This window comes from Phragmites australis, chromosome 9 (genome assembly GCF_958298935.1).
Source record: "Phragmites australis chromosome 9, lpPhrAust1.1, whole genome shotgun sequence".
Taxonomy (NCBI): domain Eukaryota; kingdom Viridiplantae; phylum Streptophyta; class Magnoliopsida; order Poales; family Poaceae; genus Phragmites; species Phragmites australis.
The window spans coordinates 724,073-861,636 of NC_084929.1; the positions used below are offsets into that span (position 1 = coordinate 724,073).

The 137,564-nt window shown below is 43.9% G+C and overlaps 18 protein-coding genes and 1 pseudogene across 26 annotated transcripts; 8 read left to right on the top strand and 11 right to left on the bottom strand.

The window, feature by feature from the left end:
- Positions 1-7,495: 7,495 nt before the first annotated feature.
- On the bottom strand, positions 7,496-8,131 carry LOC133929587 (uncharacterized mitochondrial protein AtMg00810-like). The gene has a single exon (XM_062376391.1). It carries the CDS (start codon positions 8,129-8,131, stop codon positions 7,496-7,498), a length of 636 nt encoding a protein of 211 aa, XP_062232375.1.
- A 3,153-nt stretch (positions 8,132-11,284) lies between these two features.
- LOC133929588 (uncharacterized protein At2g37660, chloroplastic-like) lies at positions 11,285-16,955 on the top strand. The gene is made up of 5 exons (XM_062376392.1): positions 11,285-11,441; positions 11,730-11,827; positions 11,973-12,034; positions 16,541-16,667; positions 16,854-16,955. The coding sequence occupies exons 1-5, from the start codon at positions 11,285-11,287 to the stop codon at positions 16,953-16,955; spliced, it is 546 nt and encodes a 181-aa protein (XP_062232376.1).
- Positions 16,956-19,687: 2,732 nt separating this feature from the next.
- Positions 19,688-21,737, bottom strand: LOC133929738 (scarecrow-like protein 9). The gene has a single exon (XM_062376524.1). It carries the CDS (start codon positions 21,658-21,660, stop codon positions 19,765-19,767), a length of 1,896 nt encoding a protein of 631 aa, XP_062232508.1. The 5' UTR covers positions 21,661-21,737; the 3' UTR covers positions 19,688-19,764.
- A 3,001-nt stretch (positions 21,738-24,738) lies between these two features.
- Positions 24,739-26,690, bottom strand: LOC133928275 (uncharacterized). The gene is made up of 4 exons (XM_062374531.1): positions 26,451-26,690; positions 26,215-26,318; positions 25,168-25,297; positions 24,739-25,089 (listed from the first exon to the last, which is right to left on the bottom strand). The coding sequence occupies exons 1-4, from the start codon at positions 26,565-26,567 to the stop codon at positions 25,051-25,053; spliced, it is 390 nt and encodes a 129-aa protein (XP_062230515.1). The 5' UTR covers positions 26,568-26,690; the 3' UTR covers positions 24,739-25,050.
- A 2,651-nt stretch (positions 26,691-29,341) lies between these two features.
- On the bottom strand, positions 29,342-32,706 carry LOC133928276 (receptor-like cytoplasmic kinase 176). Its single transcript, XM_062374532.1, has 6 exons — positions 32,094-32,706; positions 31,013-31,338; positions 30,786-30,921; positions 30,559-30,701; positions 30,350-30,473; positions 29,342-30,064 (listed from the first exon to the last, which is right to left on the bottom strand). The coding sequence occupies exons 1-6, from the start codon at positions 32,149-32,151 to the stop codon at positions 29,664-29,666; spliced, it is 1,188 nt and encodes a 395-aa protein (XP_062230516.1). The 5' UTR covers positions 32,152-32,706; the 3' UTR covers positions 29,342-29,663.
- An 8,258-nt stretch (positions 32,707-40,964) lies between these two features.
- LOC133928277 (replication protein A 70 kDa DNA-binding subunit C-like) lies at positions 40,965-48,159 on the top strand. Of its 3 annotated transcripts, none has more exons than XM_062374535.1 (2): positions 40,965-42,092; positions 45,488-48,159. In XM_062374535.1, exon 2 carries the CDS (start codon positions 45,648-45,650, stop codon positions 47,838-47,840), a length of 2,193 nt encoding a protein of 730 aa, XP_062230519.1. In that variant the 5' UTR covers positions 40,965-42,092; positions 45,488-45,647; the 3' UTR covers positions 47,841-48,159. The 3 variants fall into 3 exon arrangements, with proteins under 3 accessions (XP_062230519.1, XP_062230520.1, XP_062230517.1); XM_062374536.1 differs by having other exon boundaries at positions 40,965-41,646; XM_062374533.1 differs by lacking the exon at positions 40,965-42,092 and adding an exon at positions 43,951-44,352.
- Positions 48,160-48,913: 754 nt separating this feature from the next.
- LOC133928280 (uncharacterized) lies at positions 48,914-51,304 on the top strand. 2 transcript variants are annotated; one of them, XM_062374537.1, is made up of 5 exons: positions 48,914-49,018; positions 49,161-49,211; positions 49,321-49,395; positions 50,778-50,882; positions 50,974-51,304. In XM_062374537.1, exons 2-5 carry the CDS (start codon positions 49,194-49,196, stop codon positions 51,088-51,090), a joined length of 315 nt encoding a protein of 104 aa, XP_062230521.1. In that variant the 5' UTR covers positions 48,914-49,018; positions 49,161-49,193; the 3' UTR covers positions 51,091-51,304. The 2 variants fall into 2 exon arrangements, with proteins under 2 accessions (XP_062230521.1, XP_062230522.1); XM_062374538.1 differs by having other exon boundaries at positions 48,934-49,085.
- Positions 51,305-52,963: 1,659 nt separating this feature from the next.
- Positions 52,964-53,485, top strand: LOC133929589 (uncharacterized). The gene is made up of 2 exons (XM_062376393.1): positions 52,964-53,059; positions 53,150-53,485. The coding sequence occupies exons 1-2, from the start codon at positions 52,964-52,966 to the stop codon at positions 53,483-53,485; spliced, it is 432 nt and encodes a 143-aa protein (XP_062232377.1).
- A 641-nt stretch (positions 53,486-54,126) lies between these two features.
- On the bottom strand, positions 54,127-54,886 carry LOC133929683 (mitochondrial import inner membrane translocase subunit Tim9-like). The gene is made up of 2 exons (XM_062376469.1): positions 54,711-54,886; positions 54,127-54,641 (listed from the first exon to the last, which is right to left on the bottom strand). Exons 1-2 carry the CDS (start codon positions 54,824-54,826, stop codon positions 54,437-54,439), a joined length of 321 nt encoding a protein of 106 aa, XP_062232453.1. The 5' UTR covers positions 54,827-54,886; the 3' UTR covers positions 54,127-54,436.
- Positions 54,887-63,551: 8,665 nt separating this feature from the next.
- On the top strand, positions 63,552-64,926 carry LOC133929736 (outer envelope pore protein 16, chloroplastic-like). Its single transcript, XM_062376522.1, has 5 exons — positions 63,552-63,801; positions 63,962-63,987; positions 64,112-64,145; positions 64,305-64,372; positions 64,460-64,926. Exons 1-5 carry the CDS (start codon positions 63,618-63,620, stop codon positions 64,850-64,852), a joined length of 705 nt encoding a protein of 234 aa, XP_062232506.1. The 5' UTR covers positions 63,552-63,617; the 3' UTR covers positions 64,853-64,926.
- A 3,327-nt stretch (positions 64,927-68,253) lies between these two features.
- On the top strand, positions 68,254-71,267 carry LOC133928281 (outer envelope pore protein 16, chloroplastic-like). The gene is made up of 6 exons (XM_062374539.1): positions 68,254-68,678; positions 68,826-68,877; positions 69,820-69,851; positions 70,315-70,348; positions 70,476-70,543; positions 71,029-71,267. The coding sequence occupies exons 1-6, from the start codon at positions 68,565-68,567 to the stop codon at positions 71,167-71,169; spliced, it is 441 nt and encodes a 146-aa protein (XP_062230523.1). The 5' UTR covers positions 68,254-68,564; the 3' UTR covers positions 71,170-71,267.
- Positions 71,268-73,668: 2,401 nt separating this feature from the next.
- On the bottom strand, positions 73,669-75,851 carry LOC133928282 (uncharacterized). Of its 3 annotated transcripts, none has more exons than XR_009911423.1 (3): positions 74,965-75,518; positions 74,416-74,627; positions 73,669-73,858 (listed from the first exon to the last, which is right to left on the bottom strand). XR_009911423.1 is itself a non-coding variant. In XM_062374541.1 (3 exons), the coding sequence occupies exons 1-3, from the start codon at positions 75,469-75,471 to the stop codon at positions 73,842-73,844; spliced, it is 576 nt and encodes a 191-aa protein (XP_062230525.1). In that variant the 5' UTR covers positions 75,472-75,848; the 3' UTR covers positions 73,669-73,841. The 3 variants fall into 3 exon arrangements, 2 of the variants coding, with proteins under 2 accessions (XP_062230525.1, XP_062230524.1); XM_062374541.1 differs by having other exon boundaries at positions 74,576-74,627; positions 74,965-75,848; XM_062374540.1 differs by lacking the exon at positions 73,669-73,858 and having other exon boundaries at positions 73,879-74,447; positions 74,576-74,627; positions 74,965-75,851.
- A 4,612-nt stretch (positions 75,852-80,463) lies between these two features.
- On the bottom strand, positions 80,464-82,319 carry LOC133928283 (uncharacterized). Of its 3 annotated transcripts, none has more exons than XR_009911424.1 (3): positions 81,760-82,305; positions 81,211-81,422; positions 80,464-80,653 (listed from the first exon to the last, which is right to left on the bottom strand). XR_009911424.1 is itself a non-coding variant. In XM_062374543.1 (3 exons), exons 1-3 carry the CDS (start codon positions 82,264-82,266, stop codon positions 80,637-80,639), a joined length of 576 nt encoding a protein of 191 aa, XP_062230527.1. In that variant the 5' UTR covers positions 82,267-82,317; the 3' UTR covers positions 80,464-80,636. The 3 variants fall into 3 exon arrangements, 2 of the variants coding, with proteins under 2 accessions (XP_062230527.1, XP_062230526.1); XM_062374543.1 differs by having other exon boundaries at positions 81,371-81,422; positions 81,760-82,317; XM_062374542.1 differs by lacking the exon at positions 80,464-80,653 and having other exon boundaries at positions 80,673-81,242; positions 81,371-81,422; positions 81,760-82,319.
- Positions 82,320-86,910: 4,591 nt separating this feature from the next.
- On the top strand, positions 86,911-87,640 carry LOC133929658 (metallothionein-like protein 2C). The gene is made up of 3 exons (XM_062376451.1): positions 86,911-87,041; positions 87,132-87,212; positions 87,317-87,640. The coding sequence occupies exons 1-3, from the start codon at positions 86,995-86,997 to the stop codon at positions 87,417-87,419; spliced, it is 231 nt and encodes a 76-aa protein (XP_062232435.1). The 5' UTR covers positions 86,911-86,994; the 3' UTR covers positions 87,420-87,640.
- Positions 87,641-94,834: 7,194 nt separating this feature from the next.
- On the top strand, positions 94,835-97,087 carry LOC133929722 (putative protein phosphatase 2C 46). Its single transcript, XM_062376506.1, has 4 exons — positions 94,835-96,082; positions 96,210-96,323; positions 96,462-96,726; positions 96,826-97,087. Exons 1-4 carry the CDS (start codon positions 94,835-94,837, stop codon positions 96,933-96,935), a joined length of 1,737 nt encoding a protein of 578 aa, XP_062232490.1. The 3' UTR covers positions 96,936-97,087.
- Positions 97,088-107,100: 10,013 nt separating this feature from the next.
- LOC133928285 (E3 ubiquitin-protein ligase XB3-like) lies at positions 107,101-109,854 on the bottom strand. The gene is made up of 8 exons (XM_062374544.1): positions 109,507-109,854; positions 109,361-109,420; positions 109,180-109,251; positions 108,972-109,093; positions 108,748-108,888; positions 108,544-108,651; positions 107,930-108,197; positions 107,101-107,807 (listed from the first exon to the last, which is right to left on the bottom strand). Exons 1-8 carry the CDS (start codon positions 109,687-109,689, stop codon positions 107,403-107,405), a joined length of 1,359 nt encoding a protein of 452 aa, XP_062230528.1. The 5' UTR covers positions 109,690-109,854; the 3' UTR covers positions 107,101-107,402.
- Positions 109,855-123,540: 13,686 nt separating this feature from the next.
- Positions 123,541-125,406, bottom strand: LOC133928286 (dof zinc finger protein DOF3.6-like). 2 transcript variants are annotated; one of them, XM_062374547.1, is made up of 2 exons: positions 125,106-125,406; positions 123,541-124,789 (listed from the first exon to the last, which is right to left on the bottom strand). In XM_062374547.1, the coding sequence occupies exons 1-2, from the start codon at positions 125,154-125,156 to the stop codon at positions 123,875-123,877; spliced, it is 966 nt and encodes a 321-aa protein (XP_062230531.1). In that variant the 5' UTR covers positions 125,157-125,406; the 3' UTR covers positions 123,541-123,874. The 2 variants fall into 2 exon arrangements, with proteins under 2 accessions (XP_062230531.1, XP_062230529.1); XM_062374545.1 differs by having other exon boundaries at positions 123,541-124,792; positions 125,106-125,398.
- A 4,916-nt stretch (positions 125,407-130,322) lies between these two features.
- Positions 130,323-131,425, bottom strand: LOC133929659 (uncharacterized; annotated as a pseudogene).
- A 2,023-nt stretch (positions 131,426-133,448) lies between these two features.
- Positions 133,449-134,461, bottom strand: LOC133928287 (cysteine-rich repeat secretory protein 55-like). Its single transcript, XM_062374548.1, has one exon. It carries the CDS (start codon positions 134,360-134,362, stop codon positions 133,565-133,567), a length of 798 nt encoding a protein of 265 aa, XP_062230532.1. The 5' UTR covers positions 134,363-134,461; the 3' UTR covers positions 133,449-133,564.
- Between the last annotated feature and the right edge of the window lie 3,103 nt (positions 134,462-137,564).

A 137,564-nucleotide genomic window follows, 5' to 3' on the forward strand; every position in this document is an offset into this window, starting at 1 on the left:
GGTGGAGACGGTGGCCTCCTCAATGTGTCGTGCGCCACCTCCTGGAGGGAGGCTGAATGCCCACGGAACGTGGGCAGTTCCCTCCCATTCCTTGATCTCCTGCTCGATGTCGAAGGAGGTTGGGATGATGTAGGTGTCCTCCTCTGGGCGCATGTTGGGGTGGCCGAGCACCATCGTGGTCAGAGGAGCACCTTCGCATGCCGAGACCGAGGAGTTACGCTAGGCCAGGGGTGGTGAGCATGAGCGCGCTGAGCAACCGTCCCCTGGTGTGCTGCAATGTTGAAGGCTCTTGTTCCTTGGTGACGGTGAATGAGTGCGGGGCCGCCAACGTTGAAGTAGAGGTGGGTGCAACTTTGTTCCCGGTGCCCCAAGTGACGACCCTAGAAGCACTGCACCGGGTCACGGCAGGCGGCAGAACGGTGGTCGGTAGCCAAGCACCGAAGCAGCGCCCCCTTGTGAGCTCACAGAAGAGGGAGAGTGCGCTGGGATGGTGCCGTTGCTGGGTACTTGAAGGCGGGCGAGCGGCATGCCCATGCCGCCCGTCGCATCGAAGAGGAGAACGGTGTAGCTCCCGACTTGAATGTGTCCCTTCCTCCACCAATAGCGTTCTATAACCTGCATCCAGCCCGAATCTCATAAGGATGTCGCCCTCTCACTAGCCGGGAGGCGCAGTGGTGCCCAGAGTGAATCTGGGTCATGGCGACGTGACCACGTGCCGAAAGCAAGCCGCGCAGGGCTACTGGAGTTAGCAGTGATTGTGTCTTCAGCCCAGTCGTTGGGGAGGAGCAGTAGTGACCAAGCGCAGGGAGGACTTAGAGGTTGGTGCGGGGGGTTAAATGCAGAAGGGGGTGGTCTCTTGACCACCTCGGCATAGGAGGGGGGTCGAGAAGCCTCAGACTTGGGCATAGGTGGAACCACGAGGTCATCCTCGAGCTCCGGCGGGTGCGATTTGGGCGACGGCGGTGGCAACAAGTCGATTGGGTAGGGGTGGATCTATTGGTTGACGGCGAGTGGATTTGGAGGGTATTGGGTGGCTTGAAGCTCCGAAGGGCTCGAGCCACGCCAGATCTTGGGGGCTAGGGTTGGTTGTGGCTGTGGCCGGGCGTCGGAGGAGTTGGAAACGGGGTTGTCCCAGCAGCGGCCGGTGTGGGGGTGGGGGTGGGGTGGGTTCGGCGCAGGGTCGCTCTCTCTCTCTCTCTCACGCTTCATTCAAAACCACACTTCCGTATATAAAGTGTTGAGGGAAGTAAAGGTATAGACGCTAATAAATCTTTCTTGCAAATGCTCTACGAATGCTGATGCGGCAGATATGATGGTTAAGAGTAGATCATCAATGAATACGATGAATGAGAGTATGGTGCTGGTGTGTACGTAACATCTTGTAAGAAACTAAAACGTTTGTATGTATACCAGTGCTAGCTCCTGCTGTTGTCTGTGACTGTGTTAGTAAATGTTTGTCTTAATCGTATATTAGTAAGGTCTGGTTGGAAACATGGATATTTCCCGTTATGGTGCTTGTCGGCCTCCTGGTTCTCTGTAATTTTTTTCTCTTTAGAGCGAGCTTTCTATATATGTGTTGTGTTGCATGCGTTGGCCAGTCATAATCGAATAACAACTCTTTGTCTGGGACATGGATCTTTTAACCTAAGTTCATCTACACCCATACTACGTATTACATGGTCACCTAATTAACGTAACTAACTAATTTAACTACGAGAAGAATGACACGGTTTGTGAACCGCGTGTAGCGTAGTTGGTTAGGCCGTCGGTTGAGTTCGCCAGCCCGCCAGTGTTTGAGCGTTGCCACTATCACAAAAACCCTAATACGGTGGGCAATCGGATCAAGCTGTTCTTTCACCCAATTAATCAGATCAGTAGACCAATGAGCTAGCTAGGCTATTCTGCCTGTTTCACGATCTTTTTTCCTCCTGCGACAATCGATTTTTTAAGGCTTTTGTAACAATGTAATTAATTAGAGCGCTGTAAGAATACATAATCGTCTAGTAAACTAAACGTCCGGTTGTTTGTCGCTAGTGCAAACGATCGATTTTTCCGCCCTCCAATCCAGATTTGACGGCATGTGATCTCTTCCCCTCTCCCCCTCCTCTAGAAGCAACCTAGCTGCCGCTTTGTCCCGCCCTTTGAACCCTAACCCCAAGCTGCCCCTGCCTCTCCTCACCCTCACCGGCCGCTGCCCTCGTGCCGCCGTGCCTGACCGCTGTCGTCGCCTCTCCGGCGGCGTGCTGTACGTGTGTCCGTCTGTCACAGCTACCTAGCGTAATAGCTAGCCTACTGCATACACCGCACATTGTAGTGTAACGCATGCATGCACAACAGTGTGAGTGAGTGAGTGATCACTATTCATGTTCATTTTTTTACACAAAGTAATCATTCATGCAAGATTCATCGATGATCCATCTTGGTCTATCCAGGCATTATCCACCACACAGCTAGCCGGACAATTGCGGTTAGTGCTGCTTGCTGCCAACTCACTACTGCTGCTGAAGTACTGATCTGCTGTTCCTGCACGTTGGACATGCATGGACGCTAGCTGCTTTCCATTCATCCACAGTTCAATGCATGCATGCATGTATCCACCAAATGAAGAAACGTCGAAGGAGAAACGCATGCATGGCGGCTAACCGTTTCCATGTATGTTGTTTCAACAGCGCGGCTGGATCGGAGGAGTTTGAATCTGAATTCCCAAGGAAAATAAGGAAGCATGCAGCAACAATATGGATTAACGAGAATGAATTGAAACACGAAACTAAGATCGAAAGACGAATCTCATCCAAGGGAAATGCAACAAGTAAACATAGTACATAAAGGGAGGAAGGATGGGAACATGGAGGCCAGCGGCCGGCATAAGTAGATACATGCATGGCATGGATGATCCACTCTGTTCGCTGAAGAATCCAGCTTCTAGCTAGTGGGCGTCGTCGGTGTCGTGCCAGCAGACGAGCATGGAGACGCAGCGCCGCACGATGTAGAACCGCGCCCGCTGCTCCTTGAACTTCCGGGACAGCCGCGCGCCCGCCCCCAGCTTGTTCCCGCCCCGCCTCCTGTTCTCCTCCTCACCCCACGCTCGCTGTTTCACGCCGCCGCCGCCGCCTGCCGCCGCCGTTGACTCGATCTCCAAGTCCGACGACGAAGACCACCTCCTGCTCCGCACCGGGCCCTTGTTGCCGCTGCTCATCAGCTGCTGCATCGCCGTCTTCTCAGTCTCCTCGCATGCTTCCATGCCTTCCCTCCTTGTGCTGTTGTGCACTTGTACCTGTATATGGAGATCGAATTGGAGATGAAATGGCGAAGAGGTGATAGAATTCAGTGTACGTAGCAAGTGAAATAATCCGAGTTGCTGGCTTTTATAATCTCTGGGTTGGCGCTGTCAGCAAACGGGCTCGGCCGTATTTGCCCGACTGGTAACTGAACTCAGCTGAGCTGAGCAAGACAAACCAGAAGCAACACCACCACTGCACTTTCTGTTTGCATAAAGGAAGGATTTTTTTTTTTTTATAAAGGAACACCACCACTACCCTTTCGTATACATAGAACCTTCGTGTCCTGATGGTTTCTCAAACCAAACAGGGATGACTTTTTTTTAAAGAAAGCTTTATTGATCATTAATATTGTATCAAGATGACATAGACATATAAAAGTTAACTTTCAGCTTATGCATAGTGCAGATATACATAGAAAAAAAAAGAGAAACAAAAAGAAAGAAAATAAAAAGACAGCTAACTAGCAGACTAAGGAGGAGCTCCAATCTTTTCCTTAAAAAAAAGACCTCCAATCTATAGTCTAGACTATCATCCAAACTAAGTAAAAATCTTCTTAACCATCCACTCTAAATGAGTACATACCGACGCCATCATAAACCGGTGCTCCGCCGATGCAACACTGCTTAAGAACGAAACAATTACATATAAGTAAAAGTAACCAGCAAAGGAGACTTATTTCCTTTTATTAAAGATAACATCATTTCTGTATAGCCACAACGACTAACAAACGCAGCTGCCGCTACCATTATTTTGTCCTTTCAATGCTTACTAACCCCCAAAGCGAATTGCCAAACGAATTTGGAACACTTTAACATTTTTAGGTGGATAAAGATTGGAAGCCACTTGAATGATAAACTATGTAAATTTCGCAAAATGGCAATAAAAACTAGGATATTGACCGCTCAAATGTGTCGTACCTAACCAAGTATCTTCCCAAAATCTGATTTCCGAGTCATCTTTAACTATAAAGGTGCCATAATGGAAAAGATGGTGTTTCACCTTCATCAAACCTACCAAAAATGAGGATCCCTGAGAAATTAAGTTGAAATATGTCTTAGTTTACTTGTGATGAGTGATTAATATTAGTATTTATTTGATTTGATGATCTTCGGTTTTGCATGAGCTTTGATGTAATTTGAATTGATTTAGGATTTTATTTGAGCATATTGATTATGGACTAACTGGAATTGGAGTTGGAGATATGTGTTTGCTTATCTCATGGTGTGCAGGTGATGGATGTAAATTGGCGGTTGACGATGGGATTATCGAGGCTAAGTGGAGTGCTTGATGCTGGACGATCAAGGAGGCCGAACGGAGTCAAGGGTGATCCTAGTTGAACATGTGGAGGTCAAGCAAAGTATGAAAGGCGGATGGAGATAACGTGTTGAAAAAGTCGAGCGAAGGGGATGCTAGTGCAAGTGACAAGATGGCCCAAGGGATCAGGAGCGAGAGAGACTTGTCGGCGGTCAGGATCGCAAGACGGAGTATACATCGACATCGGGGCACTTGCTTAAGGTGTAAGTAAATAGGGAGTCACGCTTTGAGAAGCGTGCTACAGTTTCACGGTTTGACTTTAAAGCCGTGGGAGGACTGTAGGAGTACGTGGCACCATCATGAAGCTTGCGTCGAGATGAAGCTAAGTCGTGAAGGCGCCGCGACCGTCCGATGAATTAAGAAGAAAATAGACCAAAATACCATCGGTGGTAAATAAAAGTGTACTACAAGAGAGGGTATTTTAAAAAAAATCTAGAAAACTTAGTGGTCAAATTTTTTAGTCTTATAAATAGAGAGGTAGGGCTATGGGAGAAGAGGAACCAGCCATTTTGAGCCTCTTGTATCATCCATATGAGAGCCTTGTGATAAGGTTTGAGAAGAGGAAGAGAAGTGCTCAGATTATGTATTATGTGAGAGCTTTGTGAGGAAAAATTACTGTAATCTGTCTAAAATAGAGATGACCTCTGCTACAATGAAGTTTATTTTTCTTTATGTTATTATTATTATCTCCTTCTAGTTTCTCTCTATTGGTTCCCTTGCAAGTTTGCAAGTTTTTCGGTTTCTGGATTTGATTTTCGTTTTGAATTTTAGGATGAAATTTCAGCACCTTCTGAGGTCATTCTTCTTATTGCTAGAGGCATAAAATTCACATACATACGCTTATGTGATGTGATCTTGAATTTCTTTGCCTTTAGACAATCAATTTGGAGAGTTTCGTTGCTCTGTGTTTATTTTTTTCTTGTTTCTTTGCAAGTTGTGATCTTTTGAGTGCTAAGACACGTGAATTGATCTTAAATGGAACCTATAGTTCATATACCATCCGTAGAGTCATATTGTCTCTATTTTCTCTTGTTAAAACTTCTCTCTATTTTTGCTTTCACTTGAGTTTTGAGATGTGTTGGGTGATCCAAATAGGAGAAGATCGTCGATTTTGTAAGAAATTTGTTGAGACGCCTATTCACCCCCTTTAGTCGCTTAACTTGTTACTACAATCCCCATCCTTCTATGAAACTTGAAGCAGGAAGGACATGGTGCGCACATGCTTATCACCTATGCCTCACCTCGACCATCGCCACTCGACTCTTTATCCTTTAAGGGTTCCTTCAAAATTCATATCATGCTTATGCAATATTTCAAATTCATCGTCATCGATCATATCATGCTTATGCGATATTTGTAGATCCTCCTTATCCTTTAAGGGTTCTTCGAACCAAATAGGAGGATACAGTGCACACACACCTCATACTTTTCACTTTGACCACCACCACTGCTGTTCCCGATCAATCGCCTTTCGCCACCAGCGTAGTCACTTCGACCACCCACAACATTTTTGAAAGGCATGCATGATAGAAAGAGAGATGATGGGGCAGGACTAGGCGTTGAGGGGCACACATGAGGGACACAAGATGACATGGTCACACAATGCACTTGACAAGCGACATGACATGATGGTGACACATTGGTTTCGATGATGCAACCACTGATGCCGGCTCATCATCACCTCCTTTGGACTATGGTAATCCCTTCTATGAAAAAATGTAATGTACCTTGTAAAAGGAATGTATATAGTTAAACATTGAAAGAAAATTTGAGATAATATTTTACACACCTCCTAAACTCCAGATACACGAAATCGATGACAGGTTCTCAAATGATGAGTTAGGGAAGAGGGGTTTTCAGGTTTAGGAGGATTTCATAGATTCTGAGTTTAGAAGAAGCTCCGAGCGAGGCATGTGTGACGGCGAGGGCGTGGGTGGTGGAGGACGACCAGTGGGCCAAGGTGCGGCGGGGAGTGTGAAAATAGAGAGGTTAGCGTGACGGGGACAGTAACCGTTGATCTGGCAGTGAGGCTGGCACCGGAGACGATTGTAGGTGGGGGGGGGGCAAGGTGGGTGGGGAAGTCACTGTGCCAGAAAGAATTGCTCGGTTGAAGAAAGCAGCAGGACGGGTCCAAAAGTTGAAGAAAGACTCACAACGATCGTTTAAAAATAAAAACAAAAACATGCGTCTGATAAATAGGAACGACCAATATTTAAACATTGGGAGCTAGTTGTTTTGTTATCCCAAATTCATAATTTCAAGGGTCATGTGTCTCATTTCGATTTCAAGTTCTGACGAAGCGGACCCAATTCCAGTACGGTCATCCAAGCTCTGCCAACCGCACAATACGGAGCCTAAACGGCTATCATCCATCACAACTCACAAGCGGGACAAAAGCAATAAGGAAACGGTTAGATATCTGGATTGAGTAGGGTGAGGGTGAGTTTTGCCTTCACCTGTCCCCACCCATATGTCTCCCGCCCCTTTCGATCTGAGACTAGGTAAAATTGTTTTTACCCCGCCTCATCCCATGAAGTCTCGACTTTGACTCGACCCATTCCGCCCCACTTTGATTAAAATTGTTAAAAGTCTGGATAAAATTTAATTAGGAGATAATAGCTACCACAACATACAAATCAATAAAAAACAGCATCTAAAATGCACGAGACCTAACATAACATGACAATAGTTACATACACGCATTAGTTTATTAAAATTTTCATTACAAAAGGATAATAAAGTTCTGAATAAACCCGCTAAACATGCATGTAGCATATACTCCGGGATGGGACGGGACAGGGCAGAACTTGACCTGCCCCTGCCTCGCCCTGACCGGTGTCTCGCCCTATATTGCCCATGGGGTGGATGGAGACTCGACATGTTGGATGGGACTTAGACCTCTAGAGACGTTCAACCAACTCATTGTTGCTCACTCGCTGGAGAACGATCGCCATAGCAAAGGCGTGTGTGCGGGTGGCTTGTCCGTTCATGAGGCCACCTCTCCGGCATCCCTTCCACGTCAGCGCCACGAGGCAGGGGCCTAGGAGGGCCAGGTTGGTCGTCTCGGCTACGGATGCGGCCGTCCCATTGGATAAAGCTTTGTACTCTGCTTCTGTTGAGGACCGGGATATAGTTGGTAGCTTCCTTGTGCTCCATGAAATTATATTTGACCCAAAGAATACTGCAAAACCTCCAGAGCGATAGTCATCAGTGCAGCCGGCCCAATCGACATCTGTAAAGACATTATGAAGAGTTGAATTGGACTTGCGTATACACAATCCTGTAGAAATCCTCCCTTTCACAAATTGTAGCATACAGTTCACTGCTTCCTGGTGAACTTCAGTTGGTGCTGATAGAAACTGACATACCTTATTAACAACAAAAGCAATATTGGGTCTGGTCAGTGTGAGATATTGTAGGCCATCAATAATGCTATGATACTGAAAAGAATCTTCATCACTGAGAGCACGCTCTGAATCACGGGATAGCTTCTCATGAACCATCATAGGAGTGGAAACAGGCTTGCAATTCTCCATTCGAGACCGACGAAGAAGATCCAAAGCATACTTCGTATGGGTGAGGCTTATCCCCCCGGAATTGGGAGCCACTTCAATGCCTAAGAAGTACCTGAGAGGACCGAGATATTTGACAAGGAAGGTGCTAGAGAGCTGGGCTATAAGACGGTCCAAGGCTGCTCTCTAGGAACTAGCAATAATAATATCATCGACGTACAAAAGCATGTAGATGGTAACATGATCTCTAGAGAAAATGAATAGGGATGTATCTGCCTTGGACGAGCAGAACCTGAGCTGGTGAAGACGATCGCTGAGGCAAGAATACCATGCACGAGGTGATTGTTTGAGACCATAGATCGCCCACTGAAGCTTGCACACAAATGATGAATGTCGAGAGTCTTCGAAACTCGAAGGCTGTTGCATGTATGCAGTCTCAGTCAGAACACCATGCAAGAATGCATTGTCGATGTCGATCTGGCGAAGTGCCCAGCCTTTGGACACCGCAAGCGAGAGAACCAGACGAACGGTGGCTAGTTTAACTACCAAGCTAAATGTGTCGAGGTAGTCAATACCATAGCGCTGAGTGAAGCCCTTGGCGACCAGTTGTGCTCTGTACTTGTCGATGCTGTCGTCCAGGTTGCCTTTGACCTTAAACACCCACTTGCACCTGATGATATTTTGTCTAAGGGGCCGAGGTACCAAGGTCCAAGTAGCATTCTGCTGTAGTGTCGAGAACTCGAGCTCCATGGCCTCCAGCCACCGTGCATCTATCATGGCAGACCAGTAGGAGGTTGGTGTGGCATGGAAGGCCCAGCTGCGTGGCTCGTACAAGATGGTACCATCCATCATAACACACGGCTTTGTGATGTTGTTGTGGAGGCGTGTTCTCATGCGATGGCGAAGAGGCGATTGAACCTGCTCGGGCACGTAGGGTGAAGGCGCACATTCTGCACCACGTTCGGCCGACATAGGCACAGTCATGCCAACAGGTGATGTAGGGACGTCATGGGCCGTGACCAGCGGTGTGGGAGCTCCGAACAACATTGCTGAAACATTTGGGAAACCTGCACCATGACAAGGACTGCTCGTGGCTGGGTAATTAGATTCCAACAAAGATAGATAATTAAATCGCATGTGATCATCCTGAGTTACTAGCTCATTTGTTGGAAAGACAGAAGAAGTTGGCAGTGTGGTGAATGAGGGTGAAGAAACAACAGCAAACGGAAAGATACTTTCGTCAAAGACAACATCTCAATACACACACACACACACACACACACACACACACACACACACACACACACACACACACACACACACACACACACACACACACACACACACACACACACACACACACACACACACACACACACACACAACTAGTAGAATGATCAAGACACTTGTAGCCTTTATGCATTGAGCTATACCTGAGAAAGGCGCATTGGCTAGATCAAAAATCCAGCTTACGGCTGTTGTAGGGCCGCAAGTTTGGCGAACAAACACAACCGAAAACTCGGAGAAAGATGTAGTCTAGCTGTTCCTTCAAGAGTCGAGCAAGAGGTGTAGAATTCCCTAGGACACGACTAGGCATGCAATTGATAAGATAGCAAGCAGTGAGAAACACTTCATCACAAAAACGAACAGGAAGTGAAGAGTGGGCTAAAAGGGCAATACCGATTTCAACGATGTGCCGATGCTTACACTCAGTAATGCCATTTTGTTGGGATGTATGCGGGCATGTGACATGATGTGTTATGCCAACATGTTTGAAGTAATGATGAAGACGTCGGTACTCACCACCCCAATCGGACTGCACTTCACGGATTTTAGAATCTAGCATGCGCTCAACATGAGTTTGGAATGCATGAAAGACACGCTCAACATCAGATTCTCGTTTGATCAAATAAATCCAAGTAAAATGACTTAAATCATCTAGAAAACTAGCATAGTATTTAAAACCTCCAACCGAAGTACGAGCCGGTCCCCAGACATCAGTATGGATGAGGTCAAGAGGAGAGGAGGTTATATGACTGGAATTATTGTAGGGTAACTGATGAATTTTAGCACACGGACATGCATCACAAACTGACAACTCACTAGGAGGTGCAAAAGCAAGTTTATTTGACTTGACCATAGACTCGACAATACTCGAAGATGGATGCCTGAGTCTCTTGCCATTGCTTGGTGGTGAGCTTGACACATGAGAGCCCTTGCCGTCTAGACACAGATGAAGGCGGAGAAATGCTTGGCACTGGGTACAAACCACAGCGACTTTTACCACAAAGTAGAACCCTCTTCGTTGCCTAATCTTTCACAAGAAAAGAGTTAGGGTGGAACTCGGTGAAGGTATTATTGTCATAAACAAGTTTATGAATAGAGAGGAGATTCTTGCTTATGCGAGGAACGTGAAGGACATTGTTAAGCACAAGAGGTTTATGTGAGCCAGTAAGTAAAGATTGACCAACATGCGAAATTTTTAGACCTGCTCCATTGGCAACCTGGATATGATCCTTGCCGGTGTAGCGTTCATGGACTATGAGCCGATCAAGGTCACTGGTGAGGTGGTCTGATGCGCTTGTGTCGATGTACCAGTTGGTGTCGATGGTGTAAGAGCCGGTGTTCACTGAATTGCTGAAGTGTTCCCGGCTATCTTCATATTGGTAGGCATGATTGAAGCGTTGCCTGCACCTTAGCGCGTCATGCCCATTCTTGCTGCACACTTGGCAAGTGATCTTGGGGCCACCCTTTTTATCGTCATTGCCATGTCCGCAGCCACCTCCGTGGTCATGCCCTTGTCTGCCACGCCCGGCGCCACGGTTGTGATCATGACCACAGGAAGCATTGTTGGCGGAGGCCTGATAGATCTCCCCCGAGGAAGCCTGTTGCTCGATGCGAAGCTCGGCGCTGAGGACGTAGGCGTAGAAGCTGTTGAGGCTCACCGGGTCCTCATGCGTCATGATCGACACCACCAAGGGTTCGTACTCCGGACCTAGTCTGGTAAGCATGTAGCCTAGAATTTATTCATCGGTCATGGGGTGCTCGATGGAGGCCATGGTGTTGGCGTATCCCTTCATCTTCTGGAAGTATTCCGCTGCGGACAAATCATTCTTCTTGAGCGTCGACAACTGGGTGCGGACTTGAATCTTGTGCGCATGATTCTGAGAGGAAAACATGACGTGGAGAGCCTCCCAAACGGTGCGCGCCGTAGTCAGCTACGTGACTTGGCTGAGAATGTCCTCGGTCATGGAGGAGAACAACGTGCAATTGTGGTCATGGTGGATAGATGGGATCTTGACTCTCATTACCAAGTTAGAGAATGAGTTTTGCTGTGAATCCCCCCTCAAGGGTTTTGGTTTCTTTATATATACAAAGATTAGAGTACAAGCCAAGGTACATCAAAATCTTAACCAGTCCTGATCTAAACAGATCAAGAAGGCAATTGCCTATTTCCGGATATGAAAGACCTCTTGTTGGATATACAAGAGCATGTATATGTTAACAACCTTCAACCACTGATTTCAAAATGACTGTTGGGTGAAGCTGGCATGTGTAATTTTTTTTTTATGAACATAGTTATTCTTTGTCTCAGTTTTTTTTTTCTTCCATCTTTATGCAGCCAAGAGCATCGGTGTAAAGCACATAGTTTTGGTTGGATCCATGGGTGGAACAGGCATCAATCACCCATTAAATAAGTTAGGAAATGGGAATATACTGGTACATAGCATAGTCAAAGCTTTTCTTCCATTTTGTTCTGCTCTACGTTTGTGTGTCCATGTGTATGTGTCATGTGTGCATGAGAATATCATCTGCGTTACTGAATTGTCTGGGACTTCTAATTAATTTTCTTCTAAACTTGCAGGTGTGGAAGCGCAAGGTGGAACAGTACCTAGCAAACTCTGGTCTGCCATATACAATTATAAGGTTGCAACACACACTGAGAGTTGTTAAAGCTACAATTGTGAATGTCTGTTTTTAGATAAAGGGGTTCTTATTTTATTAAGCTAATGAAAATATCTCGGCCTCTTCATGACAACATGAATTCAGCCGATCATTATTACAGAAAACAAACAAAAAAAGGCAGACTTCGTCTGCCACAAAGGCAACAAAATCCTTGGGGAAAAGGAACTTTAACAATAAAGACATGTTTTATTTTAAACACTTAATCTATTATTAAACCTCCATCCAAACTTTGCAAAGATATCCATCATTGTGATTTTCAACTGACAACATCTTGACCTCATAGTTTTCCGATCCTCCTTCCTCCTTTGAAGTAATACCCAGAAGCAAATCCAGTATGTTGCCCTGTAAGTCACCTGCATAGGAGAGGATATACTGACCTTTTCAAAAACCGTATCATTTTGGCTAAGCCAGATTGCCCAACAGATGGGTGCAACTCCCACCAAAATTTATTTTCTTAGCACCATATTAAGATTATTTAGTCATGAACCAAACATGTGAGATACGCTAGTCGGGGGTAGTATTCCATAGGTGATGTGAACTATCCTCCAAATGAATTTGGCCATACTACAATCAAAGAAAAGATGCTGAATAGTCTCATTTGAACTACAAAAACAACAATTTTCATTCCCATGCCAATTTCTTCTTATTAAATTGTCTTTTAGTAGTATTACACCTTTGTGTAAGTACCACAAAATAAATTGATCTTTAAAGGAACTTTCAGTCTCCATAGGTATCAGTTATTATCTATTATATTGCTATCTAGCACCACCCTATACATAGATTCTACTGAGAAGTAACCACTTTGGTGTAAAGCCCATCTAAAAAGATTTAGCTCCACATTTAGATCAAACTCAGCAATCTTAGCTAAAAGACCTTGCCATGCCTCAAGCTTATCCCCCACCAATGTTCTACGAAAAGATACATTAGGAGGATCATAACTTAGAACTTTTGATACAGTATCATGTTTCTTGTATGCAATGTTATACAAAGTTAGGTACTGCTCTTTCAAAGTGATTGTCCCTAACCACCTATCTTCCTAGAATCTTATTTGAGTGCCATTACGTAATCGAAATTTTCCAAATCTTAGTAATAGATCTTTGACACTCATTAATCTTGAGCAGAATTATGAGTCACCAAGTTTTTTATCCACTCGAGCAATAGTTTTGTTACCCAAATACTTTTTTCTAATCAACGTTGCCATGTCCCATCCTCATTAATTATTTTAAAGAGTCACTTACTTAATAGACATTTGTTCTGGATGTCAAGGTATTGAATACCCAAACCACCCTGATCTTTTGGTCTACATAGTATGCTCCATTTTGCCAACCTATATTTCTTCTTGTGCCCATCACCTTGCCAGAAGAATCTAGATCGGTAATAGTCTAACTTCTTAAGGACACCCCTTGGTATTTCAAAAAAAGATAACATGAACATGGATAGACTACTCAACACTAAGTTGATAATGACAAGCCTACCCCCATAGGAGAGATATTTTCCTTTCCAGTTGCTTAATTTTTTCTCAAATCTATCTTCTATCATTTTCTAGTCCTTATTACTTATGTATGTATGATACATTGAAATTCCTAAATACCTAAACGGGTAGCTCCCTAATTCACATCCAAAAATCTGAATATATTGATCTTAATAATCTTTGGTCTCTCCGTAGCAGAATAATTTACTTTTATGGAAGTAAATCTTTAGGCCTGATAATTGTTCAAATGCACAGAGTAAGAGCTTCATATTTTTTGCCTGTTCCAGATCATGTTCCATAAAGATGATTGTATCATCCGCATATTGAAGGATAGACAAACCACTATTAACCAAATGAGGAACTACACCAACAATTTGCCCATCTTCCTTCGCTCATGCAATAAAGATTGCAAGCATATCAACCACTAGATTTAACAAGATTGGAGATATAGGATTGCCTTGTATTAAACCCTTTTTGGTCTGAAAATAACATCACACCTCATCATTTACCTTAATACCAACACTCTCTTTAGAAACAAACTGCTCTACCCAAGAACACCATTGGGGCGAAAAGTCTTTCATTCTTAAAGTTTGTTGTAAGAAGGGCCATTTGACTTTGTCATAAGTCTTCTTAAAATCAAATTTCAAGATTACCGTATTTAACTTTTTCTTGTGTAATTCATGAATAGTCTCATAAAGGACTACCACTCCTTCCATTATGTCTCTACCTGGCATAAAAGCAGTTTGAGATGGCCTAGTTATATTCTGTGCCACACCTGATAGTCTATCGACTCCGACTTTCGTAAAGATCTTGAAGCTTACATTTAGAAGACATATTGGTCTATATTGCTGAATTTGTGTGGCATCACTTTTTTTTTTGGTAGCAAAGTGATTATTCCAAAGTTAAGGCTAAAAAGTGGCAAATTCCCTCTATGGAACTCATGAAAGAGTGGCATCAAGTCCTCTTTAATGACCTCCCAAAAAATATGGTAAAACTCGGCTGGGAATCCATTTGGGCCTGGCGCTTTGTTATGTTTCATTTGGAAAATGGCCTCCTTTACCTCCTTTTTTAGTGAGCATAGCTATTTTCATCTCATTATTAGTATTCGAAACCCGTGGTAGATCATTTCTATGGCTTTCAATCATAGAAAACACCGTATTATCTGATGGTTCGGATAGACCTTGATAATATTGTGTGATGTATGATTTTAGCTGTTCTTCCCCTCTGGTAATTTGATTATCATGTTCTAACTGAAATATATGAGTTTTTCTATGTTTATCATTTGCTACCAATTGAAAATATTTTGTATTACAATCCCCTTCCAACAAATCTGTCATCTTGGCCCTTTGAAACCATTTGATGTCCTTTTCCCTTAAAAGTTGGATCAGACTTTCTTTAAAACATTTCTTTAAATCCACCTCATGGGGCTGAAGCACTGCATATTCTGTTTTTTTATATAACTCACTCACCTTCTCTAGGAGTTGTTTCTTCTCTTATTTATTGGCACCCATAATATTTTTTGCCCAACCTTTCAGGAATTGGCGAAAGCGTCGTATTTTATTTTGTCATCTTTGCAACGGTGTTTGGCCTTTGGATTCCTTTTTCCATACATCTGCTACTAACTCAAAGAAACCATCTCGGGTTAACCAACCAAGCTCAAATTTGAACATATGTTGATTTCCACCATGAGAAAAATTTCCAAAGTCTAAAAGTAGCGGTGTATGATCTGAGATATCCCTTATTAAGGCATCTACAGTTGCTTTCGGATATTTTAGCTCCCACTCCATACATACCAAAATTCTATCTAGTTTCTCATACATAGGAACTTGCATAGAGCTTGCCCATGTGTACTTTTGACCTGACATCTCAAGCTCTCTCAAAACCAAACCACTAATTACAGCATTGAACATGAGAGGCCATCGATCATCGTATCTATCATTACTTTTTTCATTAGGGTTCCTAATAATGTTAAAGTCACCACAAACTAAAAAAGGTAAAGAATCAACGCGAGACACATTAACACGCTCATATAAGAAATGATCTTTAAAATTCTGTTGTGCCGCCCCATAGACCGCAATAAGATTCCATTTAAAACCATCCTCCTTATTCTTAAGTTTAAACTTCAAAGTGAAGTCACCATGAGTGATGGTCCCGATATCAAAAACATTCATATTCACTCCCAACAAGATACCCCCAGATCTAACATGAGGCCAAGTCCAACTCTCCACAAAACTCTTCCCAGCACAAAGATTTCTAAGTTCCATTTTAGAGAAATCATCCCTACCAGTCTCTAAGAGAGCTATAAAGTCTAGCTGTTTTTTAGCTGTAGTATCTGCTAAGAAGCCAAATTTAGCCAAGTCTCGAATATTTCTGCTATTCTAAAAAACTCCTTTCATTTAGGATACTTTTGTTTCTTAGGTGTTACACTTTGCATATGTTTTTTTCTTCTTTTGAGTACTAGATTTCTTTTTTTCTAGAGATGGCCTGGAAATCGCAACTCACTTGGTTGTTGTCATCATACATAACCTCCTCCATCATTTCACTACATATGTGACTGAGGGAGAGATTACAAAAACCATCCTCACTGTCTAAGTCATTATTATCCTCCTCAAAAAGGGTATTGACCTCCTATACTACATTGTCCTTATCATTGACTATTCTTTTTTTAGGAATAACAGCAAATCTATCTACCTCTATGTTCTTAATCTAATTTACCCCTAGCTGGACATCATCTATATTCTTACCCATAGAAATTCCTAAGTTTCGAATATTAGATGAAATATGGGTATCAGAGAAAGACAAAAATGTATTACTTTTCATACCATTCGATGGAGAGTTGAGGTTTCGCCTTGCTTTTAAATTTGCAGCTCGCTCGAGTGAATGCTCATCTGTTAAAAATTCCCTTCTTTTACTCCTGAGCTCAGGTAATGGATTTGAGGCTCCCCATTGTGAATGTCTGTGTTGATATATACTTCTCCTTTTCCTTTTCCTATCAGGGCTAGAGGTTTACAAGATAAAGATGGTGGCTTGCGAGAGTTGATTGTTGGGAAGGATGATGAGATCCTGAAAACAGAAACAAAAACTATTGCCAGGGCAGATGTTGCAGAAGCTTGCATACAGATAGCTTCATACAACGAAAGATGCATTCCTGTAGCTCAATGTTTTTTTCAAATACCAAATGCGAAGCTTGCAGCTTGCTGCAGTTAGAACCTATATAATGCATTGCATGTGTTTTTATCACTCGATAGAGGAATTCTTGTGGTAAGTGCTGATTTTGTTGGCTGATCAACCTGTGTCTTTCCCATGCAGACCTTGCTATTTGAGGAGGCAAAGTTTAAGGCATTTGACCTGGCGTCAAAACCTGAAGGTGAAGGGACACCAACTGCAGACTTTAGGGTCTTTTTGCTCTAGTTAGTAGTCACTTTTAAGAAGATAAGATCAGTATGGCCAAGAAACGAGGGCGAGTTTCATGAAGTGCTATGAAATTTGCATTGAGGAAGGTTAGCTTCATTTTTAAATATAACTTTGTCCCATGTAGCATTATCTCCGTAGTTATTTTTGTTAGATATATAGATTGCTCTATGTAATATCCCTAGACTATAAGGGATTCTTTGCATATTGTCACATGTACATCCGTATATATACTGGCTTAGGGTCTCTAGGGAATACAAGTTGTTATTCTTAACATGGTATTAGAGCTAGGGTTTTTTTAGGACGCCGCAACTCATCCGTCTAGATCTAGTCCAATCCCCTGCACATTGTCTGCATGCGTCCTGCCCATCGTGTCTCTCTCGTGGCGAGCTTCTCCCAGTTGTGTGCTCCTTCCTGGCGGCATGCTCCTCCCGTTGCAGCCGATCTGATCTCGCCGGATGTTCTTCCGCACACCGACGCGTCGCGGTGCACTGCCCTCTCGTGCAATGCCATGAGGACTTCGCCACCCGCCTCCCTATGCTCGGTTGTCTGTCGCCGCCTACCGGCGCTCGACCGCCCATCACCGTATCCCGGCTTCAGGTCACCGGATCTGCATCGCGTCGACCCACCGATCGTGGCTTGATCTGCCGGATTCGGGCTACCGAATTTGCACCACGCCGACGCTCCATGCCGGATCTCGATGTTCTCTAACCAGGTCTTCTAGTAAAAAAATCATAAAAAATTTTGCAACATCTTGCTGCTTTCTTTGCGCTCTCGTCGTCTCTTGCTGTTTTTCTTTGCGCTATCGTCGTTGTTCATTGCTACTTGCCATTGTTCTCCACTACCTTTGTGCTCTCGCCGTCGACCGTCGCTTCTCCTTTGCGCTCTCATCATCATTTGTCACTTCTTCAGGATGTTATCGAGCACCATTTTAGTTCATTGGTGCTCGGTGATCTATGATGGTACCAACTACCTAGACTTCACACAGCACATGCGTGTGCTTCGTCTTTGGGGTGTAATCTGTGGCGACATTCCTTATCCGCCTTCCCTTGAGCTTCTGACAGAGCTCATGCAATCAACTGATGACGAAGGAGACAAAGCAGCTTTTGACATCACCATTGTTGCCTATGAGAAGGCTGTCTCTACTTACCAAGAAGCTTTGGAGCTGTAACGTGATTGGTTATCTAACTGTGCTCGATGGATGACGATGCTCGTGCATCGTCTATTCTGATGGCTAGTGTGGAGCACTTATTTTCTTCTGAGATTGTTGAGTTCTCTACTACCTTTCAGATGTAGACTCATTTTTGTTAGACCTATGAGCCATCTGGGGATGCTCTCTATTTGTCTGTTGTTCGTCAGGAGCAATCTCTTCAGCAAGGTGATGCCACAGTTGATGTGTTCTATGCTCAAATGTTGGATGGGTGGCGTCAGTTGCATTCTCTTTCTGTTGCTGGTTGTCACTCTTGTCAGTGTTGCTTAGATCTGTGTGCTGAACGTGATTTTTGACGCCTCTACGAGTTCCTGACTCTACTTCGTCTGGAGTTTGAGCAACGTCATGCTCAGCTGCTTACATTCTCATGTCACGCTTGTGGAGGCTCTTACAAAGTTGCGCTCGGAGGAGACTCGTCTACGTGTTCTGGACTACTGCCACTTCCTTCAGTGTTGGTTGCTTATCCACCTATTGTGACTACGTCTTCGCCTCCATCGTCATTTGCTCCTCGTCAGACTCCTTCACCTTCCGCGGCCTCTTCAGGTGGTGGTCGTCGCCCTCGCTACACCTATTGCGGGAAGGAGATCATGTTGCGGCGAACTGCTACTGGAAGAAGAAACATCTTCGACGTTCCTCTGGTGCTTCTACCTCGGCTACTTTCTCGACTACATCTTCGACTAACACTCAGCAAGAGATTATGACGCTGCTTCATTGCCTAGTTGCTACCTCTGGCTCTGTACCGACAGGTTCTACTACTCTCTCTTCTGTCATTGAGAGACCACCTTCTACGCAGTAAGGTACTTCTCTTTGGATTCTTGACTCAGGAGTATATAGATTGCTCTGTGTAATATCCCCAGATTATAAGGGGTTTCTGGTATATTGTCACATGTACATGTGTATATATACTGATTCAGGACCTTCAGAGAATACAAGTTGCTATTTTATAACAAATTTTCCCTTTCCTTTCATAATGGATAGTGGATTCTGAATATAATATTTACTTGCTAGAGTAACACATTAACAAAAAACATGTTTTAACAATTTATCATATATAAACATCGCCTCGTTTCATATCTCATAGATTCCTTGCATAGTATGACAATTACATTAATTCAAAAAATAATGTAGAGAAAAAACCAAAATATTACTTTCTCTAGTAAAAAATATTTGACGTTTTGAACATGACACGGTCTTTAATGTGTAACTTTAACCACTATCTTCTACTAAAATATATTTATAAATCTAATAATTTACGAAATTATTGAAGCATTTTTTAAGACAAATCTACACATAATTTTCATGCTTCTAAATTAAATATTTTAGAAGCTATTGATGGTAAAAGTATCAAAAGTTTGTCTCCAACGTAAAATATTTATGACTGGAGAGAATCTTATCTAAAACGTAAAGTATTTATGACTGGAGAGAGTATATCATCTTCTTCCAAGGTTGTCTCCAATACTCCACCAACATAAGTAATTCGCAGTACTCGGAGCCATTACGCTGAAGATTGCATAACTAGCTTGGAGGTTGAAATATTATAAGCTCCTCAAAGCATTATTACTAGTACAACTGACTTGAACGCAAACATCTACTTTGTTCTTACTTGTTAGTATATGGCTTCTCGGGTTTCCATGAGGACAGTGCATATATTATTCTCCCCTTCCATCCCTGTAGCAGCCATCCGCTATCTTCACTGATGACAAAGTCTTCATGATAAAGCTTCTTTTTTCCATCTATTGATCTGTTTAGGATTTCTTGATTAACAGGAAGCTGCTTAAACCCAGCCTTGAGGCTTCTCACTTGCCACTGTTTGTAACTCTCTGGCCTCTCAATCCTTTCTGCACCTTCACATGCTACAACATTTAGCGCGTCCGTCCCAAGAAGATACCTCTCTATCAGTATCCTTGCTTCATGGCTTGGAGGAACAGTTGCATTGAGCATGTCAAACAATGAAGAATAATGGAATAAAACCTCTCTGAATCGTGGCAAGAAGAAGGGGGAGCTGTACAATCCATTCACATCGCCAAGAATGAGAACCTCTGGCTTCATTCTCTCCATGATGCGCAGCACCCTATCCCTTGCGCTATCTATGTCTTCTGTCTCATCGCCAAGATTTTTCATGCCTGACATGCAGTTGATTATGAGCACCTCATCCTTGTCAATGTCGAGATCCTCGACGCCGATGTTTTCCCATCGAGAGGCAATTCCTCGATACTGAAAAGGTACATTGAACATTTCTGCGTACTCAGCCAACCGCTTTCCTGTCTCCTCAATCATTTTGCAGGGGCGAAAACCGGGCTGTGGTACATTTATACCTGTGATACGAAGCTTTGGGGGGCCACCTTCCCGCTTTGCAAAGCGCTGGATTAGTAATGGCCACTGAAAGCCGAACATGATGCCAAAATCAACGATATGCACTCTTGGTCTTCCCTCTAATACATCAACAATAGTTTTGTTGGAGAAGTAATACGCTCCGACTACGAAAGGGCATGCTGCAATGAAAAGACGGTAGGCCTTCAGCATGTCTCTGGCACTTGTTCGTTTTCCCATCAGTTTTTGATACATTTGACTGCCAGTCCCAGCCAAGCGCGCCTCAAGAGCATCTGCAAAGTAAACTGCTAGCCTCTGATAATCATCTCCGTATGGTGACGAATGATGCCTTATCTTCTTCAGTAGCTCACTGGCAAATGGACGGTTGTTAGATGCTAGCGCTTGTGCACACTGGATGAGAAGATCCCTGAGATCAACCGCCTCCTTCTGTTGCTTCTTATCTCGTGACTTCTCATGCCCTTGGTCATATCCTTTGCTTAGAAAGTTCTGTGGACTGTTGTTTGCTTCTTTTGCCTTCATTTCTCTAAGGTGAGCAATGTCATGATAGAGATGCCCATTGTTGAGCAGAACACTGTCAAACATTTCATCCCGGATTGTTTCATTAGTAGAGATTGCCGAATGCTTACTATTCCTCGCTTCCAACAACTCCAAGTCCACACAAGGATGATTCTTTATTTTGTTTGCATGCTTACTCTTTTGTCCAACTGTTTCCTTCGTCGTTTGTTTGGAAACAGAAATGCCATTGCTCTCTGGGTCAACCACCAACTTCTCAATATTCGGAACAAGCTTCTTTGCTTCCTCAGCACCTCTGTTAAATTGCAAAGTCAATTTGTCAAGTTCAGAAGCCCAATCAGTGGCTATCAAGTGCATACCCTGTGGCCCTAGAAGATCACTGACAAAGCTACCACTGCATACCCGGTTACGATAATCGTTGCTACTGTCACCAGGACAATCTACTTGACTGTCACTATTGATCACTGTCTTTTTTGGTGAAGATGGATATGCCTGTCCAAGAATATCGTAGAAGGGCTTCTCAGTGGCCTGAAGTGCATCATGTTGTTGGTGTATGCTGGCCTTCTCATCAGTGTCTTCCTCCATTAAGATTCGGTTTATATAGTCAAGAGTCATATTTGAGTTGAGCTCGCAATAATCAGGACTATCCATTGCACAAGAGCTGCACTAGATCTAGATTTTCTCTAACAGTTTATGATCTACAAAAAGATAGACCCAACCTTTCATAACTGTTTCTTGACCACACAAAGGGGGTTTTGTCTTTCAAAACTCGTTTACCGAAAATTTACCTTCTGAAATATGAACTTCGCAGTCAACAAGTCCCGTGTAGTATCTACACTGGAAAAAGGATAAAATGTGTGAGCATGCTGTTAGTTCTTCTGTCAATAGGACAGAGCTGAAAGCACTGTTCAGTTATTAGCTAGCTCCAAAGTAATTTGTATCCTGTAGGAATTTGATTCAAAACGGTAAATATGTTGAACGTGAAATTCCTTTTGAGCAAAAATCCAAGAAGGCATAAATTCCTGTTATGTACTAACCCAAAAGTTCACAAGCTATATATGTTTTTGCAAGACCAACGGACCAGAAAAAAAAAACTATATATGTGGAGTAATACTTCTAAAAGCTGTAGCAATATTGACCTCCTAGCATTGAGGATGGTGTGTACTGCTTACATGCCATGTAAAGTCGTACCTTTGGCAAACATAACCTCTGAACTCCGGAAGAGCACCGTCTATTGAAAAAAAATGTCGATCCATCAAGAATATAGGAGTTGGAATGTTTAAGTTGCATAGAAACATAAAGTTCAAGCAGACTATGCCCAAAACATGCAATTATAACAAACACTGCTGCTTAGTCAGTTGCTTTGAATACCAAGTGAAATTACACGAGTAAGCACCTGGTTAGCTTTCTTCAGAGCCTCTTAGCTGAAGGAGATGATGGAGGAAGGTCAAAAACTATGAACTTGCTTTACAGGCATGGAGAGTATTGGCCATTGTCTGTGTCCTTATGAAAGGGGCTGGGGTCTCTTGTTGTGCTGAGGGTGAGCTTTTCTTGTTGATGTGATAGGGAAGATTGCTTGGTGCTGCTCTTGGTCTTGGACTTTGCTTCTTGTTACTTGTTTCTCACACCTTTCTGTTTGATGGAAGAAGGGCTTTATTTCTTGTAACCTTCTTCATGGCTTATTTCTGATTTATGGAAGGTATGATTGTGACATGAAGGTAACACAGAGTGTTCCAAATGGCTTCCTGGTAAACTTTTTCCGTCACAAACTAGGCAAGCAACATTGCTATTAAGCCAGACTGGACTATTTGTTTTGGAATTTTGCCAGATGCCTCGGAATGTGATCGCAGAGAAAGCTGTCGTGGAAAGATTTTCTTTATAGCTTGGTAAATGATAAGAAACTAAAATAATATTTTATAAATGTCTATCACATTTGTGCGGTACACACTAATCCCACATGAAAAGAACAAAAATTGGTTGCTGATAAATAATCTACCTTTTGACCCCCAAACACTTACAAAAATGCAGATTAAGTGATCAATATAATATATAAATTATACTATCTAGAATATATTTTACAAGCAGACAGGTAGAAAATTGTACATCAATGGAAGCAAAAACATATTCACCCATTTAAACATCACAATTCCAGCTGTTGATTGCTTGCACCTTTTTTCTCGTGTCTTTCCCTTGTATTTACAGATTTCTTTAGTTCTATATACGCATGTGATTTTTTACATATTATTTGTCCGTGCAATTGAGCTAGGGCATTGAGTTGTTAAGACTTTGTAGGCTTGTACTGTGAGAAACTCTGTTGCATGATTTATACAACAACAAGAGCCTTTGTTCCAAACAAATTGAGATAGGCTAGATTAAAACCCACAAGGTTCAACTAAAAAGATGATGAGAAAAGAATAATAATAATAAATGTACTAGTAATAGTAAAAAAATAAAAGTAAGAACGGTATAAGAAGATTGATGCATAAGTTATGATTCTGACATGTAGCTTTAACTTTCACCGGTTTCTATCCGTGGATAGTTCTTTAAGAACATTCTATTCGTTCAAGTCTCGCTTTACAGGCTCATTCCATGTTAGGTTTGATCGACTCCTATCTCTCTTCATATTATCAGCGTTCCTCAGTATCCCGCTATGCACAGGTGACTCTGGAGGCTTTTGTTAGATATGTCTAAATCATCTCAACCGATATTGGATAAGTTTTTTTTAATTGACGCTACCCCTACCCTATCACATATATCATTATTTCGGATGCCATCCTTTCTTGTATGGTCATAAATCCATCACAACATACACATCTTTGCTACACTTAGCTGTTAGACATATCGACATTTAGTGATCAACATTCGGCGCCATACAACATCACGGTCGAATCGCTATCTATAGAACTTACCTTTCAGCTTTCGTGCTCTTGTCACATAGGATTTCAGAAGCTTGGCGTCATTTCATCCATTCAGCTTTGATTTTATGACTAATATCTTCATCGATATCACCATCCTTCTGTAGCATCGATTCCAAATTCAAAAGGTAACCTTCTTACCGAGACTAATATCTTCTTCCTCATGTCTAGTAGCACCGAAAAAAAGGAACAATATGCCCTTAGCACGGCCATTTGAATATAGATGAAAATCAAGGATGTGGCATGCCAGATTCGAGAAGACATCGAGCAGCAACAGAGAACTCTTCACAACTAAAGGCTTGTTGCAAGGGCTTCAGATAGAATTACCGCGCCTGGTAGTTCTGAACTGCTGCTTTTTGTCATTTTTAATGAATAAAAATTTGTTAAGAACTTAAAAGGAATGACAAAACAAAGTATTACAGCCACCTTCTTTCGCTTTTCTCTAAATTTTCTTTTGTTATAGGCCAGTTACACCAAATCAAACGAATGGGGAGCATCAAGTATCAACATCAGAATCGCATGCCATCTCCTTCCAAGATTGCAATTTATAGTCTTCAATATTCTGGAATCATTGTGTTCAGAATTGCATACACAAGATACAGAGGACGAAAGTTGCCTAAGCACCTTCGAGAGCTGTAACCAATTATGCAACTCCTGAGAGCTGAACTATTCTGAGTTGTTCTACATCTTTCTGCACGTTGTTCTTTTCTTGTCAACATATGACTTTGTATACTTCCGCAACACAGTCTAATTCACACAGGCTAGCTGCCAAATAGTTTGCTCAAGATCAGAACAAAAATCGTGACAAGTGATGTGTTAAAAACAGTTTATCGGATTTATGCAAGTGAATGCCGTTTGACTGAACAACGTTACAGTACAATGTGCTAACTCGGTGATCGCTGACCACCATTTACCCCCCTTGATTCAAGATTCCACAAGCAATGTTCTAACTCGCACCTGAGTTAAACCCATACTATCAAAATTACACTGGAGTTGAGACATAAAATTACAACCAGAACAGTTTTGATACAAAGCTCGTTCTAAAAGGCTCCTTAATGTACACTGTTCTGGTAAGTCTCTTCTGGCTGGCAAGCAAATGTTCTGGTACGTTCAACAAAGGAGCTTCTCAAAAGTGAGCCAAACTGTATACTAGAATCCACGAAAGCTGCAAGCAAAAAAAAAAGTAAAATAAGTTTGAATGGGCAGAACTGGATTAATTGTTCTGCTGAAGCAGAGTGGTTACCAGGAAAAGAGTGAAAGAAGCAAAAAGTCCCTCCTGAAGTAGTGTCCCATGTCCTCCATATTCTTCCTCGTCGATCTTCAACAGGTATGCATAGTACCAATAAATAATGCCAGTAGAAATGGCCAGAAATCTGTAAAAAGCCACGTAGTATGTTACATGACCGTATCAAAAGCTCACATACTGATTTTGAATGATGATCAACACCAAATTCATCACATTTTACTATTTTACACAAGCATGAAAACAGTAGTAACTAAAATCTGCAATGGTGAAACACAATTTTTGGCGACTTTAGTTCATGGCAACAACACTATTGCTGTGGGCCACTTTTTCAGTTGCTACAGCCATATTAAAATTACTGTACAGCTACTCTTGATCAAGCCTCTCGTCTTTCGAAAGCATGCTGCAAGAGGTAACTATGATGGATCATATGTCCTTCAATCTAATTTGACATTTAGTCCTTTGTGTACAACATTCTGATGAACCATACATCCTGACATCTCGACCCAAGAGATTTCACAAAAAACCTTGTTATTTACAAAAGTAACCAAAATCCAGCATTCTACGTATGTATCACAAAAAACCTTGTTATTTACAAAAGTAACCAAAATCCAGCATTCTACATATGTAACTGGCGAATTCTGCTAATGTCCAGTCAACCAGATCCAACACGCAAGTAAACACAAGGAAAATAGAAACAGAACATCCCTCCCAGAAAAAATAACACTGAGAAATTGATCACTCTCCTACCTTGGTAACACTCGATTTAACATTTGGTATTGTTGCAAGGCCCTTGAGATATGAATGGGAATATGGGATGCAAAGTTGCAAACCAATAACCGGATTCTTTTAATTCCTAAATGCAAGAGGCTTAATTTCACTTATCAACGCATATAGTTTTTTCGTTCCGTTGCTCTAGAATGCAAAGGTACACACCTTGATGCGAGAGAACAAGAGCGAGGATGCATCAGGTTACCGACGGGAAGATGCAAATCTAGAAGGCAAGATTGGACTGGAGCTTAATTAGAATAGAGGCGCAGGACTCACAGTGCGATCCAGACGGCGCCGGCGAGGGGGGCGGCCCCCCAGAGCAGGCCGCAGAGCAGCCCCACCGCCTGGCGGATCCAGTGCACCGCGTCCAGCAATTGGTCCTTGCAAGCCAAACCGAAAGCATCAGCGGCAGCTATGCTATGCCCAGCAGCAGCAGCGGTAGCAAATCTGGCGAGCTTGGAGGCTGAGTCCTGAGTGAGAGGAGAGGAGAGGAGAGTAGGCAGCGCCTGTACCTTGTCCCAGGAGGCCTCCGGGTCGAGGTACCTGGCGAACTTGGAGGGCAGCGCGTGCCCGCCGTTCCGCGCCAGCGCGCGCGACTGCTTGGACGACGACGACCTGATCTTGGCCATCTCTCGAAGCCCGCTCGCTCGCTGGATCGGCGGGATCCCCGAGGGGGCAGATGGGGTGGCGGCGGCGCACGGTGGCCGGCTCTCTCTCTCTCTCTCTCGTCTTTTACGGCTGCGCCCCCGGAAAGTATTTTGTAATCACATTTATGCCCCTGTAAAAGTGAAGGTGCACACGGAACGGAAAATTTCACCACGTCAAGCAATCACAACCGTTTATTTAGGTTAAGGTTCGTGCTACGGAGATAGATTAAAAAAATTATAAGCATGGGAAAGAATTAATAAATAGATAATTATTAGATGAAAGAGATAGACAACTGATATATATCAGTACGTACACAAGAACATGTGAAGTTACATTTCTAAGACGCATAACTTCACTGTCATTAGGCTGAGAAAAAAAAAACTTTTTTTCCAGCTCGGAAAGCATTATCAGGCCCATAAAAGCCAACGTTAATTGAGATGGGTGAAGAATAATGTGAGATCTTGATGCATTCTATTATTTGAGCTATTCGCATTATTGAGCAAAATGCATTTTATTTCGTGCGCTTTTTTTTGTCCCAAACGGTTCCTTCTGTCAAGAACTAATTATTCAAACTGTCTGAAGAATAATGTGAGATCTTGATGTATTCCATTGTTTGAGTGATTCTCGTTATTGAGCATACTGCATTTGTTTTGTTTTTCCTTTTTTCTTCAGTAATATTTCCTTGCCTAATTAGTCTGTGATATACTTTGTAATCTGTATACAACATTTGCAGCTGGCAAAAGGTTGAAATCAAAACTATTGGACACAGGATTGACTCTGATAAATACAATAAATTTACTTTTCGATGGATGGAAGCAAAGCCATTTTCCAATCAACCTCAAGTCGGCAGATTAATGACATCCCAAGTTGGCAATGTAGGATAGCCGCCATCTAGAGATTAGCAGTTTAAAAAGCAACGCTAGAAAAGTTCACCGTCCGCTTTTTTTTCAGCGACAAAAAACTTTTCATTTTTCATGTAAATTATTATCATCCTTTCGAGGAATTTACTACCTGTTAGTGTTTTCCCACCTGAACTCTATTTTCTCTAATTCTCTCATATTGGGGTACTTCCACAAAAAGAAATATAGTGCCAAGTTTGAATTTCCACAATCAGAGCTGACCCATGGCACAAAGTAGGAAAGTTTATGTTGGACCATTTTGTGCAAAGATGCGTCAGATGGGAGATTTTGTGTTACCTTCATGTTGCTAGGTAAGGGAGAAGAGATTCCATGCATGCATGATTCGTGGTAGCATTTCTGTACTTTCTTCTTAGGTGTGTGAAATCAAGAAACAATTTATTTTTAACAAAAAAATCAAGAAACAATTGTAACATAACTTACATGAAGAATCTGGAAAATAAACTATGACTTCCCTTTGAGGACTATATTGTTTCAGAAAGTACTATATTGTTTTGCATCTGTTCTGTTTGATCATTATTTTTTCTGTTTGCCTTTTGAAACCAATTTAGATAGTCTTATACCAGCTTGAAAGAATCTAGATCTGAATTTGATCGTCAGAGCCTCGAAGGCATTATACATGCGGCCATTGTGTAGCATATGATGTGTGGAGGGGCTAATGGTGCGCTCATATATTGATAGATGATGTTCAGGACAACATCATCTGTCAAATGCATGTTTCTTGATGAATGTTTTGATAGCGACGATGTTTTCCTTTTTAATGGATGCAAAAGAGCATCACTATTTCAATGGATACATGTTTGGATCAATTGATTCTAAAATTTGACGACCTGCCAGTGATGTCGGTGTCTGACGTGGCCGGTTGAGTCGTCGCAGTCGCAGGGACGCCAAGTGGTAGGTGTTGCCAAGGGCCCCTCCCTTCATGGGCCTTGTCGCCAGAGTGGCAGTGGTCGACGGAAACTATTATCTTTTTTCCCATTCTTCATTAACACTGTTGATGCGTCCGTTCTTTCGGTTTCATATCTGTACTTGTTAAGTGTTTTTACTCACATTTTGTTTTATTTGGTTTTTAGGTATCTCTGCTCGTGACATGTTCAGAAGGGGAAATAGCATCATGTAGTGGCAAGTGATCACTTTTAAAATATTTTATAGTTGTATCCATAACTATTTAGCGTTGTACTTGGTTATCTTGATCAGTTTGCAGTTCGAATTTTGAAACTTCGAAGAATACAAAGTTATGGTGGCATTCTTCGAAGTTTCAAAGTTCGAGTGCCATTCTTCTTAATAGGCCAAGCTGCAGTGGCATAAAACCAATTAACCCTAATAAAAAATTCAACATAGTGTAGGAGCTTGATTCCAGATTTCCATAGGGTTTAGAAGTGGAACTGTCCAGTGGATATATATTTTATGACATCACAGAACAAAGCATATTATATTTCTCCTTGCGGTGTTGCTCTGCAGAAATCGTTGTCGGGGCCAAGAAGAACCTGGGTCTACGGCCGGGTTTATCCGGTGAAGCAAGGGCATCCCAGGAAACGGAAATGGATATGTAAAATTTCCAATGGCAGTTGAAGAAAATTCGGATTATCTTATGAGATGTCACTCTTCTGATGGACTGGAACACCGTTTGTGATGGCACTCATATTGCTTTTAGGGCTTATTATAAAACAAATACATTCTTCCTCAAAAAATAACAAATACATTCCTTTCTGAGATTTCCGAACTCTGCAGATGAACCCATGTCACATTGTTTTATTTTCTTTTTCTAGTTTGAAACAAACCCATGATACATTGATGAAGGCTACGAAGGTGTCCTTGGTATCAAGAGGAAGGGTCACTGAAAGTCTGAAACTCTGCAACAAACATGTTTAATTATTTGAATTTGACATTCATAAGATAAGCTAAGCCAGCTTGCAGAATTCTAACAACGTGCTCAGCTGCTGGCTCGAACAAAACTTCACAACACTCGAAGTGGATGTAAGTATGTATTTACATTCTGCACTTTACAAAGACTTGAAGATGAAAAAACTACATGGTAAGCACAAAACATTCAGAACTCCGCCTCTTTACAAATCCCTCTATGAGCCTATACTAGCTACACCTGCAAAAGAAAAAGCTCTAGCTTACGATTCACTCACTCAAACCGGCTTTGGAGAAGAATCAGGCTTCCCGGCCCTTGGTCGACGCTTTCGAGCCATTGTTGTCTAAGCTCCGACTGCTCGGCCTCTTCTGCAGCTGAGGGTTGCCCCCCTCCTTGGCGTCCTGGAGCTGTTCTAACGCTGTAACCACTTCGGCCATGTCGGGCCTGAGCCTGGACTCCACTGAGAGGCATTGCAGTGCCAATGCTGCAGCCTTCTGCGCCCTAGCGTGGGAGTAGTGCCCGCCCAGCCGGGGGTCCAGGATGAGGAGTGTGCGCCGCTTGCTTCTCAGGTACGGCCTAGCCCACTCTACCAGGCTGTGCTCCCCGTTCGGGCGGTTCTTGTCAAGGGCGCGGCGTCCTGACAGCATTTCCAGGAGTACTACTCCAAAGCTGTAGACGTCGCTCTTGGTGGTCAGATGACCTTCACATGGTAAAATGAAATCGCTCAGTACGTTCAACAATTAGATTCCAAATGGCTTTAAGATTGTCACTAGGATACTGCAAATGGAGTGGCAGCAGTATGACAGTGAACCCAGCATGGAAAGAGGCTGCAAAAAATTCTAGCTACAACAATCCTCACAATTCAAATATGTTTCAGATAGAGTTGGTTAAATTTCAACAAGATAAGTTTAATCATTTGAGTGTGATTCATGGCTCATAATACTGGTTGCAACTGATGGTTTGGAAACTGGAACAACCGCGGTACCTGTCGCAAGGTATTCTGGAGCAGCGTATCCATGAGTCCCCATCACCCTAGTGGAGACATGGCTCTTGTCACCAGTTGGACCATCCTTCGCCAGTCCGAAATCAGAGAGCTTTGCATTGAAATTCTGGAGAAAAATTCTCGCAATCAGCTCAATCAACTCATAGGCTATGTTATTGGTTCGAAGGACAAGAACCTTGAACACTGCATACCGCATCTAGAAGCACATTAGAGGCCTTGAAATCGCGGTAGATGACTTTAGCCTTATCGCTGTGGAGAAATGCAAGCCCTTTAGCTGCTCCAAGGGCAATTTTCATTCGAAGGTTCCAGGACAGCGGCTGGAAATAGGAGCTCCCTGCATATTGAAACATTTTTGTATCATTCCTTCAAATTCGAAAAAGCAGTCAGTAGCTAGGAAAAGTAAAGGCCACATGCTTACTCCTGAACAGATGATTCTCCAAACTCCCGCGCGGCATGAACTCATAGACAAGGAGCCGCTGTTCGTCTTCGAGACAGTAGCCAACGAGCTTTACAACATACGGGTCTGACAGTGTTCCAAGGTAATTCACTTCAGTCTGCACAATCCAAGGAAGAGCATGTCATACAGAATGCAAAACTGGCATAAAACAAGAGGCCTTTGCCCAACAAACCAAAGTGGCTACCAACCAGCCATTCCTTGTGACCCTGGTAACCTTCCTGGTTCAGCTTCTTGACAGCAATGACCATCCCTGTGCCTGGTCTAGTTGGGGTGAGCGTCTTCTCATCGATCCACCCCTTGAAGACCGACCCAAATCCACCCTCGCCTAGCACGCTGTCTGGTCTGAAGTTTCTGGTGGCGATCCTCAGCTCGTTGAAGGTGAAGGCCTTGACGTTTGCTGACTCCAGAATCTCGTCCTCGCTTCGCAGGGTTGGCAGCATTGACGCCAACGAGGCATGGCTGCTGGAGCTGCTCAAGGCTGTCCCATTCCTACTAGCGAATTTGGAAGTTGCCCCTAACCATCATCAAGAAACAACAATGAATACTTTCAGACCTTGGAGTATTTGATTTGTGTAACAATAGGGGGCGAAAAGATCATGGATGAAGTTAAAAAGTCGCACCACAAATGAACTTTCCTCTCTACTTCTTTGGCTTGGCTTATAAACAACTGAACTTTCAGCATGGGAGAGTCAATAACATTGAAAAAGGCGCATAGATTTAGCTAAAAAGTAGCATCAAAAATTGAATTTTCCCTCCTTACGAATTGGAACTTTCAATTCAGGACCACTAATAACATGAATGGAAAAGTGATAAAGTTAGTTGTGCTAGCATTCACACAGAAATACACCTCTCCTAAACTGGAAAAGGAAAGGTTTGGCCTTGGTACATGAACGGAACAATCCAAGAGGAAGAGTGTAAGCTCAAAATAAAATTGATTTTTTATTTAAGCACGCGCTGGCAGTGCATCATGCCAAACTATGCGATCGAGTGATCCTACACGAGTACGCAGGCAGCTTAGCTGTCTTGAGGCAGTTTATTTTCTTCAAAAAAGAAAAGAAAAGAAAAGAAAGGGGATTAGAATCACCTGACAGAACACTAGCTAGTGTCCAATAGATGAGAACAGAACAAACAAAGAGCACAAACTTAACACGAAGCCGTGATTGATTGAATAATCAATCCAACGAACAAGACAATTAGAGAAAGGAATTGAGCCGTGATTGATCGAATAACCTAAAGAAGAAGCCAAGTGGAAAACGGATTTACACTAACCTGAGGCGCTGCGGGAAGGGCTGTCGGAGCTGATCTTGGCGCCCCAGCAATTTCCCATGGCGAGACGAATTAATCCAGAAACACGCCAGGAGCTGGAAAAGGAGCCGCCTTTCGGTTCGAATCGGATCACCAGAGCTACGGAAGAAGTGCGTCTCCGAGGAACTGAAGGGAGCAGCCCAATCGCAAGAATCAACAGGGACGGCTAAATCCTCTCCTTCCTTTTCCCTCAGCTAAACGCTCCGAATGAAGAAACTCACAGAGAGAGAGAGAGAGAGAGAGAGAGAGAGAGAGAGAGAGAGATGGGGATGGGGGAGGAGCAGAAAAGGTGAGAGACCTTTGTGCTGTGCGGATGAATCAACCAAAGCAAGGGGAGGATAGCTAGCTAGCTAGCCATCTAGCCAAGGGAGCTGAACTTTCGCGCCAGACCGCCCGCCCACCCGCCCGAGCAAGCGAGCGACAAAGAGAGAGGAGAGAGGGATTGGGATCCGATACTTGAGCCGCTTCTAGAAGGAAGAGGAGGAGGAGGAGAGATTAATGGCGGGGCGGGGAAGGGCGAGGAAAGGGAGAGGCGGCGGGCGGGCAAAGTAGTTGGGTCGGTCAGCTCCGTCGGCTCCGGTTGGACCGAGCGAGGCTTCATTTATTTTATTTATAAAATACCATCCTCCACGTGGACTCTTACGTTCAACCTGACATGTGGGGCCCGGCCGCAGGTTCCATAGAAGCATCCGGTGACGTGTTCCAAGGTCTCTTCTTTTTTAAATTTCCCGCACGGCTCTCTGGAGTCCAAAGGGGCAATTAGCAATTTGTATGGAGTATATTTTTCCCGTGAAAATAGTTCAATCCAAGTTTGTTTAGTAGTAATTCGTCAAACCTCTCTCTTTTTTTTTTTATAAGAATCGTCAAACCTCTTTTGGCTGCGGCACGTTTGCGACATCAAGAGACGTCCGTACGTCGTATCTATGAATCCGTATCCTCCAAAAAAAAACCGTATATTAGGAGCAGTTGTTATTTGTTTTTGAGATTCAACGACAACTGGGACAAGGTCTCAATCGCACACAATCTATGGTCGATGGTTCCATGGGATATATGCAAACCAACGGCATACATGTATGCTCCTATGATGAGATATAATAATATGAGGCTGAGGGAAATTTTGATAGTCTTATATTATATATATGAGATGATTACACCACTCCTTCAGTTAAACAAATATTTAGCATTTCAGGTTATGTTCATTCAAGATGATTAGGAACCGGATCCTGAATCATCTTGAGCTGTTTGTAGTTATTATTCGTCAAAACGTTGTAGCGATTTTATTGTGCATGGAAACATGTACTACTGTTGTAAAATACTATATTGTTGTCACTGCTGTAGTCACCGCTCACTGCAAAACGGAGGGCTAAGAATCAATAAAGTCTAAGATATTGTTCACTCGTGACTTGCACGTCGGAGGATCTCCTTCCATTCAAACTGTTTAAATTTTGACGATGAATATCGTCATTGTTTTATATTGAGACTGCATGTTTATTTTGAACGAGGGCAGGAGGTTCATCGTTCATTCAAGAAGAGCATGCAACAACGAGGCACGCCTAAAAATAGGAAAATAGACCGAACGTCTAAAAACTGATGCTGACAGATTTGTCTCAGAAAATTGGTGCACATATAGTACCATGATTTTGCTACAATTCACTATATATATTACGTGGAATCTAGTGTGATAATTGATCTATCGGGGATTCAAGATATGCCAACTCGTTCTTATTGGGTATGGACAAATTAAATCGAGCTTTTTGGTGGCCGCAAATTGCTCCATTGATGTAAATGCTGGATCCTAAAGAGGATATATAGCGACGACACAACCACTTGAGACAGCGATTAAATATGATGAATTCATTCAACAGCAATTCATACCAGCTGTTGAATTATATTGCTGCGAAAGATTTTTCGCATTATCTGATTTTTCAGTGTTTTTTCTTGAAATTGTTGTGAGCTAGTACTCGCATGCATGTATACCTAGTCAGACCCCTAGGTAGTAGGTTGGAAGGTTAATTTGGCAAATCTCCATCGAATTAACACGATGCAGATGGAAGCAGGAGTCTGCTGATTTTGGTTTGCTCGTAAGCTAGCTATCTGTCTCGGCTTCAGGGGACATGCAGTGATCAGTACACCATGAAATGTGCAATGCAAAATGCAAGCTGCACGTAGCGTACATGTGCAAACGTCGATTATTCCCAGAGAGCCGTACGTGAATGAATATTATTATTGTCCAGTCCAGCTCTTCCGTTAACGTGCAGCACTAAAGTCCAGCTCTTCAGATAAAATGCTACTCTTTCTAATTGCAGATATAAGCCGTTTAAGACGACATCCACGTTTCTTTAATAAAGATATAAAATTATTCTAGCATCGGCATAGCAAGAAGTATATGGTTGTCTATTATTACATTGAAGTGAAGGAAACCCGACAGACCGGGTACAAAGATGAAATCTCCAAAGCCAATCCACAATAGATATTATTCAATCACAAATTCTATGGCTAAATCGTCACCCATATCTGACGAAGACTTTTATCATTATGATCTCGAGCACTCTGCAAGCCACTTTTAAATGGTGACGCTCCTCCAACTTCTATAACAAGACTCAGAAGCGAATCTAATATGTGTCTCCGAATAAAACCTGCATAGAAGAAGGAACTTGTGCTCTGTTAAAAATAATGTCATTCCAGCAAAGCCATATAACCCGTCAGATAGCGCTAGCTCTAACCAACAAAAGGTACTTAAGTTTCTGGATAAACCTGCTAAACCAATTTTCAAACATATTAGAAACACTTGTGGGAGTGTTAAAACCAAAAGAAACTAGTACCACATGCCAGATTAATTTAGCAGCATGGCAATCAAAGAAAAGATGCTGAATTATTTCATCAAGGTTAAAAAACAACATTTGGTACTTCCCTTTTAATGACGCTTTGCTAAATTATCTTTGGTTAGAGTGACACCATTATATAAGAACCACAAGAAAACCTTAATTTTCAAAGAAATCTTTAGCTTCCAAATGTAACGGTTTGTAGTACTCATCTGATTCTAAGATCTTTTCCCGAATTGGATCTAACGAATCCTTTAATCTCGATTATCAATCAGCTCAAGATTATGTTCGATGCGGTCTAGATCCAGGCTGCTCCAATAACCCCAGCAACCCTATGCATCTCAACCTGCAAGACGCTGGTTCGAGGAGCCACGGACGTGGACATACCTGAGTCAAGAGATCATAAATAGGAAGCTCAGGTGATTGAGCTCAAGCACAGCCCTACGGGGCAAACTGTAACTGCCCCATCCATAGGCGTAGAAACCAGGAAGACCTAAGAAACAACATCCCCCATGGCAGGTGTGATCTACGGAAAGTGATAGACAACCGTCGTGAGGTCATTAATGAATGCTCTATACATGAAATGAATCGAAAGCCGTCTATGTTGATGTAGAGACCATCTAAACCCATCACGCTAATCACTAAGATGTATTGAGGCTATTTTAGACACAAACTCATACCATGCAGTTAGCTTGTTGCCTACTAAAGCCCTATTAAAGAGATATTAGGTGAATTAGCATTCATCACCTCTGCTATAGTCGCATTTTTACGGCGAACTGTACTATAAAAAGAAGGAAATCGTTGTCTAAGGGTGGACCATCCTAGCCAAATATCCTCTAAAATCTAATGTGAGAGCTGTCGGAGGGTGAACTCCTCAAGCAGGGATCCGGAGGGACCCCTTTGAGATTCGGTCGGGGGATGATTTGAATCTGTTTTACGGGTGAAATAAATGAGCGTAAATGCGATGCATGTGGAATAGAAGGATCGGATGCAGAATGCAGTAAATGCGCAGGAGGTTTTTAGACAGGTTCGGACCGCACTGAGCGTAATACCCTACCCCTGTGTGTATGCTATAAATGCTCTGAGAATGTCTCTCAGAGATGTTGCTGGTTACAAGAATGTCTGTCTAACCTAGAGCTTCAGGCTCCTTGTTCTTCGGTGATCTAAGCTTCTGTGCTTCAACTTATCCTGGCGGTTGCTCCGTGTCAACTGGGTTCTCTATCTCGCCAACTTTCTCTTACTTGTCTTCTCCGGGGAGCCCGCCCCGCCTTAAATACTCGCCGGACGGTAGCGTGCCCAGAAAGGGAGGGCACGAGTTCCGAGGCACCATAAATGTAAAGCAACCATCATGGGCTGCTGCGCGAAGTGAAGGGGAGGGTTGAAAACGCGCCCCCGTCCGGTCTTGTTCGCCATCATGTCGTTCTGCAACGGGCGCCACGGGGAGGGCCCACCGGACAGCCACCGAGCAACCCGACGTGCCCGTTCGGTTAGAGTGTGTCTGACATAGCAGGGCGGCAGGCAGGGCGCCTTTGGCCTCGCGATGCTATCCTGAAGCGCGCCGGATGTCCCGCGATGGGACCCGTGCATTAAATGTCCCCACGCCTCTCTGCCAGGCCATGGCAGGGACTGACAGCAAGTGTGGAGGAGCAGTTGAAAGTGACAGGCCACACGCCCTCTTAAATGTGGCATCGGGCCTTTCACTGGTTGACACCTCACCGCTAGACCTCCGTGGGGGCCACCGGCGAAGGACTTCTAAGGTCCTCCGGGGGGGGAACCGAGTGCTCAGGGGTTACTATTCATAGCCCTGAGCACTCTCTCCCGGATATGCCCTTTCTTGGTCCTCGGGGAACCGAGTGCTCGGGGGCCACTGTTCTCGGCCCCGAGCACTCTCTCCCGGAATTGGCTGTTCGGGTTCTCGGGGAACCGAGTGCTCGGGTGCCACTGTTCACGGTCCCGAGCACTCTCTCCCGGAAATAACTTCCTTGGATCCTCGGGGTACTTGGGTGCTCGGGGGGGCACTGTTCACGACCCCGAGCACCCCTTTCCCGGTAGTTGGCTTTTCTGATCGTCGGAGGACTTGAGTGCCCGGGGGCCACTATTCACAGCTCCGAGCACTCTCTTCCCGACACTTGGTCTTCTCGGGTCATTGAGGAACTCGGGTACTCGGGGACCACTATTCATGGCCCCGAGCACCCTCTCCCGGGACTTAGTCTTCTCGTACCTCGCGGAGATGATCCCCACGGGAGGGCGCCACGTGGTAAACTGCTGATCTGACCTCGGAACTCGGGGACCCCTGATTCTTGTGTCACCGATAAGAACCATCTTGCAAAGTGAAAGAGACTAATCTCAAAATTTCTTGTTTAACCTTTCATAAGGCCCGACAAAAATGAGAATCTCCCACTCTATACTCCACTTGTGATATGGTTTTATTTCTCATATGCTTATTTCGAAGGAGGTTTTGCCACACCCAATCCTCATTAATCAATTTGAACAACCATTTGCTAAGTAAGCATCTATTATGTAATTCTAAGTTAATGATGCCTAGACCTCCTTTATCCTTAAGTGAACAGAGAATAATCTATTTGAATAGTATATACTTCCTTTTGTGTCCGTCATATTGCCAAAAAATATCTAGACCTATAATAATCTAGTTTTTTAAAAACATCTTTGGAGCCTAAAAAAGAATAGTATAAATATAGATAAACTAGTTAGAACGGAATTAATGAGGACAAGTGTATCCCTTATGACAAGTGTTTTCCTTTTCAACAACTCAATTTTCTTTAAAATCTCTCTTCTATATCCTTCCAATATTTATTGAGTAATTTCTTATGATTCATAGGTATTCCCAAATAACAGAAAGGCAATTTTCCCATGTCACAACCAAAAATCTGAGAATGGTCAACCTTAGCATTGCCATAACAATACAATTCATTTGTATGAAAATTAATTTTCAAGCTAAACAGTTGCACAAAAGCGCATAGCAGGAGCTTTATATTCTTAGCTTGGTCTAAACTATGATCCATAAAAATAATTGTGTCATCAGCATACTGTAGAATAGAGAGATCATCATCTTACAGATTTGCAATGACACCTGAAATTTGTTTATCTTCTTTCGCTCGTTGTACGTGTAAAGAATAAGGGAGTGCCCTGTGAGGGGGTCCATACCGGAAAATGCTAGTTGGCAGTTGATATTATCAAGATAATGGCCTCACCGTATGACCAGGCGGGGCTCGCACGACCAGTCCTCTAATCGTAGAAGGAAACTCCGCGATCAGCCCTTACTGGTCACGGAGCAGGTACTCACCTAACCCGTCTAATACTCACCTAACAGATCACAACCTCTGTCTAGATGTCCTTACGTCCCCGTCTACGATCGCCGCGTGTCATCGTTACCAAGCTCGTTGGACACCCCGACGCAGTAGCTCTGACTCCACTATAGCCCACCGGTGGACAGAACGGAGCAACACCAAAAGAGCAGAGGCCTCAACGACGCCCCAAGCGTCATCGTCACCCGTCCAGACACGGACATGTTTTTCACCTAAAAGATCCCACGGCAAGGAAGGGGTAGCACCTTCGACAAACGCCTCTAAGGAGGAAGCGGCACCCGAGAGCGGCGCCATTGTCGGCCCAGGCCAGACACCGGGCAAGGCTTTCGCCCAGGGCACCCAAACCCCACAGCCAACACGAGCACACGTTACCCCAAAGCCATCCCACACCACGAGGCTCTATGTGGGCCTGATCATTGGGAAGAAGACAAATCTGACAAGAGGAAGAGCCGCCATGGCACAAGGGGATTGAGGGCAACTGCGTCGCGCCCGTCACACTATGCGTCTTGATGCATCGACGTTTTTGCACGAGTGTCACGTAGTCTCTAGGGCAACTATGACTGCGAGCATAGGCGAAAGGGCAGCATCACTTCAACATTGGCAGTGAGCCGAGCCTCCTCGTGCCATGGCACCTCGCCACGCTACGGTCATGCCGCACCGCGCCACCATAGAAAATCCCCACCATCATAGGGAGATGGAATCCAACACCATGGGTAGTAGTAGCCACAACCCATAACAACCTAAAGGCATATGGCAACGCCACCATCCGCAAGACAGAGGCACGACGCAGTACCAACAGTCGCTCGCAGCAGCAAGGCCAGCAACAGCAAAGCAAAGGCGGCGACCTTGCGGGTTTGTGCAGTGGCAAGAACAGACCGTGCTAGGGAACAAAACCATGCCGTCACTATTGGTGGCGCAGGGCGACGATGATCAGTGACGGCGAGCAGCGGTCTGGGGGCTAGTACAACAGGGGCAGCGGCTTATTCTAGCACTGGATAAGGACGACTAGCTCCATGCCGCGCCGCCGCATATTTTTGCAGGAGGGTTCAGACTCGGGTTGTTTAAGTGTGCAATCCTCCAGCAGTGACTATGCCACCGGTCCTAGCTGTGCAGGGTGGCTGAGCTCACAGTCATGGGTTGCTTGCTAGTCTGGTTCTACACCCTAGTGTTTCACGGATGGCTTCTATGGTGCTTCGCCAGTCAACATTGCATTAGATGTGCGCTCCAAATCCAGTTAGGCAACCGCTCATGGGGCTTAACGTTGCCCAGTGAAATCCTAAAGCATCTAGTTTTCATAGGTAAGGGCTCCGTGGGCTGTTGCTGTTTGAAGTGCATTCCATGAAAGTTTGCTTTGGTTGGGTGCAGCATGTCCATAATCAGAACTAAGGTTTGTTTGGTACAGCTCCAGCTTCGAGATCTATATTAGTTTTGAAGTTTGTATGATAATATAAAGCAGTTTAAATCTTATTTTTAATCTAAAATAAAAATCAGATGATCTAACTAAATACCCTCAATACACTAACAGTTATATATCTAAGATTTTCTAAAACTAAGTTTAATCAACTTAAAAAAATCTTGAATTTAAAGCTGTGCCAAATGAGACCGTAATAGCTGGAAAGAAATTCTGTGAGACCAGGTCTCATAGAAAGACCCTCGTCTTGCGTGACACGTGTCCTGTACTTTCTCTCACATATATTCAATCAGACCGTTGGATCTAGAACGAACGGCGTAGATCAGAGTCTCACGGAGACCTTTCTGCAGAGGGTCTCATATAATTTTCTTCCGTAATAACTTATAATGCATCCCTATTTTGTTGTGTTGAGGAGGACCATGTATAGCTTGAATCAGTACTATCTATCAGTACTTTATTAATCGGTACCATGTAGTAGAGTTTTATGGCTTGAATCAGGACCTTCTATCACTCGGTATCATGCAGTAGTAGCCGTATGGCTTCAATCAGGACTTGTACTGTTTTTATTTATTACTTCCTTTAATTAAAATAAATGTTATTTTAGATTAGTGCAGTAAACTGTTTTAAATTTTAGTTATAAATTATTTAGTATGTATTTAGTTTAGATACTTAAAATAATATGAGTAAATTTGTCTTGAAAAATATTTTTATAATAGTATATTTTAATAAATATTACGTTTTACTGATATATTATAATAAAAATTAGTAGTCAAAGTTGTATTTTAAAAATCGTGTTTATATCTAAAATGACATTTATTTTGAACTTAGAGGAGTACTCTGTATACGTTTATTATCTGGCTGGATCATGTATTAGTTCTTTCACTCGGTAGTCGGTATGTTGTTTTCTTATCTGAACTGCTGGCAGCGATGGTTTCTTCTTCGTACGGAGACAGTATCGTGGTTTCTTTTTTTTTTAACGGCAAAGCTGAATCGAAACATGAAGCCCAGTTACCAGTGAAGCCCAAGGAGTCCATGGGCATTTCCGTCATTCTGCGCCGAAAATTTTCTCTCTCCCTCCTCCAGTTTCCCTCCAAAACACATCCGCCAAATTCCACCGCACGTACCGCCTCGAGATCCGCGAAACCCAGCTTCCGGCGGCATGGGAGGAGGCAGAGGAGCTTCTTCCGGCGGCATGGGAGGAGACCTGGAGCTGCCGTCGCCAATCTATCCTGCATCACCATACTGTAACCGCACCGCTGAGATTATTGTAATACCAAATTTTTGAGAGAGAAAAAAAAAGAGATTTGACCAAAATTTGACTTTTTGATCCGTTGCTCGTATGGACAATCGGAGACCGTGGTTGTGTTCATCTCGTCGAGACGAACCCATTTTGCTATTCATATGTCCGTTCCGGGCACTTTATGACCCGTAGCAAGTCCAATAAATTTAAACCGTTCGTTGTTTTTTTAAAAAAATAAAAAAAAGAAAGAAGATAAGTACCGGCCGATCCATCCAGACGTCTCCACCGTTTTCCTTTCTCTCTCTCTCCTCGTTGCTGAGCACGCTGCTTGCCGAGCTCCTCGCGCCGTACGCTGCCGTCCGCCGCGCCGGCCGCTCGCTGCCACTGGTTGCTGCGCGCCGCCGGCCACCGTCGCCTCCGCCTGACCGGCCTGCGCCGCCGTCGTGCCGGGCCACCGCGTCGCGCCGTCATGCGTGCCGTCGCGCTCGCTCTGCGCCAGCCGCCGTGAAGAAGCAAGCAAGCAAGCAGGCCGTCGTTGCCTCTGTGCTAGCAGCTGAGAAGAAGCAAGCACAGAGAAGCAAGCAAACCAGCGCAGGAGAGAAGCCAGGAAAGAGAAAAGAAAAGAAGAAAAAGAAAAAGAGAAAAGGAAAAAAAGGGAAAAATTGGAAATTTCGGAATTTCGTCGGATTTTTGAATCTCACCCGTGCTTTCTTTACAGGTATGTTTAGATGTTGACGTGCATTTGGGGGATGGATCTTGGTAGCTGCACACACTACCTCATCACCATGTTGATAGCTCAACCGGTGTTATAAATGGTGGTTTTGGTGGTCTGTCGTTTGCTTGGTTTATGTCGTGGTACGACGCTGGTAGCGTCGTGAAGGTTTCTATATATATATATGTCGGTTATGTCATATACTGTCTGCCTGTGATCTCTTTTGGTCAGTTATACCGTCTTATAGAGGAAATGCCGTCAAAATTTTCTGTTTTCATATAATTAGGCTTAGTGATAAAGTAGGGTGTTACAATTATCTTCTTCCAAATTCCTCGCCACCTACCTCCGCTCCAAGCAGTCAGAAGACCAAGGCTTCATTGCAATTGCATGGCAGAGCTTCCTTCCAGGGACGCTGGATGAGAGAGAAGAAGGCTGCTGATCCAGCATCAGAAGTAAGCAGCTAATGCTCACACTCAGATTTTTTTTTATTTTTATATTTCGAAAATAAAAATTGCAAAATTAGATATCCATTTGAAAAATATATAGAAATAGGCTACTGTCACACGTTGAAAGGTTAACACTTAAACAAAAATAAAGATATCACCTTTCCAACAGACGAGGCTTAAAAATTAAAAAAAAAACATTGTGTTCTTTGATCTCAAAATTCAAAACACTATAGAAGTAGTCATGATTTTTTTTTAAATGTATGTTGTAGAAGATACTATGACCCAACTTAAAAAAATTAGACAAAAATATGATTTATATAATAGGAAATAAAAAAGATAAATTTTATTATACACAATCTGTCAGGCTGAGTACAATAAATTTTATCTTTTTATTTCTCATTGTAAAAGTATTGTTTCCGTTGAAAACTTTTGGAGAGATAAACTATAACATCTTCCGCAACATATTTTTTTATAATTTTTTATAACTATTTCGATAGTATTTTAAATTTTAAAGCAATGAAACACAATAATTTTTTTATTTTTTAACTTGTCACCTGTTGGAATGCGACATCTTTATTTTTTTTAAAGTGTCACCCTCCTCCTTCTTCTTCTTTTTTTTTTTTTTGCAAATTTTACCTTATATTTAGTCCAGTGCCCAGCCTGATCACATTTGAGACACACACCCCCAATCGATGATGTACTTGAGCGGCCAAGAACCATAGAAGCTCTCCCCCACAGGGAAATGGATCATCTGACTTTGCTAAGGAACAATATCATTACTTTAGTCTCGTTGTGAGCCGTTGAATTGAAAATAAATTATTAAGATTTAGTGATACAATAATCTACCGTACCTGATCCACAGTAATTGTCATACAGTATTTCCATGAACAATATCCGTTCTACAATGTTTTACTGCAAATCACTATATCTTATAGCACAAATTACTGTTTATAGTACTATTCCTTCGTGACTTTACTTCAGTAAGTCCGAGGATCCATTTCCCTCCTGCATGCTATTGCTGCCTGTTTGCAAGACTATATACTGCGCACCACCAATGTTTCAGTGCTATTCGGTGGTTGATTCCTGGTTTGGTTGTCATATGTCAAAAACCAAAGAACTCAAAGACCGACTCTTGTCTCCCTCGATGGGCCAAGCAGTGAAGTGGGCAAGCGATCCACTCCCCCGCACCGCTCCTAGGCAATCGTCCTTGGCCCCTGAGTCCCCTCCCCGCCTAATCGCCCTAGCCTGCCACGGTGCCAAGCCATTACCGTTAAAGCATCCCTAGCGCCTAGCACCTAGCTGCCCACCGCCAGAGTTCCGGATGCCGCCCGCCGCCATAGCACTGGAGGCCACCCATCCATCCCACACATATGTCGATGGTGAAGAAGAGTCGAGGAAGAAGGGCATAGCCATGCCCAGCACGCTAGGGATGTAGTCATGCAGACACCACCTGCGGTGCTTGGCCACCTCCTTGAGCGCATAGATGATGATGGCGATGAGGAAGAAGGCAAGGCAGAAGCGAAGATCTTGGCATATGACGTCAGGTAACCCTCATAATATGAAATTCGATGAAAACCAAAAACCAAAACCAAACTAGGTGGTTTTCCAATATTTTTCATCATCTTTGGTTTGCATACTCTGAAAACCAAATTGTTGGTACACCAAAAAAAAAAACCGAGCCGAAAACAAGGAAAAACCGAATGCCCAGTCCTACAAAGCCTACTTTTGCAAATTATTTCATTTTCGAAATATAAAAATAAAAAAGGCTCTGCTCACTCACTGATGGTCTTTGAGGCCCATAAAGCCCACGAAAGAGGGCGTTATCGTCTTTTCGCATCGAAATCCCCCCCCCCCCCCCCCCCCCCCGCTCCATTTCATTCGTTTTCCCTCTCCGCGAAACCGCCGCCTCCCACAAATTCCCCAAATCGAATCGACTCCTCTCCTCTACCCTCGAAGTGTCGACAAGGTTCTCGAGTGCGATGGCGGCGGCGCAGCTGACGCCCGGTGCGGTGGAGGCGATATCCGAGCACGCCGACGGGACGGGGACGCTGCAGCCGGTGCTGCAGGTGGTGGACGTGCGGGTGGTCACCAACTCCAAGAACCCGGCCGCCGCGGAGCGCTTCCGCATGGTGCTCTCCGACGGCGTCCACACGCTGCAGTCCATGCTTGCCACCGCCGAGAACCCACGCGTCAGGGACGGCACCATCCGCAGGGGGTCCGTCGTCCACCTCCAGGAGTTCACCTGCAGCACCATCCAGAACCGCAGGTGAGGAGCAGTCTTGCCGTGCGTTCGCGTCCCGGATCCCTCCTCGACTCGAATCTCAGTTTTATTTGGTTGCCTGCCTAGTTCCGCAAGAAAGATTGAATCCTGTTCTGCTCCCCGCACGCTTCGCTTGCTTAATGATTAATGACTTAATGGGGAGGATGCTTGCTAAAAGCCGCCGAGTATTCTGCTGTGCGATATTTAGATATGCCAACTGTGTGAAATTTGTCGTAGGAGATCTACCGTTACTGCTTTTAAAAAATAGGATGGGATTATGTGGTGGTTGACAATGGTATTGGATCGGTTTGGTAGCAGTGTTCATGGTATCAATTGGAAGCATTACTATGGTCCTTCAGTCCAGCCTCACTGTGAAATCTCATTGATGGTTTTCAGCTATCGGTTGATTAGCTGTGGAGGATAGGTCATTAGTTGTTCACTATGGAGTCTCCTAAGTTGCAGCCAATTCTGTTCTCCTTTGTGTAAAGCCTGTTGTGGCTCTCTCCATGTTTTCTTGGATCCAATAATACTCATCGATGTTATTTTCCCTTCTTATTAGCAATCTTACAATGACAAGAAAGCTCCAACCTTCCAATTATACGCAACGAGTAATGCTTAGTTTGTAGAGTAACTTCCATGCTGTATGGTCTTGTAGTTCTACTCCATTGATGATTCTTTGTGCGGTGAAAGGGTGCTGTAATTTTTTGCCAATGCTTACAATCTACAAGCTTTCCTTCTGACATCCATGTCAAATCAATGAAACATGTCACAACACATGTTGTCGTGACTTGTCAAATGAGTTGTAGAAGTAGATCTTTCAAACAAGTCTGAACATTGTTTATTGTTGTGGCCATAACTAAATATGCACAATTCTAGAATTCTAATTGAATTATCATATCAATATCATGTGACCTACTGATCTACAGATAGGTTGAATTTTAAGATCTGAATGGGCAGAATGGCTGTCACTGCTGTGTATTCCTGAATATTTTTTTGGAATTGTTGTTTGCCTAACTTCTTCGGTTCTATTATGAGCCATCTTCTAAGGGAGGATATCCGGTTCAGAACTTTACATTGTAGATACCTTTTTATGGTTTACTTCTTATCAGTTGAGTTGACCATTCCTTCATGCTGTATTCAGGATTATTATTGTTATCAAACTTGACGTTCTGCAAACTGAGTGCGCCATAATTGGGAACGCCAAAGCCTATGAGCCAAAATACCTACCGAAGGAGCAGTGCCCCAACTTACCGGCCAATGCTTCTCAAATCAATAGTGGAGCCTATTCCAGTGGCCCAGGCATGCTGGGATCTTCTGTTGCTCCAAGGGCAGTGCAGGTTGCTAACAATATATCATATGGTGTATCCTACAGTGGTTGTCAAGGTACGGTTGGCTCTCCAATTGGTCGGGTGGTAGAACCTGTTCCCAATGTGTCGTCTGGTGGCTCTTATGGTACAATGTTAGCGCATAATACAATAAACGCCGACATGGTGCAGTCAAAGTTGCAGCAGCCTTCACTGAACTCTCACCAGAACCAAAGGTTTGCAGTTCCTGCCACAGCTGGTGATATTGGCATTCCTGGCAATACTTATGGCCGCCCTGCGCAGCCTTTTCATCAGCAACCACCTTCAGTGTATATGAATAGAGGTCCTGTTGCTAAGAATGAAGCTACTAATCGTGCTGTCCCTGTGGCTCAATTGAATCCATACCAAGAAAGATGGACGATCAAAGCTAGGGTGACTGCAAAGACTGATCTCAGGCACTTCACCAACGCCAAAGGTCCTGGAAAAGTCTTCTCTTTTGATCTCCTTGATGCACAGGGTGGAGAAATTCGTGCAACATGCTTCACTTTGCAGGCTGATCAGTATTTTGACCTAATTGAGGTTGATAAGGTGTACTTGGTATCCAAAGGGTCGTTGAAACCTGCACAGAAGAAGTTTAACCCTTTGAATCATGAGTACGAGATATTTGTTGATCACAGAACGTCTATAGAAATTTGCTCTGGTGATGATAGCAGCATCCCTAGGCAGCAGTACAATTTCCGACAGATCAGCGAAATTGAGAACATGGAGACTGGTGCTATTGTGGATTTGGTTGGGGTTGTTACATCAGTTGGTCCTTCTGCCACAATAATGCGAAAGGATGGTTCGGAAGCCCAGAGAAAAACTCTTCAACTGAAGGACATGTCTGGTCGAAGCGTGGAGATAACCTTTTGGGGAAAATTCTGTGATGCTGAAGGCCACCAGCTCCAGTTGCAGTGCGATTCTGGTTTGAATCCTATACTAGCTTTGAAAAATGGCCGTGTCACTGAATTCAGTGGTAGATCCGTGAGCTCAATCAGCTCAACTCAGTTAAAAATAAACCCAGATTTTCCTGAGGCTGAAAGGTTGCGGCACTGGTATGTAACTGAAGGAAAGACTGCTGCTTGTATTTCTTTATCTCGGGAGGTGTCAAGCATGGGCAGGACTGATGTCCGGAAAACTGTCGCGCATATCAAGGATGAAAATTTGGGGCGATCAGACAAGCCAGACTGGATCACTATTAAAGGTGCAATTTCGCATTTGACAACTGATAATTTTTGTTATCCTGCTTGCACTTTGGAGGTTAATGGTAGGCAGTGCAACAAAAAGGTGATAAATAATGGTGATGGGACATGGCATTGTGACAAATGTGATCAGGGCTCACCAAATTGCGAGTATAGGTACTTGCTGCTTTGCCAGATCCAGGATCATACTGGGATTACCTATGCTACTGCATTCCAAGAGGCTGGTACAGAGATAATTGGCTACAGCGCCCAGGAGCTTTTCAACATAAAAGACCAAGACACAGAACAATTTGCAGATATCATACAGGAGGTTCGTTGGCAGCAGTATCTATTCAAGCTGAAAGTCAAGGAGGAAACCTTTAATGATGAGCAGCGTGTCAAGTGCAGCATTGTTAAAGCGGAGAAGTTGGATCCATCGAAAGAGAGTTGTCACCTTCTGGGTGCGATTGATGGCATATTGCAGGATGATACACGCTCACCTGCTGAGGTGCAAGGCGCTGCGACCTATAATGCTGGTTTCGATAATTCCTGGGCTGGACAAAGTGTGCCAGCCTCCAACAATGCTTACACCACGAATATGAGTGGTGCAAGGTATGGGGACTCCATGAATCAGTTTGGGCAGCAACCAAACATATATGGCGGGGTGTCTACTCCAGCATCAGCGACACGGAATGTACAGACTTGCATGGCTTGTGGGTCAAGTGGGCACGATGCACAGAACTGCCCTGAAGGCATGAATAGGCAGCAACCTGCGGCAAGCATGGCTAGGTCCTACGGCTCTACGCCCGGCAATGCCAGCCCGCTTTTGTGTTTTAGATGCAATCAACCTGGGCACTTTGCTAACGCTTGCCCAGGGGTGACTACTGCCCCCCAGCAACAGCCATATGGCAACGGTGTTGCATCAGGAGGATACAGTAGGCTATCCTATGTGGGGGCTACTAATTACTGAAGTATTTTGCCTCTCAAGTGTGATTATGGTTTGATTGAGCTGCCTGTATGGCATCGCTGTGTTTCTGTGAAGTAGATAAATATTCCCGTTATGGTTGTCTGAATCAGGACCATGTATTGGCACTTTAAATTGGTGTTTATATTTCTATTTTGGTCTGTTGGTGTGGCAAATCCCTGTTTTTGTCTGTTGAATTCGTCGGTTGTAACTATGCTAGCCAGCTGAAACTGTGTGGTTCTGTAAGTTAAAAAGGATCAGACGCCGAATGTGACTGATGTTTATGATCATGTTGTTTCCTCTATCTTTTGGAGCGAACCTCGAATCGTTCTGGGTACTCAAGTCATAAAGGAAAAAAGAGTGTGGTGTATATTCTGGGTATTTTATTTATCTTGTGGTATGGTTGTTTTGGTGGCTAGCTTGTTGCAGCAGACTTGAGTTCTAGTGTTAGGTGCTTGTCAGGTTGTTTGAGGTGCTCGTAGGTGTTGGTGTTTAGTTTGTTTCCCATATTGTGGTTGTTGTGTTTTGTACTCCCTTCTCTCAAGCAGAGAGATCATCATCAGCAGCAGCAATCTGAGCATGCAAACTGATCGAGATATGAGATGATCATCGTCGAATTGATCAATCAATTGCATGTACCAGCAGTTAACTGTCTGTATCGAGATGAGCTGTAGAATGGTGTGATCATGCTTTGGTTTTGTTGTCAGTTCATTACTTTCATGTACTCCTGCAGCTGAACTGTGCATGATGACCACCGTAGGATGCAGCAAATCAGCGGCGTGTGCAATTATATTGGTTAACCTGAAGGTGTCACGTATTGTGACTGCACTCATTAGCCACTGTACAGTTTCGTTCATTTCCGAGTAAATCTGTTGCTCTTTTTTTTAAAGTATTATATATGTTCTATCCAAACACATTACAGTAATCGCTTGAAATCAAATTCGAGCTAAAAAAAAAAAGCTCAATCCAAAGGCCGAATCAATATGTTCCTCGGCCCGGCCCGACCCGGCCCAACCTAGTGCGGCCCATCCGCCAGTTCATGGATACGTAATTCCACAGAAACCCAGGGGGCATTTGTTAAACGTAGCCCGTCCTCCAGAAAAAAAAAACCCCTCTGTCCCGTCCAGCCTAGGGTTCCTTGTCGCCGCGCCGCCGTCGTCTCGCCGCTCTGATTCGCCGCCCAGGTAATCGCCAGAAGCTGCACCTCTCTTCCTCTCCTGCCGGCGTACTCGTCGTGGTGTTTCGGTGGCCGTATGCTCTCATCTTTTTTTGTGGTGTTTCGGTGGTCTCGTTCAAGCGAATAATGATTCGGCTTCTCCAATGCAGATTGCCGGCTCTGCTTGGTGAGCCGTCGCACCCATGGCAGAGGAAACCAATGTAAGCACAAAGTTGTGTGGTGTTTGGGTGGCCGTATGCTCCCATCTTTTTGGCGCCGTGAATTAAGTGTGATTTGGTTCTTGTGTGGTCTTCCCCTTCGTTGAAATAGGGAAAGAAGGAGGAGGAGGAGTTCAGCACCGGTCCTCTGTCAGTGCTAATGATGAGCGTGAAGAACAATACCCAGGTTGGTGGATTTCCACTATTGAGAGATCTGTCTTCTTCTGCTGTCTGTCTGCTTCGATTTTCTTGTCGAAGTATGGAGCATGTATATGCTAGCATTCTAGTCGTGTAATCTGGTGCATGTGAGCTAAATTCTAGTTATCCAAGGTGCCTACAGTCCTGCTGTGTCAATGCACTTTGTTTCCCTCAGTTGGCTGCCCTCCTCCTGGTAGTCCTGAAACTTAGATCCATCGTTAGGTTCTATGTGACCATAGTTTGTGTGTATCCTTTATCCTAGTGTGATGTGATTGTTGCTGTTGCGTTTCAACTTTTGGTCGGCTGAGACAAGCATAGCTGTGTAGCCTGAAGCTTCTGTTTCAGCAAATCATAGGAGTAAGCTTCTTAGCTGAAACATGTTTGTCAGCTGTGATTCTCACATTGTTTACTAAAGCATGTCCTGTAAGTGTGATTCTCACATTATTTTTGTGCATAGAAGTGATGGCGTATTCTTGCTAGTCGGTATTGTATTGCATCATGATTTGACAGTTGTGACTGTAGTACTAGTACCTCTCTATCCTAGGTTCCACTATCTACATTATCTACCTTCATGCAACATTATGGATCATGCATCAATTTTTAATTATCTTCATTATCAAAAGTTGGATTAATTTATGGTTCTTTGCTAGGATCTGTTTCCTGAGTGGAATTATTGATTCTGTTGTAAGCTGGTTTATTTGATGTTGGATCCATTCAGCCGGGATTTCTTGCTCTTTGGGTTAGCCAAAAATTACGTGATGGATCTTTATTTTTTTTATGAATTGCAAAAACCTATAACTATTTTGGTATATGTTGCAGAAAACTATAACTTATGGTGTCCATTTAAAAAACTTACAACTATTTTAATACATGTTATAAAAAACTACAATTTTCTCACCGTGGACCCACCTGTAATCCTCTATAATATGTAATAGGAGGATTAACCGTGAGCCCACTTGTTATCAGAGGATGACAGGTGGACCTACGGTGAAAAAGTTTTTTTTGCAACATGTGTCAAAATAGTTGTAGGTTTTTGAAATTTACACTTATTTTTTTATGAATTGCAAAATAAACTATGGGGATGTATGTACTAACTGATTTGTCTGCTTAGTCGCTGCCAACTGCCAGGCAAGCAAGTCTCGTTGTCTCATATGGCCATATTTCCACTCCCTTGATCTAAACTGTGCATGTATTGCCCTAGGCCATCTTTTCCTGCAAGTGTGCTCATTATATCACTGTTACTCACATCTATATCGTTGTTTCTCTGATGTATCGCTTAGTAAACCCTTTATGCTGAATTGCATAGTGCTGGCTGCAGATAGTTCTTTTCAACTGCTGCTTATTCTTATTACGTGTTCTCTTATGTCTTAGGTTCTTATCAACTGCCGGAACAACAAGAAGTTACTTGGCCGTGTGAGGGCATTTGATCGGCATTGCAACATGGTTCTTGAGAATGTTAGGGAGATGTGGACTGAGGTATGTGACACGTTCTCCTATACGTCTATCGTTTCCCTCTCGTGCAGGTATTGCTATGCTGGTTGATTAACATCTATTTCTTCTGTTACAGGTACCAAAGACTGGTAAAGGCAAGAAGAAGGCTCTTCCAGTGAACAAAGACAGGTTCATAAGCAAGATGTTCCTCCGTGGGGATTCAGTCATCATTGTTCTCAGGAACCCAAAATGAGTCTCTTTGCTACATTGCTATTCAGTCTCCATGCCAAATACTCTGAAACATGGGAGTGAGTGTAAGAGCCGACTCTTGCTTTAGCCAGTCTCCATGCTATGTTGATGGCGAAGTGTTGTAGTTGGATGCTGTGAATTTACCTTGTAGCTGACTTGCACTGGTAGTTTCTGTTTGGAATGGATCATCGAAATATCGGCTGACTCCACTGTTTCAATCGTTGGTTCCCATTTTGTGATTGCGATATGGTTATAATTTGAGAATAGTAAATTACCGTTCGCTTAAAAGTGACATTTTTTAATCGAATAATAAATTATAACTCACGATCAGCATTGTTTTTACCACGGGGTGTTTGGTTTTTAGTCTTAACATGACAAGCCAAAATTTGATCAGAAGTTAAATTAGATTAATGTCAAATTTTGATAGTTAAAATGATATTTGGTTTGAGTTCAAATTAAAATTTTGACGGAGGATTTGGTCATCCGAGATTTGCTTAAAAACGCTATAAAAAATTAGGATAATTGTAAAGAAACTATTACTCTTGGTGTTATTGCAAGCTTGCCACTGACAATTATAAAATTGTTATTAAAACTATCATTCGAGTGGTATCTTTGAAAAAAATAAAAATTCAAAGAGGTATTTGCAAATGCAAAAAAAATTTAGCCTTAACAAAATGAAGACTAAATTTTTAAGACACGATTAAAATTTAGCTAGGCTCTCTTGGACTCCTAACCAATAAGCCTCATAACTCCCACACAAGTGAGATAAAAAACAAAAAATTACAGGTAACACGCCTCGAAAATCATAACAAGCGAAATGATAGGATCAATTGGACAAATGCGTGTACAAAACGTTCCATAAATCAGTGTTGAAGTATTTGAGTGCAGGTCATGAGGTCTGCGGTTGGAATCCAGATGTGTCATGTCTTGTTCCTTTTTTTTTTTTCTTCCCCGCTCTTTTTTTTGAGGTGGTGCACCACTATTGTTAGTAGGATAATAATTGAGAAATACATTTACAGAGAGCAATTCCTTTCGTTTCTTACATGGAAGAACAGCAAAATCAAACCAGGCACTTGCATTCAACAGGGGCGTGTTTGGTTAACGGTACATGTTTTTTTAGAGCTACAACATATATCTTAGACGAGTAGAAGCAAACTGATAGGATATAATGACTCTAAAAAAAGAATATTTATTTGTTTGTATGAACGGATGTCACATATGGATGCAATGACCATGTGAATGTATTTAGTTGCTTACATAGACGGATGCAATGACCCTACACATGAGATTAACGAGTGAGTCCGTTGCAGCACTATAGTAGATATAATATATCCATCGAGTCAGCTCCAAAGTAAAACCCGATTCGAGCGTATCCACCGGACCAAACTCCAACCATATAATTGCATCCACGAATGATGAGAGAAACCGTGCGTGCAAGTAACTAAAGGACATTTTTCACGGGAATATGCATAAAGATAGAGTTAGGATGCCACCAATATGGGCAACAAACACACCACAGAGTCTCAAAGAAACTTTTCTTTCCTTTTCGAGATTGAATCCGAACATACTTGCACAATGAAAACAAAACTCTTAGTCTTAGAGCATCTCTAAGAGACTCTAAAACTCACTCCCTATATCCTCATATAGGGAGCCTTCTCAATAATATTTTCTCCCTAAATCTCCTTCATCTTCAACAGACTCCCTACACTCAATTCCTATATTCCAACAGACTCCTCATTCTTCCCTCTCCTGTGTCACCGACGTGCGGACCCCACCCTTCATCTCTTTCCTTCCTCCTTTCCTTTTTTCTCTCTCCCTTTCCTCTTCACGCCAGTGAGGTCCCTCGCCTTCGGTGCGCATGCGACGAGGCGTGCGCCATGTTGTCCCCCACCATGCTCGTGCTCCTGTACCTCCCGCAGTTCTCGACGGTGCCCGGTGACTTCTTCTTTGGGCTCAAGGCGCTGATCGCGCTGGTGCTCTCAGGTATGGGCTTGGCCGGGTCAATCACGGAGTCTATCGGGGACTTGAGCGAGCTCTAGGTGCTGCGTCTGGACAACAACCAGTTCACCGACGTGATATTGGCGAGTTTCCGATGGCTTGAGAGGGCGAGCGAGCTCCGCGTCGATGGCAATCAACTAGTGGGGCCAATACCCTTCGACAAGGAGATGATGTGGAGACTAGGCAAGAAGTTGCGCGCCATCGGCAACGATGGGCTCTGCTATGGCACCAAACAAGAAGTCCTTGAGGGTGTCGTTGCGCTTGCTGGTGTTGCGGACTGCTACAGTGTGAGGAGGAGCAAGAGGCACGACGGGTGGGAGCAGGTGGGCACATGTGGGATTGGGACTCTGGCTGGTTCCCTATATCTAGCTAGGATGGAGAAGGGTATTGGGAGCCTCTAAATATTAGGAGTCATATAGAACATCTATTGGAGGTGGGTTTTAAGACAAAATTCCTAAATTTAACTATAGGGAGTTATATTGGGCTTCTCTTGTAAATGCTCTTATCACAATAATGCAATGAAGAACAGGGTGTTTTTAAACACCAACAGATCTGGAAATTTTAGATAACGCAGAGAGAAGAGATGAAATTGTAGCTTTATGAGTACTGCCAACCTTCTCAGATCAGAGCACATAAGGATCGTGTACTAGTGCTGTGATTTGTAAACTCTCAAGTGCACAGCAGCGCGCTCTTCCAAATTTCTGTGAAGGGCTGTTAGGCCCAAATTTCTGTTCCTGTAAGAATATGCAATCAAGGAATACATTATACATGTGGATTTCCAATTTGTGCCATATCACTCTGATCAACCGAATTTTCGGAATGGATCATTCTTGGCTCATCTCAGAAAAGTTCTTATAAGGGGGAAAAAAGCTGAGGTTTGTATGTAGAAGAAGAAAAAAACTGAGCTTGATTGCAGTAATGCTGAACATGATGAAAACTAAAGCTAAACATCAACCATCACATGACGTGAAAGAAGAATCCTTTGCGTTCATATCAATCAAGGTACCAGGTTGGAACAACAAAATTCATTCAGAGAGGAAACAGCAAGACATGACGAACTATCCATCCATCCATCCATTCATCAATTAATTTCTGTATACATCAAAATCCGACCAAATTCGTCGTCTCATCTTCATCTGGTAGTACAAAATCATCGTAAGAAGAGATGGAAAGACATCAAAATATCTCAATGCTAAGCCTTGAGTTTCCTAATCGCTACTATGCCTCATCTTGTGTCGTCGTGTTTCCCTGAGATGAGATGACAAGCTAAATCTGCTAAACTAGACTGAAAATCTCAAGGGAAGTAAACCTGATCTGTAAGCAAGACAAAAACAGATCGATGCATCAACCAGTCAGTCGTCGAATGCTGCGGCAGAGGAGGAGGGGGAGGGGTCGGCGAGGTCGGCGAATCGGGCGGCGGACGCGGTGGAGAGGAGGAGGTACTTGCGGACGCAGGCGCGGACGCAGGCCGCCTCGCGGTTGCCGAGCGCCTCGCGGTAGAAGGAGACGACGCAGTCGGAGAAGCAGCGCTGCGTGACCCAGTTGTACAGCCGCACCCTGCATGACAGTTCTTAGCGAGGAGTTGAAGGAAAGGAGAGGGAGAGAGGAGAGGAGAGGAGGGCGTACGCGTCTCGGGTCTGCAGCCCTTGGGCGATGGCGGCCATGCGGGCCTGGTCCTCCTCGTCGCTGGCGGCGGCGGCGGCGTCCATGCTGTCTTGCTCAACTTTCTTTCCCTGGGGCATGTCAGAGGAGCACACACCTGCTTGCCAGACAGCAGCAGGTTGACGTCTGAAGAAGCAAGCAACAACAAGAAGCTGACGTGCAAAAAGACCTGAAAGCCCAACCTGAATGATCTGCAAGCTTAGGACTTCCCGCATCAAGGTGGACCAATATGAAGATCTAGTGAAAGAAGGTGTTCCTTAGAAGGTTGAGTTGTCGGCTGTCGCTCATCTGGTGGCTACCTCGCCAGAGGCGACGCTCAAGCCTCATGGCCACTGCTCTGGCAACTCTCGTCGGGATGTGGATCGAGGGGTTGTCACCACCCTGATACCCACCCCGGTCACAGGTGCTAAGCAATTTCACAACACCTCCCCTTTACCTTTTGGCATCATGGATTCTACTGGACACACTGATTTCACCACAACTAGTAGTCTCGAAACTATCTTGCCTAAGTTAGAATTTCCTAGATTTGATGGTTCCAACCCTAAGATTTGGATTAGGGGGTGTGAGCCATATTTTGATCTGTATGAGGTTCAGGAACCCTTGTGGGTCAGATTAGCCACTATGCACTTTGATGGTTTTGCTGCATTTTGGTTTCAGTATGTAGATTCCCAAGTTGCTAGTATGAATTAGAGAGATTTTTGCCATGCAGTGAGCACTCGTTTTGAGCGTGATCAGTATAACCAGCTGATCCATCAGTTCTTTCACATCAAACAACTCGGTTTAGTAGTTGATTACATAGAAAAAATTTGATGAGTTAATCCATTAACTTCTTGCTCATGATGCTAGTCTTATTACTACAATGATTACTAATAGGTTCATAGATGGACTTAAGGAAGAGGTTAGAGCTGTAGTACTAATACAGAGGCCACATGATTTGGATACTGCTAGTTCTGTTGCTACCACGTCTCAAAACCCGTAATCACATATTTAAGCATAATTATGCTTCACAGGAGTCATGCTTAATTTTGAGCTATTTTGTTCTGAAACACTAGAACACTTCGTTTTGAGTTAATAGGATGAGAGAAAGAAATTTAGGAGAGAAAAAAAATTAAAACTTGCATTGAAAATATCTTGTCTCTTCAGCAAATAGGGCCCACATGGGTGGGCCAATCACCCTATCTCTCAATGGGACAGTAGCCCCACCCACTCCCTCCCTCTCCCTCACTCTCTCTCGTGCTCCCTCTCCTCCCAACCGGCCAAGAGCAAGGAGCTCCCTCCCTCTCTAGCTCTCTCTCTTTCTCCTCAAATTCCTCCCTCAAGAAGTGAAACCGAGGTACGTATGTGGTACCAATGCGATCCTTAGCTCCTAAGCTTCCCATATGTCCAAGTTGTTTGCACATTCTTGAAGGATTCGAGCCGATTTTGACGTCTTTTGGTGTTTTTGGTTGAAGAACGAGGAGCACCAGCATTTTCCTCTTCCTCGAGCTTTTCCGTTGTTTCCTCATTGCACCGACAATCACCGGCCACGACAAAGCACCTTGGGTAAGTTCCCTAGGATCCCATAGCTCAAATGCACGTTTTAGCTAGTCGAAATCCAAGTTTTGGAGCTTCATTGTAAAGTGCCTCAAGTTCTTGATGATTTAGAGCAAAAGAGGAATTTGGATGAGTTTGAGCTAGGAAATCAAGTTGCTAGGTTGATGAGTGAGTCTAGAACCCATTGTATAGTGCATATGCAGGTTTATGCGAGGTAGATTTAACATGCGAGTTGAATCGACCAAGAAAAATCATCGCGAAGCTCAAGTCTGCCCAACCTGGAGGTTCCAGGTTAGAACCCAGAAGTTCCGGATACCTTGAGTTGGGTTTAACAGAGCCCCCTCGCTCGGAGCCTCACCCAGAAAAATCCAACCACCCGGAGGTTCCGGGTATAGCTTGAAAGATCCTGGATAAATGAAGCAAAGCCAAATAGAGAGCCCTTGCCCAGAAGCTAGTCCGGACATTTAGACCTTCTTGGATTCAACTACATGCTTGACATATCTGTGTACTTGAATCTAACCAGCTCTTCCACATGTCCGGAGGCCAACTGCTATAACAAACCGTGGTCACTGATTGCCTCACTGGTCGTGACCACTGATCATAGTCACTGGTCGTGGTCATGAAGTATTGTTCACTGGTCAGAGTACTGTTCACCATGGTTGGAACACTATTCACCATGGTCAGAACATTATTCATAGTGACCGAAGCACTGTTCATCCATGGATGTATTGATCGTTGGTCGCCTATTAAGCTAGTCATTACTGCAATGACCACTATAAATGCCAAATCTTATCATCAATATGTTCTTTCGCATGTCTTGCACTTTTAGCTTGTTATGATACATCCTCGGTTGTTATGCATCTTGTAGTAATGACCATCATATTCATCATATTGCATGCGTTCTTTCTTAGAGAACGAAGGACCAGAGTGTAACACGGGCGCGATCGAGGGCAGTCCGGAGTTCTGTGAGTGTTGCGCGGGCAGTATTAGGCAAGCACTAGAGTAGCAAGGTAAGCATATAAGAATATTCAACCTACTTCTTTAGATCAATGGTATTTAAATTGATAAATTATACTTTGTGTATGTTTGCATGATTAGTGAGTCTTATGTCGGGTTGTATGGGTAGAACCTATATTGATACATTACCTCTACCTTATATTGTTGATGATCCCCACTCTTGTACACCGGGTATGATATTATTGATGTCTAACTACAAAGGTTAACCGAGATGCTTAGAAATGCATAGGTCATCGATAGAAGTTGAGTGGTAGAATGTTTCATCGTTCGCAAGCTATAGGGTTTACTTATTGTTCTAAATGATAATGACATTGGGTATGAGAGAGATGTAGGAGGTGTTAGGGGTATCTTCTGCATTGGAGGAGTTCCTCGGTGTAGTTTAGGAGAGTAGCCCATATACCATAGACTGCTTGCGTCGGTTAAGCATCGACCGTTGTTGCAATTGGCTTTAGCACTTTTCGTGCTTACCACATGTCGCATATGAGAACGATAATCTGAATATCTCGTGTAGCTGTGATCTTTTAGTTTGAATGTCTCGGGTGTTGTCGACATAATATACTTGTATGTGATATCTAGTTTGCTCTGAGAGTAGTTCTAGATGACCCCCGCATCTGGAGACGCATGTCCTAATCGGTCGAAACTTACTTGGGAAAGGTTGACATGAGTACTCCTTGTGTGGACCTATATGGTCACGCAAGCCGTATGGTCCTCAAATCTTGTGGGTAAATGAGTACCCCTGCAGGGTGTAGAAATAATTTGAATTGCCGTGCTCTTAGTCATGAGAATGATTCTGTCTATTTGCAGTAGTCGTAGAGTCATGAACGTGGGATGATGTAGATTGGTATGTGGGGATATGGATGGAGATGTTGGATGATGAATTATTATGGTTCCAGTTATATATATATATATATATATATATATATATATATATATTCATATTGGTGATTATGGGTTAGAATGATACATGTAGTATGATCCTCAAGTCTTGTGGGTAAAGGTATGGTCCTCAAGTCTTGTGGGTAAAGGAGTACCCCTGCAGGGTGTAAAATAATTTGAATTATCGCGCTCTCGGTCATGAGCAGGCTTCTGTATATTTGCAGCAGTCGTAGAGTCACGAACGTGGGATGATGTGGATTGGTATGTTATGATATGGATGGAGATGTTGGACGATGAATTAATATGAATCCATATATATATATATATTCATGTTGGTGATTATGGGTTAGAATGATACGTGTGATTAAATATAGATGCTTACATAATGGTGTCTAAATTTTCTTTCACTTATGAATTTACTTAATCATGTGGCAGTTTCCTTGCTAGCATCCAAATACATAATCATTGGAGTCGGGTTATTTATATATACCCATTATGTATGTGAGTACCTTTGTACTCACGCTACTCTTTCAGGTACTACTGGCGAGGAAGAGCTAGTATTTGGCTACTTTACGCCCGCCGACGTTGGTGGCGGGAATGAGTAGGCAACTACTCGGGTGACGTTATTTTAAAGTGGAGCCTAAGGGCATATAACTCCACCTACACTTTGTTGTTCATAGTTTTTGTCTTCCGTTGCATGGTTTCTTTTGTTGTCTAGGAGTTGACCTATTTTATTGTCCTCCTAGCTCTCTTTTGCTACAAATTGTTGTAAATTGTTAATACTTAAGAACTTATAATATAATACTAATTACTTGCTCTTTATTAAGTTTTGTTATGATGGTATATGTTGGACAGACGTGTGTTCCGATTTTGGACATAAAACACATACCGGGACTACCAAAATGATACTATAGTTAATCAATGTAGTCATGATTATACAAATGATCGACTTAATAATTAATTAGAATACTATTTGAATGATTCACCATAGTTGCCATTTTGGAGGAGGTCATTCTGGGATCCACAAGAAGGGAGATGAGAAAGAATGATGGAAATATTTTTTCTAAAGGGTATTAATAGAAGCTCAGCCACTTCAATTACTAATTTCTCCATAGTGCAATAGAAGAGAGGAAAGTGATGGAGAATTCTAGGAACAGAATGGAAGAAGATAAGTTGTTTACTCTTAAATTTTATAGAAGGGCTAAGGGTTTGTGCTTCAAGTGTGGTACTAAGTGGGGTCCTCAACATGTATGTTCTTCTACTGTTCCATTATATGTTGTAGAAGAGTTATGGTAGATGATTTTAGATTCAGGCCATCATAATACCAAATCTGTCAACACTGAAGAATCTGATTATGGGGAAGGCCTGATGGCAGTATTTGCACAGGCAGTTTCTGGAACTGAATAAAAAAGGACCATGAAGTTGCTTGGGTTAATACAAAAGCAGGAAGTTATGCTTGTTGGTTCTGGAAGATCAAACAACTTTGTCAGTGAGGCATTGGCTGTTAATATTAAAGGATGGAAAGAGTTGAATACTCCCTTAAAGGTGAAAGTGGCCAATGGAGGTATAGTTCTTTGTATCTATGAAATTCCTGATTGTGAGTAGTGGGTCCAAGGGTTTTCCTTCTCCTCCACTTTGAAGATTTTCCCTCTTTAATGTTATGACATTATTCTTGGGATGGACCGGTTAGAAAGGCATAGTCCTGTGAGCATTGACTAAATAGGTAAGTGGATATCCTTCCATTATAGAGGAATTGACATAAAACTACAAGACATTTCAGCCACCTCTTTACACCGTTACTCCATTGATGATAATACTTTGCTGAAATTAGAAAGGAATGATGATATATGGTGTGTAGTTCAACTCTATTCTATGAAGGTCTTAGATATTAAGGAAGAATTACTTGTTGGAATCAAGACTTTGATAAGACAAATTACTGATATTTTTGAAGAGCCTACAAGATTACCACCTAGTAGATCCTTTGAGCACACTATTCCTTTACTTCCTGGTGCTTAGCCATTCAAATTGAGGCCATATAGGTACAACTCTAAAAAAAAGATGAAAAAGAAAAACAGATAAAGGAATTACTCCAAAGTGGCATGATCCAAGCTAGCTCGAGTCCTTTTGCTTCTCTTGCATTATTAGTTAAGAAGAAGGGTGGAGATTGGAGACTCTGTGTTGATTATAGGAGGCTTAATGCCCTAACTGTGAAAAATAAGTATCCTCTTCCCATAATAGATGAACTTGCTAGAGCTAAATGGTTCACTTCATTGGATTTGAGAGCTAGTTTTCATCAAATTTTGATAGAAGTAGAAGATCAGTATAAAACATCTTTCCTGACACAATGGCCAATATCGGTACAAAGTTATGCCTTATGGTTTAACTAGAGCCCCAGGCACCTTTCAGAGTGCTATGAATTCTTCTCTAGCTCCACTGCTTAGAAAGAGTGTCATTGTTTTCATGGATGACATACTCATATATAGCAAGAATTGGAAGGATCGTCTGACACATATACAACAAGTGTTTGGAGTCTTAAGAGAACAATAATTCAAGGTTAAATTGTCCAAATGTACCTTTGGTCAGTAGAAATTGAGCTATATGGGACATGTTATTAGTGTGGAGGTTGTAGCCACTGATCTTACCAAAATTGAGAATATACAACAGTGGCCAACTCCTACTGATGTCAAGGAACTAAGAAGTTTCCTTGGACTGGCTGGATATTACAGAAAATTTGTCAAGAATTTTGGCCTCATTAGCAAACCTTTGATCAACTTATTAAGGAAGGGGGAGATTTTTGTGTAGACTTCATGTGCTCAAGAAGCTTTTCAGGCACTCAAACAAGCTCTTGTCACTGCTCCTGTCTTGGTCTTGCTTGATTTAAGTTAACCTTTCTCAATTGAGACAGATGCTTCTTACAAAGGGCTTGGGGCAGTTTTGCAACAAAATTGTCATCATGTGGCATTTATCAGTAAAGCTCTTAGCCCAAGAAATCAAGGACCATCGACTTATGAGAAGAAATGCCTTGCTATTCGATTTGCAGTAGACCACTAGAGGTCTTACTTGCAACAAACTAAGTTTATCATTTATATAGATCACAAAAGTTTGATGCATATCGATGATCAAAGTCTTGCTACTCCTTGGTAGCACAAGGCATTGTCGAAGCTCATGGGTTTACAGTACATAATCTGCTATAAAAAGAGAAAGGGCAATAGGGTAGCTGATAAATTATCAAGGCTAAACCCTTAATCTAACTCTGAATTTCTGATGGTGTCAATGCTCAACCTTTTTGGTTATCTGAAGTGGTAGAGGGATACCACAAGGATGCAAAGGCTACCCAGCTCCTTACTGAACTATCAATCAACCCATCTCAAGGAAACTTCAAACTACTCAATGGAATCATAAGGTACAAAGACAGAATATGGGCTGGTAACAATACCACAATACAACAGAAAGTTATTCAAGCTCTTCACACCAGTGCTGTAGGTGGCCACTCAGAGTTTTTGGCTACATACCAGAGGAACAAATCCCTCTTTGCATGGCAACATATGAAGAAAATGGTCAAGAAATTTGTAGAACAATGTGTTGTTTGTCAGCAAGCCAAAAGTAAGAGAATTGCTTACCCATGACTATTACAACCCCTTCCTGTCCCTGAACAAGCATGGCAAGTAATCACCATGGACTTCATTGAAGGTCTTCCATCTTCCTCTCGTTACAATTGTATAATGGTTGTAGTAGACACATTCTCTAAGTATTCTCATTTCATTGCTCTAGCACATCCTTTCACTGTCCTGAAAGTTGCCATAACATTCATCAACAATGTCTACAAATTACATGGTCTCCCTCAAGTGATCATCACTAACAGGGATAAGATTTATACCAACTCCTTGTGACAAGAGTTATTCAGATTATCTGACACCAAACTACACATGAGCACATCCTACCATCCTCAAACCGATGGTTAGACCGAAAGAGTCAATATTCAATGTTTAGAAACCTACTTGAGATGCTTTGTTCATGCTTGCCTTCACAAATGGTCTCAATGGTCGCCTCTTGCTGAATTCTAGTATAATACTTGCTACTATTCTACATTGGGTAAGACTCCTTTTCAAGTTTTGTATGGGCAGGAGCCAAGGCATATGGGCATTGACAGAGTTGAAGCATTTTCAATCCCAGATTTAAACCTTTGGCTCAAAGAACGTCATCTCATGGCCAAGCTCATCCAACATCACATGTCTCGAGCTCAGAATAGAATGAAAATGCAAGCTAACAAAAAGAGGATTGAGATCTTTTGCAGTGGGTGATTTTGTTTACCTCAAACTTCAACCATATGTTCAGTCCTCTGTGGCCAATAGATCCAATCATAAGTTATCGTTCATGTATTTTGACCCATATCAAGTGGAAGCCAAGGTGGGCGCTGTGGCTTATCGCCTCAATTTACCTGCTTCAAGCACTGTGCACCTAGTCTTCCATGTATCTCAGTTGAAAAGAGCAGTGGGTTCTTCTGTCAAGATATGTGACACTCTCCCAGCTGCTTCACATCAATATCAGGTACCTGAAGCCATTCTCAATCACCGTTCGCACAAATGTGGTTATTATCGTGTATTTTCATAGATTCTTATTCGTTGAATCGGTTAGTCGGACTCAATGGCTACTTGGGAGGATGAGCACCTACTTCGACGAGAGTTCCCAGCAACACCGGCTTGGGGTCAAGCCGACACTCAAGGAAGGGAGACTGTCAGAGGAGCACACACCTGCTTGCCAGACAGCAGCAGGATGACGTCAGAAGAAGCAAGCGACAACTCTGAAGAAGCTGGCGTGGCTGAAGAGAAGAGTATTCGTGGGTCAACGAGTGCTGAGAAGCCTAGAAAGACCCGGAAGCCCAACTGGAAGGTTACATGCCCAGAGTAGTGGCTCTACACATTTGGGCCCATGAGGCTTGTAAAGCCAGACGCGCAATAGTATAGATGGCTTCTTCTTCTTGGGGAAAGGGGAGGCGAGAAGAGACAAAAAGTTGACGGCGAGCTTGGCTCGTGCGTGGTGGCTGGAACTTCGCCGGAATACATATAATGAAATATACAGTACATCGATTAGGTTTGTAACAGGGGAGGAGCAGCTTGGCTTGCCCTGGGGGAGGAAGAAGAGGAGATGCATGGGGCGGCCCATGGGCCTGCATTGCAGTTCTAGCCTTTGGAAGAAGAAGATCCTACCTGGTGCCTTGCCTCTTGCCTTAATCTACTCCCGTGTTGATTGATTCATACTAAAGCAAAGAAAAAAAAAATGTTCCATTTTGGTTCCTTGCTTGCAGCCACCATTTCGGAACAACAACAACAACAACAATAAAAAGGAAGTTCCTTGCTTCTGCCTTGTAGTACTACCACATCCTAGCAGAGAAGAGCGAGAGCAGTCAGTCAGATTGGTGTTCTTGAAGGAAGCAGAGAGAGAGAGATGCCTAACATGGGAGTAGGAGTTGATGTCGTCTGGCTGGGGTCGCGGTGGCCCAACAGCATCGGGGTGGCCATTGACATGAGCGGCCCCTTGCTGAACCGCGCAGTCCACGGCTTCCTCAAAGTCGGCGCCGTTGCCGCTTGCAAGGTGGCCGCCGAGGACGCATTCGAGTGGCTCAGCTCAGGTAGGGTAGATATAGCTGCCGCTCCCTCCAATTCGTCCTCCTTCTCTTTCTCTCTCTTGAACGATATATCCATCGTCCTGCTCTGCATCTGCATCCATTTCCTTAATTTCTTTGTTCATCAATTCCTTTTCCTTTAATTTCTTGGTTCGATTCTTTGCAGGGGCTGATTCAAAGCACAAGCACGCGGTAAGTATATATGCATCTCCACAACGCACGCTTGCTTGCTTGCTTCTCAACACCATGATCATACCATACTCGTAGTCGTTTGTATCGTACTTCGCTGAATATCGATCTATATATATGCATGCAGCTGAAGAGAATGTGCAATGAGGGTGCATATTGGGGTAACTACCGCTGTTTCAGACTCAATAAATGCATTGCATTGCCATCAATCCTTTCTTGATCGTCCATTCTTCTTTTGTACGTTCATGCTCTCACGTACTGACTGATCAGATCAGATCAGATACTGTATGTTTCTTCGACAAATGAAATTGAATATGCAGGTGCTGTTGCTGGAGTTTATGAGGCCACGGCGCACGGAGTGGAACAGATCCGAGGTCGCAGTGACTGGGTAACGGATACTCCAATGTCTTTTGTTCGGCGTCCCTGGTGTTCTGTTAATCTTCAGTTTGCTGTTGTTTGGTACTCGATGGTGCAGAAGAATGCGCTGATCGGAGGCGCCTTAACCGGAGCTCTCATCTCTGCTGCCACTGCCACTGCCGGCAGCAGCAACGACAAGCAGAGAGGCAAGGTGATCAAGGATGCCATCGCCGGCGGAGCCGTTGCAACGGCTGTTGAGTTCATCAACCGCCGCAGTCGCGTCGATTTGGTCCCCATTACATCTGGCGATGCCAATGAAATTGCCACCACCTGGGAACGCCAAGACGCCACTGATGCGGGCCGAGGAACTCGGCAAGCGAGCAAGGATTCAGATCCAGTAGCCTTTGAATGGGACAGGCCGGCCCGGCCTGTTTTAGGAAAAGGTGTTCTTCCTTCTTCATCAGAAGAAGAAAAAGGAGGAGAAGGAAAACGGGGGGAAGAAGATTCCTAGAGAAGAGTGCTCGGCCGCACAGCTTGTTGTATTGTATCCAATAAAATTATTGTATGCGGTAACACGTATACTGACAAAACCCTGGCATCAAAGCGGATTTATCTTCTTCTTCTTGTTTGATTTCCAACTCACTTAGACCATCTCTTTTTTAGTTTTAGTTTTAGTTTTAGTTTTAGCTTGCTTGTCCGGCAGTAGCACGTCTACTAGCGGATTTAGCTTGCCTGCCTCGCTCACTCACACAACGCATGCTGCTCGCCTCACACTCACAGCCACAGTCACAAAGCTAGCCAGCTTGTTGTGCATGACATGGCAGTGTCACACAGCACAGCACAGCACGCGGCCGTCTGTTAGAAAATTAGCCATCAGCGGAAGCAACGGATGGATCTACCGAGATGATGCGTACGATCACAGACGACACCAGAGGCACGATATTTGTTAACGAGGTTCAGCCGAAGCCTACATCCTCGGGGCATGACTATGGGCGCTCCTCCCCAATTAGCAACACCAGTCGCTTCCCGGGGTTCCCGCAGACTCGCTGCCCCCTGCGAACCTGTCGCTATGTCGTCATGGTTACAAACAGCGACCCTCCTCTCATATTTATGAGGAGGCCTGAAGACAGGAGTCATACTAGGATTCCACTAGAGTCCTACTAGGATTCCACCATGTATCGCTAATACAACTCTAAGTCCTACACGTAACCAACTCCGTACAATTATTCGACACATATCCAACAAACTCCACCTTGGCGAATAATTTGCCATCTTGAAGCCGTCATGCGTGAACCTCCATGTACACCGGACTTTAGTTGTCACCTTTGCCGCTCAACGAGAGCTGCCCAATGAGTTTTACTCAGACTCACCGCCTTCCGGAGACTCTGCTATCCCTGCAACTTCAGACTCCATGACTCCACCTGCAACTGAGCACCTTTCTCTTCTATCAACACAGTCTCCTTGAGCGAAATCAGATTCCTCTTTGGCCTTGACACATGCCTGACTCCCCGAAGCACACAACTTCATTATAGATCTTGATTTTGATAGCACCTACTCTAACAGCATGGTAGCCCGCATCGTCACATAAGTAGATACAACCAGAATCACCAGACTTCATGAAGAAAACTGCTCCCTGATAGGTGTCACATGGAAAAAACCAACTGAATCCGACATCCACGCTCCCAATTGACTGCTTCTTGATACTAAGAACTTTACTGTTGCTTTCTGAGTCACACATAGAAATTGACACATTAGCATTACTCCATTACCTGACTGTTTAGGTTACGATTCTCTGACGTCTTACACCGTAGCCTCCTGCAGTCCCAGACCAACCAGATTACTCCAGTTGCAAGTAAAGATCTCCACAATCTATACTTCTTTCCAATTCAGCCCTTGAAGCTTCTTCACGCCCATCGATCCACACTTCAGAAATCCGTACGCGTACAACTCGAATCGATCCGTGTCCTTACTGATTTGGAAACACGCAAGCCCTCTCCAATGCCATCCTGCATCCTGAGCTCGTGCCATGTATTGCCACGCCACAAAAATAATCACCACCGGCCCTCACGCTTCTATGTTGTTGTTGCCAGTCTCATCATTTCTGCTACCCGCGGTATGACTGGCCTGTCGCCACCAGCCTGTCCGCCCTGCACCACGGTATGTTCACCCTCCAAGTGAACTGTCCGCCAGCCTTTCCTGGACCGTTTGCCATGTGCCCGCAAACTGTCCGACCACCACTGTCGAACTCTTATCAGTCGCTTTGTGCACCACAACCAAACACCATCGACAGCCCATGCTCATCACTGAGCACCGCAACACCGGCCTAAAGTTTGGCCAACCAGTCGATTGCCTCTCCTCCTCCACCTGTTGCAATATTCATCAGCGTCTCCGTAGTTTTTTTATTCTACCTCATGCATGCATGCATGCACCTCCATAGCAACTCACGCACATGCATCTTTTGCTTCAGTCTTGCCATGCGTCCTCGGCCCAGCCGCGCTGCACGCCCTCGAAGCCGCTCCACAAGTGCCCCTTGGTCGGCCGACAACAGGCCAGCTGTGCCCCTAGGCCGAACCGGCTCCATAGGATGACAAAAAACGGCCAGAACTCCAGCCGATCATGCCCTTGCAGCTGATCGATGCCTCCTGTATGCCTTCCGAGTGGATCACGGCCACATCAACCAGCCTCACCAAAGCACGTCACCAGCCACCAGGAGCTGCACAGCATGCATGCAAAAACTCACATTTTAAATCCAAGCAATAACACATGTGGGTCTCGTTCCCTATTCAACCAACATGCATGCAAGCTCGTAACCGTCAGCCTCGCTCCTCGCGTGAACGCACCACCAGACTGCATCGATCTGCCGTCAACTCCATTCAACTGCGCCATCCCCAGCAACCATCGTACACAGCCCGGTCTCCACGTCCGCGTGACCCAAGTGCCCGACCAGCCTCCGCGCGCCTCTCGTCCGAGCCAAACAGAACACGTGAGCGAGCAGAAGTCCGTTGCACAAGTCCAGATCGGACTCCAACGCATGCATCTTCTCGCCACAGACTCCCATCCTTCAGTATGCGTGCCATCATCGGCCGTCGGTACCTGTCGGGCACGTCGAACCAGCCGCCAACGCAGACACCTCACGCCGCACATCCTCGACTATTCGACAATGAGATCCAGCTAGCAATCATAGCCACTGTCGACCCTCACGTCGACCCGCCGCAACTGTTATGTGCATCGCCTATGCGCACCAGCCGCTGCCATGCTCTACCTTGCATCGTGTCCGTCCGCACCGCCTGTGCGTTGCACGACGCCTTGTAGAAGCATAATCCTCACGCCTCTGTGTAATCTTCCACGCACCGCCCCTAGATCCAATCCAACCATGGCTCTGGTACCACTTGTTAGAAAATTAGCCATCAGCGGAAGCAACGGATGGATCTACCGAGATGATGCGTACGATCACAGATGACACCAGAGGCACGATATTTGTTAACGAGGTCCAGCCGAAGCCTACATCCTCGGGGCATGACTATGGGCGCTCCTCCCCAATTAGCAACACCAGTCGCTTCCCGGGGTTCCCGCAGACTCGCTGCCCCCTGCGAACCTGTCGCTATGTCGTCATGGTTATAAACAGCGACCCTCCTCTCATATTTATGAGGAGGCCTGAAGACAGGAGTCCTACTAGGATTCCACCATGTATCGCTAATACAACTCTAAGTCCTACACGTAACCAACTCCGTACAATTATTCGACACATATCCAACACCGTCCATGGCCATGCATCCAGCAACGCACGGACCACACCCACACGGGAGGAGGAGGAGGAGGAGGAAGAAGGGGACGCTTTGTTTTGTCCGCGAGCTCTGAGCCTCTGATCGAGTAAGACTGTGACACTGGCTGACACGCGGGCCAGGCTGTGAGCCACGCGACGCCAAGGAAAGGAAAGGAGAAGAGGAGGCCAAGTAATCCATGGGGGCGCGCGCGGCTCACGAGAGGAGATGAGCTGTGAGTTGTCGTGCTAGTAGCAAACAAGGGGAAGCCCCCCGTTGGGAGGGGATCGCCATCGATTTCGTGGCTTCCCGGCCACTGCTACCCTCTTTTCCATTCTTTATCTTCTCCCTGGCCGGCCCGAGACGAGACGAGACGAGAGAGAGAGAGAAGGGGAGCTCGGGGTTCTGGAAGGGAGAGTCAGGGATAGATAAAAGAGAGCAGCAGACGAAGGGGAAGAAAGGATGCCCCGCGGCGGCTTCTCGGGGTCGCTCAGCTCGCCCAAGATCGACGTCGTCATCGACATGGGAAACCCCTTCCTCAACCGCACCGTCGACGGCTTCCTCAAGATCGGCGCGGTCGGTTTAATCTCCCTTCTTCAATCCCTTCCCTTCCCTTCCTCTGCCATTACTATGCCCGCGCATTAGGATTTAGAATACGATCGAGAATGTGGGTGCGTGACATCTAATCGATCCCTGCTGTTTCTTGGTATGTGAATCGATCAGGTTGGCGCTTGCAAGGTGGCCGCCGAGGAGACGTTTGAGTGCCTCAACAAAGGTGCTCCGCTTCCTCCTCCCGCTTTTTACTGCTCTTGTTAACCTCAATCATGCTGCGTTTGCTTAATTTTTTTCTAAGAAAATAAAAGAAATCCCGGCTGTGTCAGGAATCAAAACTCATGTTGTACTTAAAAGAGGGGAATGGGGTAGATGCTGTATTATTGCCTCATTGTGCAATACTGCTAATCTCTGTTCCACAACCTAGGGCCCTTGTTCTTGTTGTATGGAAAGTCGTAGTTTTTGTGGGACACGGCTCAGAGATAGAACTGCTTGCTCAGATAGATTAAAATCCTGGGAAAAATTTTCCAATACAAGGGAAAAGGGGGTGTGGTCTCTGCAATAAAGGATGCATACAATGAAACAGCGGAGCAAGCATAACCGATTACTACAGTTAGCCATGCCATGGGATGTCGTCTGCATAGTGGACATGCGGTCGTAATTCAACGACTGAAATGGTAGGTCCATTCCAATTTTCGCTAATGCCGGTTCGCTTTAGACAGACAAGTAAATTTTAGTTCTGAACAGAAGGCCGAAGCTTGTGCAGATGATCTTACCAAATAGCTCTTAACTTCAGTTATCCTCTTATCTTTTTGTTCTCTTGTTTTTTCTTCCTTGTCGTGTGATTTGTAACTTGTTAATATTCTTCTCTTAATGAAATACTAGCAGTCCTCCTATTACTTCAGAAGGAAAAAAATGAACTTTTTTTCTGAACGAAGAGTTCAGTTAACTTTGGGCCTTATCTGTTGTTGTGCACCTCTAGATACGCCCAATGGTGTTTAAATTGACTGTAATATTGTACTCCACTACTCCTTTTGCTTGCTGACAATGTTATCAGCAGCTAGGAATGTATGCTGCAATATTTCACTGGCAAGCAGGACAAGAAGCTCACAGAGTGCCCTTCTATGAACTCAGTGTAACAAAAATTTCTTTTGTTCCTTTGCAGGAGATGTTTCAAAGCACAAGCTTGAGCATGCAGTAAGTATTTCCACAATGCTTGTTTCACTTCACCTGGTTCTTCAATATTTCTAGCTTGATGCCCATTTTCACTTGGAGAACATATGGTGGTCCAGTTCGCCGTCAACCTTGCCAATTAGATAATTGTATAGTGGAAGTGCCTAAATGTTACTACATAAATATGGATGCCCTTAAATTATCCCCCATGGAGAATGGTTATCTCACTTAGTCACTTGAGATTACAAAAACATATTTTATGTAGTCACTTGAGATTACAAAAACATATTTTATGCATGCAACAAATCTCCAGTTATAGTTTCAATCCAATATGTTGCCGCAGATATTATGTGTAGCTCCCCAAGGTAGAAAAATTGAACTTAAACCCTGCACTTCTATTGCATAATTGCATCGTGCTTGTTCATATGTGAAAATTCAGTTGCCTTATTTACATTATAGTAATATATTTTGCTGAATATCTATGCAGCTGAAGAAAATGTGCAAGGAGGGTGCATATTGGGGTAACTGCTTGGCAATTTGTACCTCTTTTTTTTTTTTTGAACTCAAATGAATGCACTGGCATCAATCCATGATCCATTCTTCTTTTGTACTTCGCCTGATTCAGATGTTTCTTTGACAAAAATGCAGGTACTGTTGCTGGAGTTTATGTGGGCTTGGAGTATGGAGTGGAACGGATCCGTGGTCACAGTGACTGGGTATTAAATATCTGAGACTGAAATCATTTTCAAGATTCTTGCAGTGAATTGAACCCTGTGTGAAGGAAAACTTATTTGCCTGCCTTTCAGAAAAAAAGTTGGTCTGTCCACTTGAAATGTAGATCTTAAAACTATTTGGTTAAGATTCTTCTATAGGTAGTTCTCGAGAATATTTAGGATCTATATTGGCACTGGCATCTCATACGTCTGTATTCCTTTTACTTCAGTTTGCCTCCTTAACCAAAGATCAGATGTGTCTCACATTGTGCTAGTTATGTTACCGATTCCGATCCATCACAAGGTGGTTGATTTTTTGTTCGAGCCAGGAGGATATGCCCCGGCTTCAACTAAACAAATCATTATACAATATACCACAAAACAGCTGATTCTGTAGTCAGTTCATTCCTTGCGTGATTTTAGTCATTTTTGGTATCATGGTGTATGGTGCTCATTAATCTTCCTTCTCTTTTCTGGTACTCCTGCAGAAGAATGCAATGATCGGAGGTGCCTTAACTGGTGCGCTGATCTCTGCTGCCAGCAACCACCACAGAGACAAGGTCATCAAGGATGCCATCACCGGAGGCGCCGTTGCGACAGCCGTTGAGTTCATCAACTACCTTACCTAGTTCTGTAACTGCATTTGCAGTGCTATTACCGGACAATAAGAATAAGGACTTCTTCACTGAAGCCATGTTAAGTTCAATAAGCTACCTTCTTCAATCTTCGTCTCCTTGTCGGTACTTTTGCTTTGTGTGCATGTCCTGGGCAACCGTTTTTCGTTATCTTTGCTGTTTGCATTTATCACTGTGATTCTATGATGGTTTAACTGATGGAAAACATATATGCAAGTTGCAACAACTGGGGAGAAAGTCTTGTGTGCCATGATTGCTTATGGTATTGAATCTTCATGACAGGGAAATGCCTGAACTTTTCAAATGTTTTGTACATTGCTAGAAAGAGGGAAAACTGCAAAAACCCCCCCAAAAGTCACTTGGATTTTGACTTTCCCCCCCAAAAGTTATTTTGTTGCAAAAAACCCCCTAAAAGTTTGACTTTGTTGCAAAAAACCCCATAAAAATTTAAAAAACTAAAAAAATCATTCAAAAATTCTAAAAAAAACTAAAGACAATTCTAAGACCTTCTGTGAAATTTTTTTTCAAAAATAATATCCTTTGCATCATATTTCATGGAGAGGAAGTTTGGAAAAAAAAGATAAATGTGCAACTCATTTATTAACTCATGTTATTTTAACTTTTTCATGTCTACCATTATTTTTCCTACACAAATAATTGTTTAAGTAAACTAATAAAAGTGGTTTCACTAATTTTGGGGGTGTTATGGATTAGTTATGAATTAATCTATCTGTAACACATTTACTCAATCCTGCACGTTATAATAACTAATTCAAGATTTCATGTATTTTTACAAGATAGAGGATCATGTAAGAAGACTAAAAAATTTTGTTTCATGATTTTTGGATTAGTAAATAATTAACTATGCATTTAACTCGAATTAATAAATGAGTTGCAAGTTTTTCTTTTTTTTCAAACTTACTCTCCATGAAATGTGATGCAAAGGATATTATTTTTTAAAACAAATTTCACAAAAGGTCTTATAATTGTCTCTAGTTTTTTTTTAGAATTTTTTGTGATTTTTTAATTTTTTTTTGAATTTTTGGGGGTGTTTTTGCAACAAAATCAAACATTTGGGGGGTTTTTTGCAACAAAACAACTTTTGGGGGGGAAAGTCAAAATCCAAGTGACTTTTGGGGGGGTTTTTGCATTTATCCCCTAGAAAGAAGATGGCAATGATAATTCCCTGCAATTTCTAGGTCTCCAACTTCATCAGTGTCGGTGTTAAGAACAGTGAGTCCCCTCGTGGACGGTTTCACGCTGGTAAGATATCAGCAGGTGCTGTATACCATATTTGTCCGGAACCGTGGTCACCCCGCGCGACCAACCAACGACCACGCAACCAGACTCTCCGACCAAGCTCCGCGACCAGTCATCAGGTCACGGGAGTAAACCCCGTGACCAGTCTCCTCTGGTCGTGGGACAGGTATATGTCTAAACAGTTTAATCACAATAAATGCTTTTTCATTTGATTATTTTTCTTCACCAAGTTCTCTTTTTGGTCGTCTACGGCGTGATCGGCGCAGAGCTGCCGTGTCATGTCCTGTAGCATTTAATGCTATGGGAAGGCCTAACAGGTGTGGTAGGAGGTCTTTTGCAGGTGCGTAGGCGGCGCGTGGAGATGGGACAGGGCAATTCGGGCGATCGGGATGACGCAGACGGTAGAGCGATGGGACAGGCTCTGTAGCGCCGAAAAGTAAATGGGATACGTCTGCTCTTAGTAATGATGGGCCTAGTAGGAAGTTCTAGCTAGGTCTGGATCTATGTCCTGATTCACGTGTAAATTATCTCTCCTTCTGATGTATAAAGGGAGGAGTGTCAGGCTTGTAAAGAGATGGAAAAAAGAGAGGCCTGGAGAAGAAGAAGGCCGAGGAGAAGGTTTGGCAAGAATATCATCTGTAACCAACTTAGACTAAAGAAAAGAATACACAGGATGTAGGGCTATTACTCTAAGGGGGTTTGAATCTGGATAATCTTCGGTGTTCTTGAGTTGCACATACACAAATAGATTCAGCAGATGCATCCCGAACAAAGATCACGCACCCACTATCTAACATACTCCGAAATCACTGTCAGAAATTTACCCTCGACAATCAGATAATTTGGCTTAGTTTGGTGAAAGATTAATTATCATCATGATCAATCCGTCTATCTTATTGTCACCCCTAGTTGTACTCATAGGTTTTTTTTGGAATATTGTTTGATTCCATTGTCTAAAAAACCCCTAGTTGTACTTTTTTTTTCTCTCAGGTATGCGTATAGACTCTGTAAACTTTCAGAAATTATAGTCTTATGCTAAATGCACTGATCTTGATCTTTCATTCATTTGATTCTAAACGATAGCATATCACTAAAATGAAAAAGAAAACAAAATAAATGTAACACCCTACTTTACAACCAAGCCTATTTATTAAAAAAAAAGAAATTTTAACAGTATTTCCTCTATAGAGAGGTATAACTGACCACAAGAAATATCACAGGCAGGCAGAAACAGATATAACCAGCATATATATAGAGTCTGCCACGACGCTACCAGCGTCGTACCACAACACAAACAAAAACAAACGATGAACCATCAGACACACCACTTGTATACACCGGTTGAGCTATCGATATCGTGATAAGTTAGTGTGTGCAGCTACCGAGATCCATCCCCAAAATGCACGTCAACATCTAAACATACCTGTAAAGAAAACACGGGTGAGATTCAAAAATCTCAGCAAGTGAAAGGTACTTTAACAAAAAGCTATTTAGCCACAGTTGAATGTGTTAACAATTCTAAATAGAAACTAGTAATGAAACAGACCGCCAACACTAGGAGAAACAGTTATGACTAAGCAAGTCCAACGATAACATTAAACATTTTAACATTCGGTTGGTATAAGCCTTCAGAGCCGCATATATATCTATATACATGCTAACTAAAGGAAATAAGATTTGATATGAATAATTCATTGAATTTCACAAGAAGACATAACCATGCACATGACATGCTCTTCTCACCCTTACCCCTCCTCGGGTAACGTAAGGGTGTGCACCGTACCCCTCCTCGGGTGACATACGGTACTGTACCGGTACGGTCGCGGCCAGAAGACGACGACAAACTTCCAATGCATGAGACATATATGTATGACGTGCTTCAAGCATAACCAACATAACTTCCGGAATATGCTTGAGACTTAAAAAAAAACATTGCATACAACACTAATGCACAACTGCAGAATGGCATATCGTGCCTACTGCACTTCATAAATCAATCATCGAGTAAACTTCTGGAAACGTAAACAACATAGTACTCAGCCCAGAATCAGTCATTCAGATTAGATGAATGCACTGTAATTAAAGAATGTAGGCAACCCAATATTAGGTTAAAGCATAGTCATACAATACATTCACTTGCCTTTACCGACGATGAAGAAAATTCGATCAAGAACGTCCGGAAATAGTACCACCTGTACAGGCATACTATCAGAACTAAAACACATTTAAAACACATAAAATATGAAGCGTCAATTCTACGTCTGAAAACGTCACGTATACGCCTACATTCCGAAAAACTGAACATACAATTGTATCACATGAAATGATACACTATTTTCAATTCAGAGTCGAACTAAAATCTCACTAATTAGACTTCGCTCTGATGATCGAAATAAATACTTCGACTCGGATATCGTATATTCGAATCAATAATGATTATCGAAACGAAACAGACTATTGATCACATGAAATAATACGACAGGAATTGATTGATTTGATTTAATCAAATCACAAATATCCAGAAATTACCGAGAAATCGCCTTCGAAAGATTGACGACGAATCCGACGAAATCCCGAAATTTCCAACTTTTCCTTTTTTTTTCTTTTTTTTTTTCCTTTCTTCCTTCTTCTTTTTTTTTTCTTCTCTTTTCTTTTCTTTTCTCTTTCTTCCTTCTTCCTGCTCTTCGCTCGGCGCTGCTGGCTGCTTGCTTGCTCGCTCTTGCGGCTCTCACACGGTGATGCATGGCACGACGGCGGCGGCGCAGCGCGACAGCGGCGGCGCAGCGCACGCTGCAGCGGCGCGCAGGGGCGTCGGCGAGCAGCACGCACGGCGGCGAGCAGGCGGTGGTGCCGGCGGGCCGGCGGACAGCGAGTAGCAGTAGCGGCGCGGCGGCGGCGCGTAGCAGCTAGCAGCGCACGCACACACGCACGCGCCGGCGAGCAGTCCTGGCAGCAACGCGCAACGCACAGCAACGATACACAGAGAGAGACGAATGCGAGAAGTGTCTGGATGGATTGGGTTGAGGGCCGATCCATCCGGTACTTATCCTTTATTATTTTTTTTATTTTTATTTTTTTTAAAAACAACGAACGGTCTGGATTGATTGGGCTTTCTACGGGTCACAAAATGCCCGGAACGGACATATGAATAGCAAAACGGGTTCGTCTCGACCAGATGAACGCAACCATGGTCTCCGATCGTCCATACGAGCCACGGATCAAAAAGTAAAATTTCGGTCAAAACTCTCTGTTTTTTCTCAAAAAAAATTTGGTATTACATTCTCCCCCCCTTAAATGAATTCGTCCCCGAATTCTGCCGCTTCCATAGCATCTATGGAACAGAGGTAAAATATTTCAAAACTTATGACTCACCAGTCTCAAAGAGCTCAGGATACTCCTTGCGCATTTGTTTTTCGAATCCCCAAGTTGCTTCCCGTTCTGTTCGATTTGTCCAAATAACTCTCACAAACTTGATAGTCCTCCTCCTCATAACTCGCTCTGAGGAATCCAAAATACATACCATGTGACACTTTACGGTCAGATTTTTCTCTACCGTGATCGATTCAACATCAATGTTATGCTCAGGGTCTCTTAGATATTTTCTTAGCATAGAAACATGGAAGGCATTATGTACTCCACTCATTGAGTCTGATAACTCAAGACGGTATTCCAAACTGCCTAGTCGGTCTGTGATTAGAAAAGGACCAATGTATCTCGGGTTAAGCTTCCCAGAGATACCAAAACGTACAACACCTTTGGTTGGCGACACTCTGAGAAGAACATAGTCACCAACTGAAAATTCTAGGTCTCGTCTCCGGATATCTGCATAGCTCTTCTGTCGACTTTGAGCAGCCAACAGGTTCTGACATATTTGGTGCACCTTTTCCGATGTTTGCTGAACCATATCCGGACCAAGAAGTGATCTCTCTCCAACAAAATCCCAACACAAAGGGGAAACACACCTTCGGCCATACAGGGCCTCAAAAGGAGCCATCCGAATACTAGCTTAATAGCTATTATTATAAACAAACTCTGCTAAAACTGGGATACAAATTTGGAATCTCGGTCTGAAATGATCAACTTTGGCACGTTATGCAACCTCACTATTTCCTTAATATACAAAGGAGCCAACTCATGTGCCGAACTGGTTGTCTTCATTGGAATGAAAAGTGCGGATTTGGTAAGCCTACCCACGACAACCCAAAAAGCATCTCTGCCTCGAGGTGAACGAGGCAACCCAACAACAAAGTCCATAATGATATGTTCCCATTTCCATTCTGGGATTTCTAAGGATTGCATTAATCCTGCAGGTCTTTTATGCTCAGTCTTTACTTATTGGCAGACACCACAAGCTGCAATGTACTTAGCAATATCCACTTTCATCCTTCTCCACCAAAATTTTTGCTTTAGATCTCGATACATTTTGGTTTTACCTGGTGAATAGTATAAGGAGTTCGATGAGCTACTCTCAATATATCCATTTTCACATCTACCTTCTGTGGTACATAGAGACGTCCTCTAAAACGTATTGCACCATGTTCATCCACACTAAACTCTTTTGATTTCCCCGCTGAAATTCTCTTTCGAACTTCTAAAAGAAGACGATTATGCTGTTGAGTTTCACGTACATGTTCAGGTATAGCAGATTGGATGATCATTTGAGTTTCTTTCTGCACCATGCCAGCAAAGCAAAAAAAAAAAAAAAAATACCCATCCGATCCAAGTCTGAATGTAAAGACATTATTGCTTAGGTACACCTGTTCTGCTAAGGTGTCGGCTACCACATTTTGCTTTTCCGGGATGATACATCGTCAGATCATAGTCTTTGATTATTTCTAACCATCTTCGCTGTCTCAAATTCAAATCTCTTTGAGTGAAAATATACTTGAGACTCTTATGATCAGTGAAAATATCACATGACTCCCCATACAGGTAATGCCTCCAACTCTTCAAGGCAAAAACCACTGCAGCCAATTCTAAATCATGAGTGGGATAATTCTGTTCATGAGTTTTCAATTGTTTAGAAGCATATGCAATTACCCGACCTTCTTGCTTAAGCACACAGCCAAGTCCGATCCGAGAAGCATCAGTGTAAACTGTGAAACGCTTACCACTCTCGGGCAAAGCCAAAATAGGAGCGTTCGCTAACTCATTCTTCAAAGTTTGGAAATTATTCTCACATTCATCAGTCCATACAGATGGAACACACTTTTCAGTAAGTCTAATCATAGACTTTGCAATAAAAGAAAAACCTTGTATAAAATGTCGGTAATGGCCAACGAATCCAAGAAAACTCCGAATCTCGGTTACATTGGACGATCTTTACCATTTTGTTGCCTTCTCACTCTTAGAAGGGAAAATGAATCCAAGAACATACAACATTTCTGCTAATACTATACCAGCCATTTATGAGACAATCTCTTCGACTAGTTCTAAAATCAAGGCATTAGTTGCCCAAAAATATCCTTTTTGGTGGATGCAATCACACCAAAAATATTATTTGGCTAACTCCATAAACTCGGGTCGAAACCCCCAATAAGAATATAAACCTTCTTCGCTTCAACTTCAACTCCTTCACAGGGAGGATCAATTAAAAACATTTATGGTTCAAGATTAAAGAAACATCAACACTTCACCTCTTCTACCAACATCACTAACTCCAAGAAAAAATACGAGTGTGGGTAGATCTACACAAAAGACAGTCACAACGTTAAGATATAAACCTCCAGTTGGTCACTCTCATCCCGATGTATCACCAAGTCTAGAAGGGGTGATCAGGAGATTACAACCACTTACCTAATTCAATACTTCCAAACATCTAACGACTCATCCTTCATGGTACAAGTTTAGATTTGCACTTTCCAACTTGAATACCAGAACACTTCCATCCAGAGGCAGTTGGACCAATAGGTAAACTGTGTTGACCGGTATATTCAGAAACATGCCAAACTGGCATACTAAAGAACTTCACATCTTGCTCACATTCCCAGGACAGTCATACTATCGGTAACCACGCCACAACTTCTTCAAAGTAAAATTGCATGCAAAAACACATTCTCCTCAAAAGTTGGAAAGACATCGGTTAATCTAACCGACAAGATGATCACTGCGGAAGGCTCATGGAGAGGGTTGAAAATATGACTTCTACAAACTCAACCTTGTTAATCCAACTCCAATTTAGTTTAGAAAACACCATTTGCAACACCAGTTTACCGTCAACGGGTTGAGCGTTAGTATACAATGCTTCTCTCCGGGTCCTTAGAAGGCATACCCTCTCCTAAACAGCAACAAAACTACAAAGATACACCCCAATAGTTCATCCTCTTTCACAACACTCCTTTAAACAGGGGAGCAACCCTTAGCTCCCAAACATAACTCTAATCTCAGCACTTAAATTCTGGAATAAACTCCACTATTTACAATGCTCTTCCCTCAAACCAGAGTTTAGATAAAACCGATTTTAAGCTATTCTCAAAACACGTATTGACATCTTAGCGACCAAGTACGTAGAGTATCGCTTTATGTAACAGCAGATATTTACTCCCAATAGGAACAAACTTCCAGTATGCAAACCTACCCAGACACTTCCTGGCTAAAACTTCAGCTTAGAGAATAAACTGGAGCAACAAACACAAACCTGCTCCATTGCGGGAAAATCTTAAGCCAGGATCTAGCCACTTCTTCAGATCCACTCAATTCATGAAATCTAAGAAAGAAAGTCTCAAAGCAAACCACATACCAAGAACCACTCGAAGAATTACTACAACAGGCTCTAGTGATACCTCCGTTACTTAGCCAGGAAAGATTCAAATAACCCTTATCTTCGGAATCTACTCGGCGAGTAGAATTTATCAGACTCAACTACCAACTCCCATAACGACACGCCAACATAGCACCTCATAATGATGTTATAGGCCACAATTTTTCCGACAACCTCTAAACAACACCAACGCCCTAGGCGTCACTCCACTAGCGTCACTATGACGCGAATCAGTCGCTGCAACGCAATCGATGACTCCAACTCCCATAGCCAGTGGACTCTTCCACAAAGGCTAACTTAACAAAATAACTACCTCAAATAATCATTTCAAAACATGCATAGATATTCCAACCATAAAAGATTATTCTCAGATATTAAAGAAACTGACACATAAGGTATGTAAACATTTCAACTTAAACACGAGGTGTTAACTAATCCTCAAAACATCAACAACTAGGGTACAAGTCTAGCAAAAGATTAGAAAAACTCCCAGAACCCTATTAGGATCTTACTGTCAATACATTTTCACACAATCGGCAAAAAGATTGCCCCGACTCCATGGGGAAAAGAAATCCTACACCATTCTAATGGTTAGGTTGAAAACATTATCACCTTATCTTATATGGTAAGGCACACATCGATCCATTTCTCCGACATTTCGAGAACGAATAGTTAGGGTCAACGACATGGGGGCCAGTCCATCTCGTACCCAAAATATTCGCTCTGTATGTGGATAGTTGGATCGCAAACCTAACTCTTGGTCAACCTCACCTGACAATGCAGAAAAGGCATCATGGGGGCCCTCCACTTAACCCATCTGCAGTGCCATACAACAATTATACTATTGATCCTCTGAAGCTTCTCAGGTTCTAATGGCCAAGGTAACAAATTTAACGCCCTGACAATTTCACCATTCCAACGGAACTGACTCCAACAACTTAACAATATAGATCAATGATAAAACACTAAAGAATATGTGGACAATCAAATAAACAACTTCAATAGTACTTATATGAGATAGTGAACATAAGCGAACAAAGATAAACAAGACGTATGCAATGCAATGCATCCCATACCCATCCTATTTGTGCAAGTGTGTCAGGTTTATCATTCAATTACCTAGGATCTAAAGCCTAGGCTCTGATACCAAGCTGTAACACCCTACTTTACAACCAAGCCTATTTATTAAAAAAAAAGAAATTTTAACAGTATTTCCTCTATAGAGAGGTATAACTGACCACAAGAAATATCACAGGCAGGCAGAAACAGATATAACCAGCATATATATAGAGTCTGCCACGACGCTACCAGCGTCGTACCACAACACAAACAAAAACAAACGATGAACCATCAGACACACCACTTGTATACACCGGTTGAGCTATCGATATCGTGATAAGTTAGTGTGTGCAGCTACCGAGATCCATCCCCAAAATGCACGTCAACATCTAAACATACCTGTAAAGAAAACACGGGTGAGATTCAAAAATCTCAGCAAGTGAAAGGTACTTTAACAAAAAGCTATTTAGCCACAGTTGAATGTGTTAACAATTCTAAATAGAAACTAGTAATGAAACAGACCGCCAACACTAGGAGAAACAGTTATGACTAAGCAAGTCCAACGATAACATTAAACATTTTAACATTCGGTTGGTATAAGCCTTCAGAGCCGCATATATATCTATATACATGCTAACTAAAGGAAATAAGATTTGATATGAATAATTCATTGAATTTCACAAGAAGACATAACCATGCACATGACATGCTCTTCTCACCCTTACCCCTCCTCGGGTAACGTAAGGGTGTGCACCGTACCCCTCCTCGGGTGACATACGGTACTGTACCGGTACGGTCGCGGCCAGAAGACGACGACAAACTTCCAATGCATGAGACATATATGTATGACGTGCTTCAAGCATAACCAACATAACTTCCGGAATATGCTTGAGACTTAAAAAAAAACATTGCATACAACACTAATGCACAACTGCAGAATGGCATATCGTGCCTACTGCACTTCATAAATCAATCATCGAGTAAACTTCTGGAAACGTAAACAACATAGTACTCAGCCCAGAATCAGTCATTCAGATTAGATGAATGCACTGTAATTAAAGAATGTAGGCAACCCAATATTAGGTTAAAGCATAGTCATACAATACATTCACTTGCCTTTACCGACGATGAAGAAAATTCGATCAAGAACGTCCGGAAATAGTACCACCTGTACAGGCATACTATCAGAACTAAAACACATTTAAAACACATAAAATATGAAGCGTCAATTCTACGTCTGAAAACGTCACGTATACGCCTACATTCCGAAAAACTGAACATACAATTGTATCACATGAAATGATACACTATTTTCAATTCAGAGTCGAACTAAAATCTCACTAATTAGACTTCGCTCTGATGATCGAAATAAATACTTCGACTCGGATATCGTATATTCGAATCAATAATGATTATCGAAACGAAACAGACTATTGATCACATGAAATAATACGACAGGAATTGATTGATTTGATTTAATCAAATCACAAATATCCAGAAATTACCGAGAAATCGCCTTCGAAAGATTGACGACGAATCCGACGAAATCCCGAAATTTCCAACTTTTCCTTTTTTTTTCTTTTTTTTTTTCCTTTCTTCCTTCTTCTTTTTTTTTTCTTCTCTTTTCTTTTCTTTTCTCTTTCTTCCTTCTTCCTGCTCTTCGCTCGGCGCTGCTGGCTGCTTGCTTGCTCGCTCTTGCGGCTCTCACACGGTGATGCATGGCACGACGGCGGCGGCGCAGCGCGACAGCGGCGGCGCAGCGCACGCTGCAGCGGCGCGCAGGGGCGTCGGCGAGCAGCACGCACGGCGGCGAGCAGGCGGTGGTGCCGGCGGGCCGGCGGACAGCGAGTAGCAGTAGCGGCGCGGCGGCGGCGCGTAGCAGCTAGCAGCGCACGCACACACGCACGCGCCGGCGAGCAGTCCTGGCAGCAACGCGCAACGCACAGCAACGATACACAGAGAGAGACGAATGCGAGAAGTGTCTGGATGGATTGGGTTGAGGGCCGATCCATCCGGTACTTATCCTTTATTATTTTTTTTATTTTTATTTTTTTTAAAAACAACGAACGGTCTGGATTGATTGGGCTTTCTACGGGTCACAAAATGCCCGGAACGGACATATGAATAGCAAAACGGGTTCGTCTCGACCAGATGAACGCAACCATGGTCTCCGATCGTCCATACGAGCCACGGATCAAAAAGTAAAATTTCGGTCAAAACTCTCTGTTTTTTCTCAAAAAAAATTTGGTATTACAATAAATCAGGAGGAAAATGGTAAACTTCTGTATCAATCTTTAGCCGCGCATGTTGCCGTATGATGAGAAACTGACGATCACTCTGAACTTGGATCAGGTAATGCTATGAGCACTTGCTTTTGTCAAGAAAACCTTGAGCCATACACCAGGAATCAGCTGCTAGTGATTCACTGTTGCAATATCTTCCTACGTGATGCTCCGGCAATAGTTTGCCCCATATCCAGATATGTGGATTATATTGAGTCTGAAAGCTTAAGAAACACTTTTAACTCTTTGTGAGTGAAGTTCATCGGTTCACTGTTACGTGATGCTCCAGCGGCAACAATTGCAATACCAGCACCAATGATCTACACCTCCCTGCAGTTGTCATCTGCTCTCTCTGTCTCTCTCGTTTTGATCCGTATGGCGACGATTCGTGCACAGGTGCGGCAGTCATGTCGCCTCGATCGCACTAGATTCTGCCCGACTGCTGAAGAAGATAATTGCCAGTAGCATCCGAGATTAACTGCGCTGGCTAACCGTAGCGCGACATATTTCAGCACAAAAGCGAGCGTCGGCAGCTGAAATAATTTGGAGCAGAGGAAGGGACGGCTGTCGCTTCAGCTCTGGTACGTGAGCATCTGAATTATCGATCCTCGATCCTGTATCACTAGTCAGTTTGTTTACGCTTAATTTAATCTCAAAAGGCCTCTCTTTTTCAATAGTGAATTGCCCTCCTTTACCCAGCATAAACTGCTCAAAAGTTTCATTTATATTTTGTAACAGTGGGAACCATCAGTCAAGAGCGCTACTAACCTATCTAGGAGTCTAACGAACAATAAATTATTTTGACAGCACCTCTCTTATAACAAGAGGTATACTGACCAAACACCATATAAAGAGAAATAACTATAACATCACACTAGCAAAATTAAACATCCTAGCAAAATGAGCAAAATTAAACATCCTAGCAAACTAACAACAAACCTTAATCATACATCCATACCGCAATAAGACAGATATAACACAACAACTAAGAGACACTAAACTGACATTACAACCTAAAAGACAATGAGTATGTGATCTGTGCAAAAGCCGTACTGCTACGCATCCTGCATGCTTGACGTCACTGCAAGGCGCACCTGGAAAGATAGCAAGCGTGATATTCGAAAATCTTAACAAGTGAATTATTTTAACAAGCTATTAAACTACAGTTGATTAAACATTCATCTTTAACAGAGATATTAAGCTAAACTGGTTAACATTATCTGAAAAACATAAATAAGCCTGACGATACAACATCCACATGCTATCATCTACTGGCTAAGACTTCATCTTAACATTATCATTCAAAATGATATTAAAGACTTCCTGGAATCATAAGATTGACATCGATGCATTTAAAATAAAGACATCCATATGAATACACATGTATGCACATACCATACTTTTTCTCACCTTTACCCCTCATCAGGTAATGTAAGGATGTGTATTGTACCCCTTCTCGAGTAACATACAGTGTTGTATCGGTACGGTCGCGGCCATAAGATATCGACATAACTTCCCGTGCATGAGATGCATATGTATGACATGCTTCATGCATAGGTAACAACATAACTTCCAATATTGCACATTATAGTAAATGAACAACGTACAAGCGACAAAGCTCGCTTATTTTACTGCTTAATTTAAGAATTTAAGTAAACTTCAGAAAGTAAATATTAAGACATCATGCATAATCAAATGACATAATTTTGATATAGGTATATATGTCATGCTTCGTATTCGAGGAATATAAATAATTGCAAGAGAGAAGACATATATCACTTTCTTTACCTCATAACTAGGGAAAATATCAATTTTTTAGAAGGCACAAAATAATCCACATGCTCACATTTAATTTAATAAATTATTAATAAGTGCGGCAATTAAAAGATAGAGGTATACAAATAACAAGTTAAAACGTAACCATCCGCTACATTCACCTGCCTTCACCGACGACGAAAGCGGGAACTAGATATGTCCTCGAGTGGCAACACCTAAACAAGTGTATAAATTAGCACTAAAATACCGCAACAATAAAAGTAAAAGGAGGCACATGCGCATATGACCGAAAATCATGCAAACTCAACAACCGAGGTCTACGAAACTATATCTTCCACTTAGCTTGTAAGACACTAAGCGAAAAATTCCACTAAGGTCAAAGACCACAGAACAAAGCAACGACGCGCTGACTAACTCTTGCCGAGCTACAACACCGATTTAACAATTACTCCCAAAATACTTAACTAAAAAGAAGAAGACCAACGCCAACGGTGAGCTATCAACATGGCCTACAATTTTCATCTTAACCGTATGGTCAAATTTGACACCTATTAAACCTTAATTTCAATTAATCATTACACACTAAATGAAACATCAAAACACTAATCCAATGACGGAAACGATAGTCCCCACACATCTACAAGCTTCTAAGGATTAATTAGAAGTCACCTTCACGTGCCAGAAAGTTAAATCGACGACAGATTCGGTGATTCCCGCGAAAACCCCTCCTCTTCCCTCTTCTTCTTCTTCTTCTTTCTTTTCTTTTCTTTTATTCTTCCTTCCTCTTCTTTTTTCTTCCTTTTTCTTCTTTATTACTAGGCCGGCCCTTGCCTTTGGCCGACACCTCCCTGCTTATCCACCCACGGCCGACGACCTCCAGTCGGCACAACGCGGTGGCCGACGGCTAAGCGTGACAGGGCGACAGCCGACAGACACAACAGACGTCGAGCATGGCTGGGGTGGCGACCTTGGCGGGCGGCAAGCTCGGCCGAGGCGGCTAGGGTTTGGCACAGGTAGCGCTGGGGCGGTCAGGCCAAATGGGTCGGGATTAGGGTGGTAACCGATCCCACCTGATCTTATCTTTTTTTCTTTTATCTAACGGTCTAAATTTATTGGGATCGCTACGGCTTTATCGAGTGTCCAAACGAGACGTCCGATAACAAAACAAAATCGTCTTGACGAGATCTACGTATTCGCGGTCTCCGATCGTCCATCCGAACAACGTATCAAAAAGTCTAAACTTTAACTCCTCACGGGCCATGCGGTTAATATATGAACTTTGGTCATTTTCGGGTATTACATATTTCTCGCATCCACCACCTTCTCCAATCTCCATCGGATTCAAATTCCTGGTGAAATCAAGAGAAATTCTACGATTCGCCATCGAATAACCACTGATTCTACAATTCGCCATCGAATAAATTCTGTTTACTTTTATACCATCGAATAAATGGTTTAGTTCCTTATTTGCCATCGGGTAGTCTGATTTTTGAAAAATTCCGACACTACCCTCCGCGGTACTGTTCCTCCGCTGTACTGTTCAGCTCATTATGAACAGTACCCGATAGCTCAAAAAAGTCAAAAAAATATGTCGATTTTTGTGCACGCTCTATAATTCATAATCAACCCATTTTAACTGTATTCACCTAAAAATACTGTGTAGAATTCAAACTAAAATTTCTCAAAATGTGGTCCTTTTGTAATACTGTGCATTATAAAGAACTCACTTTTTCACCGCGGGAGATAATTTTAGAAATTATTACATCACATTAGAGGAATATTAGTAAATTTTCTCAGATTTTTTGTAAATTTTTATGAGACTTAAAAATTACAAAAAGTTACAAAAGTAGCACATTTTGAAGAATTTTAGTTTGAATTCTACACAGTATTTTTAGGTAAATACAATTAAAATGGATTGATTATGAATTATAGAGCATGCACAAAAATCGACATATTTTTTTTGACTTTTTTGAGTTCTCAGGTACTGTTTATAACGAGCTGAACAGTACCGCGGAGGGTAGTGTCGGAATTTTTAAAAAATCAGACTACCCGATGGCAAATAAGGAACTAAACCATTTATTCGATGGTATAGAAGTAAACAGAATTTATTCGATGACGAATTGTAGAATCAGTGGTTATTCGATAACGAATTATAGAATTTCTCTGGAATCAAAGGGGAACAATAATTTAGAGAGGAGCTACAATAAGGCACAGTTGGCTGCTGTAGCAATTTCACTGTTAAAAAAACTGTAGTATTCACCTTTTGCATTCAACATAGAATTGAATTAACCGTGACTTGCATGCAACTCTTCTTTGTTAAGACATTTTTCTTGCTGCATTGGTCGACAGACACCTACTTATCTAGCTCAAAGTAAAGTACAATTACTGCAGCAAAATGCCCTTTTTCCTTCAGAAAATCAAGAGAAAGAAAGAGCTCTCTCTCTCTCTCTCTATCCTTATTCCTTCTCCCAAAGCAAGTGGTTGTGGTCCCTGGCACACCGGCGTCCATTCTTTTTGGGCAGCGGCTCTTGCGTCGCCATGCGTCTCACCACTACGCCTCCGCCTATTTATACCCCTGCTCGCCCTCCTCATCAGTCATCACAAGCAGCACAAGCACAAGAAGCACTTGTTCTTCAGCTCCTCATCGCAGCAGTACCTGCTTCCTTGCTCGTGTTTGCGAGAATGTCTTGCTGCGGCGGCAACTGCGGGTGCGGCAACGGGTGCGGCGGGTACGAACCTCACTTGTGCTGTGTACATGCAACTAACTCGTAGTGCAGAGAGGTTTCCTGATGATCATCTGTGTATTCACATGCATGCAGATGCAAGATGTTCCCTGATGTGGAGGCCACTGCCACCACCACCACCACCACCATGGTCATTGCTGCTGCCGCCCAGAAGGGGTATGTCTTTGTACACTTGTTAACTGAAAGTCTGAAAGTATTACTAGATCTTTGACAAGATATATCAGAGGAGGAAGAAGCTGACGACATGAGTTTGGTTGCAGGAGTTCTGGCGGGTTCGAGGCCACGGCCGAGAACGGCGGCTGCGACTGCACCACCTGCAAGTGCGGCACCAGCTGCGGCTGCTCCTGCTGCAGCTGCAACTGAGGCGGCCCCGCGCCGCCGCGAGCACGAGGAGGAGACCCCCGCCGGTAGCCAGCGTATTAGTAGTGTCTAAATAAGATCCTGTCAACTGCTGCATCCTGTGTCATCCTGTGTCGCCTGCCCTATCATCTCCTGGGGGTATCTCAATATCTGATGATCGATGATGTCGTCGATCGTGTACTCCTCGTGCCAGCTTTAATATATGTATCCGACCTTTAACTGAACTCTGTGACTGCCGTTTTTCGCCATGCCATAATCGTCCCACTTGCAACCGTCACTCGCCCATATTCGTCGGTCGAAACCGCCGCTCCCCCATATTCGTCGCGTCCTCACGTCTTGGCAATTGCCGTATGTGGCTATAAAATCCAAATCGAACCTTTGGTCGAGGCTCCTCTTAGCCCCACCACGCCCAATCTCTCAAACCTCGCCGGATTTCCTCCACTAGAGCTCCCTCACGCCATCGCCAGACTTCCTCTACTCTCGGCGCCATCGCTGTGCAGCTCTAGCGCTTCACGACACCGTCTGAGCTCAGGACACCGTTCTCCGTCCACATATTAGATGTCCCCGACCAATCCCAGTCGAGTTCTGGCCAACGCAAGGAGCTCTAGCCGTTGCCGAACCTTTCCTGAGCCACGTCGTTGTCGCCGAGCCACCTCAAACTTCGTAGACACCCGTAACCCCGTCAAACGGACTCGCTGTAGATGTATGGTCGCGCTTCGCCACTCGCCGTCGCCTCTCAAGCACCGCAGCGTCTCCTCTACCGACCTCCGGCAGTGCACCGCCATGAAGACCCATCGCTATCGCAGTCCTGAGCAGGAGCCGAGGAAGCCCTCCCTCCACTGTACAATCGTAGATCAATGGTCAAGATTAAAAAGGTGAGATACCCCTTCGCTAGCCAATCAGATAACGCCATATGTCCTCTTTAATAACTGGGTTTATATGAAGCCACGTCAACGCGCCACGTCGGCATCTTTGTCCCACGTGACGGTCTAGTCAGCACAACGTGTCGGAGTTGTCAGCAATCCGAGCCTGTCAGCTTGCTGATGTCAGCGTGACGTAATAATTCAATTTTCTTTAGAAAAATAATTCACAAAAATAGAATGATTTTGAAAATAGGTTTTCTTTTAATAGAAAAATTCCAAAATTTGTTTTATGTTTTAAATAAATGTTTTAGGCTTTTTAAAAATTAAGTTTAATTCTAGAAAATTAGTTTTATGGTTTTTAGTCGTTTAAAAATTCGTTTAGCCATAGCTCAGTGTCATAGCTCTGATTTGGACGATTCATGCACCTAATTTTTTCTAAATTCGTAACCTAGACAGACAACCTTAGCGTTTGTTTGTTGTGTTAGCTTCGTTTTGCGTTTGTTCACAGAAATGGTAATTATTGTAGCAACATAGAATTTAGGGATCCTAACATGATGGTTGACTTGATGATGGTGCAGGAATACACAGTTAGGTTGTGGTTTGTACATATGTAGGACTCTAAGGACCGGTTTATGGACATGTAACCCGACACAACAGCGCAACCACGAGACTTATATGGGTATGGTATGACCAATTAATTAGCCAACCATCCGGTTCTGTAGACACCAGTGGACGATTGAGTGACACAAAAGGGGCATCTGCAGTAATAGATCACTGTTAGCGGTAAAACCTTAGTAGGTGCTTACGTGTCGATGTGAGCTTTAACGATCTTGTAGTGATCTCCTGGCGACACACCATAGGAAGTGTGCGAGTGCTTGGTCAGAACAACAGTATGGAGACTTCCACTTGATAATACGAGTGATGAAATTGTGACTCGTACGTAAAGTGTGCAACATCTGCAGAGTGTAAAACTGATATATCAACCGTGCTCACAGTCAAGAGTGGGCTTGGACTTCTTCATGATTAGTGGATAATCTTGGATGGTTGGTTCTGATAGTCGCGTGGTGGTAACCTGATGAGTTGGTAGCCGGATATAGAATATCTTATGAGTTTTGGTAGTCAGATAGAATCCGATAAGTTATTCTTGTAAAGTCAGTGTTGTCATACATAGTAAATAGGACTGCTATGTCTTTTTAGTCCTAGGTTAGGATGGTATAGATGCAGTAAATCTGAGTCAAGCATTTCTGGTCTTAAGCCCTTATGTCATGCTTTCCCACACTTGCGGAGTACAATATGTAATCATACTTGCTATTTCCAATAATAAATACTGCTCATCTAAAGAAGACTATAAGGAGATCAAGGAAGCTGAAGACGATAACGAAGACATAGCGTCCTAGGTCACGTTGCCCCCAGTCGATTGCATATGGTGTGCCCTGAAGCTTTCATTGGAATTTCCTCATGTTCCTCCGTTATTGTTTAAAACTCCGGTATTTGTTTCAATAAAGTTGTTTTTATGTGATATAGTACTGTTTATCATTAATGATGTCATTACATGTATAATAAAACTGATCCTGACGTATGTATATAGAATACATCTGGTCTGTTCTTTTGGGATCAGGTGTGACAAACTCCTAGCTGTGTCCATGCTTGCTTCTTCTTGATGCTGTTTGAGGTGGTGTTTGATCATGAATGTCTTGTGCTAATTAAGTGGCGTGGTTCAGTGCAAGAAACTCTGAACACAACAACATGTGGACAAACCATCTGAACAACCTGAAAAGAAACGCAGGGACTCTGTCTGATACAACCAAAAAAAGAATATGCTTTATCCTGATCATGTGTAAACAAACTCCTTTCAGTTTAGGCTTGAACCTTTTCAGTATCCATGTCTATGTAACATCATCTGATGATTATCAGTAAGCATTACAGCTTACTGCTCTTAATTTTCTCCTACATCTTACATATGGAATGTGCTGAAAATGTACTAGGATATTTTACAAAATTAGGGAGAGTAACACCATTAAAGTCCAAAATCCAAACAAAGTCTCTACAAACAAGAATTCTGTTTTTCTCATTTTTTTAAAAAAAAGAAAATAATTTTGGGACCTCTGTTTGGTTCTTTCTATCCCTGTACATGTTGTGTTACTATATTTCAGACTTCCAGTTGAATGAATCTTGGAGAATTGACAAAAAGAAATAAGTGAAAGTGGAAACAGATGAAGGGAAAAAAAGTTGCAGAATCTCTGAGCGTCCAGTCTAATCATGTCCAAGCATCCAGCGTGCATGCTCGCGGACCATGCTTTTTAGCGCCTCTCTTCAAGTCAATTAGAATTACAGACAGAATAATTTGACATTTGAAAATAAATAAACTAAATAAGATTCTCTCCCCTTGCTGTAGATCAGCAATAATAGCAACCCGCTGCGTTTTGTTCCTTTTTTCTTCACGTTTAAACTGGGTTTTATATAGAACGTTGGAATCGACATGAGTTCTGCAAGAAAAAATAATGACGCCTCTACAGTTTGTATTGAAATCCTCCTCTGGAACCAAGAAGCCCTTTCGCTTGTCTGGCTTTGTCATCCAGTTAGCAAAACAAAAAAAGATAATTAAGGAGCTATAATTTGTCACTCCATTTGTTGGCAGTTTAGCATTCCATCCGATGTATCATTGACGTCCTGATCCTGGAGACTAAAATTTCAGAGAAGAAATAGGATGGCAAATCTTGAAATGCTACTAGATAGAGTACTGGAAAATCCTCAGTTTTTCTTGTGTAACTTAACGATGAAATTTACGAATCGTTAGGATTTCATCAATCAATACTAAATCAGGTATGACTTATGAGCTGCCTCACCAGTACTATACTCAACATGATCTACAAATAGTCAAACATCAAATAATTTTAGGAAAAATTGGTTTCTTGATACCAAAAGAACCCGATTTTAGGAATATACCACTAATTTTTCTCTGTTCTCTTGTTTACCATTGAAAGGTTACACCGTTTACAAATATACCACTCCATTCACTTCTGTTACAGTTTTTTTTAATTTTTTAATTTTTTTTATCCAGTCAATAAGATGAAATGTCATCTCTACCCTCGTAGCCATTCATTTCAGATCGTTTCTGTCACCAGCCAGCAACCGATCTGCTACTTCCATTGCCATCCGAGCGCCATGAATACGATCGGCAGCTCCACTTGAATCTGAGCACTATGAATTCGATCTGCTACTCCCACTTGAATCCCGATCTGCATTAGAGGGAGGAACCGACAACCTTATTGCCCTGGCCTCATGGGATGCGAATGATCGAGGAGAAGGTCCCACTACAGATGGGCGGAGGCGGCTTGGCTGCGTCGAAGATGAAGCCGACGACCTTGCTGCCATGGCATGGTGGGAGGCAAATGGGTGGAGGAGAAGGCCCGAGGCGGATTGGCGGGGGACCGGCACGGACGAGCGGAGGTGGCTTGGCTGCATCGAAGGCGAAGTCAATGACCCTATGGCCATGGTGTCATGGGAAGCAACGGGTGGAGGAGAAGATCCCGAGCTGGATTGATGGGTGATCGGTGCTGGACGGGTGGAGGTGGCCTGGCTGCGATGGACGGGGGGAGGCTCTTGGTTCCCTTTTTTTTGACCGGCAGCGTTTGCTTTGATGAACATGGAAGAGGGACAGGGGTAACAAAGTCCAAATTGACGCCGTTAATAGTCGAATTGGACTGAGTGATATATTTTTAAACGGCGCAAACTTTCGATGGTACATAAGTGAATCGGAAAAGTTTGATGGTATATTTCTAGAACAGTCATCTTTCGGTGTCATGAAACTAATTTTCCCATAATTTTATTACTATCATGGTACCACTAGTACACCGTCAGTTTTTATCTAACGACGGCATAAGGAACCAGCTAGATCATGCATGTTGCAAGCACAGATCCGCAGGATATTCCCGGTTATTCATCTCCTAGGATTTACTAATATTTCATTCATTCATTGTACACTGCCACACGTATGAATGTCGACATATTGTATACAAGTGAGACCACCTGCTCTTAAAGAAAATTGCGTTTGAATTTGCATGTAATGTCATGTATGCAAGTGGTAGCAATATACAAATACACCAGCCTGGGGATTGACTTGCGGTTGCCCCATCCAATCGCCTGCTTTGTTTAGAGTTAAACCACTGCACAAATTAAAATTAGCTCTTGCAGTGCAGGTGCTGGACACTCTACTTTACTCCTGGTCTGAACTTTCCATGGTAATCAAAGTCAGAACCAGCTGTATGTATTTATGTATGTATGATGATGATGTCTTGCAAATGTGGGCATGGCGTAGCGACAGGGCGATCTTACTTAAAGAAATGCATATATGAGGCCAGATCATGGTCAAGTTCTATTCCAGGGAGTTTCAGCGTTCTGAATTCTGATCAGCAATTTGTTGCATCTCACTGTGTCTGCACTGCCAATTGGTTAATTTGAAGTGGAGTTTCTATCCCATGGAGAGGGAGTCTAGATCATACGGCCACACAGCATTCACGATTTTCTAATTGGCAACTGGACTCAACTACTCATGTGAAGTTTCAGTGATGCATGATGGCATGAGGCATCCTGACTAACCAACCAATGGTTCCTATCTTATTCCTTGAGGATCCACATGATGAAATCAAACAGTCATATATCTTTATCAGATATTGCTCAACCCTTTGATGAGAAGATGAGAGAAGAAACATGAAACAAATAAAAGGTATGACTTTCCATCTCTCGGATAGACAGACAGGGACAAAAGCTTTTGGTGTCCCTTGATCCTTTGCAATTAAGAATTGGGGTTTGATTAGAAAGTCAATGGTTTTTAGCTAAGTGAAAACTAAGCAATTTTTGGTGTAGACGCTAGCTATTGTACTCTTTTGATGCCAAATTTTCTTAATATATTAATGATAAATCATCATCACTATTGGTTGTTACTGCTAATCTTAACGATTTTCGCATATAGTGTCATTTGAGCATGAATTGCAAAATCAATAGAAAAGATGACGAAATCAGATAAATTTGGATTTCATTGGAAAAGAAGCAACCATTCACCAAATGTGGGCCACCTAGGACCTAGACCAGGAGGTTGCCATGCAGCACTGGGTCTAGTGCAATGTGGCACTAATTTCTAGGATGCCCTCTTGGCCCATCTAGGGTCAGTTTTTCCTCTCGTGCAAGTCTTTTAGAAGTTGCCACAACCCATCGCTAGAGATATTTTGAAAGCATCAATATGGGATCTTATCCTCATAAGTCTCTCTTAGAAAAACTACTGTCATTAGGACCATATAAAAACCTTATAATATATTCTAGAAGAGAGAAGTGGCCTAATAGGAGGCGGTGGCCACCAACGCAAGGGGTGGTGTGTGCCACATGACACCACACCCTGTGCCAGGCGGCAACCCTAGGTTTAGCCCCTAGCGGCCGCAACCGCCTTACAACACTATAAAAGGGGACACCCTCTACACATTCCAGGCATCGAAGATCTTAAGTCCAATGCCAATCTCAATGGAACTCACACTGCCTTAGCTATAGTTGTCTAAGCTAGTCAGGGGCGGAGCTACTATAATTCAAGGGTATTCAACTGAATACCCATTATTTTTGGTAATTTTTTGATACATATAGATGATAGTTGACAAATATTTTGATATCTATGTTGTAAGTTTTGAGCGCCAATAGACAATAAAAAATCCTCCCGCACAGGAAGCACCCACCCTATGCCCAATTGCCCCACTCATACCACTCTAACATTCGTAGCCCCATCCCTCAAGTCCATTACGTCATTCCCTAGTTTTGCACCCGCACGATAAATTCTCAATTTTCTTTTTTGAAAGCAAATAATTCCCTATCTCACTTTTGTTGATGTTGTTATGATGGTGTAGAAAAATAATATAAATGTTATGGTTGACTTTTAAAAATTGTTCAAATGAATTTGATCTTCTAACTCTTGTTTTGGGCCGGTGAACTAGGTCAAATTGTAAATGTTCTATATGCATTAATGTAATGCGTTTCACTACCTTTCATTTAGTATTGGACAATCGGTGGGTACAAATTTTTTTTTTTTTTACTTGGCGCTACCTCACACCCATCGCATAGTGTATTATACTAGATTTAATCAAAATAGCTTCTCGCGCTAAAAGCTAAGATTTACGAAAAAAATTCTTTTGCGCTATTGTGCATCGATTAGTGATTACATTAAAATTAAATATTTTTAATAACTTGGAATGCCCATTCTTAAAATCCTGGCTCCGCCACTGAGGCTAGTTAGGATAGTCTAGATGATCAAAGGTCTAATTAGATCAAGGTTCAGAGCCCAATCTAATCACCCTGAAGATCCAATAGTATTTTACTCTTCAAAAACAAAGTCAACTTAGCTGAAGGAAAAAGATAATGGCACAGACAAGAAATCAAAAGGAAGAGATATATCCTGGTCAACTCCATAAACAAACCTTATTAGCTCATGGCAATGTCAACGCCTCCCATTCCCTCTTGCCGCCCATTTTTGCCCCAGCGACTTCGACGCGTTGTCTATCTCTTCTCGTTGTCGTCATGGGTAATCGCGTGGCGAGACTGGCGACGCCGTGCTTCGCAGCAGGCGACGAGGCGCGCGGTCACCACGGTGACGGCTCGGCGGCGGACGTGTACACCACCGCGGCTGCCGATGATGGCAGCAGCATCGGCCATATTCTGAGCTTCGACGGCCGCGAGGGCCCGGCCTTTGCCGGTGCCATCCACGGCGTCTTGCTGCCGTCGAACCAGTCCACGGTGGGCTCCTCCGGCGGCTCCATTCTGTACGATCAGATGTCGTTCTCCGGCTCGTCGTCGTTCGACAGCTCCAACTCGTTCTCCTTCCGGACGCTCCAGCCGCGGGAGTACTCGGGTCCGCTGGAGTACAGCACGTCGCCATCGACGTCGGCGACAACCTCCGGCGTGTCGATATCGCGTCAGCCCCTGCGCACCGACGAGCAAATCCTCGCGGACCTCTACGCGACGCGGCACCGGCGCCAGTGCCAGGCGTCCAAGAGCCCACTTCTCGGCGGCCTCCGCAAGGCCATCGCGTCGGTGCTGCGTGCCGGCCCGTGCGTATCCCCACAGACACAGAGGAAGCAAGACCGCGAGCCTGTCGTTGCGGTCGGCAACGGCGGCAACATCGGCGCGATCAAGAGCAACGGGGAGACGGACGAAGGCGCGGCGAGGGTGCAGTGGGCGCGTGGGAAGGCCGGGGAGGATAGGGTGCACGTCGTTGTGTCGGAGGAGCACGGCTGGATATTCGTCGGCATCTACGATGGATTCAACGGGCCCGACGCCACTGACTACCTCCTCGCCAACCTGTACGCGGCCGTGTGCCGCGAGCTCGACGGCATGCTCGCGGAGGACGAGCTCAATAGGCCCGACGGGCAGCCACCGCGGTGCAACGGCGCCGGGACCGGCCTCAGCGCCGCACAGCACCACCAGGTGCTCGACGCGCTGGCGCACGCGCTGAGGAGCACGGAAGCGGGGTACTTCGCGGAGGCGGAGGCGCGCGCCTCGGAGAACCCGGAGCTGGCGATGATGGGGTCGTGCGTGCTGGTGGTGCTGACGAAGGGCCCCGACGTGTACGTGATGAACGTCGGGGACAGCCGCGCCGTGCTGGCGCGACAGGCCGAGCCCGACCTGTCTCATGTAGTCATGCCGCGGCAGGACGGGGGCGACCTCTCCGGCGTCAAGGAGGAGATCAAGCGGCAGTTGGACGCGTGCGACATGGGGGAGCTCGCTGCGCTGCAGCTCACCATGGACCACAGCACCAACGTCTACAAGGTGATGAATATAATGATGGTCACCAACCAGTCCATCGTTTGCTCTCACTATGCATGCTTTGTACTAGCAAGCATGCCATCGACTTTCTCACCATGAATCGTGAAGCTTTCATTCTTAATTCTTGCAGGAGACAAGAAGGATAAGGAGTGAGCATCAAGATGATCCAGCCTGCATTGCGAATGGCAGGGTGAAGGGTTCTTTGAAGGTGACAAGAGCATTTGGAGCCGGCTACCTAAAGGAGGTGTGTGTACTGTCCTTAAATTACCCCCTCTGAATAACTGTAAATTAAGCTCAAGTAAGATAGCACGTTCATTGATCCATTGGCTGAAATCCAGTAAAATTCCATTCGCCATTGATCAAAGAGAGTTTGGAATCGCAGCCCAGGTGGAACAAAGCTCTCCTGGAAGTTTTCCGGGTGGACTACATTGGGACATCGCCCTATATCACCTGCCGGCCCTGCCTTCGGCACCATCGCCTTTCCTCACGAGACAAGTTCCTGATCCTCTCTTCCGATGGCCTCTACGATTACTTCACCAACGAGGAGGTGGTGGTGCAGGTGGAGGCGTTCACCACCAAGTACCCCGATGAAGACCCTGCCAAGTACCTCAGTCATGAGATCCTCCTCCGTGCCGCGAACCAAGCCGGTAACTAATCCTGCGTGTTCTAGAAAAAAATCCAAAGGAAAAAAAATCATCGAATAAAATAATAATGAGTCTATATGATTGTTTTGTGTGACGATGTAGGAATGGGGTTCCATGAGTTGCTTGAGGTACAACAAGGGGACCGGAGGCGATACCACGATGATGTCTCCATCATCATCATCTCATTGGAAGGGAAGATATGGAGGTCCTAGGTTTATGGATTAGTCATTTTTTATGACAGGCATTGTAGTGGTAGAGCGCATTATATCGATCCACATAGCACATTGTAAAAAAAAGGATTGACTCCTAAGGAGAGTAGTACACTGAAACATTTTGGCGGCAGTTTCTCTTGTTTGAATTGAGTTGACACAGATCCTTAATTTTAGCTTCCAAGGAATACAGGATATATTTTGCATACACCACATTCAACCAATTAATACAACCTCTCTATAAAAAAGCCCAGCCCATGCCCTCGCTGGCGGGCCACACGACCAAGAACGCCGCACCCACAAGGCCCAAGCTGATTGGCTATGCCCTCGGCTTTTCACTTCCCCGCTCTGCTGCCGTCTACGTCGTCGCCCTTGCTTCTCACAAGTTTTTATTATTTAATATTTTTAAATCAAAAAATGCAGATATATACATATGTTTTGAAAAAATTGCAAACCCTATGGCTACATGTCACCCTTCCATGGGTGACAAGTACCTATAAATTTTTTAATGGCCCGTCTTCCGCATCGCCCTTGCTTCTCATGAGTTTTTATTATTTTATATTTTTAAATCAAAAACTGCAGGTATATACATACATTTTGAAAAAATTGCAAACCCTATGGCTACATGTCGCTCTTCCAATGAGCGACAGGTACATATAATTTTTTTAATGGAATTAGGAATGGTTTTAAATTAGAAAATTCTGTTTTTTAGACTGGATTGTTTTTGAGATATTTGACATCGCAATGATGACAAAACCATTGCTTAGAGTCCTATGTTGCAATGCTGACATTGGATTGAAGTTGGAAATATAAATTGTATGTAGGATACTAACATAATAGAATAGATGTGCATAATATCCGATAAAAGCAACATACTCATTAAAGTAATCCCTAAATCCTAAATGTGCCCCCGCTTCGAAACGATCTCCATATGCTCATACGGTTTTGACACCTGGTAACCTCGTGCTCTCACGTGGTCCACTGAGTATGAGAGTGGGTCGAGCGGGACGGCTATCCACGAAGGTCGGTTGCTGGGAGCTGGCATCGCGTAGTCATCCTAGGTCTGTTGTGTGCCTACGGGAGGTGTGACGCTTAAATGGGAGTCTCCATTCTCCTCCTGTGTATGACTCGGCCTGAGGAAGGTGTCAAAGCTAGCCGAGTAGTCCGTGGTACCCTCCTTGATGACCTTCTCTAGGTACCCCATCGTCGCTTGTATGTCATCAAAAAAATTATTAATCTCTGCATATGGTTTGCAGAGCAAAACATGTTAACAACAATTACGAATGAGAAATTAATGAAGTACATAATGTATTATTGGCATAATTACATATATCTTCGGCACTAGCGTAAGACGGCTTGGAGGAGATACCGCCGTAGTGCTCGCCAGAACTAGTGTAAGATGGTCTGGAGGAGCTACCGTCGTAATGCTCACCGGCACCGGTGTAAGACGGTTTGGAGGAGTGACCACCGTAGTGCTAACCGGCACCAGTGTAAGATGACCCATAGTAGCCGCCGCCGTAGTGCTTAGTGTACGTCGTATGTAGTGACGGGTGAGGCCTAGACATGAACGTTGCTAAGGGGTAAGGACTCGAAGCAGCGATCGTCATCATCATAGAGGGGTGAGTGGGTCGAATAGGAGGCGTCTGATTCGGTCGAGTAGTGGGTGGTCGATGAGCAATGTCCACAGCGGACCTTGAAGTGAGCATCTTCATGATCTTGTGTGTCTTCTCGTAGATCTTGTGGAACACCCTACATATCAGTGTATAGCCACTCGATGTTAGTATCAGCCTTCACTCCTATCTGGTGCACGATGTCCCTATGCGAACAAATGTTTACGTAGGTTGGCACAAATTCTTTGTAAGTTAGATTTAGGATATAATTATTGTTGATGTCAAAGAAACGTACCGTCAATGAGCAAGCCTAGTCTAATATAAAAAACTTTGGTCTAATATTACTAAATTCTAGATCTGATATTTAAACTATGTCCAAAATTAGATCTGATGTCTGACCTAACTGGTTTAGACAAAAAATATTAATATCAGAATATTTATCTCCAACACTGAAGGATTCAAGTAGGACTTCGCCACTCTCCCCACCCTTCCCACCCTTTCCTCTCCCCTCTCTTTACGCTGACTGCAAATAAACCAAATGGGCCAGTAGCTTGTGGAGAGGCTAGTCACGCCAATTTATATTTTATAGAATAACCTATCACCTATTATAACCATTGCCTCAGCCACCCGTTAGAAAGTCGCTGACAATAAAAAATCATAGATTTGTAATTTTTCAAAATAGAAGTATATATTTGTAATTTTTCAAAATAGAAGTATATATTTGTAATTTTTTATTTAAAAAATAAAAAAAAATCCACTGCTCACGAACTGCCCCTCTGGTGGCGCCGCCGCGCTGCTCCTCGCGCTCTCCTACTGCGCCTCCCCGTGCCACCCGCAACCTCCTCTCCCTCCTCCGCCCTCGTCGAGCTCACCATCTTTCGCCGCGCCGAGGAGAAGGGCGCGCGTCAGTTCCCACTCCCCACTTCCCCTGCCGTTTTCAAATTCCAGCACAGCACTGGCTAATCAACCAGCCATTAGTATGCTGCTACGAGTTGTGTTTAATCAGGATTCCGTCTCGGGGGGTTTTGCAGTGTGCTTGGATGGGAGCTCGCCCGGGTACCATTTGCAGAGAGGGTCTGGGAGTGGATCGCAGAGCTGGCTCATCCACTTGGAGGTAGGTCAAGTTTTCAGTCGAGTACAGATTTTGATACAAACTCGTGCACTTGTTCCTCTCCAAGTTTGTTTGGACAATGCATGCGTTGTGAATCTGAAATTCAGGTACCAAAATGTGTTTACAAGTAACAACTGGCTGTCGCTTATGCTGTTTCATAATGATAGGCTCACGATTTGGTTATTTGTGTATTCATGAAATGGAAGACCTAGAATGGTTTTTGCAAAGCCTATGCTTCGGTCCATACATTTATGTAGCAGTGTGATTGGTTACGTACAAATGGAGCACCATAGGGCTTTTCATTCGCAGCGAAACATAGTGTTGTGGTATCCGTAATTAGCGTCATCATGTTTTTCCAATGGATACTTGCTAACTGATCTGGGAAGTGATACTTTCCACTACAATATAATTGTCTGTTGTTGCAGTGCTTCTGTTTCCTGAACTCTATGTTTCGTGAACTTGGGTGGCGGTTGGTGCCGTAATCTGAAGTCATGTGTCTCACGTAAGAAATCGATGTTGGGTTCATCCCAGTAAATGGAACGCCAGGTTGAGTTTGCCGGGATCTTGAGCGATGATAAATCTCAGAACCCTGGTGTTGAAGTTTCCTGTCCATCAGATGTTTGTTCCCTTTCTTTATGACGTGTTTCTGCGTCCAAATTGCAATATTGCACACATTAGTATATCTTCAGACTGCAATACTCTGCCTGCAGCAAAGTTTTTTTCTTTTTTGAAACAACGGCAGGAGCTCTGTCGATTTTATTAGACTAGAAGGAAAAAAGAGTCCTGAGAGGAAAGAGAAAAAAGAAGAAGCAAACAACAGGGCCCTCCCTACAAAGGCCATAAAGCTCAGCTAAAAACTCCAACTACAGGGGGCCTGAGGGGATTGCCCTGAGAGAAACTCTGCTCAAAGGCAGCTACTGGCATGCGCCCAGTATCGACCTGAAACCTACACCTCAACGCAATAACATAGCCCTGTGAAACTCTTCAAGATGGTCCGATGTTTTCTGAGCTACTTGGAGAGCGTCTGTTGATTTGTTTTGAAAAATTCTACGATTTCTCTCCTTCCAAATGTTCCACCAAAAGATTATAATCACGCCGTTGAAATCTCATCTCAGTTGCTTATCGATTTTGTTTGATGCTGCCTTCCACCAATTGCTCAGAGTTTAGAACTGAGAGAATGGCGGCATGCCGTTTAGACTTAGTCTTTGAGAGATAAGCAACCAAACTTTCTTTGTGAAAATGCAATCTTTGCACAGATGTATTGGGGTTTCATCTTCTTGATCACATAGAGGGCATATTCGATTCCGGGGCCAACCTCTTTTCGCCAAATTATCTGTAGTAAGAATTTTATTTTACAAGAGAATCCATGAGAAAAGTTTGCATTTTTGTTCGGTTCTTGCTTTCCATACTTGTTGCATGTTGTGCTTCTTTGTTAGCCCCACAAATTGAATTTTGTATGCACTTTAGGTGGAGTATTTGTCATTTGTCATCCATCTCCAGGTTAAGGTATCTTTTATACCTGGCTATAGCATTACGCCTCTAAAATGTGTCCACAAGCTTGTAATTTGGTTAAGTTCTTCATTGATCTCAATAGACTCGATGTAACCAATCCATCAGTGATCAGTAAGGTCATCCTTGACTGTAAAATTTTTTCTTCTAGATTTTGCATAAATGAGTGACGCGATGTTTCTTGGGGCTTGTCCCTAGAGTCAACTTGGTTGCCAAAAGCAAGGCATTGGAAGGCCCTTCCAAGGTTTATCTTCATCTTGCCACTCATACCAAAGCCAACGTAATCTGAGGGCCCTTGAAAATTTGTGCAATTTCTGGATTCCTAAGCCTCCTAATTCCTTTGGCTTGGTGACTATTGCCCAATTAACAAGACAATGGCCTCCTGAGACATGGTCTGGAGCTTCCCCTCGCCAAAGAAAGTTGTGCATCAAACGGTCAATCTTCTTTGAAAGCCATTTTTGAGAGACAAGACCGTTAGATGATATGTTGGTTGTGCTGACAAAACGAATTTGACCAAAGTTTCACGGTCTGCAAGGGAGAAGAACTTTCCTTGCCAACCTAGCAGTTTATCACTTATTTTGTCAAGAAGAAGCTGGATGTTGACCCTTTTAAGCTTTCTTATATGGATTGGAAGGCTAAGATACTTGCACGGGAAAGTCTCTACTTTGCCAGAGAGGCCTCGTAGAATATTGTCCAAAGGGAGTTCTTGGCTTTGGATAGGGTAGATCTCTGTTTTGCTTAGTTTTGTCACAAGACCAGAGCATCTTTCGAAGGCATCCAGGATCTGCAGCAAAGCTTCCAGCTCATTTTTATCTGGATTCGCGAAGAGCGTAACATCATAGGCATATAGCGAATATCTGAGCTTTGCTTGGCCCGGTAGAAGGGGTCTAAGAATTTGGAGATGCGCCGCTTTAGCGATCATCCGTTGTAGAGGGTCAATAGCCAAAATAAAGAGCATCAACGATAAAAGATCTCCTTGGCGTTACATGCAAGGAGAATTCCCCGCTAGTACCCTGGGCAGGAAGCTCAGCAAAACTGTCAAAGAAATCTGGGCCAAGGGTCTCCAAGATGAGTTGATTGTTCTAAGAGTGGATCTTTGTTTTCTAAAGGCAAACAATAGTTTCCTGATCTTTGTTTCCAACACCGAGGAGGTTCACGGCAAGAAGCTACTCTGTGATCCGGGGAGAAGCAATCCAGGCACCTCCTCTGAGCTCTCTTAAGGAAGGTCTTCTTCCTGAGCATCTTCTCCTCTGCATAAAGACAGTTAACCACCGAAGGACAGGGCAGTGAATGAAGCCTCAGTTTTCTCCACCAATACCGCCGACAGACCAAACTCCAACTGTCATCAAAGGCCACTAGGGCTTTGCCTCGAGCCCTTCGAACGTTTGCTACAGCGGATTGTGCAGAGGGGGGATCCAAGCTGTGAGGCTAACATGGTTGCTGAAGGTCCGTGCTGCTTGAATGCTGGGAGGCTTTTGCGCTGTGCTGAAGCTCTGGGTTGCTGAACTCTGATATCTGAAAGCAGGCCAACGAAGAACCAGCATTGAGGTCGAATTGAAGACAAAGGAGATCTTGAGGGAGATCTCCCTCTCTTCCGGTGGTAACTCTGTCCTGTCGCATCTAGGAACTACCTCCCGCCGCGGAGCCATGGTGAGATGGCCTTGGCCTCGTCCACTGTCCCGCGGAGCAGTGAATGCTCTGACCCGGACCGCCGTATTCCCTTGCTGAAGAAGGGGGCAAGCCGTTTCCGCGCGGCGGACGCAAGACCCCAGAAGAACGCACTGAACCACGATCTGAAGGGTGGTTGGGAGCAGAAAGGCATGTCACTGGAGCTCCTTGGTCGGCGAGAGAAGATTAAGTGTCTTGCGGATAGCTGTTTTTTCCTTGATGTGTATGTTTCCACATTGCCTTTGACTATTGTTAATATTTTTGCCATTTACTCGATTATTTTTTCACATGTGCTGTGTGGTTTATTTATTCACATGCATGTATATAGTTACTTTACATCCTAGTGATAGTCTGAACTCGGAAGGAAGGTTCCAAAACCCGCCGGTAACCTGAAATCCCGGTGGGTAGCAGGATTTAACAAACTGATTGGATTTAGAGAATTGGAGTGCTACTTTTGCTGGAATATGGATATTAATGCTATTACAGAGTCAAGGAAATGACACATTTCAAGAAAAATATTTTGATCAAATTTTGATGCCAATCCTTATCCATCAGGAAACTGGTCGGTAACCACTCGTTACCAGCATCCCCATTGGTAGCAGGAATTATTATGAGACTGGAAAATGGAACCCTGGTCTGAAGTACTTGCATCTGTCTCCATTCAAATGTCAATAGATTTTAACATTTAAAAGCATTTCGAATGTCTGAAACCTTGACTTAATGGCATAGCCAATCAGCAAGCACAAAACTGCATATCCTTTTAACTCTTGTTGTCAGTCAGGGATGGGATGAGAAAGTATCTCCAATATTCTAAACATAAAAATTGGAAATTGCACTTCTTTGCTGTGTCAGTTTCTATCTAATCCATTCAGCTCCTTCTTCAATTACAGAGAAGATATTTCCAGGAAAAGAACCATTAGGGCTCTCTACAATGATGTACTCCATCTTCAGGTATCTTTCCCTCTCTCGCTACCTCCCTCCTATATTCTCCATTTTCAATATTCACGTTTTCTTTTCTGAATGCTTTGTTTCAGGATCTGCGAAAAAGATTTTCGTACTGTAGCTCAAGCATGGAGCCGGGACAGTTACTCTCTCAATTTCCAGCAATGTGATCAGCCATTGCTACTCTGAAGTTATGCTATTCTGATACTGCCACTTGAACTGTATTCCAGTTCCTCTTTCCACGTGAAGTAGTGAGACACATCATTACCCCAGTATTTGTTCTTAATCCAGCATATGATGCTTGGCAGGTATCCTTATCCGTATCCATCAGGCATGTTCTTTTGCTGTGCTAAAATATCAATATATACTTAAAACTTCTTTTTCAGGTGCAACACGTGTTGGCTCCAGAAGCATCTGACCCTCAAACATTCATGGCTGGACTGCAGGCTGGATATTAGCAAGTGCAGTTCTAACCAGCTTGAAATTCTCCAAGGTTGACTCACCTTGCATGTCATTTTTTTATTAACTTATCTGGCTTTCTGGATTGTAGTCATGTTTTGCCATGTCCAACACAAAATTTTGCAGGTTTCGGGAAAGAACTGCATGACGCTATAAGTGAACTGAAGCAGAAAAGAAGCTGGGGTATGTACATCAACTCGTGCTTTGTTCATTGTCAGTCGCTGAACTCCTTGACATGGCACTCTCCATCTTCTCCTAGAGTCAACAACAAGGTAACAACTTTATACTACACTACACTACAAGAAATATTATATTTCCTGTCAAATTATATTTTTAACCGGAGCTGAGCTGGCCTTTGCAAATTTAGAGATTGGTGTTATTGGTTTGTACGTTTGGAGGAACTAGAAATTGGTTTCTTGATAATTGATAAGAGGGAATCTATACCATGATTGATGAGGACTCACGATATATTAAAAGTGTAAAAAACATTTCATCTCCCAGCGCCCCCATACTCCCCAAGTGTCTGTTACAGATTGGATGTCTCCACTACTATTTCGTTTCGTGAGTTAACCGTATATAATTGAAAAAGCAATCATCCATGAACTTGGAGATAATAATCTTCTTAATTTTTCTGCCTCATTTTGTCAATATTGTGCATGGCATTCTAATCTTGATTTTTGGTGAATAGAGCATTGCAAAATTGTCATCATTTCATTTTCAACTTATTTTGGGTAAGCTATACCCTGTAAATCATACTTGATTTATACATAGCGACAGAGTTGTAAACTTGTCAGAAATATCGAAAAGCAATCGTTTCTAAGAAGCATGTGGTATCGCATTGCCATGATGCTAGTGCTGCAAGTTTAACTGATGCTTAACAGTGACCCTGTGTTGTCCCAGAAACAAAACAGTGGAGCCATCATCTTCGTTACAGGGACGTGCACCCTGAGGCTGAAGGATGATCAACCCGTTGGATCGGTGGAGCGTCGAGGCAGGAGTTGCTGTCGCCTGAGGTGAGGTGCACTCAGACCAGTGGCCAATCCTGATACAGACTGAACCATGGGCTCAACTTGGACGTGACATTCTCTCAAACTCTGCACAACCACAACCGACTGGGATCCGACTCCTCTGATTTACTGAATGTAAGGCTTTGTTTGTTTTCTGTTTCTGGTTCTATTTCTACTGCTGCTAGAAGCTAGAAGTCAGAACAAATATGGTTCTGAAGAAGTGATTTTTGGAGAAATCAGAAACCTGCTTTTGAGGAAAATAAAGTAAAGCTGAGAAGCTCACTGAGAGACGCTTTTCTAAGAAGCCATGTGCTGAGAAGCCAAAAATTTGTTGTAAAAATCAATAACCTATTTCTAAAAGCAGCTTTTCAGACAAACTAAAAGCACAGCTTTTCAAAAAAACTCAAAAGCAGAAACTCAAACAAACAGGTCCTAAGTCATGGATAAACAGTACCGTAAGCAGTATTTTATATTTTAGTAAACAATATTATGTATTTTAGTGAACAGTAATTTGCAGTGAATCAGGTAGAAGACAGCGACAAAAATACTTACATGCGGCACTGGTTTACAGGAATTATAGCAGGGATACTGTAGCTGCTATCCACATACTATAGCATAAAAAGTCACGGTCGCTGTTCATTCGTATCTTTCCTTCAGCACCTGGCCCGGATCCGATCGATAGGTACGCATGCCCGTGACAACGCGTAATCTCTCTCGTTATCAAAACCCGTTTCGAATTTTGTACCGAGTTAGGCATCGCGATGGGCCATTAGCACATTAACGGGCACTAGAGAAAGGCAAGGCAGCTTGTTAATTTCTTTTGGTCAGATCATCATCAGCTGATCAAGTGTGTGATGCCTACTAGTATATATTATATTCCTCTTCTTCGGCTGATTAGAGCATAGTGCGTATATTATAAGGCGATGACGTTATTCACTTCACAGCGAGCAAGCTTCACAAATATCTGCTCGCGCTTCGTCACACTTGAACACTTGGTCAATCACGTGACGTGGAAATGCATCCATGACCATGAGCTGGATATTTTCCCAACGCTTCCTTGTCCTAGTCAAACTGGTAGACAGACCATAGCTTGTTTGCTTGTCCCTTGCAGTCGTCTTCTAGTCTCCAAACCCTGCATATGAACAGAGTTGCTGCAGAAAATTCCTTTGAACTTGTGTGCATACTGCACTGCACAGTCCACACGGCATGGTTAGCTTTCAGTCGCTCTTCTCTTCAACCATGGGAGCTACATACACTCCTCCCTGTTCCTTACGACCGCCCATCAGGATCTGTTCTTAGATTTCACACTGCATCTTCCAAGGAGAATCCAAACCCCCGTGATCATCTGTAAGCACATCTCGCAAAACATCACTGCAGCTACCACACAAAATCGTCAGTCATTGCAATGCAAGGACCGATGCACGACACATAGTAATAACTAGCGTCTAGCGTTTAAGCTGCAAGTGCAGTGATATATCTGACGCTGCTGCGTCACGAACCAATTCTAGCAGTGGTACCAGCCAGAACTGCGATGGCCGGCAGTCTCACGGACACGGAGACGGTGACCCCCCACAGTTACAGCGCCGGTACACTGGCATCTAGGCAGAAGCAGCAGCGTGTCATCCGCCAATTCATGGCGCAGCTGCAGGCACGATCCAAGGACCACCGTGCTCTGCGGCATCAGTAGACGAGCCCTGGCCATGGACCAGTCCAGCCATCAACACGAGACGAGAGGGGAGGAGGCAGACCGGCAGAGCTCACATGCCATGGCAGGCGACCTTTAGAGGTGAGCCAGTCAGCTTCGGCAATGCATCCTTCACCACAGTACCAGACTGTATGGGCAGTCTCTCCAGTCTCCAATCTCTCACAAGAGCTATACCTTACTGGCTTCAGCATATGCCCAAGGGCAAGGAATCTGTAACTGGTGACAATGGCATTGGCATAGACAGGCGAATCCTGGCATGCCGAAAAATAGGAATGGGCAGGCAGACAGACAGACAGACACATAGGAAGAACGGATGGCTACTACTTAATTAGCTTAGCTCGTATCTATAGCTTTCTTGGATCACCCTGAAGGCTCCCACACGACACATGCTTGGATTTCCATCTTCTCTTGGAAAGCCGATGATGTCTGCTTCAGCTTGCGTACTGCCGGCATTCTACTTCACAGATCGTGCTCAGGCTTGTCAAGGTTGCCATTGTCGCTGTCGACAATTCGGTTCGAGCCACGGCCGATCTTTGAGAAGGAGCCCATGGCCGAAGAGAGCCCCTTGAAGCTGCTGCTCCCCTCACTGTGGTTGTGAGACCGCCGCGACTGCCTTCGGGCGAGCTGCGGGGAGGCTGGCTTCTCGTGATCACTGGCAGTGCTTGTTCGGGCCACCACCAGCCGCGAGATGCTGCCGCGGCAGAACGGGCAGGCCGGTGAGGGCAGGGTCAGGGTCGTAGGGTTGGGCTTGCTGTGGCAGCACAGCGCCAGCGTGCACGGCGCGCACATCTGGTGCCCGCAGTCTTGCACCTCGATGGTGCAAGCCTGGTCGAAGCAGATGCAGCAGAGCTCCGTGTCGCTCACCTGTGACCCAAATCATACATCAGTCACTCTGTTCGCCAGCCACACACACAAGAAAATAAATCTGCCAAATCTGTTCATGGAATTCTAATTTGAGGAATTCTCACAGAAAGCATTGGATGTACCTCTGAGGATGCATCGTCGACAACATCGGCATCAACATCGCAATGTGAAGGTGATGACACAGAGTACTTTGTGCCATTCAAGATCCTCTTCTCCCTCTCCCTGTTGGCTACTATCAAGGCTGCTTCGAGGAGAGCCTTTGCTTCCGGATCAAGCTCGCTGATGAACTTTAGTGGGGAAGGCCACACTATGGGCTCTGCTGATGAAGGGTTTAGCAAAGCTGCACATGCTCCATAGTTGCGCTTCAGCGCTACAGCGTAGGGGATTCTCCTGCAGCGACCAAAGTCATTTGTTGTAAGATTACAGCGGCACAGTATGAGCAATTCAGCAAAAGGACCATTTGAGAAAAACAGCAAGCCTCGTTGAATTTTGCAAATGTGAATTCAGCAAAGGGTTGGTGCGGTGCATCCACTTGTTACTAGGCCAGTTGAGTTCTACTGCTTGGTACACCAAATAACAACTAGCAGGGCATGCTAAACATCTCAAACTGCACCTAAAATTTTGCTGGTGCGTACACCAACAACTAAACTTGGTAGACAGAATAACTACAGCAAGGTTTCAGACCCTAAGCTATATACTGAAACAAGGAACTGCATAGTAGGGATCTGGTTCTCACCCTGCTGAGTCCCTTTGGAGACGATCGGCTCCCCAGGCGAGCAGTTTCCGGATGCAATCCAGGCTCCCGCTGCGAGCGGCAAGATGCAACGATGTGCTGCCAGGGAAGCTGCAGCAGCAACACATGGATCAGCATGTGCAATAAGACTGAGGAAGAGGAACCAATTGAGCTGATCCCCTAACTAATGGTGTGGCGGCAACATACCCGTATGAAGCGGTCAAAGCCGACACGATGGCGCCGTTCTCCAGCAGCACTTGCACGCCCCCAGGCCGCCCCTGCCTGGCCGCGAGATGCAGCGGCGTCGCGCCGTGGTCGTCCCTGACGTTGACGAACCGGGCGAAACCCCTGCCAAGCGTCGACAGCAGCAAGTGAGCGGCACGTCTCGCCGGCAGCAGAGTCAGACAATCATGAGGAGGCAAAGATCTCACCATGAATCGGCCACCGGCGTGGTCTGCGCCGCCGACAGGATGGCCTGCAGGCAGTCGACATGGCCGAAGTACGCCGCGTGGTGCAGGCAGGTCCTCGCGTGCACCGAATCGAACATCAAGATCTGATGCACGAATCGAACAACTCCATAATTAGCGAGTGAAGCTCGCGAGAGGAATGGTACGAATACGAGTTTGCAACTTTGCTCACATTGGCGCCCGCTTGGAGGAGCTTGAGCACGCAGTTGATCTTGCCGTGCATGGCCGCGAGCATCAGCGGAGTCTGGAGCATACGAAGCAAGCAAGCAAAAAAAGATGAGATTTTTAAGCAGCTAGTAGAGAGATCCTGGCAAGTTGCAACAAAAAGGCGTCATTTTGATGGGATCCAGCACCTGCTTGTGCCGATTCAGCGCGTCCGGCGGCACCCCGCGATCCAAGATCATGGACAGCACCTGCAGGAAAAGAAGTGGTTGGTTCAGAGACCGAGGACTGGAGGGGATCCATGGTGTCTGGCTGTCTGCGGCTGGGGAGGGGCTACCTCGAGGTGGCCATTGGCGGCAGCGATGTGGAGGGCGGAGAGGCGGTCGTAGAGCGTTGCGCGGCGGGCGAGGGAAGGGTCGGCGGCGAGGAGCGCGCCCAGGGCGTCGAGGTCCCCGAGCTGCGCCGCGCGGAAGTAGTCGTGCTCGTCGCCGGTGCGGGCGCAGCTGACGCCGTGCCCCATGGCTGTGCCTCCACCGACTATTCCCGCCGCGTCGGCGACGACTCCTCCGGCCCGACTCCACCCGCCGCCGCCCGCCGGCGAAGTGGGGGAAGGTGGGTGCCAGGCGCCGAAGAGTGGGATGGGGAAAGACTAAAGAGAGGCGACGGCTTTACGCCTTTTTATCGACTCTCTCTCTCTCTCTCTCTCTCTCTCTCTCTGTTAAAAAGGAAAAAAATCGAAATATCTCTGCTTGGGTAATTATAACTGCTAATTGGCATCCCCGTTACTCACAGCCGTCGGATCATCTGATCGAAAGGCTGCCCGGTAAAATCTCTTCGGTATTCGACGGCCTCGTTTTTTAAAATTTAACAGTTTTTATCATTTTTTTGTCATAATTTCTACTATATAAAACACAAGTTGTTTCTCGCGCCATATTTTTTCCTACTATCATCTTATCTAATAAAACCTATAAAATTTAAATAATTTACTCACTTTTGGTATCCATTCTTGTACTTCTCGGATCATCTGATCGAAAGGCTGCCCGGTAAAATCTCTTCGGTATTCGACGACCTCGTTTTTTAAAATTTAACAATTTTTATCATTTTTTGTCATAATTTCTACTATATAAAACATAAGTTATTTCTCGCGTCACATTTTTTCCTACTATCATCTTATCTAATAAAACCTATAAAATTTAAATAATTTACTCACTTTTGGTATCCATTCTTGTACTTCGACCTTCCTGTCTCATTTTTTGATATGAAACCTATTTTATTAATAAAAATAAATAATAAATTAGGAGAGAAATTGACGGATAATCTCTCCTCCTTTTTTGAATTTCACATAAAATCAAACTATGTCATCGTTCCTAATATATTCGTTCAACAATACTCTCATGGCGCATCTAGATATGCATACCTTAAATTTATACTTTATGTTACTCTGTCTAATATTTTTTTAACATACGAATATTTAGCTAGTTTATTGTGTTATTCTTGTCCTTCAGTAGCACTTTGGCACTAAACCACCGGTGAGATTATTTTGACCCCTCTTTCCTTCATTCACGCTCCAAAAGCAACCTAAAGCGCTCCAATCTATTTTGAAAAGGCACATATTTAAATTTAAATCCTATGTGATTTTGAAAAAAGGGGGCAAGAGATTTATTTAGTGCGAAAGGAAGGAAAACTTGTAAACGTGTCCAAGAAAGAAGGCAAACGTAGGACTTATGCATGTAAATATGTTGGAGCTATTGGACAAGCTCTTCACTTTATATATATGCAGTATGGCCTTTAGCTTTTCGTTGTTATTTTCCCCCTCCAAATAGTTGGTGCAAGTGAAATTTTAAAGCTTATGATGATGATGATTCCCTCCATTTTTAGGTACAACTTTTCGGTGTCCGACAAAGCAACAAATACGGCTAGAGAAAGGGCCTCTTTTTTTTCAAAAAAGAAGAAATTGTTTTTGATAGTGACAGTGTTGATGTCCTGTCTAAGTTTATAATTTCTTTTTTGATTTCATTTCAAATCACTAAAAAGAGCAAAGTGGGCAATATAAGGCCAACATAAGGAAAATAATGTTGCTAATTTGATCGAGCACGGGGCATGAATTCGAAGCTCGAATGGAGTAGTAGTTTTAGCTGTGAAACTGTTGCTCGGTTGTGGTGTGATCCTTCTTTCGGTCTCTTGTGCTTTGTTATGCCTACACCTCATTTCATTAGTGTCGGAGCCCAAAGCTTTTGGATTCAAGTGTGCAAGTGCAAATCGATCGAATCGACCTCCACACAATTATTAGTTACTTTTTTCCATGCCACGAACACCATATATACGTTTTTCTTTCCCGGAATCAAAATTTGTTTTTCTAGTAAAAAGATTTGTTTTGTTGGTGAGGACTCAAAAGATTTAGGGGCTCCTTGCTAGGACTCTAACTCCATATTTACTCCATAGAACTGATGGCAAAAACAGGTATATCTCCTCAACTAAGTATACTATTGATTTCCACGGGAACGGATTCATATTTAGAGCAATGTTTTGACCGTTCAACATAATTGCACAGAAAAGTGGAGAGATATATAGATCGGGCTGCTTCGCAAAATCGTAAAATCATCCCGTTTGAACGAGCTTCGTATTTTGGATCTAAGTCCTACCAAACATACTCCTAGGCTACTCACGCTACTCTCAATGTCTTATGTCCTGATATCTAAGAGGAAAGAGAGTGAGAAATTGATATTAAGAAATAAGCTTACAATGCATGCATCACTACTATAGAAATCATGATCACTCAAAGTCGGGTCTAGAATCGGCAGTGATAGTGTTATGGAGAGAAAAAAAAAAGAATCAAGCCGGCTCAATGTCGAGCCGATCGAGCTAGAGTCGACGCCTAGATCCCGTCGCCGCAGAGAGCGCTCCGCCACCGCGTTCGCTCGGCCGCCGCCGCCATGCCCCTCTCTTGGATCCACCTGCCACCGTGCCCCTCGCCTGGATCTCACCCTGCACAAGAAGGCTGACGACGAGCTTCCGATGCGGCAGAGAGCGAGAGAGGCGACGATGAGTTGCTCTCAGCTGACGGAGGAATGTCGCCGCTGCATGGACAAGCCGCTGCCGCCACCCCCCTCCCACATGGACACGCTGCCAATGCCGCCTTAGCCTCATGCACCACCGACGAGCCGCCACTGAGCGCCGCTCACCTGAGCCTGGTGTTGACGAAACCGGTGACCTCATGGATCCAGCCGCCCGGATTTGGTGACCCCACGGATCCAGCCACATTGGTGGGCTCCCCTTCGGCCGGCCTCTTTTCCCCGGTATCTTCCTCCACTCCATCTCTCAGTCTGTTCTCTCTCTCACACACACACGCATGCGCGAAGATGCCGCCGCTGATGAGCCCTGTCTCTCTCTCCGGTGTCTCCCTCTCTCTCCCTCCTCTCCCACTCTCTGTTCTCTCTTTCTCTGAGCCTCACACGCTCGCGATCCACTGGTCAGCCTTTCTCGGGCGTCTCCCTCCCTCTCCCTCCTCTCACACCCTCCATGCGGATTTGGATTAAGAGGGTCAGAGAGAAGATAGAGGGGAGAGATGGGGGTGAGGACGCGAGGGTGAGAGAGAGAGGATAAGGTTGAGAGAGATGATATGAGCTACCGAGCCGAATGGACGCCAGATGACGAGCCAAAATCCCATTGCATTGAAACTTCGGATCTGGAGTATATTTCAATGTCGGTTCGTATTTAAAACCGACAGTGATACTATTAATGCCAGTTCATATTTAAAACCAGCATTGATAATCTGTATTAGTGTCGGTTCTTAACGATTTCAATATGGTTCAAGTGTGAGAGATTAAGAACCGACAGTGATACATTTTCACTGTCGGTTATTGTATAATCGGCAGTGATGAGCCGATATTTATAGTTGGTTCTATAATAGTGTATATCTGTTTCTAGTTTCTTGATATCTCTCAAGACAATTAATTATCTTATAGTTATCTAAGATTACTTAAAGAGCTAGTATCTTTTATAAGAAATCAGCTTATTTCCTTTCCTCTTTAAATTACTTGTTACTTTAAATTTTTATTTAGATAGACATCTAATTAATATCTAAGATATAAATTAAAGTGGAGTATTTAGAGAGACCTTATTAATTCAAAAGCCGAGTACTAGCTTTTTTTTTGACTCTTCACCGCTATATTTTTGACTCTTCACCACTGAATACAGCTGTAGTATCTGAACATGAACACGTATACTCACACCATACACACGCACCTAAGCGTCTATCTAAAAATCACCAGAATCCAAAAAAAAACTCACACCATACACACGCACCTAAGCATCTATCTAAAAATCACCAGAATCCAACAAAAATCCCGTAGACGAGCGCACTATAATCCCTTCTATAAGGTCAGATCGAAGAAGATGAAGAAATTCGAAATAAATCAAAACCCTCCGTACATCACCGGACTTGAAGTTCGGGTGGGTTCGGCTAACACTCGGGCCTTACCACCGTGCCGAAGGCACGTTCGCAGCCGAGTACTAGCTAGCTGGAGGATTAATTGTACACGGCGTACCAGCTTTGTTCGTGGGCCTAGGATTAATTGCAGTCAGTCTAGTGTGGTCTCGTTTGATGGATCGTTCGTTCAACAAAGACTTGTCATTTTGCGCTGTTCATTTCGACCCATCGAATGCATGGAATGGCACGTTTTCAGTTTCTTCACCTTCATACTCGCCAGGAAATGATTATGTGGGAAATTGGTATGAGTCGATCTATTGATTCACTCTAATTTAACTTAATCAATTATTATAGATTAATAGATGATCCATGCTCGTCCCTACCTGTACCGTTCAGATGGATTAGGTGATAAGAAACATATATGCATTCATGTATGGATCCTAAGATACACACAGGACTAAACACACAATTAATTAGTTACATACATTCCCTGAGGAGGAAACAAAGTGCAGTAGATGACTAGCTTGTATGGCATCCCTGTCGTTTTCCTTTGGGACAGAGTTACAGAGACGACTAATAAGAGAGTGAGTTAGGTGTAGACTTTCTTTTGCTTAGGCTTAGAAGAACAAAAAATACTAGTACTCGACTAGGGTCGGAGGAAAAGATCTCACACGAGCGGTGGTGTGCGTGCGTGGGTGTAATGCTGACGAGTTGAGTAATATGTAGCACGGCCGTGTTTAGCACTCGCTTTATAACGTTCGCAATGGAACAAAATTTGTAGTGTAGCGATTTGGTATAACAAACTTGGCTGGTGTGAGAATTTATAATTGCCATTATTCGATGTTCTTTTAATTAGTTATCCTTTCGCTTCCAGCCTGCACGCTGGTCTCATCTCGATCGGTGAGAGGCTGACACGTTTATATTAGCGCTTCATGTCAGAGCCTGTATAATGAGATGCTTATGGAAAATAACTGAGTTCTTTTTTCCTCAACTGTATTGACATAGATGTTCTCAACTGTATTGACATAGATGTTTAGTTGGAGGATAAGGTGTTTTCTTAAGCACAACTGCTTATATTTGTTGAGAATTTGTTTTTGATAGTGTGTCTAGAAATAATGAAATTACCAAATTGAGCATGAAGCGAGGCACACCTGATGTATACAGGTTTGGATCTCTGGTTATAGTAATAACCTACGTCCCATATGGATGATTATGCATATGTATTCACTCGAGTATAAGTAATATGACTAACTTATTATAAGGAGTAGATTGGATCTAATCTAACTTAGGACTAAAGCCATTAAGTTCCTCCTGCGTTAAGGTCCTAATGGCTGCCTCTAATAGGCAAGAGAAAAATAGCCTCCCTATGGGGTCTGGGTCCACTCCTTATAGTTCATAGGGATTCATTTTTATTGTAGTCCAAGTAGATAGATTTATCCTGGATATTAGTCTTTTCGAGTTGGGTAAGCAATCGAGACCTTCATAGTATACACCTTATGAATTCCAGACGTGTCAGGTACTACGGATGATTCCATAATATCCAGAGTTGTTAATATGCATACGTGATATTTCGTCATATGGTATACTCATTATGCATATATATCACATAGTTAGATATTTGATAGTAGCCCTCCTAACTATACTCAATAAGGATGATTTCTATAAGCACCTACTCAAGTACCGCCAAGTCCAAGTATGGTAAAGTATGGTAGATCGAACTCACAGTCGAAAGAATCGAATAACAAGAGACTTTGTTCCGACTATCGAGTGGAAACACTTTTGGGTCGAATACCCTGTTGTTATCCGCAGTCGAGACTCAATAAGGGCTAGTAATATTGACTTCTCGACATCCGTCTCTGAGTAGAGTTAAAAAATCTTAAAATTTTGAAACAACGGGTATAGGAGCATTTAATGCTTGCAGAATGCATACGGACATGCAGAGATTCGCACGACACCATCATCCCGCTTTTCACCCTGATCGAAGCGCCATAATTTTTATCCGGAGCGGAAACAATTTTCGAGTCTCATCTTGAGGCAATGCCTATTTAATTACCTGAGGGGAGAACTTCACCGTCATTGTCTTAGCCTCGTTGCCTCCTTTGCAGTATCGCCTTTCGAGTTCATCCATTATTGTTCGCCTTCTACTCAAAGACTTCATCTTTCACTTTGGATCTTATGGTGGAAACTCCCAATTAGGTGACTTTGCCTTTGGAGTGCTCGACACTATCTCCAACAAACTACGGCATTTAGAAGATTTTACCTTCTTTTGTTGTGTCTGCACCTCATGGCATGGAGTGCGTAGGACAGCGGAATTTGCTCCTTGGATCAGAAGGGACCGTTCATGCACTAGGAATGTTTGGTGGAGGTCCACCGCTTGAGAAGTGAAGCAATTTTCGACCTTCATCTTCGAGGTTTAGTCAGCGACAACTGGGAGATGATTGGGGCCTTGAACAAGCTCTTGATCATCATCGAGCGAGGGTGTCAGATCAAAGGTAGGGTAATTAACCCGGTGACCAGATGATTTTATAATCTCCCATCGCTTTCCTATGATGCGTTTTGGATGAAACTAGAGGGGTTTGCAGTGCACAAGGATAAAAAATTATTCATCATCATTGTTCCAAGGATGTTGTGCTTTCATCTTCAGATGGTGAAGGGAGTGTATGTTTATCTTATTAACGGACCACCACGGTGGTTTCAGATCTCTAATGGCAAGTTTTGGTGGCGTATTTCGGATTTTTTAGATGGAGTGGCTTTGGGAGATCCATCGGAAGATGTGGTGACATTGGAACAATCAATGCCTGAGTTTGAGATCTGGCAACCTGATCTAAGTGGTTCTCGATTGCTCTTGGTCGAGTCTCGCACATTTGTCCTAAAGGTTGGTGAGCAAATTGATGATCTAGTCAAGCACAATGTGTTGACACCAGTTTCCCTCCATGCATTCGGTGATGATATTTGGGAGCCACTAGAATGGGAGGTTGTTCTTTGGGCGAAAGAAAGATCAATTTTACTGGGCATGGCCTCTAAAGTTGTACCATCAGTACTTGGAGTTACCAACCCTGGTCGAATTCTTAGCTTCCACTGAGTGAACTCAACTTACCACCGGGACGATTATGATGTGCTTGAAGTTTCCTATCATGACGAGATTTTCAGAACCATAAAATCCCTTGACGAAAATTTCAAGTGGCATTCCTATAAATGGATATCATAGAAGCTTTCTCCTTAGTCGAGTAGTAAGATTCTTGTCTGATGGTTGCAATGAAACATTAATGATATTTTGTTATCTAATATGCTATTGTTACTAATTTCTTATCGATGAAATAGAGTTAGCATGAGTAGGTGCAATCTTGATCCTTAGACGTGTAGACCATCTTCAAGACTTATTGATCAAATATTCATTAATATCTAAAAACTCAACTAGACATCGTCAGATGCATTGCTCTCGAGTAATCACTCAAGACAACCGTAAGAATAAGGAAAAGACTTAGTGTAAAACTAGAAATAGAAAATAATGATGACCTTTTGCAAACTTTCACTGACTTGCATGCTTGACCAACATAAGGACATGAACTCGACAAAGAACACACATAGGATCGACTAAAACTTCATAACCTTTTTTAGTTGTTAGGCGTGAGATGTCTGACAATCTTTTATGTCGTTATGCTTTATTAGGTGTAGTTGTTCGTCATCAACCCAACATATACCTCTACTGGCTCTTATCTAAAGCAGTCGATGCAAAGCCAGATAAACTTTTACAAAAGACATATACAAAATTTACAAAAAATATGGTATTATTATATAGCCCCCGACTCTATGGTCGAGGAGAAGATTACTCGATCTAATAGTAGAAAGGAATGTACCTGTGTTACTGAAAGTGTATGATGTTGTAGCCCTTGACTATCTACTCGATGACTTGATCGAGTAAAGAGTAGAGCCGTAGCATTGAAAGTATGCTATGTAGCCCCCGATTCTCTGTTTGATATGATAATCAAGACAGAGAGTAGAGCATATACACCAAAATATACTTAACGTAGCCCCTGTCCCTTCGCTCCATGACTGAATTCGAGTAGAAAGTGGAGCATAAGCACTGGCATTATATGATGTAGTTTTCGGCTCTCAAGTTGGTGAGAAAGTGAAGCAAGAAACACCAAAAAACTATGATGTAGCCCCCAACTCTCCACTCGATAGCTGGATCGAGTGGAGAGTAGAGCATAAACATCGACTTTCATTTCTCGACCATGTACTCGATGACTCCAACCCCTGAGCGGGTGGTTGAGATTATGTTATGGTCATCGAGTGTATTCGAATAGCTGGGTAGGTGAGCATTAAAAACGCACTCCCACTCGTACTCGTTTTCACAGCAGCCTTTGATTTGATGTGCAATAATGACATCGCACCCCTATCCTCTTTGCAGAGATTAGATAGGTCATACCGTCTTGGCAACACCTCGACTTTCGTCGGATGCACCGCTCGACCGAGGCGATCTTGAAAACATGATCGCTTCGAATCTTGATAGCTCTATTTACATAGTGCGATCCGTTCCCGCAGTTATAAATAGAGGGGACCCAAGACCACTCGTTTCTCACCTCGTCTCCTTCCTTCTCCTCTACTCGTTATTCCAGAGAGCTCGTAGAGCCTAAAGCCATGGCCTCCACTCCACCGTCGTCTCGCGAGCTAAGCCCAGAGAGTGAAGAAGCAGGGTGCCTCTCCCCGAGCCCCTCTCCATGGTCCCTCCTGAGGTCATCATTGTTTCCTCCAATGACGAGGAATCGAATGAGAGCAAGAGGATGAAGAAGATGAACGGGATGAAGATGGTGGTGATCTTGACAGGATCAGACCAGGTCGCCAACGAGGTCTTCGGCGATGAAGCCCCTAAGACCCCCAATGGTGAAGAGAGCGCGGTTATCTTCTCCGTTGGTAACCACTGGATTGGCTCCACGTTCCATGGAGGGTTGTTTGGTACCGTCGACATCGGTTAGCAACTCTAGCACGGGCAGAGTCTTTGCCTTGACCACTTTCCCTAGCCCTTACGTTGGCTAGCGTCCGGTTCTAGGCGCAATCAGTTGCTGTTTGAGGGAAGAGTATAAAATATTCTTTGACTCGTTCAAAGGGGAGTAGGACCTGCACTGTTTACAAGAGCAGGGCGAATACTTTCTGTCAACTTTGCACTAGCCACACAGGTTAGACGGAAAAGAAAAAGTATGTAATCAAGTAGTTAATCGAATCAAAGGAAATTGACTTACCTGTAATTTTATCTTTTCTATGAATGAAACTTGTGGAGTTGGTCGATATTCCATGAGTGCTCGAGTATTTCACCATTTGAAGTAGATAGCTGCATCGATCCAAGTTGGGTAACTTTGACCACCATATAGGGTCTTTCCCACTTAGGTGATAACTTATGACGCCCAGGCTATTTCTGCACCTTTCGTAGAACAAGATCCTCAACAGTGAGTTTACTAGGATGAATCTTTTTACTATAATATCTACGCAACACTTGTTGATACTTAGCCGCTCAAATAGATGCTCGATCGTGATACTCCTCGAGTAAATTAATGTCTTCCACTCGTAATTGCTCTTGCCTTTCCTTTGTGTAACTTTTCACTTGCGGTGATCTGAAAACTGCAACTCTGGACCCGAAAATTTAATAATATCTCGTATTGGCTCATTTCGAGCACGTCCGGCTCGAACTACAGCCACTCGTTCTCTTCGTTCGTCCAGCCTTATCTCTTCGTTTGTCCAGCCACTCGTTATCTCCTAGCCTCTCTCTTCCTCTCTCTCCCTCTCTCTCCCTCTCTCTTTGCAGTTTAGGCAGCGGCCATGTCTCCATCCCCTGATCTCTCCCGCATGCTCATCGTCTCCAGCCGCACCATCCGCAAGAACAAGTTTGTCGACTTCGTCAATGAGTTCTCCTCCCGGTCATCTCGAGGAGGCTCCAACCTTCTCAGATTTGTTGGTAGAACTAGCTCATGGGTTGCGTTGGGCGGAAGCTGACACTTGCATGGCTCATGCGTATGCGTTTGTCTATTTGTGCCACAGGGGAGTACCACCTCGACCTCATTGTGGGCTACGGCGTGGTGCGGGCGATCGTGTCGCGCGTGGCTAGCGTGCGCACGCTGCTGAACTCGTTCGAGCCAATCCACAGTGTGCTCCTCTGCGAGGGCGAGGACATCGACCCCTCTCTCTATGACGCCGATGTGGCCAGCGCGCTCTCATCGGAGTAGCTCGAGGCCGTGAGGCGCCTGCACCAGAGCGACGCCGCCATCGACCATGAGAAGGACTCCATCGAGCTCCACCTCTCTCTTCCACGGCACGATGAGTTGATTTGTTCTTTGTTAGTATATGGATGAGATAGTCGTTTTGATTGTGTTCTTGTGTTTGAGATGAGTATATAGATGAGATGAGATGAGTTGATTTGTGCTTGTGGTTAGAGCGGCCGCGTTATCTTGTGCTGTGGCTTGCCCAGCAATGTCCGACAGGAGCGGCGGGAAGGACATCCGAGCTAGCTTGATTCCGAGCCGGCTCGGATATCGCTCCCGCCACCGCTAATTCTCATTTTTTTATTCTCTAGAAATTTCAATAGTGCCGGATGGTCAACCGGCATGATAGTGGTACACTATCAGTGACGAGTAAAGAGTGTTGGTTAAAAAACCAACACTAAAACTGTTTTTCAACCGTTATGCCGTTCTATAGTAGTGGGTGTAGTTAAAAGGAACTGTTTCGTTATGGATTGGGTTGGGTTGGCTTTCAACCCATTAGCAGGCTTGGCCCATCTGCAGCATGGCCTCAAACTTCGTAGCCGAACAGACTGAGGCCCATCCAAGCTCAACCTGCACACTAGCAGGAAGGGCTCAAACCGTACGCTATTGTACGGTACATTGCGACATTGGCATCGGATGCGGCTAAGGGTCGAGGGCAAATTCAAAGCTGGGCCGTTGGGCGCGACGACGACAGGGACGACATATATAGCTCTATCGGTCGGGCACAATAATGTGACGCGACGACGAGATAAGATGGCGGAGCTCTGGTCGCCCAACGTGGTGAGTGCCGAGGAGCACGGAGGCAGGGGCCATTCGATCGGATTCCAGGTACGGTGAAGAAGCCGTCGGATGCGATAGAGCTCCGGCAGTCAGGCGCCAAGGGAAGACGTACGGGATCTCTATCTGGGGGCAAAGAAAAAGATGTAGGGTTTCCAACGCAATGTGAGTGCCGAGGAGCATCGAAGAAGTGAGGAGTGATTCAAGAAAGGCGCAAGAAATGGCAAAGGCCGAAGAGACGAGAAAACGGGAGCGGTCGGGTTGGTAGGGTTGGGCTGGGCAGGGTTTGCTTTGCAATCGAAAAGAGGATGGAAATTTTATAACTTTTTTGAACCAAAGCTGCAACTTTTAATTCGAATTGCAGAGGAGGAATTCACCTTGGTGCAAAACGTCTAAAGAACCGCGACGGACATTGCGGACACCGACGTTGCATGGCGGGGAGGAAGAAAATGCAAACTGGGAGCCATCTCAAGTGAGGAAGGTGATCGACCTGACGACTCCATGCATGATGACCACGCAAGGGAACTCATGGGAGCTGAGCCGCTACTTCCATGGAGGCATTCGCCTGCAGGTTTGGATGTGACGAGCAAAGTGACGGAGTTGCGAACTGGCTCACAGCCTGGTGGCAAAGTCCTAGGGAGGGGCTGATCTGATCGAAGGCTTAACCCCGGTCTCGCACGACCCTGCCTCTAATAAAGGTTGTGGAAATGAATTCCACTGTTAGAAAAGCAAAAAAACAAAGTGACGGAGTTGGAAATACAATGCACGAGGGGTTACATGTCCGACCTAGTCCATACATTTTGGGACACCTTTTTTCCTTAACCTTACCATCCAACACAACGTGTGTATGTACCGGATATATATATACACGAAATAGCAAAGACCCTCCGATATGATATATTGAGCAATATTCCTACGATCGAGACAACAATCATTTCCCCTCTTCCACGTATTCTTTAGTCCGTGTGTTCGAAACGTGTTTAATTTTCCACACCTAGCCAGCTGAATAATATAATGTGCACCCACACATTCCGAACGAACTGGCGCCATCCACAGGTAGCCATTCCAGACATCCACAGTCCTCCCCTAGCTACACGATCGATCGATCGATCTCGTTCTGAGATACCTTAAAGAATATGTTACGTCTTACATGCATGTGCATGGGTTAAATCATTCCCAGGAATCCAAAAAGACTGGACAGAAGAGAAATGAAAACTATACAATTCTCTCTCTCTCTCTATATATATCTGATCTCTCTATAGATCTCTCTCTCTCAAGATCATATCTTTCTTTCTCACTACTGACTGGTAGGCAGGACTGTATAGGAGAAGAGGGGTATGTGCATGAGTGCATGTGCATGGTTGCTTTATTCTCCCAAAGGGGAGAAGGATTGGGAAGAGATGAGCGAGAGGGCCGGGGTCCTCCCTAGGCCTTCGAGAAAGCAAAGCAACGCAAAGCAAAGTAGAGAGAATCTGATTCCCTCCGAGTAACATGCATGCGCATATCAAGAATTCAAGATCTCGGACACAATTCCCTGTCCCCTTCTTCCAATACGTACGTACCCGCGCCATTACCTGCTTGCTATACTGCTATACTCACCTCTCTCTCTCTCTCTCTCTCTCTCTCTCTCTCTCTCTCTCTCTCTCTCTCTCTCTCTCTCTCCACGCACACTCATTCTTTCATCTCTCTCTCTCTCCACACACACACATTCTTTCGTACGCTTCTTTCACTTTTCTGTACCAGTGTTGCCTTGTGCTTTTGACAACAACGTTGCGCGCGTTGTTCTAAGCTAGCCTCTGTACACCATAGTACTCCACTACATGCACTTCTTCTTCTCTTTCTCAGTGTTCCCAAACTTCCATGTAACTGACTGATAATCCTTCATGCATGCATGCATGTATGCATGCTTGGTTTCATTCCATCAGATAGCAACCAACCTACCCGGCCGGCCTCATCTCTCCTCGTCCTACTCGCTTCCATATATATATAGACTCGAATCATTCTAAGACCGACACCATTGATAGCCTAGCTAGCTTACGTGTACATACATCACAAACTGAAGAATTTTTCTTTCCTTTCACCACTCCTTTTCCTTTATTCTATGCCATCTAGATGTCGCCACGCTTGTTTCATTTTGATTTGTCCTTGTATAAATTATACTCTATCCTACCTATAGTACATGTATATATGGTATATATGTGGTGACTAGAGTAACACATACTTATCTGTGTCCGCTAAATTAAGCCCTTAATTACTAAGTAGTGTTCGTTTGTATGTACTTACTTCTTTAATTTGCTACGGTAGTTCTAAAGACACTGACCTTATAAAGGGTGCAGCTACTAGCTATATATAGTCTGATACCTCTCACTCACTCACTCTCTTTCTCCACCTAGATATATGTATCTGTTGAGCTGATCAAAATGCATGGTCTTCATGGGATACAAAAATACCTTGGATTTCCTCGCTCTTTGGTACGTTCTATCACTGTAAAAAGATGAAAAAGTAAAAGGTGAAAAACGAAAGACACACACTTTTGAATGAGCCGGCCTCAGCTGGTTCTTTGACTACACCCTTTTGCTGCACAAACAACATTACAATTACACAATGCTACCACCAAACTATATATAGGGGAAATTAATAGCCCACAAATGGCTATATAATATCATTGCATGCTAGCAATAACCTCTAGTTTATACACGAACCAGGTATGCGTACATATATTGCCTGTGTTTCTCTAGTATTTCTCCTAAGATCAAATAGACCGTACCCGGCCATCATGGTTAACTACCATGTTAGCCAATTTAGTTGCACCACTGTGCTCAACTTCACCAATCATACTCGAATTTACAGGACTATAGCGCGAAAGCTCCAATGGTGCATGCATGGAGAGACCGAGAGATCGAGAACCATATAAAGCGGGAATAATAATTGACATATGATAGAAGTTTTCATGAACAAAATGAAGAACAACAACAGTACACATAGTTTCACTCCAAATGCACGATGAAACCTAAAGGAAAAAAACACAGAACCATTGATCATGCAAGCTAACTAGCTAGGAAATAATTATGCATGATCGATCAACCAAACGTGGCTAGCTCGCCCATCCAGAGCCCCTCCTCTCCAGTTCTTGAAGCATTGCAAATGCATGCTAGCTTTTTCTATATCACAATACCATCGAACACTCTATCGATCTAGCTAATTGTAGGATTAATATTGTAGCTGGCCATTAAGGTCATTGCAGCTTACAAGAGGTGGTTACCTGTAGCATGATGATTGGAGTAGGAAGAAGTGTAACCAGCAGTGAGGTGATGATCACCATACATGCCTCTTGCTGGGTAGCCTTCCCTTTTTGTTGGCATCACATGAAGCTCTCCTGACCCGTCTTCTCCGCCAACGCCGCCACGGCCATCACTACTGTCTAGACCTAACTGGAACATCCCTGGTATTGCCATTCCCAGAGGTGGCGCCAGCGGCCCCTGGTCCATTGCATGAAAGAATGGGAAGCCTTGCATCTGCTGCGCTCTCCACTGCTCCAGCCCGCCACCGACCGAGAAGTTGCCCGCGGCATCAAGGGAAGGCTTCCCCATCCCGGAGAAGCTTGAGCCAAGGCTCATGGCGTCGAAGTCGGCGAGGCGGAGCAGCGGCGGCAGCATGGACAAGTTGCTGCCTAGCATGGCAGGGCTCGGGAGAGCGGGCGCGTTAGCCGTGGTGCAAGTGGACGACGTCGACCCAGCTGGCGCCAATGCGGCGGTGGCGGCCGCCGCTGTCCCGGGAGTTGCTGCCGCCGCAGTCGCCTTGGGCTTCGCGCGCTTGGCGTGGCGGCGGTAGCCGCCGCCCACCGGCACGTTGCGGAGCGCGCCGCCGCGCGTCCAGTAGCGGCGGCAGGCGCGGCAGAAGTGGCGCGGCTGCGACAGCGAGTAGTTGTTGAAGTAGCAGAACTTGGTGTTGGTGGACTCGCAGCGGGGGCACTTGAGGCCCTGCTCCGGCAGCGGGATCCTCGCAAGCCGCGCCCGCTCAGACATCGACATCGGCTTCGCCGGCCCCACCTGCCCGCCGCCGCCACCTTCGGGAAGCGCTCCCCCCATGATTGATTGCTGGAGAAGCTCATGATTGCCGTCGCCGCCTCCGCTGGCCGCAACCTGGTGGTGAGCTTGCTGCTGCTGCAAATTGAATCAAAGATTTTCAGGGAAGCATCAAGAGAGACAGAGAGAGAGAAAAATACGAGCCAGCTGAACTGGAATTTATGCCAGAAATTGATCGGTCTAGCTAGTATATACCAAGATAGTGCTTGGGATCAGAATATTTAAGCCTTATTGGTGGTATTCTCTTCTTTTCAGTTTCAAATAACTATTGCTGCAACTTTCTCCTTCCTCACTCCTTTTATTATTCGTGCTTGTTCAAAAGAGAGTGAATAAAAACTTGGGAAAAGAAAGGGAGGGAAGATGCAAATAAAATTGACTGAAACTGGATTACCTGGTTATCGTTCCAGCTCGAGGAATCCAGGAAGGCAGGGGGGAAGATCATGGTGGGTGGTGATGCAGGAGATGCTATCTGGGTTGCTCTGGAGAAAGTGAGTCTTGTGTGTTAGGGTTTGCCTCTCTGCTTTCCCTTGTGCCGCCTTGTAGTTTTCTTCTGGTGTGGCTGCTTCTTGGAGATAGTGGAGGCTGCTTCGAATGGGAATCAGCTGAGAGGGATCGGAGGTGAGAGAAAGAGAAGAGCTGAGAGACTGAGACAGGCTAGGATCGGTACTGAGACTGAGGTGGGGTGAGCAAGAAAAAAAGGAAGAAAAAGTGGGCCTGTACCATTCTGTCTCTTTGTAGCATTATTTTTGTGTCATGTTGCGGCTTTTCTTCTTTTTGTGGTGCTGATGACCGATGAGGAGGATGCATACCATACACGTTCTCGCGCGCTGGTGCTGACAGCTAGCTGATAGAAATATATGGTGAGGATGGAAATTTTAATTATTATTATGCATGAACACCCATATATAATTCAGTAAAATGAAAGGAAAAGACTCAGATCCCACTGTGGTGTGTCCTGAAATGTCAGATCTACCCACTTTATGATTGTGTTTTGGCGATGATCAAAGTTATAATTATCCTTTGGAGAGTGGCACATTCTTCCAAACACAACTGTGACCACTAAGAAACTCAATACAACTATGTATTTTTCGAAATAAAGTTATGTATATGATTACCATGTTTCCAATCTAATTATATAAAAAGATATATATTGATAATCAAAGCTTCAAAAGTTTCCAACGCAAAAAAGTATCAAAAGTTTGGCCCAATGTACATCTAAGATGACAAGTTTTTGTGACTGAAGAAAGGTAGCAAGGATATTATAGTCGGAGTGTAAGACATAAGAATATAAGTGTAAATTGAACAGCGAATGAACAAGTTACATAAGTTAGCAACGATATTATGTAAGTCACTGTGTACATCTCATAAATTCTTAGTCATGTTTTGCAGGCCCCTGTGTTAGGGGCGGATCTTCAGAAGGAGGAGGGGGGGGGGGCTTAAGCCCCCCTACTTGGCTGCCACACCTGGGAGCCCCCCCCTATAATTTTTTTCAAGCCCTAGCCCCCAATAGCACACCCCAATTTTGCTCATTGCGTGGAGTTTGCATCGAGGGCGCCTATGACCGTGAGGGTGAGGCCATGAATCCCCAAATCCCTAATTGGCTAATATGGTGGGTGGGGGCGACAGCCGGTGAGTAGACTACTACACACAATCAAAGTCATAGTGGCACATACACAAAGAGACACACAGGGGCCAGGGCGGCAAGCAGGTAGGCAGTCAAGGCTTACTGGCTCAGCTACAGCCTACAACGCAAGTGCTATGAGAAGATTGACTAATGCGGCTACATGCCTACAACCTACAACAGTTGTTCTGAATATTTGGTCAAGCCTGGGTGTCTGGCTATATATTATTCTAAATTTTGATTTCTGGATATTTGTGTGATTGTGTCATTGTGTGCATCTCATAAATTCTTAGTCGTGTTTGCAGGCCCTTGTGTTAGGGGCGGATCTTCAGGAGGGTGGAGGAGCTCAAGCCCCATACCTAGCTCGCACACCTGGGAGCCCCCCTACAATTTTTCACAAGCCCTAGCCCCCATGGCAATGGATTGTCAGTCGAGTCGAGTGCTAGCGGCGCCGGGCGACGGAATGAAGAAGATGACCAATTGACCAGTCGAATGGACTAGGCCAATTTACTTTCTCAGCAACGCCCAACCCAATAGCTCATCTGACCATCCCAATTGCGCATCCCAATTTATCTCATCGCATTGAGTTCACGTCGAACAGTCGAAGGTGCTCGTAACCGTGAGGGTGAGGCCATGAATCCCCATTCCCAAACCCTAATTCGACGGGGGGGGGGGGGGGGCAGCCGATGAGCAGGCTACTACAGACAATCGGCGGCATAGGCACGCAGGGCGGTAGTGAATCCAACAAAGGGCCATGGTGGCAGGGCGGTAGCCGGCAGGGGCGCGCAGGGCGCATGCAGGCAGTTGGGGTTCATTGGCTCAGCTATAGCCTACAGCGCAAGCGTGGCTATAGGCCTACAGCCTACGTCAGTTGGTCTGAATATTTGGTCAGGCCTGGGCGCCTGGCTATTGTTCTGAGTTCTCGCTTATGAATATTTGTGTCATTGCATATCATTGTGTGTATCTCATAAATTCTTAATCGCGTTTGCAAGCCATTTTTATGTGAATCGTGATTGAGAACAAAGACCAGGGTGGAGCATTATGAGTTTTGGCCAGGGCATTCTGAATATTTGTGATTGTGTGTTGTTGTGTGATTCTGAATCGTGTTTGTGTGATTGTGATGGAACGAAAGTTGCAACTTCTAGTACTTGTCTAGTAATTGGAGATGAATGTGCTATTTATTTGGACAGATGGCTCTAATTTAGAGTCGTCTGTACTATTAATCTATTACAAACATTTCCAAATTAGGGTTGTTTGTGCTATTAGATTAGTACAAACAGTTTCAATCTGGAATCATCTATACTAATAATTTATACAGAAGGTTCAAAATCGTACACGGGATTTTGAAACTATATGTACAAAGGTTTCTATAGTAGTAAAATTCGACTACCTGCTTTAATAATAATAATAAAATAATAATAATAGTAATAATAGTAATAGTAACATTTTAAATTACTTTTCATAATAAATCTAATAGAATGAGAATCTCTCTGAGATCAACTGGCTAGTGAGAACAGAAAGCCACCTAGCTAGCCTTGGTTCGATTCTCACCAAACTTTAAGAACAAACCGAGGGAAACATCTTCCCTCCTAGTCAAGTTCCTTTTTTTAAACAAATTCAATGGTATAATTTTTATTTAACCAATATAATTTTTCATAGTTTTGTATATATTATTAGTCAAAGTTAAAAAGCTTTACCACCGAAATTCTAAAACACCCTATATTTTCAAACAAAGGGAGCATGCTACAGCTTGCAACACATGCAAGAAGTCCGAAGAGTGTTTGTTAAAAAGTTTAAACCATGAAATACTATTTGGATAATTGAGGATTTGAACACATATATGGTCCATGTTAATTACAGTGATTGTTAATACAGGGATTTAAATGTTGGACCACCGAGATTAAAATGCTAATCAAGAATAAAATGACCAATCAACTTAAAGGAAAAATTGCAAAAATTCACCTACACCTATAAAGGTTTGTCAGAAACCTCCCTACAACTATTTTTTATCATTCGCACCTGCAAGTTTTCTTTGTGTAAAATACCGCCCTTGGGCCATTGACCATACGACATGGCACTTGCATGTCTTCTAACGTGACATGATGACTTCTAACTAGACTTCTAGCATTTACGGAACCATTTAATCTGATACATAACCCCATCATGTGCACTTCTTACTCGCGCACTTGTGTGGATTCATCCCTTCAAGCGCAAAAAACCCTCTTCAAGTGTGAAAAAACGTAGCACTTTGTTGGATTCAATGGTACATGAGACGTTGGAAGCCATGCTAGAAGCCACCACGATACATAGGAAGCCACACAAACAACGTATCGTGTAGTCAACAACATTAGGAGGGTATTTGACATTAAACAAAAATTTTAGGTGTGAGAATGGCAAATTAATAGTTGTAAGAAGTTGTCGGTGGTTTTTTGTAATTTTCTCCAACTTGGAAAGATCGGGAAGTCTAAAAGACAAATTAAATTACATGCATGTACCAAACTGCAATGCGGTTTTATACGTAGTTGGGCTAGATATATAATGATATAGTCATGGTCGCGTGGGCTTATTGTAGCTTTGACTATTCATGACAAAATTTTACATGCATGCAGGGGATGAACACTTGAAGCTCTGATAGTCTGGCTACTGGATGCAATCTGGCATTCGATTTTCTCTGTGCTCATGTTGACTATTGAAGCAAAAGCTAGCAATCAGATGAATCTTTTCAGTAATTTGAACCTAGTCGATTGGTGTAAGAGAATGTTGATTGTACTTGCCAGAAGTGATATGTGACCAAAATAGGCCCTCACATATGTAATCACAAGAGTGCCGGTATTTTAGGCATAACCGCATAATCCTCTTGCAATGTGAGGGAGAATGAACTATTTTATCTGCCAATCCCAAGGAATTGAATTAATTGGATGGGCTCTCTGACTATCTGAAGAGAGCCAACAAAAGTCTTGCTTCAGTTAATCACCCGGCAATCAGTGTGACAAAATTGGGCTAGGTAGGTTTTGACAAAGTTCTTATCCTTGTTGCTTAATGGTGATTCTAATCATTGCGTTAAATTAAGTGGGGCCTCAACTTATTTCTTTTAGTTGGGTTTTAGTTTTGCTGCACAAGTAGTTGAAATGACAATTACTCCATATAATATCTGAATGCTGCTAACTTGAGAGGGCACAGACCGATTAATCATATGGACGGACATTTATGCTGCTGGTGATATATATGTGCCTTCTTTAAATCACTGGTGAGCACCTGTTTTGATTGTGCACATATATGCATCATTGGAAAGATAGATAGGGATGACCGCTTCAAAGGTAAAGAAAGGCGATCGATCAGTGAATTGGAGGTAGCAGACATGCTCGATCGATGGATTAGATTGCTTGCTCTGGTCCCCAATCAAAGAGGAAAGGAAAACTACACTGCTTACTTGCCTCTATTATATGTGCAGCTAATTCAATGGAGCCAAGCCAAGCTACCTGCTAAATATGCATGTGGTGATGTGGTGTCTGTGGGCCCAGGACTCACCTGGGCTGGCGTCCGGCCCACGATGACCCGCAGCCGATGACTTATCGCCATTGTTGAGGGAGGCAGAGAAAGCAAGCAAAGCAGCCATCCACCGAACCAAACATCACACCTGCCGGCTGCCGACACTGGAAGGAAGCCATGGTGTCTGCAATGATAACTCCAGTCATATCTTGGGAAAATGATGGACATTCTACTCATCAGATCAGTCACTGGTGATCAAGGTTTGATATGATATGGCTGGCATTGGCACGTGGAAATGTGGAAGGGACACAAGTCATCCAGCAGATGGATTATTACCCAGGCCAGGACCTGCGGCTGTAGATGCAATATCATGTAGGTATTGCACAACCTACCTGGACTGACCATGCAAGGAGATGGAGCTGAACAGACTTAATCTGAGTGCTTTGCTTATGTTCATACCGACTGAACATAAGCAAGCAAACACATCCACGCTTGCAGTGCAAAAACCATGTCAATCTGCAACAAATCGAGGTCACAGTCACCCAGATTATTGATAGCAACAGCCACAGGCCACTCACATATGTGTCCACATTGGTACAGCTGGATCACATAAGCAGAGCAAGAGAGGTCCTTTAATTTGCTCAAGTGAAGGAGCACCGGTACTGCCTCTACAGTATATACAGTATCTGCAGGCAACTCAAACTTCGCTACACATGAGAATTTGAGGAACTACGGCCACCACTTGGCCATTTATGCCAGCAGATATAACCATGAATTCATGGTGTTTGTGGTGGTGGTTTCGTTGGCTCATCACCCTGCTGCTGTTGCTGGCGGCCACCTTCCCCATCAGCCTTCTCCTGCAGCTGGTCCTTGAGCCCTTCCTGATATGTCTCCACGAAATTCTTCGTCGCGTTCGTGTACGTCGAGGCACGGGCCGCCACTGCATGGTCCTCCTCCAGCACGCTGGGCTCGCAGCTCCTCCTCCCCTTGTTGTCGGAGTTGGAGCCTTCTGAGTCCTCGTCTTCTTTGGCGTCCTCCTGCTGCTGCTTGTAGTCGTTAGGCCTGAGGATGCACCAGCGGTCGTGCCAAGTGAGTTTGGGCCTCTTCTTGCTGTGCGGAGGGTACGGCAACGACGACGGGAAGGCGATCTCCTTGAGGTCATACCGCACGTAGTCATACATACACCTTCCTGCTGACAACTCTCAACATCATCTCGATTGCTTGATTAATTGCCGCTACAGCAAATTCGACTCGATATGGGGTTCAACTTCAACACTGTGCTGAATTAACCTGCAGAACAACGAAAGAAAGAAAATGTTATCAGCTACAACTACAGATCCCTTCACGTGGTGTTTCCGTTCATATTTTGCATTCAGGCCAGGATGAAGCTGATACATAAGAGAATACTATCCCAACTAACAAGCAAGCAAACTGACAGGAAAGCTAGAAAATCCATTTGTGAAACTAACAAGCAAGACGAACACATCCCTGAACTCTCGTCCGCCTTGCAAGAAGTGCAGCTCGAGGTGGAGGAGGAGGCCTCCTACTTTCTGCATGTCTAATCTGTGAAGCGAATACTGAAACCATACATACATGCATGCATACATACATTGCGTTCGCCTAAGAGGCATTCCATCGAACACCTTGCCTGCAGGACCCAGTCAGAGAGGTCTCGATCCGGAGAAAGGCGTCGGCTGTCGGCTCAAAGGGGCGGAGAAAGGGCCGGCCACCGGAGACCGGCGAGGGAGCAGCCGAGCAGGGAGGGAGGTCGGGACTCGAGAAGAGTAGCAGAGTAGGGTTAGGCCCAGCCGGCCAATAAGCAGACGAGCGCCTGGACTGGCCTTGGGCTACTTGTTTCTGCCGAAGTACTTGTGTAACAAGGTTGATGGATCCACGACCGCATCGAGTCGAGCCGAGGGATGTGCTCGTTCCCCGAATTCCTTCAGTCCGTGCTGCTGGATGCGTTGTTTTCGGACTAGTCTAACTGATTTAAATATACATCTTATTCTGATGGCAGAGTGAAACTCAATTCGAATTTTTACTGTGTAGTATAATCTGACAAATATATATTTTATATCTATTTATACAAACAGTACAATTGTTAATGTCACAAAATCATTTTCATTCGAATAACCTATTACAATCTTACCTTTTGCATCCGCTCGTACAACTTCAGATTCAGTCAACCAAACAGAATCTCAACTCAGCCTTTCTAGACACGTATAACCAACTAAATACTCTTTTTTTCAACAAATATGACTCCGTTCAATCTGCTTCTTATCATCTGCTTATACGATGCAGTTGTACGAAATCTTGTCTGTAGAACCAAACACACCAAAAAAGGTTGATTTGCCCGTATAGGAGGATCCTGGCACGGTAGATACGTATAATCTTAGGGATAAGCGTATTTGGTTGCTTGGATGCAATGTTCCAGCTTGACCCAATAGATGCAAGTTTCTAAATCCACTCATGCAGACGGGTCCATTTATCAGTGTCACAAAATCATATTCATACGAGAAAATGACATAAAATTGTAATGATATAAAATTGTAAAATGACATAAAATTGTAAAATGTAGTCAAATTACAAGATTACAAAAAAGAAAGAAAAGAAAAAAATCTGCGTAAATTACAATATTTGAATATATATAATTACATATTTGGGTGTCAATCTCACGTAAATTACTGGTCAATGATTTTCGATGTTGCCTTTGCTGGCGCGGTTTGGAACGAACGAACTTGCCAAATTGGCCGTCCTTTTCCTGGTCAACTAACTACGACTGATTGACGATCATTTTGAAGTGACAATTTTAATACTTTGGATGCGACTAGCTAGACACATGGGCCTCTAACACCGGACGCATTCAGAGCCATTTCATCTTCACAAATTGGAACCATATCAACCATCCAACCCCATTTGTAATGTGAGATTTCGTAACAAAGAAACATCCCCTCTTACCTTTCTCCTCTTTTTTTTTTTTTTCTGGACCAACCGGCAACATTTAGTAATTACCAAGGATAGCTACAGATGTCTGGTTTCCCACGAAAGTTAGTGGTCAACGATGTTGTAAAAAGATTTGGCTGCTTGCATTCTAAATTGACATGTATTTGACCGTTGTGTCTCCGGTTTAATGGAATGTAACGATTTCTTTTTTAAAAAAAAGTTGCTAGGTATATAATCCAGTACATGGTACACAAATATGGACCAGTAGCTAGCTAGGTACCTATGCATGAGTCGCTGTGTGCCTGTGTCAACACTCTCGATCAACAATGGCCACTTCACTCACACATACAGCCAGGCCATGAGACAGATACAAGCTACAAGGTGCAGCGCCACATGAGAATACGACGACAAGATACACTTCGTGCGGTACGGCAAGCCGCAATGTAGCACACCATGGAAAATTCACGCATTTTAATTTCCAGAACATACAGCTTGCATTGCACAAGTCTATACTATCAACCCGTGGGACTGCACGGACTAGCAAATTATTAAACGAATGAATAGTTTCTTGAAAAAAATTGGTTGTATCTTCAAAATCCAGACATGAAAAGTATATATCATTTTTTTAGAATGAAACTTCTTTTGTGTATTTTGGAGTAACATTTGTAAATTATTGATTTCTAGTTACTTGGTGCATGCAAGCATGCATATTATTGAATCCAAATATTGTACAACACGACACTTGCACTTGTAGCGATTACGGCGATTAACAAACTTACACTTGCAGCCATATCTAGCTAGGGGTTCAAGACGATCTTTTCGTACTCGCCGGCGTGGGAGGAGGCAGCCGCGCCGCCGTCCTTGCCGTCGACGGGGAAGAAGAACGGGTAGGTCTCGTAGCGCGCCATGCAGCTGCTGTAGAGCACGCGGCACCCCCGCCGGAAGCGGCAGTAGTTGGGCAACTCCGCCACCGCCTGCGCCACGCACAGCCCGCAGTCGGCGGTGGTGATGTCCCTGGTGCACCACCCGAGGCCGTAGATGGTCGTTGACGTGGCATCGAACCTTGCTGTCTCCCTGGCGAGGCCGCCGCTCGCCGCCTCGCCGGCCTCTGCCGCCACCCGCGCCATCAGCTTGCGCTCGGCGCGGTCGAACGCCACGGGGTCGCTGGCGTTCATGGTGTTGATCAGGATGATCGTGTACCCGGTGTCCGGCAGGCCGAGGAAATCGGTGTCGTCGTACCGCATGAAGCAGTAGTCGTACCAGATCCGCGCGTCCGCCTGGCCGCGGCACGTGGAGGCGAGCGCCCGGGCCGCGGCGGAGATGCAGAGCACGCAGTCGGAGGCCGGGATGTCGCCGCGGCACTGCGCGAGGCCCCAGATGGCGGAGTCGCCGCGGCCGGCAGTGGCCGTGGCGTAGTAGTCGGCGGAGGCGCGCGGGACGAGCGCGGACAGCACCTGGCTGATGCTGGCCTGCGTCTGCGCGCCGGTGAAGTTCTTGGCGCAGTACGTGCTCACCGGGTCCACGGCCGAGCACAGCTGCGGAGCCGCCGCCGCCGCCGCGGCGAGAAGCACCAGCAGAAGCACCGGCGACGCCATTCAATTCGTTCGTGGATGTCCTCTTCTTCCCTGTCCTCTTGCTCCCGATGTGTACGTTGTGCCACGCCGCTGTTTGTTTGCATGCATATATAGGCGCCACGGCCCACGGACATGGCGTTAATATATTAATATTATGCGCGCAGATTGGCGCCAAGATATACGCAGGCAGCCATAGTTGACCAGATGTGATTGGCAGATGTTTGGCTTTGTGCACATGCATGATGCATGGTGCAGTAGAGTGCAGGGCAACGCATGAAGCACTTGTCAAGCGAAGCCTTCAACGGATGTACCGGTTCTCCCCGCACTAAAACTACCAAGACAAGCTGCCTCAACGTCCACAAGTACTGCTGGCCGCACCACTCATTCTTCAGCTCCGTAGGAACTGTGCATGCCTGTTAGGATCAGCGCTACTAGCGCGCTTGTATCACTGCTGTATTGACTATATATACATAGGCTCGTTCTTCAATGAATACAAGTCAAGCTTGATCAATTCATCCCATAGCACTCGATCGATCATGCCAACAATCAGCAGCTAGCTAGCTTCTAGACCACCAAGATAAGTCGCCCTGCAACTTGGACGGATGGACGCTTTCACAAGCAGCTAGTGAAATGTAATTTCACAATGTGATGTGTATCATCTTTCTATCTCTCTTATCTATCTATTCATTCTCTTATTTACTTTATATTTTTTATCTAAACTTTTAGCATAAATTTTAATGCAAATAGACGATTAAGATAAAAGATGCTTACTTAGCACGTTATGTAATTGTCCCTTACCAAGCAGCTAGCATGTTGGCCTTAGGCCATGCATGCAGCGACCACTCCTTTTCTGACCTGCAGCTCGATCTGCATGCCAGGCCATTCTGACTCTCTTCTCGTTGTGATCTTACGGACGCATGACCAATCTCATTACCCATACACCGAGGCAAGATTAATTACTATGTACGTCCACCCTTTGACATCACCTTGTTGAATTGTATGGTCACCAATATCAATGCAAGTGATCGACCATGCAATAATCCGTTGAAATCCAAGCTTAATTTGTGAAGTTAATATCGGCCAGTGCTGTGCACGCAGCTTTTGTTGACCTGACCAGTACCACACTCACTTTGATCTAAGTTTGACAGAGGCCAAAGATGAACAAAATCGCTGATTTCAGGTTTGACCAAGTTTGTTAGGTCGACTAGCTTGGCTAGCTAGTTAGTGCTTGCAGCGTCGTCATTGGTCAACGCCTTCTGGACATTGGACGTCTAGTTAGAAAGCGACCGATCCAGCGATGCACAACACATTATGTCTATTTCGGTCGAATTATTATGTATGTATATTGCTGTGTGACTAATTGGGCACTCCAATCCCCCGTCACCCATAGAAACAAGTGCACCGAGTTTTTTGTGTTTTTTTTTTTATCAACTGCCTCCTCTTCCAGAAGCAAGCATGTTCCTTATTAATTTTGACGTTGGTGAAGAACAGCAATCCATGTCCTCTTCTTCCTTTTTTTTTTTTGCTAGGGCGCCATCCTTGATGTCTTATGGCAACAATAGTTTTTACTAGATTATCTAAGCATCTTTCAAGTGAAATTTCAAGCCATATCAAACTTCGTCCTATCCCACAGATCACTAGTAGGGGGAAATAAAAAGAGAGAAATATACACGGAATTCTCATGAAAAAAAAGAACATCTGGCACTTATCGGCATACCCCTATTATAGATAGAAATTATTCAACCAATTGTATTTTGATATTTTTCTCCTGGTTACGGAAGTTTTCGTGGCTGATATTTGTAACATTTAATTTTTGCGGAACTTTTTCAACCAATTATATATACTTGTGGAACTTATTTAACCAATTAATGGATTTTTTTTGTAAGTAACTTTTGGAACTTATTCAACCTTGTCACTAGCATTCGCAACTTATACACTAGTTTTTCTTTTGTAGTGTAGAATAAAAGTCAATTATGTCGTTGTTTGAAAGAATTACACAAAACACAACAGGAACCTCGGAAAAAAAGAAAGAAAGTAGGCCAGGAAAGAAGCCGAGCTCAGAGAAACAGCTCAAAACGGTCCACAACGGAGGCGCATTTGAGTCCTTGGACCCTTTTGAAGCCGAATCAGAAGCCCAGATCCCTCCCGATTACATTTCAGGAACAAGTCCACTGCTGTAACTGATGAACTCTTCTTTGTCTTGTAATCTTTTCTTTTCTTCTTCGAGAACGTGCATCACACTAAGGAGAAGTTTGAGTACAACAATTAGCGACCCCTCTCCGTTAGTTTCAGCGAAGAGCTAAGAACAGACACGAAGGAAACTAAAGAACGACTAGTGGCACCAACGACAATTCGTGTTTTCAATTGGTTCTTTGTGAATTGTCAGACACTGGCCAACCACTATAGCCAACCACAATCTGATTTAGTCACATATGAAAGGTGTCGCCGGAGCGCCATGCTGGTGCCCGGGATGGAGATGGCAATGGCGAGGTATCGGGGAGGCGGAGCACAGGGTGGATAGCGTGGCCTGCGGGTGGCTGTGAGGTCGGGAATGTGCGATGATGGTGGGGTGGGTAGTTAGGGTTAGATTTTATTTTGTATAAAATGGAGAGAAATTTGGACCACTGGATTGAGATCCGACAGATAATAATTCGAATGATCTTAAAAAAAAATCATGTGACAAACAAATAAGCGGACCTTTGATTTAATAGTCTTTTAGCATTATTACTTTGGAATGGAATTATTTTTATTTGAAAACCAATTCTAAATGTGATTACTACTTTGCGCGCTCGTGACTTCTTAATGTATTGTACAAGAGAGATTTATATGCTTTTTAGTACTGTAATTTTCTGACCTTTGAACTATTACGTTAAAAAAAGAGAACTTATGACTAAGGTTGTGGAATTTCTGCAACAACATGAATATCACACACTCAAGGGTCAAGAATCAGCAAATGTCATAATAAAAAACTATTTTTAGAGGCGGTTCATAACCTATTTCCACAGACGTTTAGCTAACCCGCATGTGATCGAAGGTCTGTTAAAATAGACGATTTTCACAGACGCAAAAATATATATTTTCACATGCGGTTCTCTTAAGTAACCGCATGTGTAAATCGATTATCACATATGGTTTCTTAAGTGAACCGCCTGTGAAAATAGCTTTTCATAGGCGGTCTCTTTTGCAACCATCTGTAGATAGGTAGATTTCCACAGGAGGGCGA

Excerpts from the sequence above, each read along its gene's own strand:
- LOC133928282 (XM_062374540.1), bottom strand. The coding sequence starts at position 75,471 with ATGGATCGGCCCTCAACCCAATCCATCCAGACACTTCTCGCATTCGTC. Across the intron at positions 74,628-74,964 it reads CTTTCGAAGGCGATTTCTCG|GTGGTACTATTTCCGGACGT; the intron begins GTAATTTCTGGA and ends ATGCCTGTACAG. Across the intron at positions 74,448-74,575 it reads TTTCTTCATCGTCGGTAAAG|AAGTTTACTCGATGATTGAT; the intron begins GCAAGTGAATGT and ends TTACGTTTCCAG.
- LOC133928280 (XM_062374537.1), top strand. Across the intron at positions 49,396-50,777 it reads GCGTGAAGAACAATACCCAG|GTTCTTATCAACTGCCGGAA; the intron begins GTTGGTGGATTT and ends CTTATGTCTTAG. Across the intron at positions 50,883-50,973 it reads TTAGGGAGATGTGGACTGAG|GTACCAAAGACTGGTAAAGG; the intron begins GTATGTGACACG and ends CTTCTGTTACAG.
- LOC133929683 (XM_062376469.1), bottom strand. The coding sequence starts at position 54,826 with ATGCCCCAGGGAAAGAAAGTTGAGCAAGACAGCATGGACGCCGCCGCC. Across the intron at positions 54,642-54,710 it reads GGGCTGCAGACCCGAGACGC|GGTGCGGCTGTACAACTGGG; the intron begins GTACGCCCTCCT and ends ACTGTCATGCAG.
- LOC133929722 (XM_062376506.1), top strand. The coding sequence starts at position 94,835 with ATGGGTAATCGCGTGGCGAGACTGGCGACGCCGTGCTTCGCAGCAGGC. Across the intron at positions 96,324-96,461 it reads GAGCCGGCTACCTAAAGGAG|CCCAGGTGGAACAAAGCTCT; the intron begins GTGTGTGTACTG and ends TTGGAATCGCAG. Across the intron at positions 96,727-96,825 it reads CCGTGCCGCGAACCAAGCCG|GAATGGGGTTCCATGAGTTG; the intron begins GTAACTAATCCT and ends GTGACGATGTAG.
- LOC133929738 (XM_062376524.1), bottom strand. The coding sequence starts at position 21,660 with ATGGATAGTCCTGATTATTGCGAGCTCAACTCAAATATGACTCTTGAC.
- LOC133929736 (XM_062376522.1), top strand. The coding sequence starts at position 63,618 with ATGCCTAACATGGGAGTAGGAGTTGATGTCGTCTGGCTGGGGTCGCGG. Across the intron at positions 63,988-64,111 it reads ATTCAAAGCACAAGCACGCG|CTGAAGAGAATGTGCAATGA; the intron begins GTAAGTATATAT and ends ATATGCATGCAG. Across the intron at positions 64,146-64,304 it reads CAATGAGGGTGCATATTGGG|GTGCTGTTGCTGGAGTTTAT; the intron begins GTAACTACCGCT and ends TTGAATATGCAG.
- LOC133928281 (XM_062374539.1), top strand. The coding sequence starts at position 68,565 with ATGCCCCGCGGCGGCTTCTCGGGGTCGCTCAGCTCGCCCAAGATCGAC. Across the intron at positions 68,878-69,819 it reads GTTTGAGTGCCTCAACAAAG|GAGATGTTTCAAAGCACAAG; the intron begins GTGCTCCGCTTC and ends GTTCCTTTGCAG. Across the intron at positions 70,544-71,028 it reads TCCGTGGTCACAGTGACTGG|AAGAATGCAATGATCGGAGG; the intron begins GTATTAAATATC and ends GTACTCCTGCAG.
- LOC133929589 (XM_062376393.1), top strand. The coding sequence starts at position 52,964 with ATGTTGTCCCCCACCATGCTCGTGCTCCTGTACCTCCCGCAGTTCTCG. Across the intron at positions 53,060-53,149 it reads TCAAGGCGCTGATCGCGCTG|TTCACCGACGTGATATTGGC; the intron begins GTGCTCTCAGGT and ends GACAACAACCAG.
- LOC133928287 (XM_062374548.1), bottom strand. The coding sequence starts at position 134,362 with ATGGCGTCGCCGGTGCTTCTGCTGGTGCTTCTCGCCGCGGCGGCGGCG.
- LOC133928285 (XM_062374544.1), bottom strand. The coding sequence starts at position 109,689 with ATGGGGCACGGCGTCAGCTGCGCCCGCACCGGCGACGAGCACGACTAC. Across the intron at positions 109,421-109,506 it reads CCGCCAATGGCCACCTCGAG|GTGCTGTCCATGATCTTGGA; the intron begins GTAGCCCCTCCC and ends CTTTTCCTGCAG. Across the intron at positions 108,652-108,747 it reads GCTTTGACCGCTTCATACGG|CTTCCCTGGCAGCACATCGT; the intron begins GTATGTTGCCGC and ends TTGCTGCTGCAG.
- LOC133929658 (XM_062376451.1), top strand. The coding sequence starts at position 86,995 with ATGTCTTGCTGCGGCGGCAACTGCGGGTGCGGCAACGGGTGCGGCGG. Across the intron at positions 87,042-87,131 it reads TGCGGCAACGGGTGCGGCGG|ATGCAAGATGTTCCCTGATG; the intron begins GTACGAACCTCA and ends ACATGCATGCAG. Across the intron at positions 87,213-87,316 it reads GCTGCTGCCGCCCAGAAGGG|GAGTTCTGGCGGGTTCGAGG; the intron begins GTATGTCTTTGT and ends GTTTGGTTGCAG.
- LOC133928276 (XM_062374532.1), bottom strand. The coding sequence starts at position 32,151 with ATGGGAAATTGCTGGGGCGCCAAGATCAGCTCCGACAGCCCTTCCCGC. Across the intron at positions 30,474-30,558 it reads CTAATGTGCTTCTAGATGCG|AATTTCAATGCAAAGCTCTC; the intron begins GTATGCAGTGTT and ends ATTTTTCTCCAG. Across the intron at positions 30,065-30,349 it reads TCCAGAATACCTTGCGACAG|GTCATCTGACCACCAAGAGC; the intron begins GTACCGCGGTTG and ends TACCATGTGAAG.
- LOC133929588 (XM_062376392.1), top strand. The coding sequence starts at position 11,285 with ATGACGTGGAGAGCCTCCCAAACGGTGCGCGCCGTAGTCAGCTACGTG. Across the intron at positions 11,442-11,729 it reads GTTAGAGAATGAGTTTTGCT|CCAAGAGCATCGGTGTAAAG; the intron begins GTGAATCCCCCC and ends ATCTTTATGCAG. Across the intron at positions 16,668-16,853 it reads CAGAAGCTTGCATACAGATA|ACCTTGCTATTTGAGGAGGC; the intron begins GCTTCATACAAC and ends TTTCCCATGCAG.
- LOC133928277 (XM_062374533.1), top strand. The coding sequence starts at position 44,066 with ATGGCGGCGGCGCAGCTGACGCCCGGTGCGGTGGAGGCGATATCCGAG. Across the intron at positions 44,353-45,487 it reads AGCACCATCCAGAACCGCAG|GATTATTATTGTTATCAAAC; the intron begins GTGAGGAGCAGT and ends TGCTGTATTCAG.
- LOC133928275 (XM_062374531.1), bottom strand. The coding sequence starts at position 26,567 with ATGGCCAAGATCAGGTCGTCGTCGTCCAAGCAGTCGCGCGCGCTGGCG. Across the intron at positions 26,319-26,450 it reads CGGAGGCCTCCTGGGACAAG|GACCAATTGCTGGACGCGGT; the intron begins GTACAGGCGCTG and ends TTGGCTTGCAAG. Across the intron at positions 25,298-26,214 it reads GGCGCCGTCTGGATCGCACT|ATTTCTGGCCATTTCTACTG; the intron begins GTGAGTCCTGCG and ends GGCTTTTTACAG.
- LOC133929587 (XM_062376391.1), bottom strand. The coding sequence starts at position 8,131 with ATGGAGAATTGCAAGCCTGTTTCCACTCCTATGATGGTTCATGAGAAG.
- LOC133928286 (XM_062374545.1), bottom strand. The coding sequence starts at position 125,156 with ATGATCTTCCCCCCTGCCTTCCTGGATTCCTCGAGCTGGAACGATAAC. Across the intron at positions 124,793-125,105 it reads CGAGCTGGAACGATAACCAG|CAGCAGCAAGCTCACCACCA; the intron begins GTAATCCAGTTT and ends TTCAATTTGCAG.
- LOC133928283 (XM_062374542.1), bottom strand. The coding sequence starts at position 82,266 with ATGGATCGGCCCTCAACCCAATCCATCCAGACACTTCTCGCATTCGTC. Across the intron at positions 81,423-81,759 it reads CTTTCGAAGGCGATTTCTCG|GTGGTACTATTTCCGGACGT; the intron begins GTAATTTCTGGA and ends ATGCCTGTACAG. Across the intron at positions 81,243-81,370 it reads TTTCTTCATCGTCGGTAAAG|AAGTTTACTCGATGATTGAT; the intron begins GCAAGTGAATGT and ends TTACGTTTCCAG.